At 39.1% G+C, this 144179-nt stretch overlaps 1 protein-coding gene and 1 long non-coding RNA gene across 10 annotated transcripts; one reads left to right on the top strand and one right to left on the bottom strand.

Moving 5' to 3' along the window:
• Positions 1-25868: 25868 nt before the first annotated feature.
• On the bottom strand, positions 25869-134556 carry Mbnl3 (muscleblind like splicing regulator 3). 9 transcript variants are annotated; one of them, XM_074063579.1, is made up of 10 exons: positions 134355-134479; positions 90874-91763; positions 61620-61784; positions 47306-47497; positions 45668-45904; positions 41733-41883; positions 39781-39816; positions 36627-36721; positions 35538-35611; positions 25869-33766 (listed from the first exon to the last, which is right to left on the bottom strand). In XM_074063579.1, exons 2-9 carry the CDS (start codon positions 91048-91050, stop codon positions 35555-35557), a joined length of 1110 nt encoding a protein of 369 aa, XP_073919680.1. In that variant the 5' UTR covers positions 91051-91763; positions 134355-134479; the 3' UTR covers positions 25869-33766; positions 35538-35554. The 9 variants fall into 9 exon arrangements, with proteins under 9 accessions (XP_073919680.1, XP_073919679.1, XP_073919686.1 ...); XM_074063578.1 differs by lacking the exon at positions 134355-134479 and adding an exon at positions 133512-133788; XM_074063585.1 differs by lacking the exon at positions 90874-91763 and having other exon boundaries at positions 134355-134556.
• Positions 115370-131985, top strand: LOC109675261 (uncharacterized). The gene is made up of 3 exons (XR_002211419.2): positions 115370-115581; positions 129980-130012; positions 131646-131985. It is a non-coding gene; the product is annotated as an uncharacterized lncRNA (long non-coding RNA).
• Positions 134557-144179: the final 9623 nt, after the last annotated feature.

Here is a 144179-nt window from a genome sequence, read left to right as displayed (position 1 = left end):
GCCACTCCACCATCCCCTAATTGTGTACCTTTAACAGAGGAAATTTTGTGTTATGTGATTTACGTATCAGAAAAGGTCTTACTTTAAAAGGATTTGAAGAAAACGCCCATCATTTTTTAAATTAAGCACTCTCTTCGGGCACGAGACTTCCACAATTAGGAATGGCAGATAACATCCTATCCTTCTATGTGCTCCATAGCAAACATTTTATTAATGAGAAAAAGGCAGAAATACTCATATTAAAATCAGAAACAAGGGACTGCGGATTTCTTCTATCAACTTTATATTTGAGTTTTGAGACCATGTAGTAAGACATGAAATTAAAATTAAAGATAGTTGAAACAAGAAAAAGGAATCAAAATGCCACAGTAAGCAATTGATATGATTTCCACATAGAAAACCTAAAAGAATGCACAAATTACTAGAGATCAAATAGCATTTAGTGACATGGCTAACCTATTAAGAAATAAACAAGAAGCAGCTTCATTTATAATGCTAGCAATAAGCATTTTGAAATTACATTTTGGACAAAAGATGCCAGTAATTATATTGATAATAATATCAAGTACTAAACAAACCTGATTTAAATATAAATCCTGGTTTAAATACAGCAAAAAAAAAAAGTTCAAGAAAACTATGAGAATGTTATAATCCCTGCCCTGAAGACACCAAGAACACCTCAGTTAACGGAGAAGAAGAAGACAGCGTTTACATGTCAGTTATCTCCAAATGTATCTGTAGTTCAATGCGCTTCTGCCCCAAATTTCCAAAGGCTCGTGTTGTGAATCTTAAGGAGCCCATTCCAGAATCTAGATGTAAGAACAAAGGACCCAGGACACTCTGAAGAAGAAAGTCAGGGGGCCTTGCCTTACCTTCTCCAAAATGTATTGTCTACCTGGACTAATTAATAAGTGCTTTTAAAGAAAGGGATAAATAAAAGAGTGAAAGAGCAGAGTCTGGAATGAGAAGCTGACTATACCCAGAATCATTGTGCAGCACAGAAGCACTGAAACCACTGGGTGAGCAAGATTTAGCTCTTCAATAAATCCGACTCTGGGAATTGCTGTCTGTGTAGAAAATGAAATAAAGCCACCCCTTCGCACCCTCCAGCTAAAGAAAGCCGTATGAATTGAGGACTAAAATGTGAAGCCACACTCAAATTGAAGAGGGTGAAATCACACTCTTTGCAGTTCATATGTTCTTTTACATAGAAAAAACCCCAAAAAGGTCTGAATGAAATTATTACAAATAACTATGGAGCTCATCAGCATGGCTCCCACGAAGATCAGCACAAAAATGTAATTGCAAAGAAAAACCATGATTTTTTTTAAAAAAAAGATAACATTTAAAACAGCTGAAAAACCACTAAGGTACTTAGGACTGAGCATGGTAAAATACCTGGAACACGTCCATGGAGAAATGTATGAACCTGAATTTAAAGACATTCAAGAAGCTGGGCGCTGGTGGCTCACGCCTGTAATCCTAGCTACTCAGGAGGCAGAGATCAGGAGGATCGCAGTTCAAAGCCAGCCCAGGCAAATAGTTCATAAGACCCTATCTAAAAAAAATCCATCACAAAAAAAGGGCTGGCAGAGTGGCTCAAGTGGTAGAGCACCTGCTTAGCAAACCTGAGGCCCTGAGTTCAAACCCCAGTATCACCAAAAAACACATCCAACAAATAAATGAGATATGTGACACGTCTATAATTCATGCTCATTTCTGACATGTTTAGAAGGATGTACAAGAGAATGTGGCAATGGGTCACTTCAAAACCAACACAAGAAAGAAACATGACACGACATGGATCTGACAAAACAAGTTGAGCTACATTAAAATTAAGATTTTTTTCCACAAAGAAAGTGAAAATGCGACTCATAACTAAGGAGAGGATATTTGCAACATATGAACAAAGTCAGAGTGTCTTACATACAGAACACGTGTACAAATCAGTAAGAAAGCCCAAACAAAACAGGGAAGGGAGAAGGAAGGACAGACAGACATTTTAAAAGGAACATGAATAGCAGCGAAAAAGTATGAAAATTCACTCAATTGCGTTTGTAACATGGAAAATAACAAATGTGCGTTTTGCACTAACTTGATTGAAGGTGGCTAAATTGTCTGATGGTCCTAAGAACTAGAAAGGACTTAGATGAGTGAAATTTTAGTTCAGCATTTTTGATAGGATAAATTGGCAAATCGCAATGAGAACTAATTTGGCTTTATCATTAGCTTAATAATTCATTTAACCATCTACTCAGAAATTTGATTCCCAAGTTTGTATGCTAGAGCAGCAAATTCCTTTAGGAATATAATATAATATGATACGATATAATGAATATAATATAATATAATCCATATGTAGCATCCCAATATGTATTTTGAATATTTTTGGAGTAACATAATAAAGCAAAATAGAAACAGGAGATTTTATTTATTTATTTAATTTTTTTTGGAAATATATATCATGATTTATTGAACACTGATATATTACCAGTTCTTCATAGATAATGACATACATTCAGTACAGTCCCACTCATAGTCCATATAGATTTTTTCCTTTATTTACATGTGCATGCAATGTTTGGATCATTTCTCCCCCCTTCCCCCCGCCTCCTCCCTTTCCCCCCCACCCCCTCCCTCTGGCCCCCACCCCCTCGCTTCCAAGCAAATACTGTTTTGCCCTTATCTCTAATTTTGTTAAAGAGAGAGTATAAACAATAATAAGAAGGACAAAGCATTTTTGCTAGTTGAGGTAAGGATAGCTACATAGGGAGATTCCTAGTTTTGCTTCCATATACAAATGTGTTACTTTCTAAATTAATTCTTCTCGCACTAACCTTATCTCTAAATCCTAGTCCCCTTCTCCTATTGGCATCTGTCGTTTTAAAGTTTCTGCATTAGTTCCTTTGCATTGAAGACATCAAATGCTATCTTTTTTTTTGTTTACCTACCTATCCTCACACCTCCCTTGTGTGCTCTCGCTTTATCATGTGCTCAAAGTCCAATCCCCTTGTTGTGTTTGCCCTTCATCTAATGTCCGCATATGAGGGAGAACATACAATTTTTGGTCTTCTGAGCCTGGCTAACCTCGCTCAGGATGATGTTCTCCAGTTCCATCCATTTACTTGCAGATGAGAAGATTTCATCTGCATAAAATTCCATTGTGTATAAATACCACATTTTCTTGATCCATTCGTCAGTGGTGGGGCATCTTGGCTGTTTCCATAACTTGGCTATTGTGAATAGTGCCGCAATAAACATGGGTGTGCAAGTGCCTCTGGAGTAATCTGAAACAAAAGATTTTAATAATAATAATAATATATTTAAGTAATATGCCCAGGAGATAATAATTTCAGCAGGTGAAATATTTCATAGTATTTTCTCACAGTAAAGCTTAGAAAGCCAGTGTATATTTTACACTGAAAGCATATCTCGGTTCTTACCTTCTGGTTTCAAATCCTCAGTAGTGGGAGCTGAAGGTGTGGGTCAAGTGGTAGAGCACCTGCCTACCAAGCACAAAGCCCTGAGTTCAAACCTTGGTACTGCCTCCCCTAAAAATGTCAAATGCTGAGTATTGAGATGTAGCTGGTGCTTACCATTAATAGACAGTGTAGTCTCTAGGGAACATGTTCACGTGCATAAAGAGATATGTAAAGAATGTCTATGGCAGCACTGATTGCAGTAACAAAAATAGGAAATAATCCACGTCTATCAATAATTGTATGAATAATAGTCATACAATGGAATATTATACAGCAGTGAAAATGCATGAATGAAACTATCCAACAGTACAGATAAATATTACAGGTGATTCGTGAAAAATGTAGTTACAACTGTGCATGATGATATTTGTGTGTAACCCTAGCACTCATGAAGCTGAGGTGGGATGATCTGTAGCTTGAGGCCAGCCTAGCTTACATAGTGACACCCTGTCTCAAAAAAACAAAAAAAAAGGCAATTATAGGAAAAAAATATATAAAATAACAGCATCTTAAATTAGATTTATTTTAAATGATGCATACAAGCATAAAGTTATTCATATTTGGCTATGAGATGTTTTAACTCATATATATATCATATAACATTTAAATCAAGTTAAACATCTCTAGCTGCTCTAATATTTATAATTCCTTCCTTCCTTTTTTCCTCAGTTCCTTCTTCCCTTGCTTCCTCCCTCTATTTCTCTGGCTCCCTCTCCCCTTCCTCAGCCCTCCCCCTCCCTGTCTTTCCTTCTCCTTCCCCCTCCCTCTCTCTCTCTTCACAGTGCTGGAGGTTGAACTGAAAGCCTTCCATATGTAGGTAAGTGCTCTACCACTGAGCTCACCCTCACTTATCATTTCTTTATAGTAAAAACAGTCAACCCCCTTTCTTGCAGCTTTGAAAAGTGTACAGGACACAACTGCTGTCCTTTGTCCCCTACAGGGCTACTTGCTCTTCTCCGACAGCAACTTAGCAACCAGTGCTCAGCCTGTCCTGCCCTCCCCTCCCCCCTACTCTCCCCAATCTCTAAAGCTCAATATAAGCCAAACTAAGCAATATAACTTTTAGAGAAACACACATATGTGTTAAAGCTGTGTTTTTTTTATAGAGAGGGAATCGGGTTTAGAGAACAATGTTGGCTGCCTGACTTTGAAACTCCCCCATGGCCTGCTTTCAAAGGCCCTTAAAATCCACAAGCAGTAGGTGCAGTGTCACACATGTACCATGCATTCAGCACTTCTCAGAGACGAGAACATTGTAGCCTTAAAAGTGCCCTTAAGAACAGAAAAAGAACCAGTTCCTACAGAGCTCGTGCTGCTTGGTTGTGCAAACTCACTCAAACGTGTAATCAAAAGTTTAAGGTTTCTATATCCATGTTCATCAATCATACTTCATTATTCATGAAAGCTAAAAGTAGAAGTAACCCAAGTATCCATGTATGGATTATATGGACAGCCAAATGTGGTATATCCATACACTGGAATATTACTCAACCCTAAAAAAAGAGGCAAACTCTGACACATGCTACAACATAGACGAACAAGTAGGATGTTATGCTAAGTGAAAAAAGGCAGTCATAAAAATGTCAGCCTCTTCATTGCCAGAGATTTATGTGAAAGATTAAGAGTAGTGGAGCTCACAAAAAGTGAAAAGTAGAATAGTGGTTGCTAGGGGCTGTGCAGGCCGGGGGAGGATGAATGAACTGGATACCTGAAGTTGTTTGCAGAATAAACTTCATGGTACGTGTATTTTGTCACATTTAAGACCAAAAAAAAGTGTGAAATGTTTTCAGAGCTACAAAATGCCTGATCTGCATAGGAGAACTGTGGCCATGTGATACAGAGCGATGAAAGATTAGTCTGCAAGATGGAAAGGAAAGAGTGATAAGGAAAACGGAGGAAAGGTCAAAGGACAAGAATTAGACATGAGGTTAAGAATGAAACAAAAAAACTCCAAAGGACAATGGCACAGCTGTGCTATATGCAAGTGATCAGTAAGTAGCAATCAACTTGTATAGGTGATGTATTTGAACATGAGACCTGAAATACAAGGCATGAGGGACGAAAGTGAAAAATAACGCATGCACGCACAAAATGATGCCTCCATAGCAAGGTGTCTGAGATACCTGCTGTACTCTAAGAACAGAGGATCCAACAAAAGAAAACTGGAGAATATGTCCAAGAGCACAGCATGCAGCTCAAGCTGACCTCACTATGTAACCCAAGCTGGCCATGCTGGGATTACAGGCGTGGACCACCATGGCCAGCTCATTTCCATTTCATCACAAAAACATACTGTCCTGTGAAAACGTAAACTGGATACCCCATCTCAATTGACGTCATCTCACCTCTGTTTTTCTTTATATTTGCTTCATTATTGGGCAATCTCTTCTCATATGGCATAAAACCTGCAGCACCTGGTTTTATAATCCGAGCAGAAAGATGGCAGCTGCACTCTCCTAATAATTCCAGCACAATTTCCTAAATTTGACACATATGGCTATAGTTTGTGTCATGCACTCACCTCTGAATCCATGACTGTCATTTATGCGGGACCCGGTCCCATCCACCCCTGGAACTAGGTGAAGGTTTTGGAGAGGAACTGTGATATCTATTACAGCTCCATTGATTAAGTTTAGAGGAGTCAGGATCTCCCAAAGGAAAAACAGGGTTTGCCACCTAAACAAAGAGAAGTTGTTGGGCAGTTATAAAAAGCATTTGCTTGCTTACAGCATCTGGTGGAAAAACATAGCCTGAGGCTCAAGTCAGTTGCAAGCTAGTTGAGATTGGAAGGCTGTCAGAGAAAGGCAACTTCTTCCTTATGGCTTCCTTCCAAACGTGAGCTTTTACCTGCACTTTTTCTACCTCTCACAGTTTCTTTCTTTCTTTCTTTCTGTGGTGGTACTAGGGCTTGAACTCAGGGCCTTGACACTTGAGCAACACCTTCAGCCTTCACCACTGAGCATTTGAAATGGGAAGGGAAGAACTCCACCACTTGAGCCACTCCTCCAGCCTTACCTCTCACAGCTTCTGTCAAAGAGGGGTGACTTAAACATTAGGTGAATTTGGAGAAAGACATTATGTGGGTCCAGCGTGGTGGTCCACACCTGTAATCCCAGCACTCAGGAAGCTGAGGCAAAAGCATTGTGAGTTTGAGGCCAGCCTGGAATACATAGGAAGACCCTGTCTCACAAACAAAAAAAATTGAGTTATGCGTTGATCACTGCTTCCCCGCTATGTCGTTGCCACAGGGCCAGTGCACTGATTTGTGCTTCTTTGCTCTGTCTTGGTAGCAGGTCCCTTCGCTTTAATGGCAAGGAGGGAGGCTGCATGTGTGAGAAGCCTGTCTGTGGTCACAGATCCAGGTTACATTATTATCCAATCTAGCCTACGAGCCATAAAACGGCTATTTCATCTCTGATTCCCGTGCCTATCTTAGCACCGTCTCTACGTGTGGATTGGAAGAGGCTGTGACTGGTAACTCCCATGCTGGTGTGGGAGCCTAAGAAGGGAGCCAGGGTTCCCATATTTCAGATGCATTTATAAAATGAGCAGTCGGGTCTGCAGAAATATAAGGACACTTCCAGAACTAAAGTGTCACCATCGCCATTGGCAATGAACTGAGTCTTGAAGGAAATAGACAACTCAGGTTTTCAAAGAGGAGCAGAAGCGCTGGGGGAAGCAGGGATGAAGGCGTAACAGTAGGAGTTACCATGGTGCACACAAAGGACAGAGAGAGGCAGGGCCACCTGCGTCACCTGGCATTTGCAGACTGATTCACCTTGACAACCATTTACTTTTATGCCCAGAAAGGGATACAGAGGATTTAAACTTAATCACATGTAGGGGAAGCTTTATTGAGGCATGTCTTGAAAAATCCTCTAAGCATTCAGGAGCGATCTCTGTAACTTCTACAGTTAAGTAGAGCTAGGTGGTGAGATCACAGATGAACCACTTCTGATGGCTTGTGGGTGGGACTGGACTCCTTGTTTGATGACCACACAGCAGCTTTTTCCATTACACTTCATTTCATGAGATGAACATTGATTATAACTGGCTTCTCTGATCTTGGCTAACCTTTGATTCTGATTCTAGATTTAACACATCATACTAATCCTTGTGCAATGATAAGAAAACAGTATCAAAGATTTTTGTTTTGGCAGCACTGGGGTTTGAACTCAGACCTTTGTGCTTGCTAAGCAGGCACTTGAGCCACACCCCCAGCCCTTTTTGCTTTAGTTATTTTTCACATAGGGTCTCATGTTTTTTGCCAGGTTATAGCCTGGACTGCTGTACACTTACCTGTGGCCTCCCACATAGCTGGGACTACAGAGCATGCCAGAATGCCTGGCTTATTCATTGAGATGGGGGTCTCTCTAACTTTTTGCCCTTGGCCTCAAACTGCTGCCCTCCTGGTCTCGGTCTCCCTAGTAGCTAGGCTTGCAGGCGTGAGCCACTGCATCCTGCTCAGTGGATGAATGTATCCTTTCTTAACTTATGTTTCTTGCCTGGTTATTTCAGGCCTGCATCTAACAACTCTGAGGAACCCATCTTGGTGGAACACACTCCTACACAGGAGAGGCGTCTTCTTGTCCTCAGGTAGCCTGTGACATCCTAACAAGAATCCCATACTTCTATTCCAGAATCAGAAAGGGCACTTACTGAAGGTCAAAACTACTCATCTTCTCCCAAATCCATGCTTTATATTTTCTCTAAGTGATCTGGGGAGAATTTTAGGATCGTATTGCTGTCTGCAGGCGTCAGCACCAGGTGATCTGCGAGATGGCTAGAATGCACATAAGCAAGCTCAGAGAAAGCAAGAGAATTTCCCACCCACCCATCCATTTCCCTCCCACCTCTGGGCAACCTTCCTTCACTTCAGAAACTTCTGCCTCCTCGGCCTCTAGGAAGAGTGGGGAAAGCCCACATGAGACGAGCCTTCTAAGGATGGTGGCTTTAAAACAAGCTGACAGAAGCCAGAGCAGTGGAGCATGTGCCTTGAAGGAAAGTCTAAGTATGAGAACCGGTGTCCACAAACCATCTGTGGCTGTCGTGTGTGTTTCTTACTTTATTATATGTCCTCCTTCTTCAGTAAGTGCCGATCACTGAGAATAGGGAGTACTCAGCATGGCCGTAGCCCTGTTCCCGTGAAGCTTAGCCCTTAGCTATGGAGAGAAGTGTGGAAAAAGCTGCTGTGATCCAGTGTGATGATGAAAGTAGACAGCAGGGGGCCTTTTACCTGCTCAGGGTGCCTAGCCTCCTGTGGAAGATCAGAGGAGGTCCTCCTAAGAGAATGACAATGTTTTCAATTTTAAATATTTTTATTAGCATACACTAATAGGACAGGGGGGTTTCATTGTGATCATCCCATAGATACGTGCAGTGGACTTTGAACAAGTTCACCCCTCTGTTATATTCCCTTAATCCCCATCGTTATGCTACTTTCATACCATACTTTGATCCTCTTCGCCTCCCAGTACGCTCTCCTTCCCCTTCTCCCCTCCTGCTGATCCCCTCCAGCAGGCAGTCCCTATTTTACACTCAATTACACCGATCATCACCCTCATTTTAGGTGTACATTCCACATATGAGTGAGAACATGGGATGTCTGGCTTTTTGAGCTTGGTTTATCTTGTTTCACTTGATGATCTCCAGTCCCATCTGTTTTCCTGCAAATGATGTAATTTCATGAAAGACAGTGAAATTTAAATCGATACCTATAAACTGAGGAAAATCTAAAGTCTGAAAAACATGCAATGGATAAAGAAAAGAAAGCAAAAAAACAGTATGTGCAAAGCCCCAGCAACATGGTGCTTTCTAGGAACTGGAGGCCGTTCAGGGGTTACAATGAGGTCAGAGTACAAGGAATATAAGGAAAGGAGGTGGGACTAGGCCGTAGCTGCGTGAACTAGAGTAAGAACTAACATGAATTTAAAAGGCAGGACTGGATTGGGAAATCAGGAAAGAGAAGACACCAAGCATGACTCCAGGTTTTCTGCCCTGAGTAGAAAAGTGGCTAATGGCATCATTTAGTAACACAGCAAAGGTTAGGACAGAAATATGGCTGAGGAGAAGATGCAAAATTTCGTCTTAGACATGTAGAGTTTGAGATGCTTGTGAGACATCCAAGTGCATCAGAAGGCCTGGAGCTCAGAAGTGAAGTATCTGAGTCAGGCATAATAGCACAGACCTGTAATATCACCTATGCAGGAGGCAGAGATGGGAAGATCACAATTGAAGGCCAGCATGAGAAAAAGTTAGCAAGATCCCATGTCAAAAAACATGCTGGGTGTGATAGTGCACACCTGTCATTCCAGCTAGGTGAGAAGCAGAGGCTGGAGGATCACAGTTAGAGGCTGATCCTGGGCAAGAACACAAGATCCAACCTAAAAAATAACTAAAGCAAAAAAGACTGGGGGCCATGGCTCAAGTGGTAGAGTGCCTGCCTAGCAAGCATGATACCTTGAGTTCAAACCCCAGAACTGTCCAAAAAAAAAAAGTGAAGTATCTGGCTAGAATTGTCTACCACAGAAATATAGGAGATTCACCTTCAGGAAGAGTTTTAAACAACAACAAAAAAATAATGGTCCTTAACCAAGCCTTGGAGACCCTCACTTCCTGTCTGAGTAGGGGAGGATGAATCATAAAATAAGGAGGGAAATAAAAAGTGCTGTCATGCAAGCCAAAGGAGGTCTGGGCTGACTTAAGTAAATCTACGTTTAACAGATTTCATTCTCTGTGGTGTGCATTTGGCATGCTTTGGAAAATACAGTCAGGTAAACACCAACAGCAGCCTCCCCAATATTCCCCTGTGTTGCCCCCTTTTTTAGCCAACCTCTTTCTCATCCCCTGAAACCTCTGATCTGTTCTCCATGGCCACAGTGTTTTGCTTTTCCAGAATGATCTATACATGGACCCACACAGTGTGTAGCCTTTCGAGTCTGGTTTCTTTCACTTAGCGTAATGCATCCGGGTCAAGTGCATCAAGAACTTGATCCATTGCCTGACTGTACCACAGCTGATCCATTCCTCCGTCAAAGCACCTTTGGGTTGTTTCCACTGTGTGGAAACTGGAAACAAAACCACCATAAACATTCATGTACAGGTTTTTGTTTGAACATAGGATTTCATTTCTCTAGTATCAATACCTAGGAGTGGAAGGTTGATTAGTATTATAATGTTTAAGTTTATAAGAAGTTGACAAACCTTTCCAGAATGGCTATCCATTTTGCATCCACACCTGCAACGTATGTAATTTCTATTTGCCTCATATTCTCACCAGCATTTAGGATTGGCAGGCTATTTAAGCCATTCCAATAGACATGTGGGAAGCATCACATTGGTTCTAGTTTTCATGTCTATAATAGCTAAAGATGTTGAACACGTTTTCTTATGCTTGTTTGCCATCTGTATATCTTCTTCTGTAGTGTGCCTATACTATTTGCCCATTTAAAAATCTGAGTGCTGGGCTGGAGACATGGCTCAAGTGGTAGAGCGCCTGCCTAATGAGCCCAAGGTCCTGAGTTCAAACTCCAGTACTACCAAAAAGAATCTGATTGTTTTCTTATTGTTGACATGTTTCCATTTTTATTTGCATATATTAGTTGTGCAAAGGAGCTTTATTGTGATATTTCCATACCTGCATATAATGTACCCTAATCAAATTCACTCCCTCTGTCACTCCCCTCATCCCTCTTCCCCTTCTTAAAAAACAATTTCAACAGTTTCACTATTCTATTTTCATACATGCGCATAAAGTACTCTGACCATATTTACTCCTCTTCACCCTCTCCTTTCATCCTGCCCCCTACCGCTGGTACCTACACCCAGACAGACCCTGTTTCCCATTCCTGTTATTCATCTTCAAGGACTAGATTCTGCATATGAGAGAGGACATGTGACATTTCTTATTGTTGACATTTAAGGGTTCTTTGTGTATTTTAGATACAAGCCCTTTGTCAGGTATATGAATTGGGAATATTTTCTTCCGGTCTCTGGTTTGACTTTCCACTCCCTTAGCAACATCTCTCACAGAATAGGTTTTCATTTTAATGAAGTCCAATTTTTTGAGTTTTTCTTTTATGGATTATGATTTTGGTCTTGTACCTAAGAACTCTCTGCTTAAACCAAAGGAAAAGTTTTGAGTTTAAAAACTGGTTAACAGAGCTACTCACGTCCTTGAGGAGGAAACATTTTCAGAGGATGGAGGCAGAAGATAGATGAGTGGGTTGAGAAGTGAATGAAGGGTAATTCACTGGAAGCAGCAAGTGTAGACGTCTCTAGAAAATTTGGTAGAACATGAGGAGAGACAGGTGACGAATGGAAGGTCACGTGGGGCTTCAGTGAACTTCCTTAAAGATGGGGGAGACTTGAGACTGTCTCAATTCTATTGGGAAGGAAACATCAGGGAAGTTTGTTTCATCCTCCATGGCTTTGGTTTCAGATTTAGCTCCTGCATTCTAGATCATGTGCTTATCTTGATTGAATTTGCCAACTGACTTTGGCCGATCCCTTCCTGAACCTGCAAAGGAGGACCAGATCCACTAACGTCACCTCTCTTGTGAGGCTACAACACTTGCTTGGCTCCAGCCCAGGCTATTAAGTCCTCACTCTTTTGCATGGGCCTGACCTTAGTCTCTGACACCCTTAGTGGCCAACACTCCCACAGCTCCTTTCTGAAGAAATCAGCCCCCAGGGTTCTGTATAAACCTGCTAGTACCTACACCATAAGCATTGATACAACTAACCCTTGGAATAAACCAACCCCAGTCAGGGTAGGTAGAACCAGAGACGTGTATGTGACCAAGGTCAACCATTATCTAATGCTGTTTGCGCTGAAACACTGTGACACACTGATGCTCTATATTTGAAGGCATTGGTGCCAAGGATACATCTCTATAGAATGGGCATGAAGGTGACCTGTGCTTGTGGTGGCTTATTGAGAAATTCAGCTCCTCAAGCAGCTTAGGATGTAGGGAAAGGAGGGCTGTCTCTGAGGTTCTTAGTGTTTACTCCGGAATGACGTTCAACCATTATTGCCAGTTTCCTTAAAACTCTGATAGTAATCTAAGTGTAGAAGTCACTGGGACACACAAAAGCTGTGTGGAGGAGATGGTCAGTTCCACTGAGCAGCAGTAAAGCATCAAGTTTGGATGTAGTTCCCGAAGCCAAATTGTCTGCTTGAATACTGGCTCTTCTGTCACTTAGTCACTATATGACCTTATGCCAGTGCCCTAACATCTCTACATAAATTTCTCTGTCTATAATGTAAGGATAGCAACGATACCTAACAGTCCGAATGGTGAGGCTGAAATAAGTTAGTATGTACTGAGCACTGAACAGTGGCTAATACATAGTATGTGTTTAAAAAATATTCAAGATCTTGGTATTATTTCATCCTGTCACTGAGGCAAGAGTAATTTGTTAAGCTACTGGTTTGTTCTCTCTATTTTTTTACTTTCTTATATGTCAAAGAGGAATCCAGACTCTTTGTGTTTTCTTTCCTGGGTAGAGAGTGGGTTGTGTTGCAGGGCCAAAGTCAGTCTTTCTAGATTTTGCTTTCCTGGAATCCTGAACACACTATCGGGGCTGTGCTTAAAGATGAGGAGGGAAGGGCTGGCGGAGTGGCTCAAGTGGTAGAGTACCTGCCTAGCAAGGGCAAGGCCCTGAGTTCAAACCTCAGTACCACTAAAACAAGGGCAGGAAGGGAAGCAGTTGCCTTTACAATAGGCAGAAGGAGAGCGATTTCGCCAAGCCTGGGGAAGGACATAGAGCTACGAGCTTGGGAATCAAAGAACTGGCATGGCTCCCTTGATGGACACCTGGAGGCAACGCAACTGTGGTCAACCTCAGAAGGCTAATGAGATTCTAGAGGGTGCAGCTTTCACCTAGGCAAGTAAGATGTATGCCGGCTTACTTTTACAGGACTGTGCAAGTATGATCTAGAAAGCACGATAGCCTGGTGATTAAAGATTTTTCCCTACTTGACAGTGTCACCCCAACCTCCTGTGAATTTGTGTGATACCGATGAAGATAGGGAGTTTTAGAAAGGAATGGAAATTTCCTTTTTTTGCCATTTCTTACAGCACGTAAGTATGAAGTTGGAATATATTACATTTAAAGAAAATAAGCAATGTGAAAATTCTTCCAAGTTTGTGGAGTACCAACCCTGTAATTGCACAGTAAACCATCATTATAACAAGTAATATTGTGGCATTTCTTTCTTTATAACATTAAGAAGACTAAATTATATATAAATGGGTGCTAAGAAAGGAGGTGCAAAGAAAAGGTCTTTAGAATGAGTGAGAGGCTGAAAGAGAAGTGGGGACTGGTGAGTCCTTGTTGCGAAGTGAGTAATTAAGTTGTCTTTCGGAAGCAAGGTAAGGCCTGGGAGTGCATGGTATTTGCCACTAACAGCGTGCACTTTTGGTTTCCTACAGATGCCAGAAGAAAGTACCACAAACTGTGTGTCTTAAAACAACAAAAATTTATTCTCTTCTAATTGAGGGGGCTGAAACACCCAAGTAAACAACATTATATCCCACCTTGATGAAAGTGTTTACCCCTGAAACATACATTTCTGAAATATTTTTTACTGAAGGAGGGTCTTCTAGAGACATTCTTTAATAATGCCAAACAATGTGGCATTTCCCCTCCAGCTTTACTGAGATATGACTGGTGAGTGTGAATCAGTCATTTTTGAGGTGTACAATATGATGATTGATGATCACCAGCCTTGGAGGTACCCCCAAGTCATTGTCTGGGACATAACAGCAAGGCATAGCCTGTGGATTGCTATGCCTTTGGAAAGAGGGTAGGGATAACCTTGGTTGACAGCATGACAGTTGGAATCTTCTAGTGAGGTTATGTGCAGAGGAAGAGCTGTTTTATACATGGTGGGCAGGGAACAGATTGTAGAAGAATATATGGATTTCTCAGAGTCTGCCATTCCTGTAGGGCCATTCTGAGACCAGGAGTCTTTTGTGGCTCTTTCTGCAGAAAGCTGCTGAGGTAGGGATTCTATGAGGGCAGACAGGTGATAGCAGTAGCCAGGAGTGTCCAATTGGAAGCTGGTGACACGGAGAACATAACTCAGTGGAAGAAGGTTGCTGCTTCTTAGCATTGCAGATCTTGACTTTGTCAAGAAAATCCCTAAATCTATGGCATCATATCTTATAGCTTGATTTTTTTTTTTTTTGGTGGGACTGGGGCTTGAACTCAGGGGCACTCTACCGCTTGAGCCGCACCTCCAGTCCATTTTGATCCAGTTATTTTGGAGATAGAGTCTTATGAACTATTTGCCTGGGCTGACCTCAAACCATGATTCTCCTGATCACAGCCTCCTAAGTAGGTAGAGTTACAGGTGTGAGTCACAGGCACCTAGCTACCTTGATTTTCTTAATGGGTGGCAAGTAACTAAAACATATGGAGCAGCTGAATGTGATCCAAGGACCTCCATTTTGGGACCTCTAGGAAGAGTTTGGATCTGAGTTGGAAGAAATAGACCCTGTAACTCTGTCCAGACACCTAGGCAACTGCTAATTCCATGCAGCTTCTTCACCTCAGGAAGGCCGTTCTCTTTATACAGCATGAAACCGAATCCTTATCTTTCTCACCGTATTTACCTTGTATCATAGTTACTTACGATTACATCTTGAGGAGACACCTACAAACCAAATATCTAACACAACTGCTAGAGAGAGCTCTGTCTGCAATATTTGCCATCTGTGACCCCTACATCTGACCATAGCTGATTTGGTGATGGGCAGACAACTGAATAAATTGAGTTAGTAATATACTCTCCTTAGGACATTTGAATTTGGGAGCCAATAATTCTGGTGAGTCTTGGTGCTTTTGATTAAAGTGAGTGTCATTGTTTGTTTTCTGTTGCTATAACAAAATGCCCAAGACTGGAATATTTATAATTAAAGAGACGTTTATTAAGGTCATAGTTCTGGAGGTCCAAGACAATAGCACTAGTATGTTTCTGCTTCTTCTGGTGGAAAAGCAGAAGTGGAAGTGAGAGTGTGCAAAGAGACCAAACATGTGATGTGGCCTTGATTTATAACAATGTGCTCTCACAAGAATCAACCCATTCCCCGCCCCCAAATGGAGAATTAACCCACTCCCACCAACTCCTGGGCAAAAGGCATCAATCTTTCTAAATACTTAGCTCTTAAAGAACCCACTTGCCAGCATGAGTTGGCTACATGAGTTGGTTAGGGACAAAGTATACTTACACCATATCACTGAGGATGTGATGTGTGTGTACGTTTGTGTGTGGGTGAATTACTGGGGATTGAACCTAAGGCCTCATGCATGCAAGGTAAACACTCTTCAACCGAGCCACAGCTCCAGCCTGAAGATATGTTAACCCATGCGTTAACATAAACAGAATTTAGTTCTGAACAAGGGAAAATGAAACAGAATTCATAAAGAGAAGTGCTTGTAGTGTTAGGAGAAATTACAAGGGAAAAATCAGAGTGTGGCTATTTGCTACTTCCTGTTGCTTTCATCAAAGTTCTACAGGAGAACAACTAACTGAAACCAGAGCCAAGGAAGTCTGCAAGTAGACACAGAAAGAAGCAGCATTGCTAAGATAAGTGCTTTTGCCCTGTGATCTGTAGCCTAAATTAACCTGGTGATGCAAATTTTGGAGATTTATGGGATTGCAAAGACTGGATATCTCAAACTGAAGCTGGTGCAATCAGTGGCAAAGAATTGGCAGCCATAGCAGAAGATAAAGTTGGTGGTCCGGCCTCTCTCAAGTAAGTTCTATTAATAATTCTCTCCCAGAGCAAGGGCAAATCCAGAGACAGTGATATGATTTTATGAGTAGTCTCATTAACCAAGGTTATTTTAGGCCTGGGGGATGAACAGAGTGCAAAGAAGAGCAGATAAAAAAGGAGCACTTCACACTGAAACACCATGTCTTGTGAAGCCATTCGGATGTGCTAACATGCTCATAGAATTGATTGGAAACAATTGAGGGGATTCCATGGCCAAAGTCGATGACATAACTCCTAAGCAAAACCCAGGAGCCCAATAGGAAATTCTGTAAAACTGCACAGTCGCTAGGATATTTCACCCAGTGCTTGCTCAAACCTGGCCATGAATGAATAAGAAGGATCCCTCCAAGAACAAATTTTTTTTTAAATGAAGGAACATGGATAAAGCAGATCTTCCCAGAGAAAGAACCAGGAACCAGTAAGTTGGCTCAGCAAGAAACTTACTTCTGCCAGGGCAGGGAATCCTTGTTTTTCCCGTCTAGCAGGATTTGATATCAGCTTTGGACCAATGACTGTTGTGTTTCCCTTGTCAGAATCTTCCAGACGGAGTTTTCATTGCAATATCTCTTTCCAACCATGTTTTATACAGGTTATGTGAGGAGACAACCAGTTGTTTTTTAATTTGTAGGTCACAAGTGTAGTTGGAGAAGACTGCAATATCCAGAGATTCTAACTTCAGGGTGACAGCTATGGATGGATGAGATCTTTGGTGTGTCTCGCCTTTTCCATTAACTACTGGCCTCCCGAAGGGAGGAATTGTAGCAGACACTGTCACTTGGCTTCCCACAGCCCTATACAACTCCATGAATTCAGTGGTTGGAGTTTCAGGGAAAACTTTTTTAAATGGAAATTCTGAGTTCACATATCTTTGAATCTTTTGGTGCTTCATCTCTTCTTTTTGCCTAGAAATGCTCAGAATGCCTGGAGGTACAGAAGACCTTTTGTGACCATAAATTACAGGACAAAGGTCTACCTGCATGTTAAGACTAGCAGAAGTTTTGGCACCAGTAGAAAGATGTCAGCCTGTTGGAGTTTATGGGGACTTCTTACCACCTTTGCTAATAGCCCACAAAAAGGGGAAGGTGGTGACTGAAACTGGCACATCTGAAAACAAGAAGAAAGTGCAGCTTTTGCTAAGTGATCCTTTATGCCTGCAATCAGCAGTTCAAAATGAGTCAGTGTTATATCACAAAACCTTCAGGGGAAGAAAGCCTGAACAACTTGCCTAATGTAAAGATAGCCTTTATGGTGAGGATTCAGGAAAAAAGAACCCTTATACACTGTTGGTGGGAATGTAAATGAGTGCAACCACTATGGAAATCAGTATGGAGGTTTTTCAAAAAAGGAAAAATAGAACTATCATTGGATCTTGCTATATAACTCTTGGGCATACAGCTGAAGGAATGTAAGTCAGCATACAGTGGAGACACCTGCACAGCCATGTTTACAACAACACTATTCACAATACCAAGCTATGAAGTCAGCCTATGTGCCCAACAGCTGACTGAATAAAGAAAATGTGGCACATACATATCATGGAGCATTACTCAGCCATAAAGAAGAATGAAATTATGTCATTTTCAGGAAAATGGGTGGAACCAAAGATCATGTTAAGCAAGATAAGCCAAGCTCAAATGTGGAAGCTAGACCTAAAAAATAATAATATGACATGATTGGAAAAGAAAGACTATTTATGGGGGTGTCCAGCAGAGGAGGAAGGGGAAAGGAGAGGGGGATGGGAGATGAATATGATAGAAGTACATTATATATGTATGAAAATAGCACAATGAAACCCACTGAAAATTTTTGAAAGGACGGGAGAGACATTTAAAAAGACTATATATGCACATGGGGTGCTAGGTTTCTCAGGAATCCCCGAACACCTACTCCCACCAGACACATCATCTACGTTTCCTCACCCCGAAGTAAGCTTTACTTGATGTCAGTGCAAAAGTCAAGACGGTCATTTAAGTGAGGGACTAGAGTGGCCAGGGAGATTTCTGAGACCTGTTGCCTGTCAGGCTAAGGTGAAGGTCTAAGGATATGAGGTGACAGTACCTCTTCTTGACTATCACCCTAGGAAAAGGATATAAATCAGAATTATCATGGTAGAATCATAGTTACCTTCCCAATATCTATTTTCACAGTCCCCAGCCTCCCTTACTGCGAGGCACGGCCACGCCTTTACATTCTGGCTCATGGGACACAGGCGACAGTGTTTTATGGACCTTCTGTGCAGTCTTTTTAGACTTGAGAAGACATGCCCTTTTCCACCTTTCCCCATTTTACTGCTTGCAATGTGGATGTGACAGACTTTTATCAACCATCTTGGGCCAAGAGGGTGAGGGCTATGCCCTAGGGATACTGGGGAAGACAGGTAGAAGGAAGCTGTGTATTTGATACCAACTCTAGATGATCTTTTTACATACTTCAATGAAAGAAAGAAACTTTAATCTCAGTTAAGCCACTGTTATAGTTTGCTTTGACCTTATAGAGAATTAAATTTATACTACGTGGTGCACCTACTAAAGTGTTAAGGAATTTGTATTGCCTGAGAAACTAAGCAAGACCAAAAAAAATAAAAATAAAAAAGCATGTGATTTTCCAACCCCTAAGGCAGTCCCTTGAGCTACTGAACTCATACATACAGGAAGGGATTCTGAAATGATGCAGTCCACAGAGGGTAAACTTCTGCAGTGTCCCTTTTAGGAATAGCCAAGTAGTAAAATCTGTCAAGGGAGGTGCTCTCAGAGAGCAGAGCAAGTGACATATAGCTAAGCTGACCAAGACCTCACTCTAGTGCAGGCCAGAGAGTTCTTGTCTTGCTGTTCACATGCATGACACAGAAACTGATATGAGAGTCATTGGTAATCTTTCTACATTGTTCTCATCTCTTCCATTTCCAAATGTTTTATGTAGTTCTTCAGGTTTTCCCTCCACTGTCACACATTGGATACTTTGGACGGAGTCGAATATGTCATTTACCTATCGGTGTGAAGCCACAGAAAGCTGCATTAAGACCTGTCCAAGATGTCTGTAAATCACTGAAAGATCTTACTTTCAGAGTTGGATACAGTTGGGGGTTCATGAATTCAGGTTGTCTCTATAGAGAACACAAGTGCATTTTCATCTCTGTCTGATATAGTGGTATCATATTGAAAACATTTTGTAAATTGAGTGGTTCTCAGTAGTGGAATATACTGTTCGTATGCTGTTTTTGACTGTCCACCATACATTTCCAAATGTCCTGAGAGCAGTGCTGTGGGTTTTTCTTTGAGGAACTACCTCTTCAGTGCTTTTCCCCTCCCTCCTCCTCCTTCTCTTTCTTTCCTCCTCCCTTCACTTTTTGTCCCCCCCCACCCTTCTTCTCTATATCCAGGAGGTTTAACTGGGAATGTCTCACTCTCTGCTTCAAAGACTAGGCACACAAACTTGAACCCCCTAGTTTCAGGAATGGACATGTGACCTAAGCTGATGTGACTAAAATTAGGTCAATAAATCAGACCTAGGAATTAAGCTAGGAGCTACTAGGACCAATGATCTGTCTTCTGGATTGTTTATCTAGTTAGATGCAAAGATGGGACTTCTAATCTTAACAGAAGTAATAGCTAAGAAAAGGAGAGAGAGGCAGTTTGAGCACCATCATACAGCGGTACCTGAAGCCAAACCATTCTTGGATGTTTCAACTCTCTGACCTAATACATGTCTTCATTTTTTTCTTAGTATTGAGAATCAAACCCAAGGCATCACATGTTACAGTGAGCCACACTCCCAGCCTGTTCTCTTTTCTTTTCTCTCTTTCTTTTTGTTTCTGCTGAATGGAGGCATCTACTTTTTATTTCATCCTTAAATTCATTTTGCTTTGTGAAGTTAAAACAAACTAACTTCAATAACTCAAATAACTCTAAATACAAATGCAAAGGAGTTTTATGACCTAAATTGAGTTATATGTTTGGACGTTAGGCTGAATAATAGTTTAATCTGTCACCTTTTGAAAGAAGCAGACGTTTAAAAAGAAATAAACCTTTATCATAAAAGTAGCACTTAAAATTAGCCACAGATGTAAATGTTGTGGCTTTATTGTCCTCTTTTCTTAAGTCATCTTTGTTTTGAATTCTGTCACTTATAACCAGAAGAACTGTGACAAATAGGCGCCTCTCATATTCTTAAAATGTGCTGTACTCCCTGCCCTGCTTTTCTTGCACTAAGAATCATATATTGATAGTGGCTTATGGTTTTTTTCTCCCACACCATGAAGATTGCCAAGACTTTATTCTCCCTTGTCTTAATCTCCTTTTGGGCCAGACATGAGGATCCAACTACCATCTTGTTTGTTGTTACTAATTGGTTGATTTTTCAAGCGTTGCCTTATTTAGGAAATTAATCTGAATAGTCCCAGAGGAGGAAGGCAAGGAGTAAAGGCTTGGGGATGGAAAAGGCAAAATAGGAGAGGGGTCTGGAGAACTTCCTGATGGACCTAGAAGACCAAATAGAAGGAAGAGAGTTCAACTAAGAGCCCCCTGCCTGTCTGCTATACATCATGTCTTCCCTGCTCTGAGGCATGTGGGAGAACCCCCAAAGGAAGTTCTCTGGATGATACAATAAGGGAGGTTGATTCCTAGGAATGGTGACCCCAGTCTTGAAAGTGGTATTCTTGTGTCCAAGCTTAGCACAGAAGTTGTAGACTCATCTGCTTTTATTTTTTACTTGTGACAAGATATATGTAACATCTTAACCATTTTAAGTGTGCAGTTCAGTGGTATTAAGTTTCATGTTGTTCCACCATCATCACCATCCACCTCCATCCTGCAAGACTGAAACTCTGTCCCCATCGAACACTCACTCCTCATTCCCCCTCCCTCAGTCCCTGGCAACCACCATTCTACTTTCTGTATCTAGGAATTTAACTGCCTCAAATATGTGGACACAACTGGGGGTGGGGGGGGAGGATTGGCATATTTGCAAAATAATATTATGAGTTTATAGCTGGATATAAAGTTTTGGTTCACTTTGAGATGATTGACTAGAGATGCCTAGTACATGGTAATTATGCTGTTATAGATTCTATTGGCTATGGAGAACCAAGCCACATGAACCAAGGATTTAATTCAGTGTGGAAATTCTTACACCTTTAAAAGGAGCCATGGAAACGACTGCATTAGAGATCAACCTTTAAAATGTTTCTCAACCCACAAACCTCAAAGTGGTGACGTGTCATATGAACCCTGTAACTCTAAACTCTTGTGCACAACTGACTGTAATGCAGATAAACATCTGACTCAGATAGGGTCAATTGGATTCTCATGAGATTCTGGCATTGGGGCCCAGTGACTGAGTCAATTTTTGAGGAGCATCACGCTTGAAGATCAGTGGTTCTCAATATGTGATCGCAGATCATGAGAACCGGTTATCTGGGAACTTACTTGAAATGTAAATCCTCACACCTTATCTTATAATCTACTGAACCAGAGACTGGGGTGGGCCCCAGCATTACAGAATGCATTACAGTTTTATAAGCCCTCCGGGTGCCTCTGGTGCAGGCTCTCATGGATGCAGCCTGTTCTTACACTATGGCTACCATTTTGGGGAGTAGCCCTGATCAACCTGAGTATTCATCAGTAAGCAGACAATGCTGGCTCGCAAAGAGTACCAGGAGACTGGAGGAGAGAAAGACAGAGAGAGAGGGGGAGGAGAAACTAGCTGGTGATAACTTTCTGGTCCTGTGAGGTCTAGTTTTTCTTGCTACTATTGGAATTTGTGAAAGTTTCCTTTATCATTACACAAATACCTTCTTCTTCTTTTTAGAGACAGGGTCTTGCTATGTAGCCCAGTCTAGCCTCAAACTCTTTATGTAGCCTTGGGTGCTGTGATTACAGACAATACATCACCACACATGGCTATTTTGTTTGACTTCTTAGTTATTTCTCAAAAATTTTTCTATTGGGTGTTTCCTGTGTGGCTATTATTCCAGGCTTCCTGAAGGATCCCAAGGTCAGCTAGACCTTGTTCTTCTCTTGAGTAACCCAAGTTAATGCCACAGGCATAGAGACAATGTAAGAACCACTGTAGAGCAGATGAGACCTGAGACCACTTGATAAGCACTAAAAACATTACTTGTATCCCAGTGGTATCAGGTAAGGCTAGAGAGTGTTTCAAAGAAGACTTGATAATTGGTATATACCCTGATGGATACGTTTGAAGACAAAGGTGTTCCAAACGGAAAGAAAAAAATTGCACAGGGATATGGGATACTTTGGTGCATATTTGGGAAATAGTGAGTAGTATAAGGACAAATGCAAATTAAAGACAAGAAGTATAATTCTCCCTGTTGAAAATAAGGGAAGAGACTTCTCTCCACCCCATTTCTTTCAACATTTCCTTGTCTATCCTTTTCAATGCATGTAAATCTTCACAGTGGCTAAATAAATAAGGCTTGCTCCTAGATTCTGAACACCTGATACTGCAAACATCAAGGGAGTAATTCATACCTACCAAGTCCCCTAGAAGGGAAGAGCCTAAGTGCAATCCCCAAAACTACTTCCTGCCATAAACATATGAGAAATTTGTTTCCCTTCCAGATAAAGCCAACACAGGTGACCTTTCCAATTATGATAAAATTAGGACAAGTCAAGTGGGCTACCTCTGAGCTACAGTGTCACATAGTGGTCTCTGTTGTTGGCTGGTGGCTCAGTTTATGGGTAAATGCTTGATATTACCAGTGAGGTTTGTATACCAGTTGCAAATCTGGGGAGTGTCTGACAGCGTAAGTGCCTCATTTATTGACAACCCTGACACAGACTGCCAAATTGTGACTGCTGATTGTCTGGACTCATGTGGCTTCATGTTGTCCTAGTATAATCACCCACAAATGAATTTGTTTAACTTAGGGTTTTGTTACTAGAAATTAAGAGCCAAGACACCGAATGAACTATGCACGTTTATTAAATAATTAACAAAGGCACATCAATAACCACTTACAATATACTTATATAATGAACACAGACACGATTCTCTCTTAACCGCCAATTTTTCCAACAAATAATTGTTCAGTTTTTCAGGTTATGAAAGTTAAAGGCAAAGTCTCAGTCATAATCTTCCCCATCCTCTTTTTGAGAGCTGATGGTCACTTTCTGTAGCCATAAGGTGTCTAGAAACATGCCAACCCCTCAGAGTCCTTCTGCATTCTTCAAGGTCACTTGTTCATGAACAGGCCTCCTGCTTTAGAAGGTGCTAGTCACCCACGGTTACTGTATGGCTTTCCACTAAACTCTCTCTTTGCACTTGTACAGAAAGGCAGTGCACTTGTCACCTACAGGAAGATACCGCCTTCCCTCTCATAGGGTAAACCTGTCATTTTTTATGTGGATGTGCTGTACTTTGCACTGGATGTTCTGCCTGCCTCTTCAATGTGCTGTTTCCATGCACAACACAAGAACGCTGGGCTACTCTGACCACAGCGTCCTTCTTATACTGGTTTCTGCATCTACTTCTGAATCCTACACTTTTGCTTTGGTCATCTGTTTCTATGGATGAGAATCTGACTTTCTGTACCTCTCACAAACCTTACCCTGTCTCCTGGTGGCTGCCCCTCTATCGAAAGTACCCTGCTTGGAGCTCTTGGCTGTTATTTCCCCCCTTATATTCACAGTTCTCTTGCCTATGGCAGAAGTGTGCTAGGCACTAAAAGGAAAATGTGGGTTGGCTCAGTTAAATAGGGATTTCTTGTGCAGGAAAGAGTCAAGTAGAAAAAGCGGAGTATGTATGTTCATCTGTTAGCAAGGATAGGCACTAGATTACCCCCAGGAACATAATCACGTATCAGGCTTGTCACTGGGTCGTGCTCTTTTACAGATGCTAAAAATATGAGTGGATTCTTCCCCATGGAATTTTGGGCATTCATTATCTAGTCAGTATTTTAGGTTCATTATTATGTCAGAACTTTAATGACCATTACAAAATGACAAGAATCTTCACGTGAATCTTAGGTTCTTGAGGTGGCAAATCACACAACACTCATTTGTGCATATTTGATTGCTGTTCCTAAACGCTGAGATTGTGTCTCACCCTTGTGTGTAGTAAAACATATCTCCTTTCTCTATAAATGTGCCTGTCTGAAATTGGACCACTGGAGAGTCATGCCTTTTTAAATACAAAAACTCCCAGGACAGGCAGCATATTTAAGCATTGCCACTCTTTTAACATTAAAGTGTGATTTTTCTCTTAGATCTCAGTCATGACATGCTCTCTGCAGCCAAAAATGCCCAACGGGAATGTTCTGAAGGGGAAAGCCCAGATCTACCTGAGGACATAGGCCTAGTGAGTTGCTACCATGGGGCTAAAAGCTACTATGAGGGACATGTGAAGGAGGGCCTAAGAAGGGAACTGAGAAAAGAAGTTGAAAAGTACCCAAGGCAAACTTGGTTAGCATCTGTTTTGCCTGTGGGCCAACTTTCTTCTGGCCAATAGAAACTCCATGCCTGCATTTTGATGGTTAGAATGCCTGCTGTGTATGATTACCTATCTTCAGCAGCTTCAAAGAGAAAGACATAAACTGAATTCTGAAGAGACCAAAGACCTCTGGTATATGTCTGTATACTGAACTGGTTTTAGTGTTGAGAGTGTCAGACTCACAGAAACACAGACAACACATCAAAGGCTAAAGTTAGATTATCAAGAAACGCCCAAGTGGGAATCACATTCAATATAGTAAAGAAAGGAGCAAAGAGCAAGGGAGATTTGTATGACATAGCTGATACCAGACGGGGACCCAGCCTCTTCCCTGGCTCTTGTCACTGCTACAGACAGGTGAGTAATACTTTACTGTGCCATAACCTCTGATCTAAACTCTCTTCACCTCGATTTTCTATCAGCCCAACTGTGGAAGGGTGATCAATGCAGACAAGTTCTAGATTAGTGTTTTTGAAGCATTTAGAAATCTGACAGAATAAAGTATTATATAAGTTACATTTACATTTGTTTTCTCTTTTTTCCATTTTTTAAAACTTTCTGCAGCAAAACTTTAATTTCCTTTTTTAAAATTTTATTTTATCGATTTTACATCTATACATTTGTTTTCTTAAAGGACAAAAGTGATTCTTCTTTCATTCCTGTGCCGTCTGTTGGAGATAACCAAGTTTAAGGGACAGAGAACATTGTAATAAAAAATCCATGCATCACATTGTCACGAAACCATTGATGTCCATCTTGAAAAGGATAAAATAAACAAGACTGGTTTCATGTTATACCAAAGGTACAAGATGGAAATGAATAATAATGCATCTTACAATATGCATTAGGGATTCTGAGGTATGGGAGAAAACCGTAAGCATGATCTCAGAATTTTTAGTTTTCTTTTACTAAAATATGTGTTTCTTGTGTTACTAACTTCAATCTTATAGGAATAATAAATTTAATGCAATGTATGTTATCTACATAACTCAAAAATACTGAAAGTATTTGGAAATAAATTTATAAAATACAACACTGAACCAAATCAAAACCTAAATTTCATATGTGTTATTAATTAGGATTGATATACTAGAACATGAATAGCTGTTAAGTGAACTCCTGTGTGAATATGGATTCATAAAAAAGACATAACCAAGGAATTTACACACTTTATTAAAAAGAATAAAAAATAAACACAAAAGTAGTATACTAAAATGGTTTACATAAATGCACACTTCTAAACACAAACACTATAGCACTATAACTTGGAAAAAAACAAAGAAAGTCAAAGCATCTGCAGTTGAGGGAATGGGCTATTGCATTTTGGAGGTAAAATACTATGGGAATAGTTTTATTCATAAAATATTTTAATTATCTAAATATAGAATTGTTGCACAGGGCTAATCATTTTCTTATTGTAGGTATTTTTAAATTTCCATTTTTCTGCCCAAGATACTTGCTTCCATTTTATATATTCCAGATTATTATCAGATGAAAGCATAAAGTTAACCATTACAAAAGAGTACATTTAAGAGTAGCCTTTCAAAAAAAATCTTAATTTACAGCTGAATCTCATGGTCTATGCTTTTAGTCCCAGCTACTTGGGAGGCTGAGGTGGGAGGATCAGATTGCTTGAGCCCAGGAGTTCAAGACTAGCCTGGGCAACACAGTGAGACACCTTCTTAAAAAATTTTAAATGACTATAATTTTGGAACACAGGCTCATTTTCTAATAATTAAAGAAAGAACCATAAGAAGAAAAGGAAACTTATTTTGAAAAGCACATGCCAAGGGTCTAATTATGACATGTGATGGTCGCATCATTCCCTCAAATGCCAGACAAAAGACATAGCAACAAAATAATTTGGTTTCCATCATTAACAAATAGCATCCGTATACAGAAATAAAGCTTTGGAATCATGCAGTTCTATGACAGATACATCTTTAGGTTGCACGTTTGGGAGGAAAAAAGCATACTGAATAATTGAGCTATAGGTCTTATAACAGAGGCATTTTTAAAAAAAGTAATGGGATACAGAGGATGACTAGTGAGGATTCCTTTAGTATCTGGGAAGTGGTAATTTATTTTGGAGTGATAAATTTTTTCTTTTAGGTATACCATAATTGAGGACAGTTTTTATATAAACAACATTTCCCTGGGATGATTCAGTTTTTGAGTATTAATGACTAATTTTCTGATGAATTAAGTCCTAATAGGGGTCATTTTTTGGCCTCATTTTATATGCATTTGTTATATTTCATTCCCTAACTTGTTTTTACTGATTTAAACATATCCACTGTGTTTTAGCTGTAAAATGCGTGATCCAGTGGCTGTCGGGAAAAATGCCACAAATTCACTGGATATCTTTTGTGAGAATTCTAGGGTCTTTCCTACTATTTTATAGATGATTCTTCCTAACTGAAAATGTTATCTCAGCGGTAGAGCACTGGCTTATCTAGTGTGAGGCCCTGGGTTCCATCCCCAGCAACACACACACACGCGCACACACACACGCACGCACACGCACACAATCTCATATCTCTATTGACCTTATGAAAATATATTTTTGTGGCTTATAGATTCACAAGGAAATATCAGCACGAGGACATGGGTTAAATTGGAAAGTTATGTTGCTAATAAGACTGAAGTTGGGAGTTCTTAACTACAAAAAGAACAAAGACTTATTTTTTACATCAGTGGAAATGCTGGTCAGATTGTCAGGCTGTTGTATGATTGACTAAGTGATTATGAACTGAGAGGGGAAAACAAAAGAAATTTCTAGCCAACTGGCCCTGAGCTGTTGGATAACTGTAAGGCTTGGATTGCTTTCTGGCTTTGGCTATTTTTCTCTCTCTTTTTCTTTTGTGGTGCTGGGGCTGGAGCCTCACACATGCTCTACTATAGCCCCAGCGTTATTTTTGTGTCTCTGCGAGAGCTAGCAAAATGTGTAGCAATGTCTCATTACCAACTCAGGCAGCCGCAGGATGGGCTCTTCTCTAGGGCAAGCGCTACATGCCTCAGGGTGTGAAGGATTCAAAGTACCCACAGTGATCCATCCTTTAACCTTTCTAACTCAGACCCTTCCTAGGCCCCACTGCCTGGTGCAAAACCAAAGTTCCATGGCTATCTGTAAGTGAGGAGGCATTAAACTGGCAGAGATGGTCAGATTGAAACATTCTCTTCCAGTTCCTTTGTTACATAAGATTTTGGCTGGTTTTATTCTGCTTAGTTACAACTAAACATTGGGAGGCTGAAGTGACACAGTGAAGAACTTTGCAATCTGGCAAAGGCAGGTCAGAAATCGGTGTCCACTGACCAGGTACAATGTAAATAAAGCCATTTCTAAAGCTAGTGCCAGGAGCATGTTTTCCTATGTGGAAGGGAATGAATTGCCCTGTACCAGCCATACTTAACTGACAAATGCGATCTTTTAATGGTTGCCACTTTGTTTTGGGGGCTTCTGGATCTTAAAGGAGGAATAGAGATCAACTTGCACAATTTGATTGCCACCTAAATACATATAATTTGATACACACAGTAACTGATGTAGATAGCAATAATTTTCTGTGAAGGATGGAATCTGATTTGATCATGATGAGAACACCGATCTGGCAATAAAGGGTATTTTACTGTTTGCAAGCATTGAAAAATAAACCTCTGTTCAGAAACCTACCCAGGTGTGTTGTGGGGTATGTGTGTGTGTTTGTGTTACAGTGGGGATTAATTTAAAATGCAAACAGTCATTGCTAGTGGTCTTGCTAGAAGAAGTACTTCTACTCTTGTTGAGTGTTGTTAACTAAAGTTAGCCTGTCACCTGTCAGCAGCCTTCTCTTTTGGTGTGAGCTGTAGCAAACTAGAAAGCCTCCACAAACAGCAAGGCAACATTATGCTTTAGTAAGGTCTTAGAGCCCCAAACCCCTCCTTCTCAAAGCCCTAGGAACCACTCTCTCTTTCTAACTTCTCCACTATTATCACAGACTTCCTACATTTTAAAAAAGCTCCAAGGATTGCTTTCATGGACTATGTACATAAGTGCAAAAAAGGTGTGTCTCACACATTCGCACCCTAACTGAGACAATCAGGTAACTGCAGCATACATCTCTTAAACACTGTTGAAGGGAAATTCCACAGTATCTTTATGTATGGTTTCACAAATATCTGTTCATTTCAGAACGTTTTAGTAATGCTTTAATCCTCATGTGTAATTTTGCACGTGTAATTCCAGAAAACAATTTTTTATAGCTACAGATATACCACATAAAGAGGTAATTTTGTATAAAGTTATGAAAAAGGGTCAGGCTAATATAGTGTATAAGCAATGAGTGTATTTAATTCTAAAATACTGTGGAATAACCCTGTCCACACAACAAATTCTATAAACTATAAAGCTGACTCTAGAATCCATGTTGTAAACTTTCTGACCAAAAAAGTCACACAAGGACACAAATTCAGCTTTCACACGGGAACTAGGGATTTAAAAAAAATTACCTGTTTTCTGAGTTTTGAGCTGTATCTTCTATACACTCATATTGTCACAAACCATGTACAGTTTACCGATATAATTTTCACACACACACACACACACACACACACACACACAAATGTCTAAAGGTAGCCATGTTGTAGTTTTGTTGCCAAAGCAACAACTAAATATAATTAGTTGACAATTACTATTTGTGTATAAAGTTAAATTTGTTCTTAAACAGTGAATTGTAGACAGTAGTTATGGACTGTAATCTGTATCTTGCATACTTTGCTGTCAGTTTAGAACCTATCTAGGTGGTCCAAATACATGTAGTAAAAACTTAATCTAACTCTCCTTCAAAATTAAATTCATTAGTTACTTAGAAATATAAAAAAGTAATAAAATAAAAACCTTAAAAACTAACAATAAGAAAAATGAAAACATGGCACCAATTAGTGAGTTGGTGCTTAGAATCTATAATTGTAGTTATATTTACAGTTTGATTAGGCTATCAACTAAGCTTGCAAAAAAAAGTTATAGTCTTTCAACATGCTATTTATTGTCTTATCTTCAACAGGCACTGGTACAATTAGGCCACTATCTTACTAAACCTATTAATCAGAATTGGGAAATCAGATTTCCCTCATAAATTTTACTTACTTCTGTTTCAATGTATGTGAAATATACAAGATATAAAGAATGAGAGGTGCAGTTTCGAATCATTCTGTGCACCACAGTCAACCCTACAGTCTGTAAGATCTCAGAAAACTTGTGGCTGAGCTTTACCTAAGAGCATCCTCATTGATACTCTCCAAAGAGGGGGGAAAAGAACCCAATCACACTTCAAAAGTAGCTCATGAGCCTTCTCTCTTATTTCACAACACATAATGTAAGTGCTGTTCCTGATCCAGACATCACCCTGCTTACTGGTCATACTATTAAAAACTGCTTCTAGCTGTAAAGATTCATTTTATTTGGGTCCTGCTGATAGCAGAGGGGGTACTGACTTTTTCCCAAACTGGAAAGCAGGTGAGCTGAGGCCTCCCATTAGTGGACACAGCCTAGTGATCTAGGACAACACTTATGGCAAGATCAAAGTGCTTTAGCCGTTCAGAAACGGATGAAGATTAATGGAGATGGCTTTCATGAAAAGTGAATTGAAACACAACAGCTGGTTGTGGAGTCATGCTCCAATTGCGAAAGGAAATACTGTATTTAAATAGAAATTTTATGAATCCATTTATTTTAATTTAATTTTAATCCCTCTCTAAAATATACTTATGTTATGGTCACATAGTGCTTTTTTGTAAAAAAATGAAACTACTTAAAAGATCACTTCTAAATTTTTTCTGTATATATGAACTGTTTAATCAAATTTCAGCACTCTTGCATATTTTTTGCAAAAGGCTAAGAATATGGAGAAAATCATTAATTTTGGATAAATAAAAATAGAGGCCCTTGTAAAATACAAAGATTATAAAATGTTAACTAAGAATCACAAGTGGTTAGAATTTTTTTATTTACAATTCATCCAGTAAATTTTTGTTTAGAGTCACTGATTAGTTTTGTGACTTGTCTTTTTAACTGGAATTTTATAGTCTAATGACTTACCACTCTTATCTTTCCTTGAATAAAGGTGACTTGAATAGCCATTGCACAACTAGCTTAAAGAGTGCTATCTTAAAACTGCATTTTCCTCAAAACTCTTGAATTTGATCAAAACTTTAGGGCTTTGAGCTTGCTTTCTTTAAATTCATTTATATAGCAACTTCTAAAAGGCCAACAATATAGAAAACTGTGGCACCAAAAATATAACTACCCTGAATATCCCTCACTGAATCATCTCTTTAAAACAAGTCATTACTAATGTCTTACAGTGTTTACAGCAACATGAAAACAGCTGTACTCTAGGTTTATTGTCTATGTACATGTTTGCCAAAAGTTTAAAAAGTTAAATGAGATAGTATGTTGCATCAAAATATCAAACTGCACAAAAATTCATTTTGCACCAAAAATCCTTCCCATCTCTATTAAGAAATACATACAGACTACCTCAGGTGCATCCCTCCTGGATTCATGTGATCAGATCTCCCCATCTAGAGGCACTGGCACAGTCTATGCAAAACCCAGTTCCATACACAAGGCATTTCAAAAAGGCATACTGTACTTTCTTCTCAAACAATATTAAGATTTTAGGAAACAGAAATTAAGAACTTCCAAAAGTCTGCAGTTAAAAGGACTACTCTTGATCTCTAACTCGAGGCAACATAGTTAACAGAGGACAGTGGTTCAAGACAAAGTAAGACTGTTAGAAATCACTGTTGACCAGGATATGCCTTGATAACTAGGATCAATAGGATACCAACCACCAGAGGTAATTCTGCTTTTGTATTCTAAGCCAAACCAATCTGCTTTGAAGTGCAGTCTCAAACGTTCTGCAGCACAATGTAAAACATAGGAACAAGTGAATCCCACAAAGGTTAGGTAGCCTTGAGCAAGTCACCTGCCCAGGTCTCAGTTTTATCCGCTGTGAAAAGCCTTTGCCAACTCGATTATTCAGCAATGCAAACCTACCTGCTGGTTTAAGGTATCCTAAAGATTTTCTTATGAAGAAGAGCAACAACTCTCTCTCTCTCTCTCTCTCTCTCTCTCTCTCTATATATATATATATATATATATAATTTGATGGTTTTATGTTTCCCAGTGGGAGAACATATATTTAATAGAAAATAGTAAATCTATCTAAGTTGCTGAAAAATATCTTATTTCCACCACTGCATAATAATGGTAACATTAATAACTTGAGTAGAGTGGAGGAGGTATGCTATATGCCACAGGAAACGATTAATTGCTATTTTACACATGTAAGATTATTTTATAAGTATTAGCAATGAGAATTCAGCTCATGTCTGTGGAATATAGCTACTGTATATGAACTGAATGGTGCTAAAATCACTCTATTATAGGTTTGAAACTCATAAAGGTAAGTGCATCCAAACAAGCAATAAAAGAAGTTTGCCTAAGAGGCAAAAGACTGATGATAAAGTTTGGGCAGGGAAACGTTTGTGATATATCATAGACACTTGCTTCTTTGTTGAAGTGTTTAACAAAATTGGAAACTCAGATAAACCAAAGACAAAGACAACTGTAAAAATCTTTCCTAGTTCTTTTGCATAAATCAAAGAATAATTTGCAGTGCCTCCCTGCACCTTATCCCTGCCATTTCTCCAAACCTGTACTCAGGCTCTCTCAGTGATCAACAGAGAAGATCGACCATTTGGAGAGGAAGGGAGACTCATTTGGAACCAATTCTCTTTCACCCTGACTGACTTTTGCTAGATTGCATCTTGCTTATTATTCAAAGAGTAGTCTAAAGAGCATGAGCCATTTGCATTTGGAAAATGGCACTTGTGCAAAAGGTTACATTGCAATGGCTTTACACACTTTCTGCTACTATATAAAAACTGTCTTCATGTCCACATCTCTCTGTTTGATTTATAACCTGTAATTAGCATACCTTTAAGTCACAAAGTACCAGTTTCTCAGCTAAAGATGACAAATGGCTCAATTTTAGACACTCAACCTATAAGATAGGATTCTCGGGACACAAAAACATGTCATGGGTACTTTACGTAATTTTTTAGTATAAATGCTGAGAAACTCATTAAAGGTGAATACTCATTTTTCAAGTTATTTAAGAGGAGTGATTAGAGGTTAATGTTTTAAGAAGTTCCCTATTTTGTGTAGGCAATTGTTTTTCCCTTGCCAAAAATTTAGTAACTTTATTGAACTAGGCAAGATCAGATCTGAAAGCAAGATTATACACATGCATGTTTATGACTAGGTTTTGTGCACACTCAAAAAATGAGGCCTTTGAAATGTATGCTCCAAGAAACCTCCAGAAATATTCTAAAGAGAGCATCTTAACATGAACCTGCCATGTTTTTCAAGCACATGTACTTCTGTTCTCCACTATTAACATTTTAATTGAACTCAAACACCACAATATACAGCAAAACACTATAGTATGTAAAAACTAAACACAACCTAAGCTAATACAATACAACAGTGGAGAAAATGGTACTGAATATATTTGTTACGTTTGAAATTGATCCAGTAGACTATTCTGTAAACAACAGAGTAAGGTAACATTTCAAGAACACATAAGCATTTATCCACCGAGAATGTATAGCAAGCTCACAGTACACTGTGGAAATTCATTTAGTGGAATGGTTATTGGAAAACCAGAAAATTTTATCCTGTGTTCTATCTGATAATTCATATAAGATGGATCTAATAATTCACATAAATCACAAACTTTTATGACTGTGTTCTATCTGATAATTTTTATGATGGATAAGTCATAGTTATTAGTTTTGTATTTGTGTTTTAACATCTCCATTGATTTTTAATGCTTTATTTTCATTCAGATTTGCTGGCTGGTATATTTGCTTTGTTTAGTATACTGACTGCACCATGCTAATTGTGTTGGTAGAAGAGGACATACGAGAATATAGAGAAAGGCCATATGGAGGTTCTCATGGAAAAATTCCGATACTCCATAACTCTGCTGTTCAGAATTTCAACTGAAATGGAAAAAAAAGAGAATGAGTGAGGCATGTTGAAGGGTTATTGACCAGGAGTCAGGAGACTGTTCTTATTCCAGTTCTATGAGTAAACTATGCCAAGATATTTCCCACTCTGAATTTCTGATTCTACATCTGTGAAAACAGGGGCTGTTGCAAATGATCACTAAAAAGCCATATAGCTATAGCAGTGATGGGAAGTTCCCATTGGGGGCTAGCGTGGAGACTGCCCGTGTTAACAAAGATGCACTCCGTTGTATAAGGTGTTATCTACATGGTGCCAAACACTTTGCTGGTCCATCCAGTCTTCAATGGTATATACTGAGAAAATGTGTTTGATACCAAATGCTTGGAAAATGCCAATATCAAATAAACTTTCCCCCTTTTATCTGAATGCTTTACAGCCATGCAGAAATAGCCTAAGTGAGGTGTGTGTGTATATGTGTGTGTGTGTGTGTGTACATATATATATGTGTGTGTGTATACATAACACACACACACACACACACACAATTTTGACTTTTGGCGACATTTTCAACACCCATTGCATGTCGAAGTGATTACCTTCTACCAAATATCTTTACATTTTCTAATGGGGTCAACCAAAAAAAATGGATCTTCCCAAACATGTTTTGTGGAAAGGTTAATTATATTTGACAACTTTTATTGACCTTGATGTCAACAGCCTGTGAGAACTGAGCAAGTGTTGGCAAAGCTTACATTCTCATGTTTGGTGTTTTTTCCATGTTGCCACTATTCCAAATGACACCCCTGAGAGCTGTTGCAATCCATAGCTCCCTTCAGTTATTCCATGTACTCAAAGATATCTTTTAAAAACATTTCCTTGTGATGGAGAAGAGCTATTTATTTACTGCACCATTGACCACGGGCTCGGTCTAAACATTGTTCTGGACCTGTGTGTCCTCAGCAGCAGAGAAGGATTAGTGTGTTGCTGGGGAACTAGTCCAGCAGGGAACACATCTGCCACCTCCTTCAACCAAATGACACACTGCAGGTGGAAGAACTTCAAACTTTCCTTGACTGACCAATGTAATTCCAAGTTGGTACACTTGTTAAGTCCCTAGAATTAAACCTAGGATTCTTAAATGGCTTCAAAAATCACATGGTCCACGTGAATGATTGCTCAAGTTAAGTGCATGCTACTGTGGGCTCTGACCAGGCAAAGGAGATCAAGGGTAAAGGGGGAAAAAAATCTAAGAACAATTTAAAAACAAAATATGATTCAAAGGAAAATTATGATTAAATTACTAAATTATGTCACTCAAATTCGAAGCAGCTGGAGCAACTCTGCTTGACTGTTGTGGAAAGCAGCACAATGAAACATACTGTAAAAGCACGATTTTCTATAATGTAATAGGAGAAGCATAACACTGTCTTTAAGATAACCTTGTCAGTCAAATCTTTGTTTTTACATCAATAAAAGTGGAGCTATAAAAATGTTAAAGAATTAAAATTCAAAAGTGATCCATGCCTTTGGCTAACAAATTATACCCCTTTAAAAACAGGAAAACATTTCTGAGTTTATAAGCTCATTGGGAAAATACAGTACCAGTTGTCATTTCTATGTAAGAAAATTTCATATTTGCTCTCACATTTCCATTTGGAGAATTTAGAATGTGTAAATCAAGCTCTAAGTTGCAAGCAATGTTTCTTAATGAAAATATTTACCAAAACCTTTAGCAAATACAATTCAGTAAATAAAAGATTTACCCTACAAATACTAATTATATTAATACTTAAAGAAACTTACTGTTCTACTGGTAACTTCTACATCTGTGAAACAAACATGCTGCTATTCAGTTCATCTATTGATAATTGGGGTATCTATAGTAGTAAAAAAGATTTTAGATTAAAATCGTTTTCTTGAGAGAATTCTTATTTTTTTTCCACTGGTGGGCATGGGAATCAATAACCATAATCAATTTCACAGAAAAGTTTAGGCATATCAACCATTTCCACTAACAATTAATTTTGCAAAGCACAGATTAGCATGTGGTTTGTTCCCCAATGAATTAATGTGCTGTGTGCCTCATGGTTATCATGTAGTAATTTAAACAGCAGTGCAGTGTGTAGGTGTGGTTAGCGCTGAAATGAGGCAGAACTCACATAACATTATTCAGTAACTACTGTGTGTATTGCCTTACAATTTCTAGGCTTGCCCCAAACTTTTCATTTTCCTGTGACTATGCCTGAAAATACTCTGCTTGAAAAATCAAAGCCACACAAACACATCTAACGTCTGTATGAAAAGGGATTTCTGATGGAATCCGTGGGTAAAGATAAGGACAGTTGTGTTGGAAAGGAATGTCATATTTTGCTTTCTTTCCAGTGGATCTGAAAGTAAAAGGGATGACTATACTAAGTCAACATTCAAACACAATAACTAGGGCTGACAGAGTGGCTCAAGTGGTAGAGTGCCTGCCTAGAAAGCGTGAGGCCCTGAGTCCAAACCCCAATACCACCAAAAAACCCCACAAACATAATACCCAAAGATGGCAGTAAAATAAAATAAATTCTCTTGACCAATAAGGAAGCACTTAAGAAATATTTAGTATAGAATATACATTTGAGGATTGGCGTGGTAATATAATAACAAGAGTGTCATTTGATTACCAATTAAAAATGAATAAAATGCCACTGATTAACCTTGGGATGAATAGTAAATCACACACAGTACCCTAGAATATATATAAAAAATAAAACTGTCAAACGTGACGACTGCTCAAGAAACACATGAGTATATGGATCACTGTCCTTCACTAATCCAAAAAGCATGCACTGTGCCTTAGCAACACACTGCAGTTATGTAGGTCTGAACAGGTGAAATAAATGACCAAACCTGATTGCCTGTAGTTGTTGCAGCGAAGGGGATGCTGGTGGCAGGTGTTGTTGCTGCAGACACAGTGGTAGGCGTAGCACCGTGCATCATGGGCACTTTCAGTCGGAAACCACGGAAGCCACACACAGGAGTGGAGCATTTACGCAATCAGGACATATGCGATGGAATGGGGCGTGGTAGGTATCACAGCAACAAGCCATGTGACATCATCATGATGGATACACCAGAGCACAACATGCAGTCACAGTCCGTGCAAAGCAACACAGCATGGAAGGGGGGGAAATTTAAAAAGAGAAAAGGGGAAAGCCAATTATAGTTACCATTAAGGAAAACAGAACCATTTTCAACATCTTGTAAGTTTTCGAGCAGAATGACACTGTAGTCAACTCAAGGCCAATTTTTCAGAAAGGGGTTATAAATGAGTACATGCAAAAAAAAAAATCCAACATTACCAGGGCTGACGCTGGTTAAGCAGACAAATAACTGGGTTGCACACTCAAAAGGGGATTAGGGAATTGTCAACTGGTGATTGGGTTCCCTGACTTATGGATGTGAGTGCTGCCACCAGATTTGCAGGTGCAAAAGGGCAGTTTTATGGATACTTACCTGATCTGCAAGACAAAAAGAATAGCGATTTGATTGGTGGCATGTGGTAGGAGAGCAGACACGAAGACTACAGGGGACTATGTGTGCAGGTTTTGAAGTACACCGCTGCCAAGCTTCTTGGAAGTTTGGCTATTCTCAAATACATGGAATACTTCCTAGTAAATCTTGTCTTCACAGCAAATACTAGGGCTACAATGACTGGCAGCTGCAAAATCTCTTTCAGAATGTTTTTCTTTGCCTTTTCTAGTTTCTATTTCATTTCAAAAGCTTTTGGATGCTTTTCTCATTCCCAGCTTATTTGAGAAAGCCAACCAGTGAATTAATGTGGGAACTGCAAACATACATTATATAATAATTCATCATTTCTGCATCAATTGAATTCAGATTTTCTAAAAGGCTACTGAGGAAGTTAATGGCCAGAAGGAGAAAAATGGAACACATGCAATGTCATAGAAACCAAAAACATACACCAAATGGTGATTAACAGGAACTCCATCATTACCCCCTCTGCCCATCTCTGGTTACCTTGTACCTATCGCCATCCCCTATGTTTTTCACATGCCAATGCTAAAAACACTATTGTTTCCCCCTTTGGGAGTGCAGCAACTGGGCAGGAAGCAGCAGCATTAAGGCATGCAGTTACATTCCTAAGCAGAGCTCTGAAAAGGAAAAAACAAGGAAGCATCCCCAAGAAACAGACCACAAAATGTGAACACAGAGACATGTTTCTCAGACTTGCAGAAGTCTGTTCTACTGATATGCATAGAATGTTCCTGTTAGTATCAACAAAAACGCTGTTAATTCCTACAGGGAACAGCTAATCCCTCAATAACAGAGGCCTCACCCCCATTGCCAGGGTTCAGATCTTGTGTTCATGAGAGCTGCTTCTATGTGGTCATCATTTTGACCTTTTGTTTCATCTCAGTAAGCCTGTTAGTGTCTTTTGGGTTCTGTAACTACTCTCTTCCACCAATGGGGTGGAGGTCAAGCTGTTGCAAATCCTTCAAAAGGATGAAAGGAACTGAGTTGATATGAGATGGTGGGGGAAGATAGAGTAGGATTGTTTCTGCCTGTGCTGAACAAAGCTATTTTCTCCTGATCTGTTCCCAGTTCCCATGAGCTGTGAACTCCCCAGTTGCTTTCTCATTTTCTTTAGTATTAGTAATATACAAAATGGCTTAAAGATGGTTACCATATTGTGGTGCTAAATAATGGATCTGTGTGTAACTGGTTATTAAAAACCACGTAACACCCAAAGAGTGACTTTGCAATGACCCTGTTGCCTAGTTTCTGTGCAGATGGTGCTTCATCCTAGAACACTATAGAATTCATCATAGAACATTGCAAGAAGTCTCTAGCTTTGCTTAGGTCATAAGGCTAAGATTTGGTGGGAGAAATTGTTCAGCTGTACTTTATAAGTTGAACATTTGAAATATTTTATACTATAAAATAATAGATATAAAGTTAAGAATAAAATTGCCCAGTTTCGGATATACCCAAAGGAATGTGACACAGGTTACTCCAGAGGCACCTGCACACCCATGTTTATTGCAGCGCTATTCACAATAGTCAAGCTATGGAAACAGCCAAGATGCCCCACTACTGACGAATGGATTAAGAAAACGTGGTGTTTATACACAATTGAATATTAATCAGCCATGAAGAAGAATGAAATCTTATCATTCGAAAGTAAATGGATGGAACTGGAGACCATCACTCTGAGTGAGGTTAGCCAGGCTCAGAAGACCAAAAATCGTATGTTCTCCCTCATATGCAGACTTTAGATCTAGGGCAAATGCAGCAGTGTTGTTGGACTTGGGTCACACGCTAAGGGGAGAGCACACACAGGAGGAATGGGGATAGGTAGAAAACCCAAAACTTGAAAGTGTTTGATGTCCCCACTGCAGAGGAGCTAATACAAAAACCTTAAAACAACAGACAGCAATATGGGAAGGTGACCGGGAAGTAGTGAAGAGGTCAGGTAGAAATGAATCAATTCGGGTTGTAACACATTTGTACATGGAAGTAATGCTAGGAATCTCTCTGTATAGCTATCCTTATTTCAACTGGAAAAACACTTTGTCTTTCTTATGCTTATGTCTTGTCTTCAACAAAATTAGAGATAAGGGCAGAATAGGTTCTGCCTGGAAGCGAGGGGGGGAGGAGGGGAGAGGGTGGGGGAGAGGGGCAGGGGGAAGAAATGACCCAAACAATGTATGTACATGTGAATAAATGAATAAAAATGTTTTAAAAATTGCCCACTTTCACTATGTACAGAAAAAAATTTAAATACTTCATTTGCTATTTTTAGGGTAGAAACACAGAAATGGTAGGGTTAGTATTTGGTCACAGTGGCAACCAACTAGGATATGAAAAGGTAGGATTATTTTGATTCCACGAAGACATAGAACATAAAGCACCATATTCAACTTTGAATACCCAGCAAATGTCCAGTCACACCATTCAGTCATTCATCTCTTTCATAGTCACAGCAGAAAAACACATTTTTCAGATTAGAAAAAGTTGAGAATTTTTGTACAAAACCTACCAAAACTTGAAGCGGGTGCCATGCACAGTATTGGCCCTGTACACCATGCAGAAAAGCATGGAAGGTAAAGAAAAGAGATTTCATTATTAAGGTTTTACAGACAGAAGTGATTTTTAACCAGAAAGATATTTTTTTCTTTGCAATATCAATTAATCAGCACATGCAAACTCAGTAATCTCCCATGCTTATAATTACAGATTAGCTTTGTGATCACAGAACCAGGTAATCAAAGTAATTCTCAGATTTTTACGTAAAAGATGAGCTTTTATTTTCTTTAAAGGAATTGCTTCCCATGAATTACATATTTATTCTGGGCAAACACAATGTAAATAATTTTTATAATGAAAGGACAATTTAAATTTATTATACATATTCTTTTAGAAATATGCTCCAGGACCTGGTATTTGGTGTCCACTGTTCTATTTAGAGCATTAATCTATTAATGCCTTCTCCACCACCTCACTGACCTTGAGGATTTGACTATAAACATAGAGAAATAGGCTCTCCATTTCTTAATGGGGGTGCTCAGCCACATGGGTGTTTAAATTTTGCTATTAATTAAGGAGGATGTGATTTTTCAGACATTTTTGCTCATAAATCTGGATTTTTTATTGATCCAAAAAAGAAATTTAACTTCTAAATACTGTAACAATCAGATTAAGAAAATGAAGAAACAATGTGAATTTTTTCACCTTCAACCTCTTTGGCTATACTTCTGGGCTACTGAATTCATTCTAGAGCTATAAGACAAACTGGAAGTAGCCAAAGAGGAGAGATATAATGTGCATGTAAATTACCACTATTATTTAAATTTTTTAAAAATCCAGAAATGAAGTCACTTCAACTCACCCTTTTACTTTGTAGACATTATATATGTTCTCTTAGGTTTGGGGAGAAAGTCTTACTCATTAGTTATGAGTGGTTACATTTTACAAGTGACATAAACATGTGTGAAAGAATTTCATTTTCCTCCTCAGAAACTATTATTCCCTTGTGGTGAGTAACTGAAGACTGTTCTTTCCATGGCTCCCTTCAAAATTAATTAACTGCTCAATTTACTAATTAACCAATGTTTTTTCCCAAGTCTGAGTACAATACTAGGTCTTCAGCATGCTTGTATAATTAATGAGGTTTTCAAAGCAGATATTCTTTTTATTTAATATTAGTTTCTAAATGCATCATTTAGGATTCTGGCCAAGAAAATCTACTCTACTCACAGTGGTTAGTATTCTCAATTTATTCTTATGACATTATATGGTCATTCTTAAAGTACTGAACCACAGGAAGAAAATCATTTCATGTTGTATATGGTATTTATTTGAACAAAATTCTGGTTTAAATTTTTCTATTCAATTTGGTGCAAAGCTGTTACACTATTAATTACAGATGAATGGAGGAGGCAACAAAATATGCAGCAAAATATCAGAAACTATAATAAACTGCTACTTTTTTATATTAATTGGTTCAAGAATTAGAGGCTAAAAATACTTATATATACTATATTGTATCACGCTATACTTCCTATCAGTTTCAGGGTAGTTTTTTAATAACTATCTTTGGTTTTTCACAGTTAATGGACTACAGAATTTTGCAATGCTAAGCTAGGATTTGTTTGTTTGTTTGTTGACAGCAGGCTATTGTCTGCAAAAGCCTAAGATTCAAGGAAATAGCTGAGATCAAACCAAATGAGTCCATCATAAGAAGTAAAAATAAGGACTACTAAAAAGAAAAATGTTAATATTTTCTTCTAGTTTGATTTCACACCATTAATTTTCAAAATTGTAGAACAACAAGTTGTTCCAGACACTTGCAGATCAAGCACAATTGCTTTGTTTATTCCTAATCAAACTACATGCAGAAGGCCCTCCTGTAAAAGCCCTTTGGAAGCTGCTTCCTGCTTCACGTCTACATTCACGCCACTAAACTTGCAGTGCCCAGTGCTGTGTTCTTACCTGTCGGAATAAATGCCGGCTGAGGGAACTGCATGTTAGCCAGAGCCTGTTGGCAGTGGAAAACACTGGGATTAAAGACCGGAGGGACACCATTGGTCTTTTCATGGGCCGATCTCTTTGGTATCAGTTGAAGTGCACCAGGCTGTAGGGCCTATGGAGGAGGGATGGATTAATTACTAGTTCGGGAAAAAGCTTAAAAACATACTCAAATCAAGCAAGTGTAAGGGACAGTCCAGGAATCCTCCATAAGGGTACCCACTGAGCAAGACATTCAATAAGCAATGGTCAGTCAGTGAGGTGGCCCACTGCAGAAGTTAAGTGCTTCACTGGAAAAATAGTTCAAAACAGAAAATAAAAATACAAGAATTAAAAAAGCCTTTCAACTTCACTAAATTAAGATCCCATTTGGACACGACGTGGCAGAGAAACAAACCATCATTTACAATGAACTTCTCAGGGATGCTCATCTCTTAATGTACAACATGAGATTAGAAGAAGCAACAGGTATAGCAGGAAAAGAGATTTCTGCCAGTTAAAATTCCAGTATGGATGTAGAAGATAAATGGTTTATGGGTGACAAAAAAGATGTTTGTAGTCTCATAAAACAAAACTTGATTTATACAAAGACTTAAGGCTCAAATCTAGAAGATATACAATTATATATCTCCTAACACACATGTAAGTTCAAATCTGGAAAATATACAACTGTGTATCTTCTAACAACATGTAAGGAAAAAGCAAATGAATTATTCCTCTCTATCGCCTACCTCATCCAGGTGCCACATATCCAGTTAAGCAAAATGCATGCAATTCTCATTTGCAGAGGCTTGGTGTGCATTTTAGTATGTGCGATTTGCTTTGTTAAATCCCCATGAGGTTTAATTCTAAAACCTATCAGCATTTTAAACCCTTCTTTCATGACTACTGTCATTTCAAAATCCTTCTGTGCTTATAATACTCAAACCTGCCCCAAGATTAGATTTGTTGGAGAAGTTGAACATTATTTTCCTCTCAGCAAATTGTGCCATTACTTTAAAAACGTGTCCCAGCAACAACAATGAGGTGTGCTCCAAATTCTTAAGGAGACAGGAACACTTGTGCTGAATAACCAGCCTTCCATGTGCCAAAAAGGGCATGTCATGACCTCCTTATTCCCATGGATAACAAAGGCCTAAAGATACCTCTATTCTCTTTGGGAAACTCTGCTGTCCATGCACACGGTGTGACATGTCTGCTTTTTATTAGTTTCTTTATGTCGCCAAAAAAGTCAGATGAAAATAAACCAAGTAGCTTTAAAGATACGTAATTTCCAAATTTATTTGAGAGGACCAGATGACAAAGGTCCGGCTAAAATCTCAAACGTGAAATGTCATTTATCATTTTAAATGCCCTTTCTCACCACTGAGGAAATGGATTCACTGAAGATTTTAACAGAGTATGACAGGAAACTATAGTTCTGATTTTTTAAAAAACATTTCCCTTGGACTGGTGAAGTGGATCAAGTGGTAGAGCACCTGCCTAAAAAGTGTGAGGTTCTGGGTTCAAACCCAATACCCCACTCCCCGCCAAAAATTGAAATGATACTGGGTCATTTAAAAAAGATCTCCCTTATGGGAAAGTCAGGAGTATGGTATGATCATCAGAACCAAAGTTGAATTGACTAGCTAGCTACAAATTAGGGCAAGGCCCAGATGGACATTTGTCTGGTAGATCCTCGTAAGGCAGTACTGCTTTATTTTTTTAAACTGATCATGTCTATCTTGATAGGTTTGTGCCCAGCTCTGATTGGATTGTGACCAATATTATTAAAAATTGCTGACCAGGGCCTCAGCAGCCTCATCACAAACTCTCTACCTTGCCAAAGAGATATGAGACTGTGGATGAAATAATTATCAACCTTTTTAAAAAATTTAACACGTAAGCAGCTCGTGGCCAAGTCAACACGAGCTAGAATAAAAATGCCTTTTACAAAGCATTTCTATTCTGAATCCTTAAAATATAAAAATGACTAAACTTCTTTATGAAACTCTCTTTTATTTAGTCTTCAACCTCTTTCCTATAGGCCAATTTGATCTTACCTCCCCATACTTAGTTAATAAGAGGAGTTATATGTTGATATTCACAAGTTCCAATTGAGAACATATCATATAATATTTAGCTCTCTAAATGGAAATTTTATGCTGATATATAGCGTACTCATTCTACCAAACACGCCCAAATAATCAGAAATGGGCAGACACATGTGAAAAGACCCATACCTGAGCATAGGTACAGGTACGTAATGGTGCAAACCAAGCATTCTTTGTTCTTTGTACAGCCCATGTGTATGTGTGTTCCATTTTAAGGGGACGACTGCATTCTAGAAATTCCTTCCATAGGCTCCTGCACTTTCTGAATTCCATGCAACCAACCTAAGCAGTCAAAAAGATGAAGGCTTAGCCGTAGCTATCTGGGAAGCTAAGTGAGAAGGAAGATACTTGCACCTCAGACTTAGGAACCAGCCTGGTCCACCTAGTGAGAGCTGTTCTCTTACAAAATTAAAGGCTTAAATTCTGCATTCAACATTCTGAATACTCTGCTATTTTCATAGCTTAAAAGTCACCCATCCAGACAAAAAAAAAAAAAACCTTTGGCTAAGTCTTTTTTAACATTCACTAACAGGTTATGTTGTCCAGATCAAGTCAGAAAGCAAATTTGTTGTCCTTTGGTACTCAGATCCTTCACGAAGTAATGGGCTCAGTTCTGAAAGAAGATTGTGAAAGTACAGGTAGTACACAAAAATGCTTCTGTGTCCTCGAAATCACAGTCTGTGAGGAAAAGCTGGAGAAGTTTGGGGTATCTGGCTTAGAGAGGAGACATAGAGGTCTCTCTCCTATGGCACAGGGGCTGACTTGTTCTGTGAAGGTTCCGTTGCAGCATATAAATATCACCTCAGTATGAGGAAAGCCTGCTCAGAAGGGATGTGTGAAAAGAGATGCAGCTCTCCCATGAAAAGGCAAGGTCTCCATCATGGAAGTCTGACTAATACATGTTATATGAGGAGATTCAGCTCACACTACATTTTCTGGGCTTCAGGATTACATAGGTGCTTTTTCCAGAGCCAGGTAACATGAGATTTTCTCAGAGTTTTATCCCTTAAGGGTTGTTGTACCCTAAGACATGAAGAAAGTTCTAGATAGCAAAAGAAATAAGCAGTAAACAGCACATCAAAGTAATTCACAGTTGTGACACACTAGAGTGATCCTAATTCCTATGTCTCAACCTGTCACAACAGTGTTGCACAAATATTTCTCCTACTTTTTACCTTCCAATGTTATTAAGCAGGACTAACTTCAAAAAACACGACTTGCTAGGGCAACTCAAAAGCTCTCTTCTCCCAGTCAAGTTGAAATCTCATTCCCCGACCCTAGCCAAAGCAGGCTGTCCACTTGGTTCTCCCCTTTGCCAATACCACGCCTGCAGAAAGGAAAGGTAACCTTGCCCTTAGGAAATTCAAGCCTGTTTAGTCCCCCATGTTTCAAGGGCTGCATTTTCCGGCATTAAGGACGTGAGTAGCAAAGTGTTCGTGAAGATGGCTCACAGAGAACAGAGGCAACTTTCTGCCTTTCCTGCCTATTAGGGGTAGTTTAACTATAAAAAGCTCTCAAAATAATTTACTGCTTAAATCACATAATTTACCAGTTCTCGGAAAATGGGAGAAAGAGTACAGCTGGTTAAAATCATTAGTAAAGCTTTTAAACAATTATCTTGAGAAAATTTTAGTAAATAACGCAGAGTAAATAGATTCTCTCTTTTCTGGCTTGTAACCTTGACCGTTCATATGAAAGTTCACTCCCGACTAGCCAACATTATGGGTACAGAAGATAGGACAAATTGAGGAATATGCTAATCATTTACCCAGAAAAGGACAGCCTGCCACCCTGGCCCGCACTTACCATCGCGGTGGCGGCTGAATGGTTCATCTGGTGGTGAGCTGCCTTGAGTTTGGCTTGCAAGTGCGCAGGAGGATGAAAGTATTTGCATTTCTCCCGGGAGCACCGACCTTTAATGTAATCCATGCAGACCGTCACGGTATTATCACTCACTTCAATCATGGAAACATCTGTAGGGTGAGCGTAGCGGCAATCATTCTCCCCACGGGTACAATTTCCACGCTGAAATTCACGGCAAACCTTGAAGAAAAAAACAAAACACGCACATACTTCACAATGATGACTGCAAAGTGACTGGCTTTTATTTACTTCGTGAGAGCAATCATACACATCTTGTCATTTAGGAAAATTCTAGAAAGATTGAAGGATGATACAAAACTACATTCACTACAAGATACAAACATAGGCAATTTCTATTTTCTATTCCAAGGACAAAGCTTCCATATTTTGCCAAGTGTGCTTGGTTTCCTTACATTGATATAAAAGTATTTAAAAGCATTATTGAAAACCAATTTTAAACCTCCAGTTATACACAACCTCAAGTATAATTAGTTCTTTTTAAGGCCGTGAGATGAGCCTTTATCACAAGGCAAAGCACTGGTGATTTTACAGAACTAAAGTTTTGAAGTGTGGTTGAGTTACATATGCAATCAGATTCCATCACGATACAACACCAGCATTTAATGGGCTGCCAGTGAGCTGAGTTTCTAAGAAATCAATTAATTGACAGAGGCCAACAGGAGAGGGGGACCAGGAACTAGAGAAAAGGTTAATTCGAGAAGAATTAATTTAGAAGGTAACACACACACACAGGAAATTAATGTGAGTCAACTCCCTGTATAGCTATCCATATCTCAACTAGCAAAAACCCCTGTTCCTTCCTATTATTGCTTATGCTCTCTCTTCAACAAAAGTAGAGATAAGGGCAAAATAGTTTCTGCCTGGTAGTGAGGGGATAGGGAGGGAGAGGGAGGGGACCGGCGGGGGGGGGGGAGCCGGGAGGAAGTGGGGAGAAATGACCCAAACATTGTATGCACATATGAAAAAAAGAAAAATAAAAAAAATTAAGAAAAAAGAAATCGACTAGTTATTCATTTCAATGTACACAGAATGACAAGGGAAAACTGAGGGAACTTCAATAAATCAAAAGGCTGTTTGAAATTTCTTTTGGATTCTTTAGGTATCTTGGGATATTTATTATGTAGTATGTCATTCCTAAAATGGAGGAAAAGGTTTAGGCACCATGAGATCATTTACATACCACATTCACATAGTTCTACATTCTGCCATCGTAGGGAGTTATAGTCCGTTTTTTTCAGGTTATTATTCTAGCAAGTAGACCCATTAACAGATACAGTGATCCCATTCTGTACAGTTGGAGGCTGAGTACAGGCAGCATTCCCACCCAGAAACCCTAAGCGACAGTAAATCTGTGGCTACATACACTTAAAACATTGTTTGACCTATTGTACAACCGAGTCTATGCACTTCCTACCAAGGTCTAACTACAGTAACATGTTGAACATTTTTATGCTAAAAAACTCAGGCCTGTTTATTTGAAATATTCAGCACTGAAAATAGTACTTTCTGTGTAAGGTTAATATCCATCTTATAGGTATTTACATATTTCTTCACAATTACCTCCAGTTTATCCGAACGCATTGGTTTGGGGCCAGTAACTCCTGGCAATGGGAGAGGTGGATTTCCAGATATCAGAACAGGTGTATTTGGTAAAAGTTCGGCAGGAAACAGGCCCATTCCAGGATGAGGTATGTAAGGACTGAAAGCCATGGCAGGATTAGCTGCAAGTGATGGATTCATAGGAAAAGAAGTCTGTATGTTTAAAAGAGAAAAAAATAAAACAGTGTTAGAGGTAAACAGAGTCCCCCTATTATCACACAAGAAGGATTCTTGAAGAGATATCAGAATTTTCTTAGTCATTTCGAAATGTATCGTTGTTTCTTCTGATAGATTTATTTGGAGTCACTTTTAAAATAACAAACCTCTTTAAGTGACAATTTTATTGGTAAGCTGATAAAACAAGCTACATGATTTTAACTTTCTTGAATTAGCCAAATTAAATCTCATCCCTATATTTTCTCTAGCACTTCCCTTTTTCACCTAAAAGCCACATCACCAGTGACAGCATATAGGTGGACAATCTCTCTTGTCTCCTCATACAGGCATGGCCTTTGCATGTGGACCTCGGGTATTCCTGAAAGCCCCCACCTCCCCATCTGTAATGCGGGGCTCTGAGGCTGCCTGTCCCACCCATACTACCAAACACTGGCCTTGCAGTTTTCTTGGCTCACGACGTTCATGGAAGGCAAGAAGGAGTTGATGAAGGAAAGGGTAGAAAAGTGAGGACTTTAACAACTTCTTACCAGCTACCTAAAATGATACTGGCATGGTCACGAGATTTTAGTATTTTTTAAACTAGAGGTCTTGTTTCACAAACGAACTGGACTTGTCCAGCCTTGTCTTTATCTAGAGTCCAGAGGATACTCAGAGTTCAAAAGGAGGCCCTAGAAATGCTAGAAGGATCCCTGTTGGGCAAGAAGAGATAAGATAACAGGATTATATGGTACACAATCTAGAGCAAAACTTTTAAAGAAAAGCTTAGAAATGCAAAGAGCTGTTACTGGTTTATCTATCTTTAAAAATCCTAGATTCAAAGACTTTGATATGTGCACTGCCTTTATTATCTGTAACCACGATTAATCATTTTACTGTGCTGTTTTTCAGTTTGTTCCACAGGCAAGCATCTTTTCTTCGTCATGCGGTTATCATTTCTTTGATAGTTCTCTTGTCTCCCCTATAGTACTGAATGACTTGTAGATATAATCCCTGATAAATTTTAAAAAGAAATTTTGACAGTTTAATGAATGAATAATACATCTGATTAAATGTGGTATATGCCTAAAAGTGAGTCAACAGAGTAGTTATTGTGTAACTGCTGGTGTCTCACTGTGTATTACTAATCTCATGTGTTCTTTCTTGCTTTCTTTTTATTTCTTTCACTAGAAAAATCACGAATGTAATGCATTGCCAAGCTATGTCCACACTTGCCAAATCACATTAGTAAGAACTGCTTTAAATACAGGGAGAAGAGGAAGCGGTGGAGTCTGGATGGGGCAATAAATACTACTCTTCACACTGACTTGAAATTTTCACCAGCACAGATTCTCCAAGAAGCCAAAATTGGCTTAGATGAAAGTGATCCCCCATTAGCAATCTCTCTTAGGTGAATTTATCAAATTAGCTAATTGATATGGTAGGGAAGACACATAGAACCTTGCCCCAATGAACTGGCAAGACTCAGGAGGGCGAGTCAAAAAGACACAGTTGCCAAGAGCTTAAGAGGAAAAGGCAATACCAGGTGCCAGGAAAGATGGAGGAGTCTTCAGGAAAGGGTCATTAAGGTTTGAGGTCTAATAGCCAAGCGCTTACCCAGCTCAAATAGGTCTTGCAATGTAAAAGGCTACAGAACCTGTCAAAGTTCTCATCAAATGAGATGTGGAAACCCCAGGAATCAGCTGATGTGACATTATTTTATTTAATAAGAAGGAAAGCTCTTGGAAACAGCTACCCGGCATGCTTCAGCAACAAAGCAGACTTTACTATCTCAATGATTCACTGTCATGTCAAAATCAGCAAGAACCTTTGATGCTAAAAACTCCATATTTGAACCACACAACAGTCTCGTTTGTTTTAGATTTTGTTTACTCTTGGACTTATGTGGCAAGTTTCTCATTAAAGTCACGGTTTCATTCTCCTGGATACTTTTTGCTTTTGTCTTTTATAGAACTGGAAAAGAACCATTATTACATCCGTTAACTATTGAACTAAAACAGAGATCAGGAGGTAGGTGGATTTTCCAGATTAAAAGAAATCATTAATCACTAGCAAATTAATATTGATCAAATTATTTGATGATTAATTAATATTTAAGGTAAATGAATATATAAGCAATGCTTCTTTTTTATGGTAGTCTAAACTTCTGTAATTTTTCTCCTTTCTTTATGAGTGACAAGAAATTGTTTTCTTTGGAAAACAATTTTATCTATTCAGGTCTGTTACGTGCTCCAAGTGTATGAGCAAAATTAGTATCATCCCTTTTTACGACTATTTATTTCCTCCTTGAGTTTAGCTTTCATTCTATAATTGTTTATTGAGAAGAAGCAAGTTCTTCCATTCACAACCCTGGGGCAGAGGCAAGAACTCTTGAGTTGCTTATGTATTTTCAAATAGACATTTCTGGTTTTTCCCCACCACCTCTGCCCCAGGGAAATGGCTCCATTTCATGAATTTGAACATCCAAAGGTTTAGCTCAGACTAACAGTCACCAGTTTACTCAAGCAGCTTTAATAAGCAACTTAATCCTGTGTCTATCTATATCACAGACCATCATGTCAATTGAGATAACATGAACCTATTTGTGGGTTAATCCTTATTCTAAAGAAAAATGTTTTTATGGTGCTGGGAATGGAACCCAGAGCTTCATGCATGCTAAGCACACACTGTACGACTGAGCTGTATCTCCAGCCTTAAGAAAAAGCTTATTAATACATATATCAAATCTCATTGCTCTTTATATCCTGAAGTAGTCTGGGCATTTAAATATGTGTTCGATATTTAAATCTGAATTTAAATTGTTCACTAAATAGTTGAAAATACGAGAAAGCGTTTTTCCTCCCGGAACCACAGGTATGAAATCTTAGTTCTCCAAGTCTTGCAAAACTATAAGAATGGTGAAGAGGGTCTGGTACAGTGGCTCAAGAGGTGAGAGCGTGTGCCTAGCAAGCATGAGGCCCTGAGTTCAAACTCCAGTGCTGCTAAAAAAAAGAATGGTGAAGACAACCAACTTTAACGAGCAAGATTATCGTGTGGCAATTATTTTTCCCTGGGTGTCTCTAGAAATATTTTCTCAAGATAGGAGTTCTCATGAGTTTCTGGTGACTTGCACAGGGCCTAGGGGCCTAGGAACAGCAGGCACTCAAGAAATGCCTCCTAAAAATTAATGGAATGTCTTCAGAACAGTGGCCATCTAATATCCTCAACTTGGCCTCTTCTTCTACACAGACTAAAATATTTACTATCTAGACATTTACAGAAAAGTTCACTGTGCTTCGTTCTAGAGGATTCCAAAAAATAAAATATTCCAGATTCTGGAGGAAAGCTTGAATATGTCTGTTGATGTGAATTTAATATGTTCTTATCAATATTCTACAAGTTGAAGAAGTCTGACATTAAAAAAAATTAACACTAAGGTATTCATTAAAATGCTCTTTTAAATAGTTAATAAAATTAGGATTTCTAAATTTACGATTTTAGATACTACTCAGTGATTAACAATGGGGAGATAGTAGCAAGAGTCTTATAAAGGTAAAATTTGAGGATCCACCATCATATATTGGTCTTAAAGGATTCTGAAGCACCTTAAAATAATAAATTAATTCACTAAGAGACTATGCCTCTTTATCCATTCATTTTTTGGGTGTACATCATAGTTGATTCTGTATCTTAGCTACTGCAAATAGTATAGCAATAAACATGAAAGTGCACATATCTCTTTGATGTAATGATTTGAGCAACTATAGTCTATAATGATTTATGATAGTCTGGAGGTTTCCAACACAAAAATAATAAATGTTTGAGGAAATGAAAATGCTAATATGCTAATTAGCCAGATTTTATCATTATATACTTTATACATATATCAATTATTATATTGCACCTCACATATATGCAGACAGATATAATGTGTCAATTAAAAAATTTTAAAAAGAATAAGGAAATACTATGTACTCGTATATGAAAATGGAAAAATAAGACCTGTTGGAACTATTCCAGGAATGGGCGAAGGGGAGATAAAGGAGAATGATGGAGGGGGTGAATTCAACTATGATATATTGTAAGAACCATTGTAAATGTCACAAAGTACCCCCAGTACAACACTAATATGATAATAAAAAACAATAAAATTTGAAAAAGAAAAAAATGCCTGAAATAAATATGCCTACATTACACACATTTTTTGGGACACTGATTACTTGAAACAGGTTATTCATCAAGCTAATATAAAGAAATGAAAATTACATATTGTGCTAATCAATATTTGTATCTCTCCAACAGAATAGATCTACTTATATTATCAATGATACTCAACAGCAATTACAATTAATGATGGATGAATGCAAAAAACTTTAAGTGACTTGAATGACATTTTGGCCTGAAGGCCACAGCATAATTGAGGCCTTCCTTCCTTGAGCTCCTGTTTAGAGGTAGGTGACTCAACATTTTCTTTTACAGAAGGGTAAACATTTGGTAACAATTTGTTGACTGAATTTTAATGCCAGAAAAAAATAGCTCTTAAAATTTAGTAGCATTTGTAATACCTTCCTTTAACTGTTCATTTGCAAGCATTTAAACAGTATAAAAGGAAGCAAACCCTTTTTACCAACACTAGGCTTATTTCTATGGTTAGATAATCCCAAAATACCTTGAAATGCATACTTTTAGTTTCTATCAGACTTTACTAACTGTTCACATAAAGCACTAGTGAATAATCTGTGTTTCAAGTTTTTACTTAATCATTCCCACGCTTTTTGAATGATGTTCTCTGGAGACTGAGGTGGCCAAAAGGCAGGCTGCGGAAGGCCCATATAGCCTCCAGACTAGTTAACTGGTCCCTCAATGATTGAGAGTTAACTTTACAAACAGATGCAAACTGATAGCAGTGTTTATGTACTAATCATACTTGTTAATGAATAATAAGTCACCGTGGCCCTAGAGAGAGCAAAGGAAAAAAAGTTCAAGGGTCAAAAGTGAATTAATTGTCCTCATCTACACATGGTTTTTCTGACCTTAATAACCACTGATGTCTTTAAGTAAAAAGAAGCATGAAAGGTAGGCAGGTAGTCAAATGATCAGTAGATTATTGTGGGTAAAAATGGTTATAAAGAATTGCATAAAGACAGCATAAACCATGGTTCAGATCTCCCCTTATTTGGTGGAAGGAAAAGCTGGAACAGAAAGCTTGGAATTATAATGGAGTACTTAAACACAGATCAGCAAGGAAGAGAGCAAATGAACTCTTCCTCAGGCAGCTTGAGGCTTCATAAGCAAGGGAATTTTGACTATTCTGAGGCATAAACAGGAACTGATCTAAAAATCATTTTTTGGTGACCACCGTGAATAATAATGACAATTCAATTACTTTAATGATCCAGTAGGAAAAGGAAAACTTCTAGAAATCCAGCTTGTGGCATAAGTTGTGATAGTGATTTCATGGGTGTATGTTTTTCTCTAAGCTCACCAAGACACCTTTTTGTGTGTCAACCATACCTCAATAGTTTTTTTTTTTAAATCAAGTTGCTACCTAGTTTTAAACAGAGTACAAACCAAATGTAAGTTGGAGTGGAAGGAATTGAGAAGAGTCAAATACCACAAGGAATCCACAGGAAACCTGGAGACTATAAACATCTCAATGCAAGTTCAAGATAAATAGGTGCTACAAGTTAAAATTATCAGAGGTTAGACAAACAACCGCCACTTCTGTCAAAACAACAGGAAACAAGGCAAAATCTTGCATAGATATTAGAAAGATAATTCTATTATGAAAAAAGGCCCAAAGCTATAAAAACATGGAGGATCATGTACAAATCAGAAATTAAAGGGAACAGGAAAATACTCATTCAGTACCTCACTATTTATCATAAACTCCTAAAGGGTAGAGACTGGCTTATCGAAATCTTTTTTATCTCATCCCTTATCCATCTAATGCTTGCTACCGAGTGTGTATTCAATAAATATTTACTGAATTGAATGAAAAGAGATCCCTAAATCACGGATTAAATTTTCTGTCTACCAAATTAAAAATCGTAATGCAAAAGAAACAAAAGTCGTGGCAGAGAGACTGGATAAATCCATCAGTTTGTCTCTATGTTGAAGGAGACTTTAGGCAGAGGGCCACTCCCAGATGGTCTTTTGCTAACTAGGTGACACGTGTGATTAGCATAGGGTGTCTCATACACACGGGCTAAATTGCAGTGGCTAAATCATTAGTACCAAGGATACCCGATGAAGATTTCTGAAAAATGGTTTAGTGATACTATAGATGAAAATGTCAGTTCCTTTTTTCAAGTTTATGGAAGACATTTTAAAAATTGGTACATATTTATGGGGTACAATATACTACATGTAGACATATACAATACATACGTTATGCAATGATATTATGCAGTGATCAATTTAGACTTAATTAGCATATCCATCATCTCAAATAATCTTCATTTCTATGTGGCCAGACCATTTGAAATCCCCTCTTCTGACTATTTTGAAATATTGTCATCTTTTCTCACCCCATTGTGTAATAGCACATCAGAAGTTACTCCTATCTAAACTGTATGTGTGTAACAACTAACTTCTTCTCTCATCCCCTCTCCTCACTACCCTCCCTTGGCTCTGAGAACACGAATGTGTGAAATAACGTGTACAACACGCAACTTCTTACTACAAACTGTGTGGTTCTATCAGGAGAAAGGCTTAAGTTAACATCAAACAAATCCTTAAAGGCTACTAAGACAAATTAGGAGTGTCAGGAGCACAACTTTAAGATTACCAGGTGGTCTCCTGGTGGCCCTCTCAGAGACAAACTTCTGAACCATGTCCACCTACACAAGATGATGGTTTTGATAAGAGAAAAATCACTCTTTGCAGATGAAAGTGTCAAGTCTTGGCTTTGTTGTTTCGTTTATCCTCCATCGGGAAAAAGATTTTCACAGAACTCTCCGAAATCTTAGCTTTCGTCTTACTTCTGATCAACAGCAAGCAGTTTCAAGGAAGCTGGCTGATGGCTTAGACTGAACAGGGAAGCTAACAGGCCCACATGGTCTCATTAATACCAGACTCTAACCAAGTAGCTAAGCAGCCCCAGAGGAGGAGGACACAGAATGCACTAGAAGAGATTATGTTCGATTATCCCAAGAGAAAATGCAAAGTAGGAAAAAGGGAGAATGTTGCGATTTGTTACTCTTAAACACACTTGGCACTGTAAAAGATACCATCCATAAGCATCTTCTGTTTGGCTATAGACATACAGCATTTTCATTTCACTTTTGAAATAAACAGATATCATACTGCCTATTAACAGAGTTGAGGCAAGGCAGCAAACCTAGTCTAGTGGATTTATTTTCCATTAATATAAAAGAAGCTTAAAGCTGTGTGACACTCATAGTCACAGGAAAAGACCTAAATGACAATTCTACTATGGATCAGTAATTGCAATCAGGAGTAAATCCAGGATCTAGGGAGTTTGAAACTTATAGCACTGGGTAGTAGAGGGGAGTTCTCAGGACAAAGAACACACAATTTCTTTTGTAAATTTTGCAAATACATTTAAAAAAATAATTTCCTCAGGACGCTGCTCTGAATATATTTTTTTTGATGCTAGGGTTTGAACTCAGGGCCTCACGCTTGCTAAGCAGGCGCTCTATCACTTGAGCCACTCTATCAGCCCTTGCAAATACCTTTTAAAGAAATTTCTAGGGCCCTTCTCAGGGCTGTGGAAGGACACCATGCAAAGGAGGGGGCCCTGAACCTTCATTAGTCTCAAGGTAAATCACCTCTGGGAACAATGTAGAACATATAAATAACATAAGCTTCAGCTGCTGTACCTAAAAATAAAACCTTGTCTTTCAGAAAATGTAATAAAATCCAGATGAAATTTTGGGCTCCCACTACTGACGAATGCATTAAGAAAATGTGGTATCTATACACAATGGAATTTTATGCAGCCATGAAGAAGAATGAAATCTTATCATTCGCTGGTAAATGGATGGAATTGGAGAACATCATTCTGAGTGAGGTTAGCCTGGCCCAAAAGACCAAAAATCATATGTTCTCCCTCATATGTGGACATTAGATCAAGGGCAAACACAACAAGGGGATTGGACTTTGAGCACATGATAAAAGCGAGAGCATACAAGGGAGGGGTGAGGATAGGTAAGACACCTAAAAAACTAGCTAGCATTTGTTGCCCTTAACGCAGAGAAACTAAAGCAGATACCTTAAAAGCAACTGAGGCCAATAGGAGAAGGGGACCAGGAACTAGAGAAAAGGTGAGATCAAAAAGAATTAATCTAGAAGGCAACACACACGTACAGGAAATTAATGTGAGTCAACTCCCTGTATAGCTATCCTTATCTCAACCAGCAAAAACCCTTGTTCCTTCCTATTATTGCTTATTCTCTCTCTACAACAAAATTAGAGATAAGGGCAAAATAGTTTCTGCTGGGTATTGAGGGGGTGGGGGGAGGGAGGGGGCGGAGTGGGTGATAAGAGAGGGGGTGGGGCAGGGGGGAGAAATGACCCAAGCCTTGTATGCACATATGAATAATAAAACAATAAAAAAAAAAGAAAGAAGTTTTGGGCTCACAGCACAGTAGCACTCTGGGTGATCCTGTGATGTGAATTAGTAGGCCTCAGTCAATGTGGAGCTTCGCGAGATAATGACAATCATAATTATATTAAGAGCACATTAACCTTATAATTACAGAATGCCTGACTTCTACTGATAGAACATTTTTCAAAAATCAATTTACAAATCATTTAAAGTCACCACATTGAGATGAAAACCTAAGTGCCATCATTTATCATTGCATGAGTAGGTAAACTGAAAAGCCTGCTGCAGAACCTTATTAAAATATATTGTAGGAGAAATGACCCAAACAATGTATGCACATGTGAATAAATGAATAATAAAAAATATTGTAATTTCTGTACTGACAACAAAACAAGTAATCTGGAATACATATGTATGGATTCCACTTGACATGACTGCAGCCATATTGTGTCATAACAGCTATGATTGTCCCAGTGTCATTACTTGGTTCTTCCTGCAAGGTTTTCCAGAAAACCTGACTTGTATTGTTGGATTCATCTTTGTCTTTTGCATATTTAGTTTCTAATCTGGTTCATCATTCTCTCTTATTTTTAAACTCAGACTGGCCTTTGTTTACATGACATATACATGTATGGAAACATCACATAGTACTCCATAAATATGTGCAATTTTGATGCTTTTCTGTATTATTTAAAAATAATTTTAAGTTAAAAATAAAAACCAAAGCAAAAAAAAGGAAAAAAAAATTTAAATAGAAAAAAACATAAAGAGTAGTATGTGGAGTTTTTATAACCTTACCTTGGTAGCACAAATGTGACCAATTCTTTGGTACTGATTTAAGTTAAATCAGGTACATTCCACCTAGGATGAAGTAATTTTTGTCCCAGTCAACATAGGCAATCTTCTTTCTGACCCAAATTGTGGGGATCCAGCAAGTCTTGCTGTCACTCCGGGCCATAATCTTGTCACTAAGTCCCCCAACAAATTGCACTCTGTGCAATCCTGGATCTGTCTGACTGTCTTTGGTCTTGCAGCACCTTGGGACAAGTCTTCATACACTAAGATTGTAGGACCAATTTGTTCCAGAACAATGGACATAGTTTCCTTTTCCATTAAATCTACAAAATGTCTGGCCCACCTTTTACAGTAATTTTTATAAAAGGACCATGACAATAACTATTCTTTGTAGCCTAATACATCATTGAGTTTATATGAACTAAAAAAGTTGAAACTCTAATATAAATTTCCAAAATGTAGAATAGAACTTGGTAAGGGAACAAGATTATCCTCTTGTTTTCAACTCCTATTTCATTTAATTATTTTCAAAAATTTAAAAGTAAGTACATATTTTCCAATTTTATTTCTAGTTACTTAAAACCATTCTAGTCCAAAGGTTCACAGAGTAATATATTACCTTCTAGCTCTTATTTGAGTACAGAAAAACATTTAAAAAAATTAGAATATAAAAATAATATTAGTATATTGTGAATTAGTAAATCTCCCTTCTTCCTATCTGCTTGAACTTTGTTTTCCCCCTTTTTGGTTCTGAAGTATTACAACACCTTCATTCCTTATTCTATCAATGTTGGGTAAACATGTTATTGTAGTTCTGAAAAATATATTTAGCCAAAAGAATTAGAAAAATGAGGTAAAAAGGTGGGCAAGGGGCCCAAACAGACACCAGACGATTCAATCTGAGATAAAGGAAAACATGGAGTGGCGCCCTTGCTTATAGCCTTTGTGGCCTGGACTCTGTAACTTGGCTGCAATGAAAGCCATGAAAAGCATGTAGTAGAACAAGAGGGCTTTGCACACCCCAAAGAAACCTCACATGCACTGAACCAACACCCTCTGTATAAATCATCAGGTAAATATATTCTACTGGGTCAAGTTCACCTGTACGTCAGGATCTGCTTCCAGGTGAATCACTATATTCAAAGAGAGGAACTAAAGGAACTTCCCAGATATGGACAGGTCTTTATATGCAAAATATCTGAAGATAAACATTTTAATAGCCTTATAACACCATACCTACTTTCTAGATATATGCATCACATCCAGTAGTGATGTATTTCACTAAAATTCCTAATTGTGAAACTGAAATATTAATTTTAAAGCTTTGGTTGAGACTAATCCAGTGAATCTATTTTTCCTAACATTCTTCTCTAGTGCTCAAATTTGCCTCTTTGATATAGAAAGGGGAGTTCTGCTGTGAACATCAGAAACAACTTCTCTTAAACAGCATTGAAAAATACCAGGGAGGCACACCCTTTGTTTCACTTGCTATACTTCCTTAATAACGCCAACAAAAAGCTTTCAAAGGTGGAATTTTATACTAGCAAATGTCAATGAAGACCTGTTAAACACAGTTAACAAACTTACCTGCTACAGCAAGCATTCCACCCAAATTGACTAGGTGTGGCTTTTATTCATTGTTCAGCCACAGAGAACAGAATCTGTTCTCCAGTTCCCATCCCATTTAGGTTGACATTCCCTTTATCTAGGGGCTTATAATAAGCAAACTATATTCAATTTTGCAAAGGCAGATGTGCTCTTTTGGTATCCTAGAAACAAGTCAAAGTATGTTTTGTGGAAAGACCTGAAGTTCAAGCCTGTGATACAAACGAGTCTTAATGTGAAATCATAAAAATATAAGGACTGGAATTTTTTATAAACTGACTATTCTAGGGACAAGTATCAGATTATTTATAAAGGAGGTGATCAAAAGAGACAGAGAGCTGTTTGGGGGAGAGTAGATATCAGGGAAATTAAATAAAATTGTACATTACTTCTATAAAAATATCAGGATTGACATCCATAATAAAGAGATTTCTTTTCCAGATCAAACTGGTAAATGCCACTTAAAACTGCTCACACTAGCTCAATTATAACACACCTGCAAAGCATCTTCCAAGGAAGAGCCATATCAACCATCTCAGAGTTAGATTTTTGTACATATAATAGTTGCAGACATTAATCTTTTATCAGTTTATCATACTGCAACAGCTATCGTTAAATAATATACAAGGTTAAAAAGCAATTTCTAATTGTTCCCTAGGGTTTTCTAAGTAATGCCTTGTGTCTTGTGACATGTCATAAAATAAATTGTACTTCTCTGCATCATGTAAGTCATCTTCTGCAGCCTGAAATCTGAAATTACCCACATTGAAGAAAAAAAAGGGAAATAGGTTCTATAGGCAAAAGCATGGAGAGTCAGATCAGAAAGCACAAGCCAGGAGGCTAGAAAACTTGCAGAATTTCTTAGTAGATTCCAAAAGTCTGTTTTTACATGTGATCCACACAAAGGACTGAGATTAGGAATGGAGAAGACTCTCCCAGAAGCTGAATATAGGGCACAGAGTTCACTTCCCTCTTTGCCCCTACTTTACCCTACACCTGGCTCTCTGATTCCTCAAAACAAGGCTTTCCAGTGGTGCTCAGAAGTTGTCCCTTGACCTTTGAAAATATATGCTACAGCACTATAGGATATGTTAGGCTTAGGTGTTTAATAATAAAAGCTGTTTCATTCCTTGCTCAGTTTGAAAATGGGACATCCCCTGTGAGGATGAGAGTAGTAATGGTGAGTTAAATGCTCCTTTGTTATAGTCAAGCTTTGACCAACGTCCCCCATCCGCCATCCTCAGTCCCTAGCAACAACCCTCCTATTCTCTGTTCCTATGAATTCAACTTCTGTAAGATTCCACATGTAAGTGAGACCATGTAGTATTTGTATTTCTCTCTCTGCCCAATTTCTTAGTATAATGTTCTCCAGGTTCATCCACGTTGTCTCACTTTAATATAGATACATCACACAATATTCATATTGCACACTTTAAATATATACACTTTTGTCAATTACACCTCAGTAAAGTAGGAAAAGGCAAAAACTGCCTCAGTTTATTCCCGTGTACTCATGTATTCTGGTTCATCAAGCATGTTTACTTCTCTCTGGTTTTGTTCGTATTAATTCTCCGTATCTCAATGTCTTTCTCTTCCCTGTTCCCATAGAAGCAGGAAAGCACTGTGACCCTTCAGTGTGTGAAAGAGCAGAAAAGGTTTCAACAAGGAATGTGACTGAAAGTCAAACAGGAGCGGAACTACTCCTACATTTTCCTTGCATCTAAATACGACACAACTTTCAGCTTTCACTGTGTCTATTATGGTCTCTGATGAAATAGGCAACAAATAAAGGTAACAAAGCCCTTTCGTATTTAACTTATTAATGGCTTAAAGGAAAGAGGCTAGCTAGAATTAGAAATGGGGCACCCTGGAGCTAAATTTGAGACCTGAAGAACTGCAGAGAAACAGGAGGTTTCAATTCTCCCTGAGAGGTGTCAAACCAAAATGCAACTTTGCATTTGAAGGTATCTGGACAAGATTAATTCTCAATAGGACAATTTGACCAGCTAATTACTTTTTTAACTATTCATTTAAACTCACTGATCCATAAACTACTAGACACTTGTCTAGAATGACACCACAATGTTATTAATTTCTGCAAACAGAAACTTTGTAGCTAGGTTAAGGTATAACCAGAATCAGCCCTGGCCAGTATTCCTCAAGAATGTCAAGGTCATGGGAAATAGGGAATGATTGTGAAATGGTCACAGACCAGAGGAGAGAGGGGAGACGACATTCAAACAAATGCACCATGGTCTCCTGGATTGGACACTGGAATAGAAAGAGTACATTAATGAAAAACCTGGTGACATCTGAACAAAGCCTAGAGTTCAGACAAAAGTAATAGGTGAATGCCAGTTTCTTGGTTCTGATACATCTACCATGGTAATCTAGGATGTTAACAGTAGGGGAGGGCTGGGAGTGCAGTTCAGTGCTAAAGCACTTGCTTAGCATGCATAAGGTCATGGGTTCTACCCCCAACACTGCAAAAAAAAAAAGTTTACACCTGGAGGTTTAGCTCAGTGTAGAACTCTTACCTACCTTGACTTCAATCTCCAGCCCCACCCACGAAACAGTGGGGGAACCAGAGTGAGGGGTAATATAGGAACTTTCTATACTGCTTTTGAAATTTTTCTAATAAATCTAAAATTACTTTAAAAGTTTATTAAAAAGCAACACCAACAAAACTATCCAAGAGACATTTGTTTGAATTAATGTCCCAGAATTTGAAGGTTTCCATGTAATAATAATCAAACATTCTCCTCATTTTACAATGTTCCTGTTCTTTTATTAATACTCTTCTATAAACTGAATTTGTGCATCAATGCAACCAGGTTTTCAATCCAACACACATGGCTATTCCCTTCCCATGCACAATTCTGAAGTGTCAAGTGGCAGATTAGCTGTGTCCTAGATTCTGCAGTAACTAAGTACCCAAAGGTTCTATAAAGTGATTCCAATGTAGATCTATATGCTTTCAAAAAAATGATACGGACTGGGGGCATTGCTAAGTGGTGATGCAATTGCCTAGTATATGTGAGGCCCTTAGTCTAGTCCCCAGCAAAACAACAAACCAACCAAAACCAAAACCAAACCAAACCAAAAGAGCCACATGCACTGGCAATTTTCAGAGACACAGCTGTGACTTACAAGGGATGACATTTGAGCGTTTTGGAGCATAAGCTGCATCTGCTGAGCAAACATGGCGGCGGCTGTCTTCTGTTGGATCAGATTGTTCCTTCCATTAATCTCCAGCTGCGTCTTTAAGTGTGGAGGAGGGTGAAGGTACTTGCAGTTCTCCCGAGCGCACCGACCCTATTGGTAAAGAGTTAGGCAATTTTCAGTTAGTATTTCTAAAATTTGATATGGTTATGAAAATAATAAGTGCTTACTCTAAGCTCTTATCATGTGCCAGGAACAGTCAATAAGCACTTTCTATGAACTAACTCATCTAAACATCATCCCAACCCTGCGAAGTTGATACTCTGGGAATCTTCATCTTCTAGGTGTGAAAATTCAGACTATGAGTGACAAAGTGACTTGCTGATGGAAGCACAGCTAAAAAATGAACGAGGCCCAGTTAGTCTGATTGCAGAACTCCTTCTCTTAGTCAACTCTGCTCTGCTCTACTTTGATGTGCAGCAATTCATATTTAGAACATAAAATATAAGGAACAGTATATCATAAAATTTAAATAAAAATACAAATTTAAATCAAAATCTTCCAACGTAAGATGTAAAATCATGCATGTTTAAATTAACTAAGACTTGGGATTTGGATTCACATGTACGAGTAAGAAAAATCAGGGAAGATATTTAATAATTACACACATAAATAAATATAAATTTTGGATTCCATCATTTGGGACAATCTAGGCTCCAAAGTTTCATTTCCCAAGCCCATATAAAATAATAAAATTCCTGAAATCCACTGACATTCTGCTATTCTTATACCAGGCAGGAGGTTGTTGTTTAGGTTCTAGAAGCAATGACCTTCGAATAACTGGATAACAGAGCAAAGTATATTTTGGATTCTCAGCTATTTCAATGTTTTATTGATTGCTTAAGCACTTTCAAGACAGGATAATATGTTAGTTCTATGACACAACATGTCTTTGGTGTGTGTGATTGTGATAATACAGCGTGTACTATGTGGTAGCAAAGACTGTCACTGCCACACTGACAGTGTTTATTCATACTGTCATAATGTGACCTATTATTGAATTAACTCATGAGCACTACACACAGCAGCTCATGTTTACTTCATTTGGATCGTTAAGACCACCATAATCCTTTTAAGATAAGCACAACTGCAAGTAATTCATTTTCCCACCAATGCTAAGATTCTTTACTGTATGTGAGGTTCTTGGGGGAGGAAGATGAAGGGAGAAAAAAGACAACCTTTTTTCTTTTGGACCCAAGAGTGCTTGCAAGTTGCTAAGCTACCTGAATTCCCAGGAGAAAAATGAGTTAGTTCACCGAGTGTTTTCATTCAACACTCACTATGCATTTTGCTTATTTATAATGTCCAATGGTTTCTGCAATCACCACTCCATATTTAGTTATCCTTCTATGAAAGCATCCTTATAATTTCACTGAGCATCAAGGTATGTCCCTCAAAACTTTTATAGAGCTATGAATAATGCAAACCCAAATGCACTGTGACTGTTCTTTTTTATTTTTTTGAAGGAGTATCCTCATAAATTTGAATATTTTAAAATGGTTATTCTTAATGACATGATAACTGTACACATTCATGGCGTACAGTGTGGTACTTCAGTACATGTACACAATGTGTAATGATCAGCTCAGGATAATTGGTCTATCACCTTTAACATTTATCATTTCTTTGTGCTGGGAATGTTTCAACCACGCTACCTAGCTATTTTGAAATATACAATGAATTGTTTTCAATTATAGTCACCCTACTGTGCTATAGAACATCAAATGTTATTCCAGCTTCCTATCCAGCTTCCTGTCTGTACATGTAGCCATATTAGATCATGGGGACCAGAAGTCTCTATAGTTTTACCTCCCCTGACAAAAAGCTGACTATAACTCAAAAGTTAGTGTGAGAAATTTAAAATACACTACTGTTTTCTGGTCAAGTTTGTCCTTTTGTTTCTCCCATTTTATTTTTAGTCAAACTTAAGTGATTTACAAGATCTAATAACATCTTCATTTCAAATGTAACTTTACGTTCTTCTGCAAGACATGGAAAAAGAATTTATAGGTAGTGAGAGTTGAAAATGATAGTAACCTAATCCTCCTCAATTTATACAAATAGCCTAGGAATGGCTAGCTTCCATGCACATAAGGACTGTAAGGAAATCATGATACATGCTAAAAACCCCAATAATGGGGGTCTTTTCCCCTAAGGGAAGCCATAACCACCACTTTCCATCTACCAGATCTTGTATGAAAGCAAAGACAGTCTCAGGGATTTTAGTGCGTAGATCCTCCACCCTCCACAAAACTGGGGCTATCTGGTCAAAATCCACAGCCTGGAGGAGGCATGGACCTTGGTGACTTTCACCAGCAGGCATGCTAGTGTATGCTTCTACTTTGGAAAACCTCCTCCTTCCTCCTTCTCCTCTCACACCCTAAAAGTAAAGGCTCAGGCCTAAATATTCTGCTGTCTTTTCTCATCTCTTTTTCCCTGGAGAAATGGAGTTGTTCCAAAGTTTCAGGCAGCCCTGCAACTGTCCAGATCTCAAATCCCTATCTACCTCTGACCTCTCTTCTGAATTTCAGTCCTTTTCATCACCAGCTGCAGCTGCATTTGGAGATCCTGCCCCCTAACCAGGTCTAAATACCTTACTCCTGACCTTCCTTCTCCTTTGCCTATCTTTCATCTTGCCACGTAACTCACATTCTGGGCCATTGCATCAATCCCTACGCTCTGGGGCAGTTACACAGCAGCACTAGGAAGAGAAATTCAGCAGCTGCTGAGCGGGATGGCCTGAGAATTGCGAAGCCCATCTAGCCTGCTAGGGACAATTAGCACCCAGGACTAGAGGAAACAATTTGTAACTCCACAACAACAACCACCACCACCACAAGACTCTATAAAGGCTGTCTTTCATGTTTAGGAATTCCAAACAATAGATTAGTTTTAAAAAAACAACCAAAAAAGAATAATTGGAATTTCACTGTTTGTTGTTAATTTCTTGAATTTTAACATCATTATATTCATTGTAATTAGGGGCAGAGAGAAAAGGAAGGAGAGGGCGAGCACAGTGTATTTGGTACATTTTCTTTCAATCCAGAGATTTAAAAAAAATTCAACATGCCTTTGTGCCTTTAGATCATTGTCCACTACGTATAGTAAACGTCTCTTAAGCTTTTTCTTGGGAAATGAATGACATTTTTCAAAGCAAAAACGGTACACAGAAATAGCAAAAAAAGAAAATTATACTTTAAAAATTACATCAAGTTGGACTATAAAACTAAAGCATGGAATATGAAGCAGAATGAGTTTTAAAGAAACTTATACATCTCAGTTATGAGATTTTACTTGATTTATACAGCATTCTTTGTTGAATGACATAATCCATAATTTAATTCTATAACAATGCAAATGCAAAGCAATACAACCTTACCACAGATTGCTGCTTATGTTAAAGAAAGCTTATAAAATAAAAACTCTGCATTTTCTATCAAAACAATAGATGAGGAGACCAAGTAATTTAATATCTATGTTATCTGTGGAACACAATGTTACAAAGGGAAACCAAACCCCTCCTGTTTTTTTCAAACTGACTTCAAAATTCGGGATAATATATTTTTATGAAAAACACTTGGTGATAATAAACCTCTAGATAGCAGTCATTCTTCAAGAGGCCCAAATTTAGTTATAGGCCAAAATACTTTAATTGACATTTGGGGGAAGGGCAGATGTTGTTTTTGGCATTTGGTAACACTTGCTTTTCATCCTTGGAGGGGATAAAGGCAATGGTAAAGCTGATGTGGATGGAATGGAGTGTGGATGGGGGAGGGATTGTTCCAACAGAGTATGAAATCAACTATTATTCTTGTCCTTTGGAAAACCAGTAACTATGGACTATAAAGGAGAGTTCTAATGATCTCCCTATACCAGCTAAGCACTCTGAATGGACCACAAGATACCTTATCACACTGGATCTCTAATAGCCCAGGAACTATCTTGGGTCTGAAAAGGTTTCGCTAACCAAGTCAATGATGTTCCAAGCCCTCCTTCTTGCAATCTAGACTCCCAGGTCAGAGTTGCCATGCACTAGTGCAAAGGTCATAAATGTTTTAGATCTCTGACAGTTGCTATCCTTTGGAAGAGTACGCTGTAGCTTAAAAGTAGTAGCTAAGTCTCTCCCATCCCTCAAATAAACACACAAATTAAACATTAAAGTGTTTAGAGCGCAAACCCATTCATGCCTTCCTCAATTTCCCTCCTTTTCCATTTCCTTTTGGCCTTAAAAACATGCCATTCTCATGTGGTCTTTCACTGTGTTCGTGAGTTAAGAGTTAAGAAAACAGCAAAGTGATTCAACAGGAAAGGAGTTCTCTGCTGAAATAAGTGCTCCCACACCTAGGAATCTTCCAGTTCCCTTTCTCCACCTACATCTTTCAAAATGCAGCCAAAGAGCAGCAGGGGAGGGAATGGCCAATGACATTTCTGAACCACATCTGCATCAAAAAGTTGGTAACAAAGGAGAAAGCTGCAGAGCATTTATAAAACCTCCCAAATTCAATCTATTGCCTTTTTCCTACCTTCAGGCTTTTCACAAATGAATACAAAGCCTTTGAGAGAGAAAAGTAGCATTGTAGTGATTCAAATCTTACCTAAATCTTGAGCGTTATGAAGAGTCAGAGTCTGTCAGATAACAAGACTTCCCATGCACTTGGTCGTGGAAAAACCCTGTGAAAAGCACTTTCTACTTTCACCAGAAAGCTCTACCATCCATCAGAATAAGAAAAGGGCCCTAGGAAGCAGAAAACTACCTTTGTCAGTCACAGTATCTTAACAAAAACAGCTGTTTGCAGAATGACTTGCATTCTCAAATACATTTGGAGTTGCAGGGGGGAAAAAAATCCCCCAAATACCAACTCTGAAATAGAATTATAACTGGATTGCTTTTTCAAAGACATAATCTCACTGATTTGCCAGACCACCAAGAGTTAAACATTAAATGTTAAACACACCACACGGATAAGTTATTCTATGAAGGAAAATATTCTTATTCCATTTTAATACTGATGTGCTAAATGGAAATTCCACTGTATCATCCTTATATTCATAAACACTGAGAAACCAGTGGAAATGACAGTAAATTTAGAATTGCAAATCATAAGCACTATATTGTCTGATTCCTGTAACCACCAGTGACCCACTGAATCCTATGAGAAATCCAAAAAGAAAGGGCTAAAAGCGAGTCAAAATCAACATAAATGGAGTGTTAGCCAGACATCAGCCTACTAACAGCAAATCACCCACTTTTCTTTTAGAATTGTTTCTACAATAACGAATATAACCTGCAACATTTTCTCTTCCAAATACTGTACTGTCAACAAATACTGATATCTTGCAAGAATATCCTTAACATTTTCCATACCATCTTTATTTTAAATTTGAGATGTGGATAAAAATTTGGGGAAAAGTTTTAACAAAACACTTCCTGAACACATTGATGGTAAAATTAATGAGGCTAAACATAAAGGGCCATGGTCCTGAATGGAGTGGGCCATCAATACTGCATTCTCCCTTCCTTGCGCTTGTTGGACTCCTGTTTTCTTGACACTACCCTTAAATGCATACACAGCAATGATGGTTTCAGTGCAAACCAGCTATCAAGCTTAAATAGTCAAGAAGGTGGGAGGAGGATAGAAGAATTTTCTTGCCTATCTGTCTCAAGACAGTTTTTCAATTGTGACCTCCAAAGGCAGAAGGGAGGATTAGGCTCAACAATCACTCTGTTGTTCTAAAATATCCCACTAAGATAATTCCATTCCCAGAACTGAAACATTTTGGGGCTGAACCAGATTTGAAGGAACATCTTGTGCACCTCTGGCTGGCAGAGAAAGAAAGCAAAGGCCAAAGGGGTGAAGTGACTTGTCCTAATTCCCAAGCAGCTCAGTGAGCACAAAAGCCAAGTCTCCAGGCTCTCACTACCCAATATGGACTCTCAGTTCAAATGACTCCTCCTCTGTAAAGATTTTCCTGAAGCCATCTCCCCACCCCCACAAATCCTTATCTCTCTTTTCTTTGTGCCTCCAACTGTACACTCAGTATTGCCATAACACTTATCACTGCATACATCAATAAATTGTTCGAATGCCTATCTCCCCTATTAGACTTTGCATCTATCTCAAGGTAGAACTCTGTCTTCCTCATCTCTGAATCTTCAGGGATGTGTCTGTACCTGGTGAATAGTAGCCACACCACACAAGTTCCTTAAACTTTGTGAGAACCATTTTACAAGGCCTAACGGTTAAAAAGTCTAATTCTTTCTCTTGCTATTTCTTTTCTCAAGATCTTTCTTCTCTACCCAAGAAAGAGAACAACAGTCAACACGTGACCAAGGCTATCCATGTTTTTCTTTTCCAAATGGACCGTTATTCTATTTGGGTCTGGAAAATAGTTAATCTATAATTTTTTTGCTGTAACCGTAAACCTTGAGGAATATGTGACCACTGTGACTGCAACATCCCGATAATTTAGTATAACTGAACCGTAAGTGACATAAATCCACGAGGCACACAGACAGAAACCCTAGTCCAATTCTGGGGATCTCCAGTCTGAAGAGCCCACAGAATATGGGGCCCCTCTTGCTGAATAAAAAACCAGCAGCAGATCCCTATCTAATCAACACCTGGGCGTGCCCAAGGGGAGCTTTGCATTTCCAGGGTGGTTTACAACAAACTGCTTCTCTAACTGCTCCACCCCTACCTAGAATTTCTCAGAAGGAGCTGTAGGTCACATTCCCTAAAGCTACTTAGACAAAGGTGAAATACATGACTTTAGGAAAATTACAGCAGGTGGAGCCTTCTTGTGGATCTCTACACATACTGCCTTACGAGAAAAACCATTCTGCCCCCATTCAGCTTCCTTCACATTAAACATTTATTTTCCAATAATCATGAGCTTGAAATTTTTCTTTGACTTTTTTTTTTTTGAAGAGCAAATAACACTAAAAATCCTAGTTGCTGTTCACCGGGAAAGCAAGCCTGGCTTGACCAATATTGTAAATCTAATTCCCGCCCCTGTTCACCCCACAAACAGACTTTTTACCCCTGTTCTAATCAAATACCTTCAATCACTTTAGAAAAATATTAATAGAGTATTTGGTCAATAATAAGCTCATCTAGAATGCATCATCTCTGTTTACAAAGTAGTAAGCCAGAATCAAACTAAAAGCCAGAGATAATGAAACACATTGGTACCAAGTTACCAAATGTCAGAAGGCAGTCCTGATGGTAAGTATTCATAGAATCTGTCTTTAAAGCAGCTGATGGGAGACATAAAATGCCATGAAATCCAGGGAAAAGGGAAGAAAAAGGAATGGCATGCAATTCATTACTTCAAGAAACAAAGCACACACAAAGCCATACAATAAAAAAGCTACTTACTACCTAGACTTTGGTATTAAACAACATTAAAAGGGTGTCTCTCTCTGGCCCATAAGTCAAGTCTCCTGCTCTCTGGTTCCCTCACCTCCTTTGTCTGGACACCCTATTCAGCATCCACCACAGCAACTAGGAAGCCAGGACAAAAAGGACACCAGCTGCTTGTACACTTTCTTCCCGGGATGTCAGATTTATCGAATAAAAACACAGAACTCCCAATTGAATTTGAATTTCAGATAAACAATAAATAATTTTAAAATACAACTCTATACAGTATTTTATCTGGCAATGCTCTCTTTCTCTCTATCTGTTCTCCCCTGGTGACTTGAGCTAAATAAAGTCAAATCCTCCAAAACTCATTTTACCCCCTTCACTCCATAAGGTCCTGAACAGCCCCTTCCATGGATCAGCCCAGGAATAGTAGGTCAGCTGCCCAGAGTGAAGCAGAAGGCACCTGAACCCCAGCTTACCTGACCAGCTGCAAGGAACTGAAGGAAGTTGACTGTTGGGGAAAGCAATTTTTTTTACTCCATAGCTCCTCCCACCAAAAGCTTCACACCAATCGCTAATCCTGTGGACCATTCCACCTTCCCACCCACAGAGGCAAAACTTATTTAGTTCACTGCCTGTTTAAATGTCTTTGGTGCCTGCTGGAGCTCCCCCTCTAGGTTAGGACAAGGAGGAACACGAAGTATGACTGAGATCCTTTTTTTTTTTTGGTGTTAGGGATGAGACCCAGAGCCTTAAGCATGCTAGGCTTAAGGTACAGCCGAGCCTGACTCCAAATTTGTACAACAGTTTTTTTAAGCATACGAAGTTGTTACTTGAAGATGAAGATTTTATGTTTTTTAAAAGGTTTGTCTTTGGAGGGAGAGGTTAAGAGTACATGTTAACTTTTTATTTTTGTTTAGCCCTGCCCATAGAATACTCAAATTGAAGCAAAAGTCATCCACTAAGGCCTAGGAAATGACTGCTTTGTATCATGATTCTCCAGGCGTAAGATCCATGTAGGATCTGAATAGTCATTATTTACATGGAAATCTCTTTCAGTCAATCCTTGATTACTCACATTAAAAGAAAGGGAGACACTGAGGGGCATGGCTAATTCCAACAAATCACATCATACATTTTGGAAAAAAGGCAATCCAGAATAGCTCCACATTACTGTGCATACAATCTATAACATACACACATGTGTCACCGAAGTGGTAGCCACAAACATAGGAATCGATTACTAGTCCTGAATTTATTTTTGTTCCTCCAGAATACAGACTCTTTCATTGTAATTATCAAAGATTCAGAAGGAGTAAGGTCAGAAGAAATGAAAGCGTGCTATGCTAGGGAAGTTCACACACCTCCAGACGTAGGGTGGAAGCATGACATGCTACAACTGGAAAAGCTCTTGGAAATCTTCTGATCCAGCATTTGCCAGAGTGCACCAGAGACCACTAGTTCCCAGGTGGGATTCTCAAAAACTAGGTGTACTGGTCAAATGGTCGGAAGAAATGGCAGAGAGCATAGGAAAGGTTCTTCCATGTTCTGCAGTGTTAACTCTGTATCTACCAAGGCCAAGGTTGTTTAATAAAGAACCCCCTCTGACATCAAATGCCACAAACATCCCTCTCGAGTGCCCTCATGAGAAGACTGATCTAATTCATCTTCCTCACGATACAGGTAAGAAACTGAAGCTCAAACAAATGCTCACGACCTTGTACAGTCCAAGTAAGCTTTTCTTCACAGTTTCAGTTTGAATTCCTTCCAAACTTGAGTGAATTCCAAAACACTGGATCTACTATTGAAATGATACTTTTGCCTACACTTGATCCCTCAAAAGCTAACAACCTGGATATTTTCCCTATGATTGCTACACAATAACATCCCACAATCATCTCCCCAACCTCCTTCTCCCACGAAGCAGTAAACTTCATCTTGCCCCAAGACTGCTGTTTCAAGGCTTCACCCAGGCAACTGCTGAAATAAGAACTTCCAGTCACCTCTGTCTAACTGGCTTTCCTACACTGTGATTTTTTTCCCCTTGAAACCAAGCCAGTAACTTTAGGTGTTCCTTGACTTAAGAGTCTCAAGTGAGTTTTAACTGTACTAAAACTTAGGAAGTAGGAAGGTCTTTGGCAATCCCCTCGATTCCTAAGAGTTTTAGTTATGCACTAAGTGTGAACTTTGGGGTTTCCACTTGGCAAAATTAAATTTCCTATTTCTAAGTAAGAAGAAAGTTTCAAACAAAAATTTACTTTAAACAAATATCTCACAAACATGTAAGAAGAGTGCATATAAGGTGAGAAAGGTGCCGATTATTGTTCAGATTTCAACAATTTATCTTTGCAGGGCTTGGTGTGCTGCTAAGAATAAATTAAAAAATTATGCCTCTACAGCCAGTCATCTATCCCTCCATCTCAAAGGTATATAATAGGCAGATACAATTGCTAATTGTATCTGCATTTTGAAATAAGGACACAAAGATGAAAATCAGTCACTCTTGTGCTAAAACTGAGCTTCCTTTTAAAGAGATTTAAAATGTGATATTATAATGGTTGTTTACAGGGTCTTACTAAATTTGTGAGTTTGAGATCATGTTCAAACTCCAAAGACAGCTACATGTATTCACTTTAAAGCAAGCATTTTCTGCACACCTCTACCCTCTCCCAAACTAATACCGAAAAGACAATTGGCAAGTAAAAGTTTGACTTGATGACATGCTACTGTGAAAATACTCTGAGGTATTCACTAAGCCTACGTTGTGTCCATAATAATGTATATGCATTGCCTAAAAGCCTTATGAACCCTTAATGCTCACTTATTATTAAAACTGTAGGCGGCTTAGAGTGTCACACAAATCTCAAAGGAAACACCAAACTTTTACATGTACTGCGTATTTAAATACTTGGGCATTTTTTAGCCAAGTGGTTCTAAAATGCAGCTGAAAAGCCAGCTTACTATCTGTTTTTGTTCTCTAGACATGAAAGCAAGCCATGTACTGGTATGAATTGCTTTGGGCAGTACTGGAGTTGGAATTCAGGGCCTTGTGTTTGCGAGACAAGTGCTCACACTTGAGCCGTATCCCCAGCCCTTTTTGCTCTAGTCATTTTTTATGTAGAGTCTCATGTTTTTGGCTGAGGCTGGCCTGGACAGGCAATCTTCCTACTTAATCACCTCCCACATAGCTGGGACCACGGGGATGGACCACCAGGTCTGGCTTATTGGTTGAGTTGGGATCATGCTAACTATTTGCCATGGTTGGCCTCAAACCATGATCCTCCTGATCTCTACCTCCTGAGCAGCTGGGATTACAGGAGTTGAGCCACCATGCCTGCCTTTCTTTTTTGAAATATAAAGATCTGTTCTGCCTGAGCCAAACACCAAGTGTACTAAGTTTCACCCAAAATGTGTCTCAGAGGTATGAACTGAAAAGACAAAAGTTCTAAATGAAACTGCCGCAATTACTTAAAAAAAATATGCGTTTTACAATGATCATTTCCCAAGCTAATTCAGTAAACAGAGCAACCTGCTTAAAGTCACCCTCTTCTTCCTGAGAGCAGTTAATATTTGATGATAAGAAAACTATTCCTTACTCCAAGAACTAAGCAAGGCCATCTACAAACAAAGTAACTAGGTCGGGGTGAGTTTAAGTAAAATAAAGTGATTGCGGGAGGTTTTCTGCTTTAAAATAAATCAACCTCTCAACCATAAATGTATCATGCTCCTAACAGAAAAAAAAGCTGAAATATGACCCCTGCCAAAGGATTCCGGAATCCCAATCTCAAGGAAAAAAAATCAAGCAAAGATCAGAGAAAAGTAATTAATTAGCTTTAAAATCTATCAACTGTATTTGCCAAATCACTTTAAATAGCTGACACAAGACTTATTTGAAAGCCGGCAGAGTGGCTCAAGTGGTAGAGCGCCTGCCTAGCAAGTGTGTGGCCCTGGGTTCAAACCCCAGTGCTACCAAGTTTTTTGCATCTTAATGAGTGGAATCCTTGTTTCGTTGAGGAAAAGCAAAATAAAATAAAACCAATCTACTCTAGCTCTATTGTGTCTTCCTGGAAATCAGGATAAAATTAGAGCACATCTTTCTGAAGAGATAAAATGAGTCTGTTTACATCTCTTACATAAGGTAAATCAAATTCCATTCTAGAAAATGACCGATAAAGTTGATAAGCAAAATAAGCTTGGTGGTATAAAACATCAGTGTGCCAATTTCACATGGATTTTTCTACTAAAGACAGCTGGTGCATTTATTTGATTTTACATTGTTTCATGCTTTACACCGACTTTAGAAACTAGACTGTAGCATATAGGTTAAATGATTCTTGGTACTCCAATACAGACTATTTATGAGTGTGCTACAGAAAACTTGTATGTACAGTCTTAGCCATGTGACAATTGCTAACACAAATTTAGAGACAAGATTGAGGCACCCGTGAAATTATTTTTCTATTAATATTATGAAAGTAGTCACCATGACAAAAATTAGTTGAAGGTTTATAGAATACTGCGATACTATCTTTTTTTTTTTTGAATCACAGTCTCACTATGTAGCTCAGAAGACTGGTCTCAAATTCCTGCTGCTTCAGCCTCCAGAGTTGCTGGGGTTCCTGGCATGTGCCACCACATAGGACTGGTTCATAGTTTTCCCATCATTTCTACCTAAATATTAATGGCTAACCTCATTGTGTATTTCCCATTTGCCATATACTGGCCCAAATACTAGATGTGCATTATCTCATTTATTCTTCACAACTGAGGAAACTGAGGTACAGAGAAGTAAAGAAACATACCTACGCTTGACAGAACTAAAAGGCAGCAGAACTTGGATTTCAACCTAGGGCCTCTGGAGCCAGAGCTCACACTCTGAAGACCAAGACACTGTATTGCCTTGTAATATTGTGGTAGAGCTAAACTGAGGTTCAAATCTGTCTACTGTCTGGGCCACTAATTTCCCTTTAATAAAGACTACAATTAACTGACTGTCCAGAAATATATGTATATATTATATAAACATGTCCTCCCTCTCTCTCTCTTTTTTTTTTTTTTGTGGCACTGGGGTTTGAACCCAGGGCTTCACGTTTGCAAAGCAGAAGCTGTATCACTTGAGTCACTCCTGCAGCCCAACATATCCTCTCTTAATACAGCTTTTTAGTAAATGTTTACAGAGTAGCATTTTGCCAGTTAGTTTGGGAGAATCAGTTTCAAATGATTAGGATTTGGGTCATGGGAGCCTCAGCACAAGCCACGATGACCTGATGAAAGGAACCAGCAAAATCCTATGTAGATAGAGAAACAGTGGGGAAGACAGTGGGCGTGGAGCAATGAGCTGATCTGTGCACTTTGTGTGACCATTATTAAGCACATTCAGAGAACAATCTTTTCAAAACACAGTGGTGCCTTTTGGAAGCAGGCTTACTCAAATCACCAGTGTTTGAGTGCTGTGGGTTCAACACCATTGCAAAGCGGAGGAAGCCTCCAAAATAATGACAAAAGATCAACCTTGTCACAAAATGGAACAAAGTGTTCTGAAGCATTTCATTCCTCTAAAAACACTGGCAAATGAGAACTCACAGAAAGTACACACACCACCTCACAATATATAACCCCACCCAAAGCTCTGTTTCCGTGGGGATTTTATTTAAATGACCATAGAATAGGTGCTCTTGGAGATTTTTAAACACAAAGGAGGAGGGGGCTGCATCGTATAAATATGTCAATCACAGAAACGTATCAATTCATTTCTATAATTTATCATTTAGGTTTTTATGCAGCGTTATAGACATTTGCTGATGACACTCTGAAATCTGGTCCTTATCATAAGTGACTGAACAACTGAGCATGGCGAATCCAAAAGTGAACTTGTGCTTTTAAAGATGACATGACTGGGAAAATAATGACAACAACAAATCCAGTTATATGAATCAATTGTTTGGAACCAAGTCACAGACTGTGATGTTTTGGCTCTGGAAAGTTCCCCCAAGGCTCGTATGTTGGAGCCTTGCCATCCAGATGTTGTCACTACTGGGAGGCAATGGAAACTTTATGAGGTGGGGCCTAGTTAGAGGTGGTAGTTGGAAGTGGTGTGCCCTTGAAGGTCTCTCTCTCTCTCTCTCTCTCTCTCTACCTCTCTCTCTTTACCTCTCTCTTACTCTCTCGCTTCCTGGTTGCCATGATGTTACCAGCTTTCTTCGACCACAGGCCTCACTGTGATGTGGCCAAGTGACCATGGACTGACAGCTCTGACACCACGACCAAAATAAAGCTTTTCTTCTTTAAGTTGATCTCTCACGATAACACAGACTATTCATCTAGCTTCTAATGCATTTGTTCCTAGACAAAGAAGGAATAAATTTTAATGTGAAAGCACATTTTATTGGAAAGAATGCTAAAGTAGAGCCCTGGATTCTAATTACTTTTGGATCATCAGTAAATTATTTTCTAATTATGTTAATTAACTTTTCTAGGAATAATTCCTGTCTCCACATACTTTATAGGTTCTTTGGAAGAATATAGGAACAGCGTAAAATTTACCACACTTTGAAACTAAAATAGTACCAAAGGAAGAAAGTATTGTATTTATTTTTCTTTATTAGTTCTTTACAATAAACTAAAATACTTACTGGTGATTAACTATACTGACAAATTACACCTATTTTGTAGCATTTACCTCTCCACAGGAGGTATTGCATAGGTGTTGATTATGTAAGTAATGCAAATTGTCATATGCCCGGCAAGGGAATTTATATATAATGTAAGTAAACTGAGGATACATCTCTTATTAGAACTGATTATTACTGTTCAGAAGTTGCTTTTCCCACGATTTAGTGGTATCATAGGTGAAAGGGCAGAAGATAAAGAAGCAGATCCAGGCTTTAATCTCATCCTTGTAAATCATTTTGCACCCTTTTCTTTTCAGCTGGCAACAAACCAATGCCTACTTAAAGGACTAGTTTGTCTAATCAAGAGACACTCTTTTACCATCACAAGCTTCTTTAAGATTTAGCTTAACAAGGGCTGGTGGTGTAGCTCAGTTGTCTAGTATGCAGGAGGCCCTTGGTTCCATCTCCAGCCACCTCATAAAAAGCAACAAACAAAACACCAAACAAATTTAGCACAACAAAAATTCACTTTAGAATAATAATAAAACCCTCAAAAGTTTTTGTAAATGAAAAATCACAGAGCATCACACTCCTCAGTTGATATTATTTTAGCTCTGACTTTACCATAATTAGTGTTATATTTTATTTCTAGCATATATTAAAATGATAAAAAAAAAGGTCAGGCAAGGTGTTTGTTCCTGGTAAGAAGGAAAGCGAACAATGGACTGGAAAGAAAGATGTAATGGTGCTGAAGATACTAACTAATGATTAATTATAGCAAAAGGGTTTTAAATATTATTTATACAAATTGTTAAAATAATAAAATTGAAGCTTATTATAAAACTGTTTATAAATGGTTTAGCTCATTTTCATTTTCCTTTTGCATCTCAATAGGCCAAGACTGACTCATATAAATATAAAAAATATTTAAGTAGTACACACACACATGAACACATATACACCCCCTTGTCCCCACATGTGCTGCGTATGAAATTTTGTAGGTCCATTAGAACAGCTAGCAACATCTCCAATAGAACTTTGAAAGGACAAAAAACATCAGTAATTTTAAGGTTTATAGTAGATAAATAATTAACATAATTTTATTTCTTCACAGGTTTCACATATTTAGATGCCAACATAATTCTTGACCAACCTCCTATAATGTAATATTCCAGGAAAAATTTCAATATGATCCATAAAAATAAGATTCTCTAGTCAAAGAATTTTGAGAAATGTTGGGTTGATGAGATAATCCTCATCTGCTGTCTTTCGTGCAGTACCTCTCAGAGCATTCCCTCAGCTAATAAGCATCGTGATGCTCCTTGAAGGGGGAATATAATAGGTTTCCCAAGGATAAATAAGTCCTCCAGAGCAGATAGCATTTTCTCCCACCAAATCCGAATAGAAACAATAACCCAAGAAAGGGGCGAGCAGCACAGAATACCCAGATTCTGAACTTTGAAACATTATTTTTCACACACACCCTCCTGGTACTGTTACGGTTTTCTCTAAACCAGTGGTTTTCAAGCTCTAACGTTCCTCAGAATCACCAGGAGGGTTTCTTAAAACACAGAAGGCCAGGCCTGCTTCCCGAGTGTCTGTTTCAGTGGGTGTGTGGGGTGGGGCCTGAGAATTTACATTGCTCACAAGTGCCCATGTGAAGCTGGCCTGTCACTCCTGTGACCCTCTGCTTCAAGGGAATACTGTCCTATCTGTCTAACAATATTTTTTGTAGCTATTTACTGAGCATTTTCTTATGCTCCTGGTAACTCAGTGAAGATTTGGACATCTTAATTTCACATGTCTGGCATCAGTAACAGTGTTAGTAGTCATGTAAAAGAAGGCCAATCCAGATGGCTGAAAAAAAGATTGGGGTTCTCTAAATCTATGCTACTACTCCCGGCAACCACACTCATTTTCTATTTACAGAAGCAGGGCTAGTCCTTATAATGTCAAGTGAGCAGATGAGAGCTCTGCTTGCATGTTGCTTACATTTTGCTCTACAAGCTTCTCAAGAGTGTTTTTCGAAATGTGTTCTATGTACCCAGATATTTAAGTGAAAAAAATTCCCCACAGTTCTCCCATAAATTCCTTCATTGCATTCATTTATTCATTGCAGAATCACCAATCATTTGAAGTATTACCACTTCTCCTCACCCCTCCAAAAATATCTGGAAAAATACAAGCTAAAAGGAAAAAAATACTTTTCACAGCACATGAACAAACAACCCAATGCTGACCACAGCATTTCAGCATGGGTAGTCAGAAGTTGAAGTATCAAATGGGTTCCTAATCCTCAAAGCAAGCACGGAATTATGCTCACCAGTTGCCCCCTGCAGTAAGGCAGCAAGAAAAGTACATCTCATACACCACTTTGCTTTGTATTTTTCTCCCCACGGTACTGGGGATCGAACCCAGGCCTTGTGGTACTGGGGATCGAACCCAGGGCCTTGTGTACATTACCAATGAGCTACACCTCCAGTCAGCCTCCTTTTCATAGTGAAGTAAATAAATACCTTTTAAGGATTTCCAAGTATTTTTGTTCTTCCATTGCTATATTCAGAGTAGTCTCAGCTGCACTTAGCTTATTTCTTTGTTTTACTTTATTTTAGACTGACACATAATTTGTACTGAATTGCTGGGTACAATTATAGATGATAGTGTGAGTCACATATACATTGTATGATGATCAAATCTGAGTATCTTTGAAAGCCTATTTAAAACTAATATCCCCCGTCTGCAATACTGGAATGCTTGGAATATACTAACATGTCTAAGTGAAAACCATTCAGAAAACTTACTAAACTGTAAATGAGAAATCAGAAATAGAATCACTCCCTTTCCTTGCTAACTCGCTCTCTTACTAATTATACAACTACATTCTCTCAAAAGGCTTAGAAATGACGTACAAGAACAACACTTTTCCAGTGTCATTACAGTTAGCCTAAAGAACAAGACTGATATGATGGGGAAGGTGGCATGATGGGAATAATGATATCAAAGACTTCAAATTCTAGACTACGTTCATTGCTGGGCCTAAAATGTAGCTATGAGCTTTCTGACGACCACAGTAAACAGGAAAGTTTATTGAATTGCATTGTTCCTTCTGCCTGATCAAAGAAGGCATGTTGTTCGATAAGCATCTCTTGTGTGAAAAAGACTGCACTGGATACTGGAGAGGAAACAGAAAAGACATGGACCCTGCCCACCAAGGTTAACATAACCTCTTCCACAGCTGCAGAGGCATGAGGAATGACGCCCACAGAGTGCTAGGACTTGATTCCTCTTGAGAGGTTGTGAACAATGGGGAGTAATCAAAGGTGCCTAGGGGTGCATGTTTATTTGTTCTGTTGAGAAGGCAGAGGAGCCAGTTTGATGGGGAGAAGGCTTCTCTGGGCCATAATTAATCATGGTCTCCCTTTGTGCTTCATGGAAAGCAGAAGAGTTTATAATAAAAATGTGATTAAAGTGACACAAATAATTTTCTCTTGAGGGGAAGGTCTTACTGTCCCTATTCCTCCCCGTTTAATTAGTATGTTATTTTACTTATTATACTTTCATGCTGATTTAATTTCAAACACATTATTACAAGAGTCAATTTATTTCGAGATGAAAAGCATTTCTCAATAGGTGACTCCTAAGGTCCTTCCTTCCTTCCTTCCTTCTTTCCTTCCTTCCTTCCTCCCTCCCTCCCTCTCTCCATCCCCCTTCCTTCCCTTTCTCTCCTTGTCTTCTTTCCTTCTTCCCTTCTTTCTCCTTCTTTTATAATCTCTGACTTGAGAGCAATGTCATTTTTTATCATATGTGTTTCTCTAGTGGGAGAATAGGAAAATTTGGGAAGAAATATGTGAAACATATATCACATGCCACCAAAGTGAGGTCTCAAGAATTTGGAGGCAGAGGTGATCTTGGTTCTGTCTTATCCCTCAGTTGCCTATTAACATATGCAAATCACAATTATGGAAATCATTGCCAAATGTTGACTTTGGCTGAATGCTGCAAAATACTTAAAAGTATTTTAAATTTCCTTCTTCACTGAAACAGTTTACTAAAATGTTCCAGGCACCTCTGCTGGTTTTGAGAGCAACGTCACCTGCCCAAACTGACTCATCAGATCTTTGTTACTGAGGATTGCACCAAGGCTTCGGGATCCTCATTTTGAAAACCAGAGAACTACTCAGAATGGAGCTGGAAGTGGAGGAAAGTGTAAGACATTGGGCTAACTTCATAAACTCCAAGATTTTTAGGCTTAGAAAAATTCCTTAGAATTAAGGAAATTCCATAACATTTCTTAAAATTAAGATTACTTTCTCAGGCAGGTAATGTGCCTTAGCTAGTTGGGAGGCTGAGATTGGGAAGATCATGGTTTGAGGCCAGCATGAGCAAATAGTTCAAGAGACTTCCATCTCTACAATAACTAGGGCAAAATGTACTGGAGGTGTGGCTCAAGTGTAGAGCACCTGCTTTGCAAATGCAAAGTCCTGAGTTCAAACCCCAGTCCCATCAAAAAATGAAACAATTTTTCTTGGCCTTTCTACGCTCAGACTCTTTGGGATTTCCAAATATCATTGTGTATTTAGGGCAAGTTACTGATTGAACTCTAAATATATGTTTCTCTTCCACAACCCCCCTCCTTTTTTTTTTTCAAAATATGAACACGTACTTGACTCAAAATGACCTTATTACTGCTAATCATGCTTTCAAGAATACCTTGATTAGCGAACTGCCAATCTGCTGTAAAACCTAAACATCTGAAGGCAAAATAATGTTTGACTATTACTGGATTATCATACTAATTATTTTTAAATAATATGTAATAGTCGCCCCTCATCAAAAGTTTGAAAATCCCTATATAAAATAAAAGTACACAAAATGCCACATTTGGAGAATATCTAACAGCACTTGATTCCAAGGGATGGAATTACATTTGCAAAAATCAGAAATGTGTAGGCCAGGAAATCTAGGTTAAAATGCGTTTGAGTGAGAAAAGTTGACACCTACATGTACACAATTTCCATCCATATTTAAGCTGTAGAAGCATGGTGCAGATGAAGAGTGCACTGGGCACTTCTCAGTTAAGCCTGAATTTGTTCTTCCTGGAAGTGATTCAGTGAGCTTAAGTTTCATTGAACAAATCCTTATGAAGGTCCTATTAGGTGTTAGGCACAAAAGAAAATAGTGAAGAAGACAGTGACTAAAACAAAACAAAACTACACAAAAGTACAGTCGACCTTCACTTAAATGTCACTTAAAAAATTTTTTGTTTGGGGGACAGCATCTCACTATATAGTCATGGCCAGGAGCTCATGATTCTCCTGCCTCAGCCTCCCAAGCACTGGGATTACAAGTGTGTGACACCATGTCTAAAAAATTTAAAAACCTAAAAGTTTTCCTGAGTAGTTACAATTAAATATTATTCTAAAATAATTAGCATGATAATCTAGGAATAGTCAACATTATTTTTGTCTTTAAAATAGTGGAAATTGAGACCTCACTTTTTAAAACGGACTGAAGACAGCATAAAGAAACTCACCAAACACTGCCTGAAAATGGGGGGAGGAGCCAAGAAGCGGGGCTTATGGAAAACAATAGAAAGGGTGAGTCTGCTCAAAGTCCACTGTATACAAATATGGAATTATCACAATGGAACTCCCTTGCACCGTTAATGTATGCTAACAAGAAATAGTTTTAAAAACTCCCAGTAATTGCAACGTAGTCTAAGGAACCTATGCCAAGTGGAACACAAGAGTCACAGGCTGCAGTAGAATGTCAATTACCTCTTATTGAACTATGTTGATTTTATCTGCAAATCACCTCCATTTCTGGCTTTCTCTTTCCACTGCCACGAAACCCTTCTCCTTTCAAGCCTTCAATACTTCAACAGCTTCCTAAAAGGTCCCCTTTAGTGCCCTGCACTTTGGCTCCACAAACTTTCTTGCACAGATGGAGAGTGTCATGTCTCTGCTCAAAAAAGGTCAGATTTCTCAGAGCTACAAGATGAAGTCCAAACTCCTCACTGACTTTAGAGCCCATTCCTCTGCAGCTCAAGCTCCATGCCAGGCCTGCGGACTTAACACTCAACTCCCCAGACACATCAGTTTCCCTCTGTCTCTGCTCAGTTTATCCCCTCTGCCTGGAATATCTTCCTTTCCTATCTTCAAAGAGTACTTCAAACAGTGCCTCTCCCCCAACTGCATCTTTAAAACCCACAGCGGGATGTGACCTTAGACCGTGCCTCTTCACTTGGATTCTTTTCACTGAGTCTATACCTGCCTTATGGCAATAACACGAGTAACCTCATACTAAGATGTCAGGCGGGAACCACATCTTCCACGACTTCTGTGTTGTGCACAGTACTGAGCGCAGTGTGTAACAAGCGATAGGTTTAAATAAATGTTTATTGAATGAATTGTTTCTTTGGGGGATTGAATGTACATAGATGTGACAGGCCTTGAAGCACTAAATAACCCCTGCCATTTAGAAAAATCCTTGTAGCAAACCACAGCCAATAGTCCTACAAATGGAGCGCTGCTGCTTACTCTCTTGTTACTGCTAACAGAAGTAGTGGGTTCCCATGACTGACTCAAGGCCACACAAGGAGCCTTTGTTAGAACTGTTATTACAAGGTAATATTTTCTATCCTCATTCCATTTGCTGATACCGTGTTTCATTCCAAATATTTCAGTGGTAACATTTGTAACGCACCCAAGAAAGAAGCATTTATCAAGACTGCTTTCAGGCTTTGAAATGTAAGACAATATTCCAAAATAAAATTCTTCCTCTAGTGGGGTACTGGAGGAGGGAAGATAGTCATGGTTTTAAATTTTTTCCAGTTAGATTTAAGATTGAATTTGTATATGCAATGTTTTCCTGGCCAATATAAAATGAAATAAACAGGAAATTGCAGACACTCTAGTTATGATGTTTTTCTAAATGCTAGAAAAAATTAAGTTCACTTAGGGAGGGCATATTATAAGCATAAAACTTAGCAAGAGAGGGTAGTTACAAGAACACAGAGTTCATGGAGATATTAAAAATCTTCAAATTGTTACTTCAGTGTCACTATCTTTCACAAATAGAAGGATAAACAAAGGTTTTTAAGACAATGTGACAACACTGTCTCAAGACAGTGTAAGAGTATGATATCTTAGTGAGAGACTACTGAGACCACAATTCTGCCTATGCAATGTATTTTGAAGCATATAAAACATGGACGAAGAGTGCAAAGTCACAGAGAAAAAAGGCATTCTCAAACCAGGTGTGGTGGTGCACATCTATAATCCAAGCACTTGGGAGGCTGAGGAAGTAGGGGTATGAGTTCAAGGCCAGCCTGAGGTACATAATGAGACCCTATTTCAAAGAACAATTACAAAAAAGCAAAAGAGGGTTGGGGATGTAGCTCAGTGGTAGAATGCTTGCCCAGCATGCACAAGCCCTTGGCTCAATTCCCCAGCACTGAAAAAAATAAAAAAGAAGGATTTGTTTGAATTTTTGCATGCCAAAAAGAGAAATCAGAACAGCTAATTAGTACATAGCTGGCAAATCATGGCTGACACATATTACTGTGGACTCTATGCTTTCAAATTTGTGGATGATTTTCAGTATGGAAACTGCCGCCATTGTCTACCCAGAAGGATGTGTGTAGGAGCATAGGTTAATTTTTTTTCTATCAATTTCCAGTGGGTAAAAAATTGAACTGTAACTGAAAAAAATGCCCATTTATGATAGAAAAATCCATTTTAAGGCATACATTTGAATGTCTCTGACCAAGTTATACCTTCAAACCTTTAAAAAAAGATAGATCCTATAGTCACGGGTACTTAACTAAATAACAGATTAGATGTGATATTACGAAATGCTACACAAATTCACCATAAGCAAGAAACTAGTACTGATGTGTTCCACCTCCAGCAGCAATATATTAAGTCTAAATAGGGGAGATGATTTAGAAAATAAAAGGTGGACAAACACAGGGAATGACTGACTGAATTTTAAACAAGCAACCTCAAGAAAGATGACAGAAAGCATGAGCTCAGTGCCTAATTATATCGAGCAGTAACACTTGACTCTGAGGTGAAAACTGAAGGTTTTTTGTAGAAATAAAAACATTGAAACCCAAGTAGGATTGCAAATCTGGACTACACGACTACAACAAAACCACAAATTTAAGTAATAGAAGATGGATTGCACAGTCGAAGAAACAGAGAGGAAAATGAAAAGATCCTTTAGGGAAACTGAGAAACACGCAGATGGCTGAGATTCCTTTGGAACACACAACCCTAAATGAAGGATCCGGTGACACACTGAGATTGAGGAAAACAGGGTCATTGTCAAGGATGGTACAGGTAGACAGCTCATCTCTTAGGGCAAAATGAGCAGTAAGTAAATGATGTTCTTGTAACAAAAAGTTATATTCTTAAAAAAACGAATTGCTGTTTCCAGATGTGCAGAAATACCTTGTATTCACATTTCACAAAAATCAGGTACAGAGAAGAAAAATGTTTGAACTGACTTCATATAGAAGTGCTAATATAAGAACAGAATTATTTATCTATTTCTCTACCATGTAAGCATTTCTTCCAAACATAAGAATGGACATGTAATGCACTTTTCAAATTTCCGGTTTTCGAATCTCTCCTACTTAATGGGGATTTTATAATCAAATTGGGATTGGGGAGCATATCCCCAATCCTGGTCCTATCCCGAGTCCTTTCTCATCAGACGGTCAATTGCAATTTGGCTGCAAGGTGGAGAGAGAAAAGATCTTGAGCTGTGATCCCATAAAAGAACATTTTGAGTAAGCTGAGTTAGAGCCCAAGTTATTTTATAAAAAATATCCGACCCAATATGAGGCCAAAGTACTACTACAATGTCTTCGGCTTATCTGTGACAGATACCTCCCCAGCTGGCCAAGGCGCTATATTAATGAGCATACAATAGAAGCAGACATCAAAGAATATTGTGCAATAATAGCCCCCAAATTTGGGGAGAGGGATGGACCAGGAAGCAGAAACAACACAGTGTTCTGCCACTGAGCTATTTAGCAAAGCTTAGTGTCGCAAAGTTAAGAAACTTTGTCTAAAAACTAAAAGCATCCTGTTTCTTTTCTTCCTCCTTTTCAGAACAAATTGTCCAAATGTTAATCAATGAACTTTAATTTAAAATCTTAATCTAAATAAAGTACCATGAAACAATAAAAGAGGGAGTGATTATGAAAGGAAAAGTTGGCTTCCTCTTCAACTCGCCCCCCTTTTTAAGTACAAAAAGTGAAAAAGAACTATACAAGTTCACAGACAGTGAGGGCATCCCAATATCTTATGGAACAGCGTGACCTTGACCCCAGCAAGAGGAGCTGGTGCTTGGGGTTTTGTGAAACAATAGCCCTTTTGATGTTTTCTCCATTTCCTTCTTCTCCATAGGGAAAAAGTCTGAAACCATTGGAAGAACACTGGAGTCATCTGGCTGTTTCCATAACTGCATATATGACCTTGGGTAAGTGACTCTCCTTCACTGGCTCTTACTTTCCTTATACGCAGATGGTGAAAGTTTTGGACAGAACAGTCTTCCTTTGACAGCCAAAATTCTTGACTTGCTAGTGTTAAGTATTGTTATGGGCACAAGCACTTTTCAAAACTAATTACCTGACTAACTGGGCTTTTGGAAGGCTGTTCCAGAATCAGCCATTGTGTAGATATCAGTTTGTATTGTTTTGTTTTGTTTTTTACCATTTGGGGATGGAACCCAGGGTCTTGTTCATGAAGGCAAGTGCTCTACCACTAAGCTACATCTACAGTTTTCTTATTACCGAACCCAAACCTATTTAAAAAAAAAAAGAAAGGAAAAGGAAAAGAAAAAACAACACTCTGTATTTCTGAGCCCTAAAAGACAGGAGATGCACATGTAAGGTTAAAAATGGTAACTTAAAACAAAATTTCATTTTGAGGGATAAGGGGTGTATGTAGCTCACTGGTTGAGTGTATGCTCTGGCATGCAGAAGGTCCTGGGTTCAATTTCCAGCACCCCCCCACCACCATAATTTATTTTAGACTTATAGAAAAATTGCAAAAATAATACCTTGAGTTCCAGTATACGCTTCACCCAGGTTCCCATTCTATTAAAAACTTAGGTGCATGGAAGTGTCACGATGAAACTCCCTGTACAGCTATGTTAAACAAACAAAAATGTCTTTTTTCAAAAACAGACAAAAGGAAGGTAAAACAAGTCCTGTCTGGAAGGTTGGTAGCAGTGGGAGGGGGAGGACATAAGGAAAGGGTATAGGAGGATGAATATGGTAGAAATATTACATACTCATGTATGAAAATGGAAAAATGAGACCTGTTGACACTATTCCAGGAATAGGGGGAGGGAGGATAAAGAATGGTGAAGGGGGTGAATTCAACTGTGATATATTATAAGCACTTTTGGTAAATGTCACAATGTACCCCCAGTGTAACAATAATAAAAAAGGGGGAAAAAACTTATTTAACCATAACACAATGACCCAAACCAGGGAGCTAACACAGATACAAGACTCTTATTTAAACTACAACCCTTATTTGAATTTCAGCCAATTTCTCCCTGAGGTCTGTGATCTTGACACTTTGGGTGAGGACTGGTGAGTTATTCCGTGGAATGTTTCTTGTTTTGTGTCATGATCATGAAAGACAAGGAAAAAAACTGATGGAGGCTCACAGACTGGAGAAGGGTAAGAAGACACGACTACTAAATGTAATTGTGGGATCCTGGATTGGTCCCTGGGACAGAGACGGGACGTTAGGAAGACTGTTGGGGAAATTCAAATATGGTCCCTAGTTAAGATTCTTGCACAGTGTCAATTTCCTGGGTTTGATAACTGTGCTATGCATGGTATGTAAGTTGTTGACATTAGGTGGGATCTGGGTGAAGAGGATACGGGAGCTGCTTGTGCTATTTTTGTAACTTTTCTGTAAGTCTAAAATTATTTCAGACAAAAAGTCTAAAAAGTAAGGCTGCTCTACCAATACATATTTATTTGAGTACTAATTATAACCGCATTTTTCTTTGAGAAGAGTCTTTTGAAATGTCCAAAAGAGCAATGACTTTTATCAGTGAAGGACACTTCCATTTTAAGCCAGTATCACAGAAGTTAGAGATTCTGACTCAGTAAGATGTTATTTGCCTTGAGTGTCAAGTTGACAGGGCTCGCTTCTGTGGCTTCGTAGTGCAGGCAGTCATCTCTGACAGAGCTTATAGATGGTACTGAGGTCTTGTGTAGTGACCTGGGGATTATGTTGCTAGGATTCTAGCTTCTGGTAAGCTTTGCCTTAGCAAACAAGGATGAGCAAATATTCAATCAAAAAATAGTCAATTTTTGTTTTGCAGTGTTGGGCATTGAACCCAGTGTCTTGCACATGCTAGGCGAGCACTTTACTATTAAGTTGCATCCCCAGCCAAAAATAGTTCAATCTTAAACTAGTAAAAACTACTGTAACTATTAGTGCTAATACGGAATATACCAGCCCGAGGGCCAATTATTGCCTATGAGGATAGATTCATATCCATATGCCCAAACAACAGGTTTCACTTGACAAAATATCATTATGCCTATAATGTATGATGTTTAAAGATGTAGCATGAGGTTGTTTTATATGCATTCTTCTCCCAGTTCCCATCTCTTAGGAATGCATATGGGTGACATGAGTGTCTGTCCTCTGACTATGCTTGCTGCTATAATCTAAGCCAGAAAATAACTGTTACAAAACTACCCAAAATGCTGAGTATGGTGGAGATATGGGATGGGTATTGATCTGTCATAATAAAATAATGGCAACATTTATATCCTTCCTAGATAAAGGTGGCTGACATCACACAGTATGTCGACTATGGAGTGGAAGGTTCGAGACACCAAAATATTGTTGGTGCAGAATAAGTTGGCTATGAAAACAAAGGTGAATTTAATTTTAAAAGGGATGACCCTTTGTTTAATCTAAGGGACACTCACTAAAAATGCCAACCTAGATCAACAGCAAACTCTAATGTCAAGAAATCAGTATAGAATAGATTAAATGATACTTGGGAGGGAACTTTTGAAATAAATTGTGCCAAGCCGACAAGGCAATTAAGTCAAAAACAGCTTCATACCAAAGTGACATGAGACTCTTTAATGTAGCTAGAAACTGATCTACAGGCTTCACTGTTTATATTTCTGTCTGAAGATAGTGTGACCTTCATCACTGAACACTCGCATTCATGGAGTGATGAGCAAGGCACTTCAGCACAGTAGACATTCAGCCATCCAGCTCACCTTATTTTCACGACATTCCCTCATTATGAAGTGAGTAAGGGACATTGTGTCTATTGTACCGATTCTGAAGGCAAAGAACCATTACCTGGTAGAGTAGCTTGCGCTAATAAAATCCTTACAAAACAAAAAATAAAAGCTGCAGCCTAACACTCATCAAATGATTGCTTCAGTTATTTAACCACTCGTGGAAGAAGAAACAGTACACAGTTAAATTTCAGTGGTGTTTCAATTACACAGACTCAAGAGGGGCAGCAAATGCTGCAGTAACTATTGAGGTATGCTTTTTGTGCAGTGTTGATACGACAGTAGTACCACCTACACAGGTCAATTACCCTCAACTGAGTATTGCTTTCATGCGTACCGTGGATAAGAAACAATGCAAAAGAGAAATACAAAGCTTTTATGCAGGCATGAAAGTTTGATGAATATGTTATCTAAATGGAAAATTAAATAATTATTTGAAATGCTTTGTATATTTAAAATATGAAGGCTTTCATGAAAAATCTGAGCACGTAGGGATTATGCAAATTCTCTTCATCCTATGTGACTGGTCATCGAGATATTAACATAAAGCACGGATTATTTTTAAATCACTAGATACCGTGAGTACACAGCTTATTTAAATAATTAAGTGGTTCATTTATATTCACTCGCCATTATCTATTTAGTCTCTGAATTAAACATTTTCTAAGCTTTAAAGTGCAGTATGCATTTTATAAACAATCACCTTCCACATTATTTTCTTGAAGGGTTTGGTTTATGGCACTCTTGCCTTTAAACGGGAACAGTGACTTAAAAGAGAAATGGCTAGGAAGATCACACGTCTCCTCCGGCATTCTAGGATGCTGGGAAAGACAGACTCTGCGGTGAGTAAGGAACTCTGTGTCATAGAGGAAGCCATAGAGACAGTGATACTTAGCTTGAAGAACTAATCTGACACTCATGGCAACTGGATTTGGACATGTCCATTTGCGACTTGAGCTTGTAGTTTTAAGTAATAAACCTTAACTAAATAGAACCCTTTTGAAGAACTGCTGAAATAAGCACTTCATACGTTCACTGAATTCACTTTTGCAGTACTGCATCATTTTTCATTTGTGTTATCTCTTTGGACTCTCCACGGTAATCATGGAAGTTAGGTAGAGAAAGAGTTATCCTTTTGTTAGAGATGGAATCGTTCATGGTTTGTGAGATTAAGGAGCCCAAGATCAGATACAGCAGTGGAACTAGAACTGTACCCCAGGTCTTCAACAACATATGCAAAGGGCCTACTGCAGTGCCTGGCCTTCTCTATGGACTGGATAAAAGATGCCACCAATTTTTCCCCCAACTAACCCAGAGCTTTTTTCTACCTCAAGGCAGTACCCAGTGCAGTAGATTGAAGTAGTACTCAAAACAACTATAGATGAAACACAAATGGTTCCAAAATGAGGAAAACAAAGTATGCCTTTTAGTCATGATATCTACTGCAAATCAAAGCTGTTCAGAGATTTTCAGTATCAGTAATTACCTTTATCTTTACCATAAGTTCCATTATTGAACTGGAATGGTCGGCAATGAAAACTAGCAATCACAAAATAAGTAAAAGTAACTTCTGAAGCATATGTTGAGCATCCCTAATCTGAAAATCCAAAAAGCTCCAATATTCAAAACTTTCTGAGCCTCAAGTGGAAACCTGACTTCTTCGTGTGACGGTCACAGTCAAAATGCAGGTGCACTAAAAATATCACATAAAATTATCTTCAGGCTACGTGTGCAGAAGTGTATATGAAATATAAATGAATTTCATGTTTAGACTTTGGCTCCATTCCCAAGATATTATGTGCATGAAAATATTCCCAAATACGAAAAATTCTGAAATCTGAAACATTTCTGTTCCCAAGCATTTCAGATCAGGTATACTCAATCTGTTGTATATCATTTGAGAAAGTGCATTCTGAGGAAATTATTATGTGAAGGAATATATCTCTAGTAACCAATGCAGCCATCAGTAAAAAATATCAATGAGATAAAAGTGGTCATGATGAGGGTAAAACAATATCAAGAAATTGAAAAGGTTCTTGTTAATCTTAACTCATTTTGATGTATTTTGAAAAAATGTCAAATACATCATAGCAAATCTTATTAATCAAACCAAGAATCCATTCCACTTTTTGCTTCTATGCTTTAATTTGTACCTCCTTATCCTTAATTTGAGGATAACCATGAATAAAATATGAAAACCAGTGTATTCTGTTGTTCGACAATCATGTATGTCCTATCCTACATGTAGCCTCATCCGCCCTCAGATTTAGTTTATAAATATTCAGGACTGACGACCTTGGCAGTAGAACTTCCCTTATAAAATACTCACAAATCTAGTCAATTAGGTGTTGAAGAAAAAATATAAGTGAACCTAGTTTTGTAGAGATGTTTAGGTCAAAGGCTCAAAATACAGCTTAACTAAAAATCTCCCAAATGCCATAATTTTTCTCCTGAATGGTGAGATTTTTTTTTAACCTTACACTCTCTGTCTGACTTTATTTATCTTCTGAAAGCCGAGTGGTCCCTGTCAAGTGCATCTTGATAATATGCACTTGATAATATGCACTATACTACAATTTCTCTGGGTTAGATGAGGGTTTTGGTCAGTGTATTAAAAGCCTAAATCCTATACAAAAAGGTAAAGTATAGCAATGCTGCAATCCCTCACTCTTGCAAAAATTCTTGAATTTTTATCCTTTAAGTGTATCTATCTTGATAAATGGGCTTTGATGGAGTGAACTTTCCACTGGCTTCATTCCATAGTCTACATCTTGTCTCATAAAAGAAATAAAACTTAACCAATTTCATGCTGTTATTAATTTTACTCATTACATAACATTTCAAAAACACAGAAATCAACATATTTAAAGCATCATGTGCATTCAGATAGCACTCACCTTTAGAGAATCAAAACAGGCCACCACACGGCCATTTTCCACATGGCACACTCTGGGCGGATGAGCGAACCTGCACTCGGCGTCAGCTCGAGAGCAAGTTCCTCTCTGAAATTCTCTACAGACTTCTAAAGTCAGCCACTTGGTATCGCGAATCAGGGCAACATTGACAGCTGTCATATTGAAAGCAAATTATATCAAGTGCACCCTCTTTCGGACACTATGATAGGTTAGAGGAGTAAAAATAAACTCGAGCTAAATGTGAAGACAGTTGGCTGCTTTGGTGCAATGTCTGTTTGTTAGCACTTAGGTTTTTCTTTAAGTCAAATCTGATCTAGTCAAACAAAAAGCCACTTATGGAATCAAGGTTGTATCAGAATAACTAAAATCAAATTAGAGACCAACTCCTAAGAAGGCAACTGTAAAGGTTAAGATATTGAATGCTGGATTTTGTTCCTTTGCTGAATTTGCTTCAAATCACTGGCCAACTTTCAAAAGAGTTCTGTGCTGTCTAGTTGATGTTTTCAATTATTCTTACAAAAAACATATGCTGCTGGCTGCCCTTCAATTTGTGGAATGGTCTCAGAGCAGGGAAAGCAAAGTTTGTTTGGTTTTTTTCTCCCTATTTCTGAGCTTTAAAGAATAAGGTTGGGGAGGGTGTTACAACCTAAAAAAAAGTTTAGCTGCAAAATCAAGGGGAGGGAAAATGACTAAGAAAACTGAGAATCACAGGGGAAAAAATCAATGGACACGTTGCTGACAGCGAGCTACAAGCATACCAGGTTTTGTGGGGCGAGGAGCGGGGGAGGATGTGTGGGGAGGGGGTTTGGAAAGAGACAGCTCTAGAGGAGATTCCAAGCAGCAGAGTTTTCAGAAAAGGCACTTTTCAGAACCTGCAAGAAAAAGATAAATGCAATTAGCTAAATCACTACAGTGCTTCCGTTTCCAGCTCTAGATTTGGAAGGAAAAGCAACCATATCTTATATAAAACAGGAAGCGACTACAGACTGTCAGTGCAATGGAGTAGTCAGCTTTTGTCAATAAAAGGGGCATTTCCCAGTGTAACACTGTGCGGGGCAAAGGTAGCAACTGCTTAGACTTGCAGTTCAACACTGGGCAACCACCCAGTTTTTGAAATGATGGTTTATTTTTGCTCTCTTTAAGGTAGAATTCACTGTGGGGTCCACTGTGCAGAAAACAGCATAGCTTAACATAACCGCCCCTTACGTATTCATAATCCACTTGTGTGTCTCCAGTTTTTAGAGGCTATACTAAAACCCTGTCTTTAAAGTAACCTTGTTATGGTCTGACTAAAGGCGCGATTATCTGCTCACAAAATCCAGAACAGAGGAATTGCTAAGAAAATTCAGGTTGTTCTGAAAGGTAACTCGTGCATGTGTTAGAAATGGAGTCACTGATAATCACATAGAACAGTCATGACACAAGCACCTGGAGACTCACTGCATATTATTTAAGGTGGAAGATGGAAACGTAAAATGTGTATCAGATCAAAATGTTCTTTGAGAAGATCTGGGATTTTTTGGGGGGAGGGAACAGGTATGCTTCTTAGTGTCTATGAAGGAAAATTAGAACAACTGAGATTTCAGCATACACAAATAAGTGAGACAGGAAGCATGGTTCAGTAATACGGTAAATATTGCATGGCTTTAATGTTCTCAGTTTAACCCAGTGTCACCCAGCAACAGTGTCAATGTGGTTAAGATGTAAGAAAGGTTAATTTACTGGTAATAACACCATGAACACATACCAAAATAACACTGAGGCAAAAGTAAGCCCTGAGTATCTGACAAATCAACTAATTATTAACATCATCAGAAAGTAGAATTAAAGATCTTGAAAATATTTAATTTTAACTTTTGAAAAATATTTTCAGTAACTTTATGCAATCTTTGTCTTTTCTGTATTCATGAGGACATTCAATGTCACCTGATTTTTCAGCTATCATTAGGAAATTAAGTACCTACAAAATTCAGTTAAGCTTTTCTATTTGAGAGTCAAACACGTTTTCCTTTGAGCCACTCACCACGGAAATGTTTCTAAAGTGTGTTACAAGTAGCTTTGCCTTCTTACAAATATTGAACATAAATTGTCCTTTGGTTAAAGGCTTGGTTGGGATCGTTAACGTCTTGGGAAGTATGATAGTTTTCCTCCTCCTCTAGTAGACTGTTAATTGTCACTTCTACTGTCACTTCTTTCATTGCTGCAGTATCTGTCACTGTGAATTTTCTAGTATCCTTCTGGAAAAATGGTCAGTCATGAATGTCAAATGAGAGTTAATTGTTGAACGAGGGCTGAAGGGGACAGAGGTGAGCTTTCCCACAGAACTTCCATGCTGTTCCATGGGTCTTTCATAGCATGGTCCAGGTAGAACCATGCTCTGGAAAGTTAAGGTTGTGAGGCAAATTGCATCTAGAAAAATATCCATTAAAAATAGCCTGATGGGGAAACAGAAATCAAAACCTCAGCGTGACACCACTTCACAACCACTAGAATAACTGTAATTAAAAAGGCGGAAACACTGGACTCTTCAGACATTGTGGGTGGGAATGTAAATAGTGCATTGCTGTGGTGTACAGTCTGACAGTTCCTGAGAATGTTAAAATTAGTCACCATGCGACCTAGCACTTCCATGCTTCGGTGGATATCTAAAATAACTGAAAACAAGAATCAAGCACATTCTTATTATTCACAAGAGCCAACTGTAGGAACAACCCAAGGGTCGATCAACAGAGGAATGGATAAAGAAAATGCAAGGTGTCCACACAATGGAATATTATCCTGCTATTAATAGGAATGAAATACAGATGCATACTACAACATGGGTGAACCTTGGGAATGTTATGGTAAATGAAATAAGCCAGTCACCAAAAGCCACATATTGCATGGACCCATTTGTGTGAAATTTCCAGAATAGCCAAACCCACAAAGGCAGAAAATAGATGAATGGTTTCCTAGAACTAGTGGGAGGGGAAAAGGGACAGTGACTGTTTAATGGGTGTGGAGGTCTCTTGTAGAAGTGATGAAAATGTTCTGGAATTAAATAGTGGTGATGATTACACAATTTTTTTACACAATTTTTAAATATTCATTGAATCACACACCTTAAATGAACTGGATAGTATGTGAATTAGTCCTCATAAAGGCTGTTATATTTTTAAAAGTCTAAAGAGACATGACAACCAAAAAGTCTGATGAGTGATGTGATTGGCTACCGAAAGCTTTCTTAGATTTTCCTTAACCATAAAATTTCTTAGTAGTATTAGTTACTAAGTTAAATTTCAGAGTAAAACAGTTTTCACAGTGTAACTGGCTTAGTGTGTTATGGAAAGTACATTGAAAGAGTGTGTAAGTTTATATTTACACTTAATCCTACAACTAAATTATATAGGCTGCCTGAACACATGTGAAAGAAAAACAAGATTTGCTCAGAACATAAACAGTAAAGATCTGGAGAAAGACTTTTCTACAGAGGCCCATCAAGTATAGAAACAGATTATAAATAATAAGTTTGAATTTTGAACTTTTACCAATGAAAAATGCAAACAGGAACTGGCTTCTGGCCATGCATTTTATGAAATGTCAGGAGTGGGAGAAGGAGGATTTTGTTTTGTTTTGTTTTGGCCTGTAACCTTGGATGGGACTCTGGCCAATTCCTCAACTCAGTTCTCGCCGGCACGTCTTCCTTCTGACTGGAAATATTTGGGGAGCTGGCTCAGAAGAAACTGGGTGCCAAAGTGAAGGAGCTGGTGTGAGGATGGGGCACAGCCTGCATGCAGCTCTGCTTATCTGTGTATAAAAGACAGGAAGTGGTGCCAGTTTTCCCGGTGTTCTTAAGCATATCGACTTTGTTTTGGGAACAGTATAGCTTTAGCTTCCCTGTCTTAGATTTGAGTGATAGGAATACAGTTTTGTTTTTATGACTTACAGTCCTCTGATAAAGAACATGAAAAGGCACCATTTCTTAGTGTATTTAGGGAGAAGGTGCTAGGGTGTTTTGTTTTTGTTTTTTTGCTTTTGGAGGTAGAGGGGTTTGAACTCAGGCCTTTGCACTTGCTAAGTAGACATTCTACCATTGAACCATGCCCCCAGCCCTTTTTGGTCTGGTTATTTTTGAGAAAGGGTGCCCCTTTTGCTAATTTTAGACTTCCCACAGTAGCTGGGGTGAAAAGCATGTTCCACCACCCTTGGGTTTTTTCTATTGAGATGGTGTCTCACTAACTTTTTGCCCAGGCTTGTCTCAAACCACATTCCTAAACTTAGCCTCCTAAGTAGCTAGGAGCATCTGTTTTTTGGTTTTTTTCTTTTTTGTAGTACTGGGGTTTGAACACAGGGCCTACACTTTGAGCCCCTCCACCAGCCCTTTTCTGTGATGGCTTTTTTTTTTTAGATAGGTTCTCACGAACTATTTACCCGGGCTGGCTTTGAACCTTGATCCTCCTGATCTCTGCCTCCTGAATAGCTAGGATTACAGGCGTGAGCCACCGGCACCCCGATGCATCTGGCTTTTTAGTGCACATTTTTACTTTATTGTCTTTTCAGTTTACACATTCTGGTACTGCATTGATCTTTGGATCTCTCAAAAATACCCTAGTCCTTTGTTGTTGTTCTTTTTTCAGTGCTGGGGATCAAACCCAGGGCCTTAACTGCACACTATCTCAAAAATACTCTAAAGCTTGAGTGATAAATACACTGATGAAGGAAACAAAGTTCACTGAAGCGAAATGACTTATTTGATCTTACTAAGCTTTAAGTGGTAGAACCATGATTCCAGGCAAGAACTTCTGACTGCAAATCTCCTACACAGATCCCAGCAGACAAATGTAGGAGAGAACACTTCTTATCTCCCTTGGGAATTGTAAACAAGGAAAGCCAGGCATTTTTGCAGAGTACTTGTGGTTCCTTCTCCAGACTGCTTTCTGAGTTGGGGTCAAGCCAACACTGATCCTATACCTACTATGTGCCAGGCACTCTTCTAGATACTGAACAAGACTTGATATGGTCCCTTTCCTTACTCTTGTGGAAAGTCCTATGTTCATTTAAATAGAGACGTAATAAGGCACAGACAAGTGGGATGATTATCAGAGGTATTGTGACTTAAACACAAGCCTCTAATTTGTCGTGAATAGAACACTAAGTACTATGACTTAGTACTCTTGAACCCACACTCACACACTATTGCACAGAAGTGAGTAATCAAGAGAAATAACCTCAGAATTACTCACACTAACTTGTACTGCTGTCTGGATTCCTGGTGGAGAGGCACTACTGTTCTCATCTTATAGATGGGGAAATGGAGTGGAGAAAGCTTAAGTAATTCAACTTGCACAGCTTCACATAGCTAGGAGGTGATCAAATCATAGTTCACGAAGTCGGACTCCAGAGCCCACCCTCCTTACCATGTCACAATTCTGTGTCCCTTAAGGCACAGTTCACAATCTGTCACTCTAGCTGACTTCATTTCCCTTCCTTAACTTAGCTGTTATTAGAGCATGAACTCTTTGCAAGAAGAGATCATGTCTTAGTCTGCTGGCTTCTATCTAACCAGGGAGACTCAAGGGTTACAGCACTCCCAAGGAGTCCTGTTTTGAAAGGTATTAACATTCCAGATTGGACTGTGCTACAAAGGAGTTTCATCAGTGCATACTTTCTAGACCACCTGAGCTTTGGTCACCTCTCTGTTTTGAATCCACTGGACCAGTGTTTTTTTTCACAATTCTACCCTTCAAATTAATGTTCACCTCAAGACTCCTAGATAAGATATATAAAACTTAAAATTACATATACACCAGTCCATTAAGTGCATCCTTTGAAAAAACTAGACTGGCTTTTAAGGATTCACATCTTTTCTCAGAAATTATCTTGAAGGTAGGGGCCAGGCACGGTGGCACATACCGGTAATCCCACATACTGGGGAAGCAGAAGATTGGGAAGATTGCAGTTGAAGTCCAGCCTAGGCAAAAAGCTGGTGAGACTCCATCTCAACTGACAAGTGGGCGTGATGGTATATGTCTGCAATCCCAACTACATGGGTAGGAGGATTGCATTCGGAGGTCAGCCCACGCAGAAAGTGTGAGACCCTGCCTGAAAAATAACTAAAGCCAAGAAGAGCTGGGAGCATGGCTCAAGTGATAAAGCACCTGCCTAGCAATCAGGTTAGGCCCTGAGTTTGAACCCCAGATAAAGAAATTCTTTCTTTTTTAAAGGAATAGTTAATATTGTCTTTATTTTCAATTGGCATTAAGAAATCCAACATAAACGACAGATAAATTATGGGCATTACAAGTGAGGTACATAAAATGAACCTTTTTTTTTTGGCACAGCTAGACTTGGTTTTTTCTATTTTTAAAAAAATTTTATTGGTTTTACATTTACTCACATGTGTATACATTGTTTGGGCCACCTCTCCCACCTCCCCAAAGAAATTATCTTGGGAGCAAAGCAAAAGAATTTTTTCTACCGATCTACTGGAAACAGGAATTTATTGTGGGCTCTGCCTGCAGCTACTTTGGCCCCATTTTTCCTACACTTTCCTGATCTTATTCATTTCTTCGGCCTTCCTGCCACATGCCAACACAGCACATAGAAACATGACCGACACCTGGGTCAGTCCAGAACGTCACAAAGATACAGTTTAGCGCCCAAAGCAACAGCCGAAGAGGCATCCCTTTAAATGCAGTTATCAAACTCCTGAAGAAACAATGAAAACAATATTTTCTTTCTTATACATTTTAAGCTTTCCTTAACAACTGTACTACTGCTGAATTTCTTGTGCCCATTTATTTTGGCTCTCCAAATATCTGCCACACCTGCCACACCCTGCTTGAACTGGCAGGCTGACAAGATTCAAAAGCCTTCCAGTTTTCCAATTTGCTTCAGGTCCTGGGTCCCTCCCACACTTAGGTTAGTGGCCCACCACTGCGTGTGCCGTAGGGCAAATGTGAGGTGTGCATTGCAGCTGGGGACCATGGCTTCATAGGCATCCTGTGGAAAGTCCCAGTCCTCTGTCCGAAATAAAGGCCCATTAAAAAATGGACTTTTTGCCTATTGCAGAAATTTTTCATCAAAGTTTTTTAAGCTTTGTTGCATTTTTCACAATACTACTGCGGTAATAAATTTCATATTCCTTTTCCAAAAAGCAGGTAAGTCCAGTTGCTCTATTTCACAAAGCAATTAAATGACCTACCTCAGTTAGTGCATTTGGCTATGGAATAAATTTGGCAGGCACTATGGTGTCTTTTGATCACAGATGTGGTGATGGATGGTCCTGGTTTTGTTTGTGAAAGGAGTTCATCTTTTTTTAAAGGTGTTTCTATTTTTAAATATTGTATAGAATCCAGAGAACGTCCTGATATATACCATTTAAGTATTTTAAACCAATTCCATTTAATATGAAAACAACTTAAAATGGATTCTAAACATAGTTTTCTCAAGTAACAGTGGTAAGTGTTTATTTAAGTGCATGGGACAGAAATCCCAGTGCCATCAAAAGATATTCTTTCCCCCAAAATTCTAGTTAAACTTGAAGAAAGTAGGAACTTAACATCTTTGGCAATTCCAGTCCTATAATGCATGAATATCTGAGATGAGTGAAATACAAAGTGAGTCACAAGACTGCATTTAATATATTCGGGATGGTTTTGCTGACAATCCTCTCAGCATCTATTTCACCAGAATCTAACATGACCCAGGCATTGGTGCAGGTGCTGAAGAAATGAAGGTAGACAGGACAAAATCCTCATCCCCTGAACCATACATTCAAGTGAGGATGGCGGGGGGTGGGGTGGCAGAAAACAAAGATACAAGCTCCACTGTTCATTTTATCTATGAAACAAATATTTGTTATCAAAGCAAGTAAAGCCTTTAAAACTGTTCAGGTTGGAAAATACCAACCAACAACCGTTTATTGTTCATCTACTTCTTGCACAGACCTGGGTCGTGTGCCTCTGGGGATTAGAAGAAAGTCAAGGCTCTACCTCTGCACTCCAGTAGCCCCCAACTTCAGGGAAGGAAGAACAACACATACAAAATAAACGCAAACGGTGCAGACAATTAAGGGCAAAAGTGAGTTCCACCAACTACAAATTCTGTAAGTGTCTGAAAAGGGAACTCACTAAGGCTGAGTGCAGTCAAAGGAGTTTTCCAGGATGAGAAAGTGTTACTGTGCCTTAGAAAAAGAAGGAACTGGGCAGGGACAGAGGGTCAGAGAACATTCCTGGAAAGAATGGCAGGCATAACAGCAGGAAGATCAGTTTGGGTGTTGGGCCTTTCTTTTTTTAGTACCTTTTTTGGAGGGACCTGGAAAGTCATGTAAGGAGTGCATTTACTATATAGAAACAGGAGCCTCTCCCAAAGTCTTCAAATACAACTATCTGAACTTGAAAATTCGTTCATCCTTGAAAAGTTATTTTATTTAAAAAGCCTTATATCACAAAACCAGAATAAAGTTCATGCATCCAACATACTCTGGATGGCTAAAGGGGAAGTAGATAAAGGTCAAGTGCTCTCTCTACTTCACAGGCTCTGTGAGGCCGTGACAGGCAGTGATTCAAGTCCAGCCTGCATGAAAAGTAGGTTGCAAAACAAACTGAAAATTGTAGCTTATTGTCTGCATTTTTCTAACCACACATTTAGCAATGATCCCAAATAGTTCTCAATCCTTTTTTTTTTTTTGGATGGCATTGGGGTTTGAACTCAGAGCTTCATGCCTACAAGGCAAATGTTTTAGCATTTGAGCAATGCTTCCAGCCCTTATTATTATTTTTTTTTTTGCTGGCTATTTTTCGGATTGGGTCTCATTCTTTTGCCCAGGAGGATCACAATCCTCATCCTACCTTTGCCTCCTGCATAACTGGAATCACAGGTTTGTGCCATCATGCCTGGCTTGTTTTTGAGATAGGATCTTGCTAACTTTTGCCCAGGCTGGCCTCAAACTGCAATCCTCCTGTCTCTACTACCTCCCCATTAGCTGGGATTTCAGGTATGCGCCACCAGATCTAGCTCTATTTTTTCAACCTTAATGTCTGTAACAAAAACCCCTTGTTAAAGTGTAGTTGACATTTCCACTAGGATTTTCAGTTAGATTTTACTAGAAAATAAGCTCATGCCAGGACTAAATTTCGATAAGTCTTTGGGGTACAATGACATTCTAGTAAATTCTTGCTATAGAGCTTTAACCAGCTCTCCCGTTGATCAAAACTGTGCTCCTCCCAAAGTGTGTATTAAATCTACTTGAATTTTCCGGGCCAATGTAAAATTTGGATGAACATTCACTGTTAACCACTCACCCCCAAGACCCCCAAGGATTGCCAAATAATAATCAAAGTTATAACTAAAAGTTTATCTTTTAAGTACTTATAAAACAGTCAAGTACCATGTCAACTCAAAAAATTTTAGAGGGGTACTGGGGATCGAACCCAGGGCCTTGGACATGGTGAGCAACACCCATCCAAGTACCTGTCTAGTCAAACACGTGAGTCAACTACAAGGATGACTATTTGACCAAGAAGTAAACTGAGGTAGCACCTAAATGATTTAGTGGCATAAGGAGATTCGTCACTGTACCTAGTACAGTGAGAGCATCCTTACCTGAAGTCAGCATGGCATTATAGCCAGTAAAGTTAGATTCTCTACTGCGATGGTAGGTATCCCCTCCTAATTAAGAACACTTACAAACCTAGTGAAAGGACCAAGAAAAAACTGTTGTGGTGAGTCCCAAATGTACTGATTTCGAAGACCAGTGGCAACAAAAACGGAGCACAGGAAAGTAAAACAGGTCCTGTCTGGGGGTCAGTACCAGTGGAAGGGAGAAGGATATAAAGAAAGGGAGTAGGCAACCAGCAAAACCCCTTGTTCCTTCCTATTATTGCTTATACTCTCTCTACAACAAAATTAGAGATAAGGGCAAAATAGTTTCTGCTGGGTATTGAGGGGGGGAGCGGGAGGGGGTGGAGTGGGTGGTAAGGGAGGGGGTGGGGGCAGGGGGGAGAAATGAACCAAGCCTTGTATGCACATATGAATAATAAAAGAAAAATGAAAAAAAAAAAAAGAAAGGGAGTAGGAGGGTGAGTGTAGTAGAAATATTATATACTCATGTATGAAAATGGAAAAATGAGACGTGTTGAAACTATTCCAGGAATGGGGGGAGGAGGGATAAAGAAAAATGATGGAGGGGGTGAATTTAACTAAGATATGTTGTAAGAACTTTTGTAAATGTCACAATGTACCCCCACCCAGCACAACAACATAATTTAAAAAATTTTAAAAATGAGACCAAAGCCAAACCTTTAGTAGGCTTGAAGGTACATTTCTGGGAAAGTGAATTTTCTAGGAAAATATCTACCAGAGCTCTAACCTTTTGGTCGGAAGTCACTGCTTCTAGAAGCATTATTTCACATTCATTTCACACATATGACTGAAGTATGTGTCTGTAAATCAATTGTCTGGAGTTCATTGGAAAGCTGGCTGCTTCAGGAAAGGGGTAAAAGTGAAATATTGGGAGTACAAACTGAACAGAATCTTAAGTTCTCTATTTCCCTGTCTTTATGCTGGTTTGAGACTATCAGCCTTCAAAGACTCCTAAAATAAGAATTTTACTTTTTTCTTCATATTCTAGAGTTATTTAAGCTAGACTAGAAAATACAGGCCTTTTGGGAAAATTTTAGAAGAACTTAAAAATAGGCTGGCTTTTAAACATCTTTGAATTTTGGACAAGTAGTCAGCGCGCTTACTCACATTAAAGAAGGGTGTGTAAGTATAATGCAATGATAATAAAGTCACCTGGCCTCTTCTACCTTGCAAGGTCAATCACAACAGGTCTCAAAGAAAAGATTTCAAAACCCCTAAAGTAGAGGGGAATGATAAGGCTGTTTTAATTACACTAAGAGACTGGAAATCAACAGCCTATAACCTATAATTTAATACTCATCTTCAGAAGAACAATTCTATGAGTCTGGGGTGTGGCTCAGTGGTGGAGCTCTTGCTTAGCATGTGTGAGGCCCAGTTCAATCCTCAGTATCACAAAGAAAAGAAGAGAAGAGGAGGGGAGGGAGGGAAAAGGAGGGAAAGGGAGAGGAGGGAAGAGGGAAGGGGAAGAAAGAGGAGAGGAAAACAAGAGAAATGAGGCTGGGTATGGTGGTACACAACTGTAATCCCAGATACTTGGGGGTGGAGAACAAGAGCATCATGGTTGCAGGTCAGACTCAAAGAGTTAGCAACACCCAATCTCAATGAACAAAGTGGGTGCGGTGGTGCACACTTGCTCTGTGGCAGGTGTAGGCAGGAGGGAAGAGGTTGAGGCTGGCCCTGGGCAAAAAGCCCAGAAGACACTATCTGAAAACCAATTAAAGCAAAAAAAAAAAATGCGGGGGGTGTGGGTTCCAGTGGCACAGCACTTAGCTAGCAAACACCTGAATTCAAACACCAGTATCTCAAAAAAAGAAAGAAAGAAGGAAAAGAAAACAGAATAACTCCATGAAATCTATCAATTTCAACTGGTTTGCTGCAATAAATTAGGAAATAACTCTGTGCCTACTCTTGAAAGGCATGGAAGTACAATCCAGACTTCAGGTTTTCAAACATGGGGTGGACATTTAAGTATATAGCAAACCTTGAAAATACTCCTAAGAACGGTAAACAGCTCACAACAGAGTTGGCAAAGCCAGTGAGGAACAGAGTAGCCTATTGATTACTTCAGCCTTGAACAGAGGCCCAGAAAGGCTCATCTACTTGGCTAAAATGCCTGAAATTTTTAGTGTACACATGAAGAGCTCTTGATCTAATTTCATCATGTGTGATATCTTGGCAATCTATGTTCAGAACAGGTAGGTAGACTCCCAAAAGGTTAACCCAATTGCCTTGGTTCATTAAGTCTCTTTCACTGACAACTCAGATCTGTGTTGAAGCATAGATCCTAGCTATGAGGAATTTTCATACTTCCAAAAACCAGAAGGGAGGGCACCCTTGGAGGCTTTGAAACCTAGGGAAAGGCAATGCCTTCCTCCCGAGCTTAGAAGGACTACAGGTTGTGTGGGCCTGTGTTTCGCACTAATTTCAATGCAACTTCCTTGGCCCCCTCTGCCCATGCTCACAGAATACCTTCTTTGCACACATGGTGTTTTTCCCCCAGACTGTTTTTCCATCACGCTCTACCTGATCCTGCTTGTGACCATCTGACCCTTCTGGCCACGATCTCTTGCCAGCTTTTAAGATCTGGCACATTTCTCCTGTTAAATGAATATTTGGTTTTATATCTTTTTCCTTTTATTATCCATAAGAGCCCACTTCTCCAACTATCCTCTAGACAAGACAAACAGGTTCCATATAAAATGCTGTCTATTTAATTTCTGACCAACTGGGATACTGGGAATTCTGTTGAGTAAGAATTCTAAGAGTGAGTTCACAAAATAACCATTAAAACACAATGAGGAGGACGCCAATAAAAAGCCCTCCAAGTTCTCAATTTTCTTCCCAGCTCCTGGCAATTATCACGTGAAAGCATATGACTAACCCAGAGGATCCTGAATGGTTTATAATTTGGAGGGTTTATCTTCTCATGCATGTCTGGCAAATAAGTTAGAAAATGCTTGACACACTGGGATCCAAGTCACCCATTCAAGAGAATATGCGGTCCAGAAATCTGGTATCCAGTGCCAGAAGGGAAGCACAAAAGTCTTTGAGCATAGTAAATCTCTCTCGATAATAAAATTTACAGACAAAAAAAAATGGCTATGCAAACCAAAGTGAAAACTTGGAACCAAGATTTACAAATTATGAAAAAAAAAGTCAATGAGGTTGGCAGTACTCAAAAACTCAACTGTCACTCTTGCTAACTTGTAAGCTTACTATACCAAAACTTGGAGTATGCACATCAGAGAAGGAAAAATTAAAAAAAAGATTTTGACATAAGGGAGTTGAGGACAAGATCTATGTAAAAGTCGTCAAAGAATGTAGGGTTTTTGAAGTAAAACCCCCGGGATATGCCGAAGTCAAACCAACAAGGAAATCTGTGCACCGAGAAAGTGCCAACATACACTGCCAGTGAGAAGATACCTACACATTAAGAAACATCTCACAAGAAATCAATTCAGCGCAGTGGCCAGGCAAAGCGAGGGGGAAGAGGAGAAAGAGAGCATTTTTGCTTCTACTGAGGTGAGGGAAATGCCCATCAAGACAGATGAAATCCTATACTCAGCTACCATGTTGGATTCATCAATTTAGAATCATGTGTACACATTACAGGAGTGATGCGGAAATTGAGGTTAACATTGTATCGTCTATATCACCAAGTACTGAATGATTTAAATGATTAGAATGACAGCCATATAATTCAGCATATACATGCAGAGAACCAATACGCCTTGATTCTATTTAAAGTAACAGTATAATCCCACAAAAGATCATAAAGATTCTCAGCAATACAAACGTCAACTCATGCTGACATAAAACTGAGCTGAAATCCCCAAGGTCCTCCTATGGATGGCGTTGTCAGTTTCATGTACTACTAAACACTTGCTCCACTAAATATACTCAAGCACGGTGGCTTTCACATCCGAAATCACTGTAAGAGCGTAACTCAGGTTATCAGGTTTGTCAAAAGTCAAATAAGACTCATTTAGTGAGGGATGATGATGGGAAGAATTCTAGAAGCAATCCTAAAAGCGGGTCTAGCTCATAACCTGCAGGCAGGTAAATGAAAGTCTCTAAACCATTTAGGGTAGACGACTCCTATGCAATTATTGAATGCATATCAATGGCAGTTATCCATAATTAAATTTTCATAAATTTACTCACTAAACAAATGTTTATTTTATTTTATTTTCTTATTTCTTGGTGGGACTTTGGTTTGAACTCAGGGCTTCATTCTTGCAAAGATGGCACTCTATCAGTGGAGCCACACTTCTAGTCCATTCTGCTCTGGTTATTATGGAGATGGGGGTCTCAGTGAACTATTTGCCCAGGCTGGCCTTAAACAGAGATCCTCCCAATCTCAGCCTCCCAAATAGCTAGGATTACAGGCATAAGCCACTGGTTTCTGGCTACAAATGTTTATTCAGGACTAACTCAGGGCACCACATAAAAGATGCTGAGGGTACAAACATGGTTTCCATGTTTCCCACAACCTCTCATTTATATATTTCAAGAAAATTTCCAAAAGAGAATCTTAGTAGGTAAATGACATAATTTTAGGAATTCAGATGTTATACACTGTCCCTTTTTTTCTTTAGTACTGGGGCTTGAACTCAGGGCCTACATCTTGAGCCACTCCATCAGCCCTTTTTGTGTTAGGAATTTTCGAGATAGGGTCTCTCGAACTATTTGCCCAGGCTGGCTTCCTGAATAGCAAGGATTATAGGTGTGAGCCATGAGCACTACGCATACTGTTAATTTTTTTAAAAGCATATGTTTAGGCACACAAGGTTACTGATGACTAGGCCAAACCCTAATATGACCAGGAACTCACCCATTCCTGACCAAGTTCCTCGGACATCTATCTCATTATCTCTTGTGCTGCAATTCTGAGTCTCCAACAAACATCCACGCAACTTCGACTTTCTTGTACTTTAACTCTGTCTCTCTCAAGGAATGCTTCTGAGGCCTTCATTGCTGGAATACTGTCCACCTGCTATGTCCTCTTCCTCACCTCAAAGCACTCCCAAACGTCTTGCAATGTGGCTTTCATCTCCATTCAAACTGCCCTAGATTCAATGACTGCATTCAAGAACAATAGTAATTTGAATTAGGTGTTACTGAGCCTATAGGTAAGTGAACCTACATTTACTCTTACCTCCCCCAAAACAGTCTACAGAACAGCTAGATTCTCAATAAATACTGGCTAAGTTGAATGTTCCATGAATAATAAGGGTGTTATTATGCATCATGTGATAATTAGTCATTAAGCAAAACTTCGAATTACAAGTTGTGTACAGGTAAGAGATTGTATATGTATAAAAACTTATTTTTCTTTCTTTATTTCCATTTATGCATTAAGTACTATGAATAAAAACGCACTTTTAGGCCTTCTAAAATGATGGAACACACTTGCTTAGAAAGGGAGGAAGCCTATTTATTTCTCTGGAGTAAGCTTCCCAACTTCACTAAGCAAAAGGAACCAACAGTGTTCAAAACACTATCCACACGGTCCCGTGCACAATGAACCCAGCACAACTGTGTGTCTATTTGTGTGAGCCTCTTCAGAGCAGGACCAAATGTGGTATGTGGGCACTTTATAGGCCCCCAGTCCAGTTTTCAGATGAGGAGATTCAGACTCCCCAAAGAGAAGAAATGTCACTGTGATACAGTGTATAAAATATATTTTAGCTTTAGCATTACAAAGGCCTGTATTTAAACGCTGGTTAATATGTTTAATTTCAGCATCTCACTACCCCAGCAGGAGTAAGTCATATGACAGGTGTTTAAACTTCTGGTGCGAGGTAAGCACTCAATATACCCAGGATCCCTGTTGAGGACATCAAACTAGTATTATACATGGCAGGTGGGTTGTTAGCAATGCAAACTCTAGTATTTACTTGGTGTTTTAGGCTTGACTTTAGGCAAAGGGAACATTTAAATAGAGTCAGTCTGAGAGAGTGCAAAGGACCTAGATGGCAAAAAGTAAACAGAGCTGATGTAACAGCATCCTTAAGAGACTAGCACAAAACTTAACCAGATGTAAGCAACGTCAGTTAATTAAATAGGCAGAATATATAACCAAAATAAAGACACACTGCTTCAAGGTGACATAAACCAACTAAAGGAAAGCAGTGCTTTTTCCAGATCTTTAAAAAGGAATATTAATTGTAAAATAAGTAAATAACATCTGAAAAATGGAAACTTTAAATAGCTGGGTTCTTATTTATGAGAACCAAAGAGAAGCAACTAAGTGTCCCTGATTTTTTGAAACTTGTAAAAGACATCTCTGAACAGCATAGTGGTTAAGGATAGGATTCTGCAGCCAGAAGGACTTGTTCATAATTCCACTTCGTACCTACTAACTGAAAGACCTTGGGAAAGTTCCCGAAACAATCTGTACTTCAGTTTCCTCAGGATAGAGTGGTGTTATAACAGTACTTATCTCATAAGGTTGATTTGTAGAGTGAAATGAGTTAATACTTATAAAAGCACTTACAACAGTGTCTCATGAAAAGTAAACATTAAGAGCTTCTGAAATAAATCATCGGAAGTCATCTTGTTTGATATGGAAATAGTGATCTGATCAGGCCTCATCCCATTACTGTACCTGACTAAATTTTCTTTAATGATTTGCTGTGTATTTTCTCTGAAGCCATCAATCTCCTTGTATAAATATAAAACGAGAAACTCTGGGGATGAACAAGAAAAAATAAAGGCGAGTAGCTCACTTCTGTTCTTTCTCCAAAAGGATCTATAGGTAAAATCTATAGACACCTTTTAGCTCAGCGCAATAAAGTGCCTTTTCACAGCTCCAGCAATCCAACACTGCGTTGAACTCTTTCTCTAGGTGGTGCACTTCCCTTCACTGGGTTTCTGTCACATTGGATGAGAAGTTGGCCAGAGACCTCAAAATCACCACAGAATTTAAAGTTAAGATGCCACGAGTCATTAATTTTTTTATTTTTGGGGTGCTGGCGATGGATCCCAGGGCCTCGTGCATGCTAGGCAAGTGCTCTTCCACTGAGTTGCACATCTAGCCATGTCATTTTTATTATAGTATCAGAGAGAAATGCATTGCTAACTCGTGTGCTACATGCATAATACTGCTTTGATTCTTTGGGTAATAAAACAGATCCGTACAATAGTCTCCTCCCTCAGTAAGCTTACCATCTTGTTGGGAGATGATCTCACACCCTAACACTATTAGAATACTAAATCTCACCTGCTTTAAACACAAGATCCTAGAAATATAAAATGACAAACTGTGTCCTCTTAGAATACCCTTATCAAAAGGTAATATTTCTTGTAAATTGCAATGAGCATATATATGAGAACAAAAGAACAAATCACTGCAGGGTTGTTTCCCTTAAAAGTGAATGGGAAAGGGTTATATCTACCAAGATCTCCCAAAGGCAAAGCAGCAGATCCAGAAATGTAGGAATGGAATGAAAAAGAAAAAGAACCTACACATTTCTATTATTCGTAAGAATCTGTGCTTTTTCTTGGTACTTGAGTGGCTCAGTCATTAGCACAAGTAGACCTGAGGCTAAACTGCTTTGCCCACATTTTTCTTTTAATATGAAAGCCTGAGCCATAGACTCACAGAAGACAGACAACAGAGGATAAATGACTTGGTCAGTTACAAATGAGTGAGTGATAGAGCCAGGTCAAGAGCTCTTATTTTGTTCTGGATTTGAGAGAGAGCTTTAATCTCAATCTCTCTCTCTCTCTCTCTCTCTCTCTCTCCTCTTTCTCACCTTTCCCTTCACAGTTAAACTTAATTTTCATGGTATAAGAAAACATACAATCATAGAACTGAAGCCAATTATCACTACTTAAAAATGATCCTATTTATTTGAACGGGAAGTTGATACAAATACTTTTCAATTTCACACAATTACAGTAACGACCTCTTTTTCCAAAGCAAACTATATAACTGCAGGGAACCTGCTAGGGAAGTTAATAATCTTTACCATTTGATTTAAATTAGTTTTTATACCAATTCAAGTCCAAAAGAAAGAAGTCGGAGTCAGAATGAGGGAGGGAAGCTGCCAGCTAGCTGGTAGAAAGAAGAGAGACTACCTTGGGCTTTTCTAGTGACCAAGGGAAGGCAGTACTGTATTCTGCTAGAAACCAGCAAGGGTGAGTTCATGTGGCGTGTGTGTTGTGGTTGTTATTCGAGGAGGAGGAGGAAGGGGAGGAATCTTAAAGTCTGTCAGCCAGCCCACTGACACATGGGTACTGATTCCTGACACAGTTGTTTCCTGTGTAAAAAGTGTCAGAGACTAACACTTTACCTGAAACCTAATAAAGAAATTAAACTTTAGCTATTTAGGACAATTAGAACTAGTCTCAAAACAATTCTCTAGGGCAGTGAAAGGGAAAGTTATAAGCAAAAGGCCTACCCTACAGGAAGCTTTCCATAGGCATATGGTCCAAGACTCTTGCATTTTGTTTTGTTGTGCTGGGGAGTGAATCCCAAGGCCAAATGCCTGCCAGACATGAGCTCCACCACTGAGGTATACCCTCAGCCCAGGCCCAGGGCTCCTTAACACAAATTATTTTTGAATAAAAGGAAGAAAAAAGTTCTCTTAAAGAAAACAAACAAAGCACACGAAGTGATTAATGATATTTAAATTTTGGTAGGAGAAATGTACTCATAACTATGAGCTTTCATTTATTTAAATATTATTAAAATTATATGGCAATCTGTCCATAATTGTTAAACTGATTGGATTTTTATATAAACATCTTAATAACAAATTAATTTTCATAAAAAAAAAAAAAACCCAAAGTTACAATTTACAACCAGTCAGCACCTAGTGGCAAAAAAATAGAATTGCAAGCATAGAGGCAAGTTAAAAATAACTTAAGGTTCATTTGCAAACACAGTTTAAAAACAAGTACATGGGGCAGGGGATTGCTAGTGATAGAGAATGGGTCTAGTGTGTCAGACACTGGGTTTGATTACCCAGCACCCTGCATACAAAAAGGAATAAACATATACCCCATAAAATGTCCCCCAGGAAACTAAAATAATGCCTTTACTATGACTTTTCTTTCTCATTTCATGGTATTTAAAATATACACAGATTACAGTTCAATCAATTGCACAGCAATACCTACCAATGGATAAGAGTTTGAAAATGAGTGAGTTTCTCTCCCATAATTGATCAAACAAACACAATCTGTATAGGTACAAAAGTTAAGCCATCACCGTGCCTTAGAAGGTTGGTTGCTATTTTTAAGGGGTAAGAAAATAATGTGGCATGAAATTAAGAACATAGAAACTAGGCATGCATAGTGGTGCATGCCTGTAATCCCAACACTGGGAGCTGGAGGCAGAAGGATCACAAGTTCTAGGCCAGCCTGGGCTACACAGTGAGACTCTGTGTGAAAAAGCTACCAGCTCGGGATGTAATGCAGCAGTAGAGTATATGCCTAGCATGTCCAAGGCCCTGGGTTATATCCCCAACACCAGAAAATGAGTGGATGCATGAGAAGTCACAGCTTTTCTTCATTGGTTTTATTAAAACATAAAGCAGACTACATTGTCTGAAATCAGCATATAAAATAGATTCGATAAATAAAAACACTGGATGAATTTTTAAATTGTGATTACTAGAAATCACTTTTGATAGAAAATTTTTCAAAATGGCAGTTATTATTATTATAATTATTATTATTTTTGGCCTAGTAAGCAGCACTTAGCAAACCTAGTGAAACCTTTCACTCATTACCAAAGAACATACTTAATCTCCAGTTTATTTTTCCTACCAATCAAATACAGGCAAAATTCTTACTGACTGTGGAGATCAAATAGGTTCCTTTTAATAGTTCAGAAAATGGAATGACACACAGCACTAAGAAGTAAAATAAGATCCTGTAATGACAATTCAAAGTTAATGTCTTATGCTAAGCTAAAATCTAGATAATCTGCTCCTCACAATCACAGAGTTTGAAAAACTAAGTCTTTTGATTTTCACATCTAGTGGGACTCAAAAGTGAGACTTGAAATCCCAGAAAATCACTAATTCCATATGCCGTTTCTTTGCTAATTTATTCGTGCCCACAGAAAAATCGGGAAGACCATTAGTGATAAGTGGAATGGTGCTGAATCAAGCAAAGATGGAATCACAAAAAAGTACACTTCTTATGCTAAGCAGAGGTAAGAAGAGCATGTTCTTAAAATGCCCTAATCCAAAGGAAATGCGTTTTCTAAAAGCAGATGAAAGCAAAATGATAAAGCAGGATTCAAGAGGAGAGGGGAAGGGAGTAAGGCATGAAAAGGGGAACCTAAACAGACTCGCTGGTGCTGAGCACGTGGGAGGTTTTCAAACATGTGTTAGCTCCAATACTGGATTCGAATACGGAACCGATCAAAACGCCTGCCTGTGGTAAATCACTTTGGGCATGTTTTTGCCCATAGAAAACCTATTTACAATACTTTGTATGAGGTACTATATATTTATTTTGTTATGGTAGTGCCAATGCTTTTACACAAATTAGACATGAAGTAAGATGCAGAGCATAAAATACTAGAGAGAAACCAGTGTTTTCAAATGCTTTGAAAGCGTTTATTTACATGAAAATAACGGATATGTAAATTACACATCATTCTTCTGTATTTCTAACAGCAAGTGTTCAAAGATATTCCATTAGCCTATGTTGAACTATTACACACTTTGAATGTGTTGCAGGTGCATAGAAGCACAAAGCACGCATGCGTACGCAGGTAAGCACGCATTTCAGTGCACTGTGAATGGAATTTCCGTTTGTATAGCAGGGCACTGTGACACTTGGAACTTCTCATATGCAAGGGGAAATTCACATAAGCTAAGTGTTATTGATGTCTCAAAACCCCAAGAAATTTTAGTGTTCTTCCTCTTTATTATTCTTTTACTAAATAATGCACAAGGTATTCTGGAGCATTTCTGGTGTCAATGGAAAATCAAATACTAATGAATATTTATGAAAAAATAAAAGATGTACATGTAAAATTGCCATAGTGACACTAGTTCATTTTAGACTTTTCAACATGTCCCCTTATACCATTTTTATTAGAGACATATCTAATAATTCTTCAATGACATTTCATTAGAGAAGGGACACCGCAGATTAATGCTTTGTAGCTTTTCACCCCACAAACTCTATGAGCTGGGAAGTGTTTTCATCAAAAGCTGATAGGAGTTGAGCATCCCTGAACTAAAAACTCAAAATCTGAAAAGCTCCAAAACTGAAATGTTGTCAGTGCCAACATGACACCGCAAGTCGGAAATCCCACAGGAGTCGGACTTGGTTTCATGTACAAATTTACTAAAAACAATGTACAAAATTACTTTCAGGCCATGTGTATAAGGTATATAGGAAACATAAACGAACTTTGTGTTTAGACTTGGGTGCCATCCCCAAGATATCACGTTATGTATATGCAAATATCCTCAAATTCCAAACACTTTGAATAAAGGATAGTCAACCTATAGTAGTCACAAGGCCAGTCTTATAGTCCTAAAACAATTTCAACACCCAAATTTCTATGACAAAAATCACAAAAGCCCGTAACTTCACATTAAGGTCTTGATACAGTAACTCTTTAGTTATCAGAAAAATGCCAGGCAAGGACAGGATCAGTAAAAATTAAATTAAAAAAATCTTTATATATTAATATTTGTCTCTTTTTATCACTCTGGACAGAAACTTTTTGGAAATGCATTATAAAGCATTGTTCCACCTACCGCTTAGATACAGGACAGTAAGAACAAGTTAAGCTTTTCCTGAAATTTCTAGGCCACAATTAGAACGAAACCGTGTCCCTTGACACATTTCTGGGCACTCTGTTAAATGGAGTATTAGCAGACTTCAAATTTATAGTTTGATGGTCTTTCTCCTCTCTCACCTTTTCATTGGCTATGACTTTTGGGTACAACTGCCTCTATTAAGCCCTCGCAAACATGCTGATTACATTTTCTATGGTTTGAGAAACCAGATTCAATCAAATAAGATGTAGCAAACAATTGCTCTGCGTAAGCTGTGTTTCATTGTGCTTTAAACTACCAGGAGCTCTTCCCGGCAGGCTCCCTATGAGTATGGATGAAAAGCTTTAGGATCTGGCCTTCATGAGCTCTATGGTATGTGGCAGAAGCTGAGGTCTGGAAGTAGTGTTTCATCTCTAATGGGACATGACACTTTTCAGAGTATCCTGACAGTGAGGAAGCCACCAGTACGACTGTGAAGGGTCCAGAGCGCCAATGGCGTGTGTGTTGGGACAGGAGAGATGGAGTTCACTGGAGGCCGTGAGCCAAGGGTGATATTGAAATTATTGAACAACATTCGCAGCACAAGCATTGCCAGATGAGAATCACGTCCTTCTGCTGGGTGTTGCCATTTTTATTGCTGATTTATGGGAATGTCCAGGAGTGAGCAGTGGAAAGGGTACTCTGGACGCTTTCCATTTAACCTATCAGTTCCAACGTGAATGCACTGATGCACACTAGGGGAATATCACACTGCTACTTTGTGTTAGGTGCTTGCTAATGCACACCACACATTCAAATCCCTCCACGTCACACGCACAACGTGAAGGAATATACAGAGACTAGCTGGATTTGAGTCAATGAGCAAGAGGGAGGATTAGATTTTCCAGGGAGTCAAAAAGGACAAATCACAGCTTGGCTTCCTAGGAAGAGACAGGGCCCTCCTAATGTCTAAAATAGGCATGCAATGATTAGGAAATGCAGGGAACTGGTTATTGTTGCTTGTGTTTATTTATCCTGATAAAAGCTCTGGAGAGCTAGTCCTGAACACATGAAGATTTCTACAGATAATTACATAAAGCTATAGAAGCTATTTGTGGGTAACTTTTAAAACTCAACTTACTTGCTTGTGAATTTTCTTTTAGGAACTGGGTTTTTTCTTTACGTTTGCTTTTGTTTGGTTGGTCGGTTAGTTCTGGCAGTGCAGAGGATGGATCCCAGGGCCTCTCTCATGCGAGGCAAGTGTTCTGTCCCTGAGTCACATCCCTGGCCCCTATATAAATGAGCCTCTGATTAAACATCAGTAACAATCCTCAAGAAGCACAGTGTACTCATTTACTTCTTGACACTGAGGACATTTTCTTGTGGGCACATTAATATGCTACATTAAATGACAAAAGTGGACACTGTTAACAGCTTGCTCCACAAAGGCTACAAGAACAAAGTGGATGTACCGGACCCTGGACTGAGCTGCACCAAGAGGTGCCAAACTAGTTTCATCATTCCTTTTTGCTGCTTTTACCTTTTATTAATGTGCTTAATTCTGAAAATGACTATCTCATCTTGTACTGAGAATGGCAAATGTGAAACAATATAGAAACATTAAAAGTTAATGATAACCTACACTAAGGAGGAAACAGTAAATCAATATTAATTTGCTATTATTCTGAATGACTTTGTATATGGCAATTGCTTTGGCCAAGTAAAACTCTGAAATGCTGCCAAAAACATTTGTCAGCAATAAATATATTGTGCGCTCTCTCTCTCTCTCTCTCTCTCTCTCTCTTTTTTTGTCGGTACTGGGGTTTGAACTCAGGGCCTCATGCTTGCTAGGCAGGCGCTCTATCACTTGAGCCACTCCACCAGCCCATCGTTAAATTTTGGACCCTAGATAGCATACTGGCTAATGATACTATGGCTGACTAAGAAAGAAAAATAACAGGGCTGGAAAACAGACTATCAATTCAATCAAGAAGTATAAATGCAACCTGGTTGTATGCTTTGTTTCTTAAGGATTTTAAACTATGCATCAACCATCCTAAAAACACTGAGCTTTCAGCATGAGACAGCATGTGAGTTACAGAGTTAATCGAGCTGACTGACAGGAGATGGGCGTTTGACTTCTAAACTCTGTGGTCATGTAAAATAGAAAGGAATGTCAAATTTGGTTTCCTGTTTCAGAGTACAGACACTTGAGAATCTAATTGGCTTTTAGTTTGATAAGAGAAATCTGCACATCAAATCCCCAGTGATGTTAATGTCATTTAAAGGTGACTATGTGTGATTTTTGAAGAACAGACTAACAAGGCATGAAATTTCAAACAAATAAAAAATAACAGCAAATAAGCACATTGCTTTTACTATGTGCCAGGTACTGTTCTTAGCACTCTCACACATATGAAGTTATTTACTCTCATAATAATCTGTGATGCAAGTTCCATTATTGTCCTCATTTTTACAGATAAGAAACTGACAAAAAAAATTAAGGAATTTGGTTCAAGGTCATGTAGCAGAAGAGATGGGATCAAATTCAGGTATGTTCCAGAACGTTTGCTGTCAATCACTATTCTGTACTGCTTTTCCTGGGCACAAAAAATGCATAGATATAACCTAAAACTTAAAGGCTTATTATCAGGGACTCAGACACCTGCAGAATGTAAATACTTCTTATAAAACATAAAGGTTATCCAAAGTTTTATTAAGATATCAAATAATTTATCAATGTGCTGAGCAATATTAATAACTGCTTTCTTAAGCTTTATTTACAAATAAAATATGTATCACATATTTGTTGTCAAAATACATTGGCATTAGTATATTGGTAAAATACAGGTTAACTTCATTGTCTTAGTACAAAATGAGAGTCTTGTTATTGAATGTGTTCAAATGTAGGGGTGAATGTCCCAAATAGGATGTGCAGACCACCTGCATAAATGAACTAGATCGAGACAAGGAATAAGAGGACTCGAGGTTTTTCAGCCTCACCACCAAACATGTCAGCCCATCTCCATCTCGACACTCATCACTTATAGCAGAACTGCTGCTTAGCTGTCTGCCTGACATGAGCGCCTGAAGGGTGTATCTTATCTGCAGTGTCTGGCTCAGTAGTCACATCAGTAAGTTCTCAGCAAATACTTGTAAGCCAATGGAAGTGGTAAATGCTGGCTACATAGAAGGCACAGTATGAGATGACTGGAAAACCAACATTTGGTGCACATGTAAGGCAACATGGCAAAGTGCTGAGGTATATGGTGGGACCAAAAGGGAGCCCCCCCCCCGAAGAATGGAGATGGTCAATGCAGGATTTGAGGTAAGAAATCACTTTTCCCCCATAAAGGTCACAGAACAAGTGGGAGGCCAGAGCTATTCCAATCCATTGCTTCTCTTTAAAAACAGACCAACAACTCCTCTGGTTTAGCTGTTAAAACTTAACATTATAATTCTTAAAATGGGAGTAATATGAATTTCATCGTATCTTCATACAATCTATAATAGTTTTATTTAGATGTAATACCCATATCATATAATTTGTCGTTTAGAAAAGTACAACTCAAGGATTTTAGTATACTTACAGATATCTGCAGACATAACACGGTCAATCCTATACAGTTTTCATCCTCCCTCCAAAGAATGTAAATCTACGTTAGCCCTCCTCTCACCCTCCATCCCTACACCAGTAATGTGCTTTCTGTGTTCATTGATCTGTCCATTCTGAGCATTCCAGGTGAGTGGCTTTTTTGTGACTGGGTAATGTTTTCAAGGTTCACTCACATTCTAGCATCATTTCTTTTTAATTCTGAACAATATTCCATTGTGTGGGCACGCCATGCTGTGTACCTGGTCATCCACTGACGGATATGTGGGCTGTTTCTACTTTTTCACTATATAAGTCAAGGCATTTTAAAACAATAGGATTAGGCTAAAGAAGGACATCTCAGGCAAAAAATATATAATGATGTTTTGTGATGCTCAATTTATAGAAAAGAACCTAGCTCCCTTACCTTAATAATAAAATTCACTTGAATACTTGATGAAGATAACGTCATATCCTCAGTACCTAGAAATACGGCTGACTCATAGCAAAGTGTGCTGACCAGCAAGTGGGACAGGAAGAATAGCATGGAGAAGTCCTCAGGGGGTCAAATATGAAGGAAAAATTAGCTTGCGGTTTAAAATGTGCTAGAGATAGGCTCCGTGCATTCATGTAGGTACATTAAAACCTAAAGAAAACATTCTCAGAAAAGTATCAGGAGCTGCCATTATTAAATTGCCTCACCATGATAAAGCTTTTAAAAGTGGGAAGCTGTTGGGGATGCCATTACTGGTAATACTGTGCCACGCTGACTTATCCTGCACAGACATGCTTTCAGCCCTCCACTGCTGACCATGTAGAATTCTGTAACTCACAAGCCAATTGATATCCAGTGCCCAGTTCTAGGCGCTAACTCACCGTGAAAGACCCCCAGTCAAGCCATTTCTATACCTCTCTAGTCTAACCATGAGGGTTCTAAGCATAGACTTTGGAGTTAGAGCATTAAGTTCAACTTTTGACACTTCCACTTAATGGCAGAATGTCTTTGGGCATACTGTGTAATTTCTCTGAGCCCCAAGTTCCTCATCTGTAAATAGGAGATAAGTAAGAGCACCAACCTTACAGGGTTGCTCTGAGGATTTGAGATAATGTGTGTAAATAGCGTAGAGTCTAGCACAGTATAAACGGCACATCCCTAATTTGGAAACCTCAAATCCAAAGGCTCCAAAACCAAGACTTTTTGAGCACTAACATGATACTCAAGTGGAAATTTCCCCACCATGGATACAAAATGTATATGAAACAAATACATTTCGTCTAAAAATTCGGGTGCTATCCCAAAGATAAAAATTTCAAAATTAAAAAAAATAACCCTGAAATCTAAAGCAGTTCTGGTCCCAAGCCTTTCAGATAAGGTATACTTAGCCTGTATTAGAAAGAGCATGAAATTATATCACTAAAACATGATCTCGATATTCCCTTTGCTTCCCTTTTTTTTAATCTAGTGATTTCTAAAATTAGGCCCACTGTGAAACTAAAAACTGGCTATCAATTATTATTACCTGCACCTAGAAAGGTACGACAAACGGGCTATTATTAAGCCAATTGTTGCAAGGGAAGGTTCAAGTCAACAAAACGCACAGCTACTACGTGTATGCAAGAACATGTATGTGTGCGTAGCTAGATATACAGACAGACAGACAGATTATGGCAAGACACTACAGAGCTCTGGTTGAAATAGAAATGAAAGGTCTTCCTGTGTATGTTTGTGTGACCACCTGTTGCAGAAGGGAGAGGAGAGTACTTTGCACTTGAGATGTCCTGTCATAAACTCACAACAAATATGTAGTCTGTAGATATGCTTTTTAAACAAAAGGAAGACACACTGACTACTACGTTTTATTGTTAAGGCAATTTCCCAAGGTTATAGGTGTAGTGAGCTCCCAGGCAAAGACTACTTTGGTCAGTGTTGATAGGCCGTAAACAGTTAACTGCAGACATAACTGGTATACCTGCCTTTCTTCATGTTAAGTTGTGTGGCTTCTTGAATGGAGTCAGACATATAAGTCCCTTTTCCTTTGTGCCAACTGCTCTACATATACAAAGAGTACAGTTTTCAATATGAATATTGGAAGACTCAAATTCTTGCCAAGAAAAGGGGATACAGACTTTGGAGATCAACGTGGGTGCTTAGGAACATTGCTGTTGTATCAGGAGCTGAGGCTAAAGAGTCAAATGTAAGCTCACCTTTTTTGGTTTTTGTGGTTTTTCGGGGTGGGAAGCTGAGAAAAAGTCTCACGCTGTAGCCCAGGCTGGCCTCAACCTTGTGATCCCCCTACTGCCTCAGCATCCCAAGGGCTGGGATTTTAGGTGTGCACTATCACGCCTGGTACAAAGTTGCCTTTTGAGGCAAGAGGGAGTTTTGATGATGAACAAACACAAGAGAACTTGATCAGTCCTACAAAACCAGAATTGCCTAGTTTTGAGAAAGACAAGGTACATGGCACCCTAAAGTACATGTTCCTTCCAAGCTAATGCAGCTGGGCAGAAGCAGAGGCAACTTTAAGAAGGATACTTTTGGAAATATTCTCTCGTTGCTCACTTCTGTCTTTCTTGCTGGAATTTTTCCACTTTAAGGTCAACAGACAAGTCGCCATTTCTTTGATATTTATTACACATGCACACATCCCCTCCCCAAAGAAAATGTAATAAATATTTTTGGGAAAATACATTTTTATGTGTTTTCAATTTTAATTCTCTTAATTTCTAACCCTTGTTAAAACATAATTTCACTGAGCAAAATGATTCTAAGAATGTAGATTATTTAATATTCCTCAAAGCTCAAAAAGGATCTATTTACAAATTCAGTGTCTTTACTGAATGTAATAAGTGATCATAGTAATATGAATTCAGAGAGCAAACTCTGAAAGAGGGGCCAAGATTCCTCTGTGGTGTAATTCATTGTTAACATGGAACAAGGACTGAAGAGATATCAGACTAAATTAATTAAAGATGCATAGAGTTCACAACTTCACTACCAAACTCTTTTGATTCCCTCAAAACAATAGCCTTAATTTAAACCAACGATCTGAACTTGCCTTCCTTTGCAATCCTATCAATTAATAAGCAAATGGTTGTAAACACTTGATCACAGGATTATTAAGCCCATACCTAGTATTAGTCCAGTTATCATCTGTTGAATATTTCACTTGAACAAAGTACTAGGACATCCCAGTAATTCCATAGTTAAATCCCAGTAATTTAACTATGAAACCATTTCGTTTGCTGCTCTATTTAGGATAGTATAAAAACTATTTTATTCAATGTAAAATGGAAAGGAAGAAATTTAAACCAGATCAAGCACTGGCCTAACGTGTGAGGCTCTGGGTTTGATGGAAGGAAGAAGAGAGGGAGGGAGGGAGGGAGAGAGGGGGAGAGGGGAATGGGAAAGAGAGAGAAGGGAGATGGGAATAGGAAAGGGAGGGAGAGGGGAGAAGGGAATGGGGGAGGGAGGAGTGGAGAGAGAGAGGAGAAGAGAGAAGGAGAGAAAATTTAAACCAGGAATGATAAACAAGAAATTAAATGCAAAACTTGTTGGCCATTTTAGGAAGGCATTTAACAAGTATTCTTCCTGGTGTGAGGGGAATCCTTTAAGTTCCTGTTGATTGTGTGCAGTGTGTTCTCTTGCACGAAGACTTCATTGAACAATTTTGATTCCTGTTTATAGAGTCTTCTTACATTCTTATCAACAAGTAATGTCTGCATAGCAGTAGAAATGCAGGATAAAAAGCCAAAAGATGAAATCCAAAAGGATATACACAACATATATATTTATATATACACACGTACATACATATACACACATGTTTACATCCATTTTTGAGAATATATCTTTAAGGACATTTAATCCTCAGAATATGGTACTCATTTCAATCATCAGGCATTCCACCTAAGAGTACTTTTTTCCCCCTGGAACATGTGGCAAAATAAACAGTTTGGAAAATGCTGGTTCCAATAATTAGTACCTCTACAGTAACTTCAAAGATTTAAGTTTTTCAACATGTGACAAAATGTGCATCCTTTTCTTCTTCTTTTGCAATCCAAATCCTGTCATACAAAGAAATCTGCAGAACCTCAAAGTAGCAATACCTTTGTCTTTGACTAGAATCAACATAGGCATCAAATTCAAGGCATCAAAGATATCTTATATCAATAATCCATCAACTTCTGAGAGAAGAAACAAAATACATTGTTCTGCACGAGAGAATGGGGAAAGGTGATTAAAATGAGTGAACTGAATCTGGACCTAAGGTTTATTCTAACGTTATGAAGGACAGACACTGAATCCTAGTCTAAAGGCAAATCATAATATAAAAGTATATTCTCTCTGGTTATATTTTACTTATAGTCCTCATTATTTTTATGGCTTCCTCTCTTATATTTTCACAGAGCCAGAGTTACAAAAGCTGCCAGTCACACTTTCACTAATGAAGTAGCACTGTCTTGTTTCTAAAGCAGCTTAAAAACAATCTTATCTGTTATTTTGGCTGAATCTCACTGTCTTTGGGGGCGAGAGGGGTTTAAACCCATTCCATTTCTTTTATTTGACAAGCTTAATCTTATACCTTAAGGGCAAAAAGAATAAACAGAACCCCAAACTGAGGCTCATCCAATTTCATTATGGATTACTTAAGCAGACTGTACAAACTATACTATGCATAGTAACAGAGGTGTTGTTCAAGTGAGATAGCCATTCAATGCTATTTTGTGCTTGATGGACACTTCATAGCCACTCCTGCCTCCTTGTCATTAGGCACTCCACCCGAAAACCAGCAAAAGCCCCCCCTTCCCTTCATCCAGTTTCCCTGTGAAACTGTTTACTCATCATCAAATATCTCAGTCATCATTCCCACTTTCATTTTCAACTTTTCATTTACTCCCCAATTCACTGTAAACTGGCTTCTGCTTTCTTCAAAGGTCACCAAGGACCTCTTAAATTCCAGAAACAGTGGCCCCAAGTTACATAATTCCTGTAGGTTTGTCAGTCAAGCTACTCTTATAGAAACTTTTTCCCCCCTCTGCAAAAAGTGACACAGATTCCTTCTTGGGTTGCCTTGGCGACTCCTAGGGGTGAAGAATGGACTGCCAACCTCTTGTCCTGCTATTTTCTGTGTATTCTGCACAAGTACACTCTAACCTTGGTCTAGATTTTTCTAAGCTATTTCACCTAGCACTTTACTCATCATTTTACACTCCTGAGTCCCAGTTCTTCATTCACCTGTCAAGACTCTTGTGTTTCCCTCTCCTACTGCAGCCCCATCCACCAAACTGCTAAAGCAGCCTTTGCCTCCAGCAAGGTGGAATAAGAAATTAGTGTTGAATAGACTTATAAGGAAACAGTTGTCTTCACTGATGGCAGAGGTGGGCCATGGGCCACAGGAAGGTTCCCCAAGACAAAAGAATATGACTTTTCTGTGTTTGGGAAGGGATATATGTGAAAACTACCAAAGACTTGAGGGTGCAGTTTTTAGCATGACGTCTGTTAGATGCTGAAGAGAGTACTTACCTGGCTAGAACAAATTGTATTTTGTTACTACAGGAAATTTTGTCCTAACAAAGTGAAAGTACCTAGCAGTGCATCTGGCACACAATAATTGTTCAATAAATGTCAGCTGACTCTGAATAAAACACCTATTATAGGACATTTTTATTGGGTGTGAAAATGGGGGTTCAAATTTTATTCCTATATATAAACTCCTGCCTACAGATATTAAGATTGATTTAAAAGTATAATACATTCCTTGGAGGGGAAGGTGACTGTAAATACTAGTTCTCCTACCACCCAAGAGCTGCAGGGCAGTATCTCCCTATCTGGGCCTGCCAACATAAGGAAGTGTCAAGGAAAGTCTCTGGCCTCTAACATGGTTAAATTCTATACAGCTAGTCCCACCAAGCAAATCAGAAAGGGACCCTTTGCGGCACAGAAGCAATGACGGTTGATTTTATTTTCTGACATGCTTCGCAAGATTCCTTTTCCAGAGATCTAAGGAAACCTAACTTATTTTCACTTAACAAACCCTGCCCATTTCCAGAGCAGTTTTGTTTTATTTTGCTGCTTTTTAATTATTATTCAACTGGAGGACTAATATGAGCCAGTGCTTCTCTCCAGGAACTGAGATGATCGCACGTGTTTTCTTTATGGCCAGGCACTGCCAGCTGCAATTCCTGGGACCAAGTGGTAATCCTCATTCATCAGTCAGGGCTCTACGAGCAGCAATGCCAACAGCTGAACTTTCTTTTGGCCAATACAGTCCCACACAACTGAGGAATGTGGCATTCAGGATGACCTGAGCAAAAGCATAGCAAACCTTGCATTGCCTTCTCCCCTTCCTTCTTCCTCCTCCATTCTAGAAGCGAGTTTGTCCCCACAGTCTCATTACTCCCGAGGGAACTTTCCATTCACAATAAACAAAATAAACTCATCTGTCATATCCTTGAGCTCTGCGCCTACCTTAAAGTTTCAAATGTGATTCAGAAGGTGTACTTCACAGTGGATCGTAAGACCATTTCCCAAACAGAGAAAAGCTAGCTTTTCTGCAGGAAATGAATGCTAGGTTGGGTTTCCCTGGCTTTAGCACCCCCTCTCATTTTGCTTTTGCTTCCCACTATGAATTTGCCAAGTATTCCATAACAAAAACCCTGAAGGGAAAAATGTAGCTGGCATCCCAAAACAATGACTAATTTTGTTTGCCTAAAACACGCCACCATCTACATGCTTGCTGCAACTGACAATTCTGAATAACTCACACTCAAACCACTCACACCTTATCCAACCTACCTCACGCTACTTTGTAAATGTTTAAGGTGAAATTGATGCTATAGTCAAAGGTAGCCTTTGACCCCAGAACATTCATGATACTGACTTCTAAACAAACAGAATACAAAATTGCTAAAACCTGTCACTCCCAGGGTCAGGAAATGCATGCAATTTCACCCATCAGTATTTTTTAGTTGTAATCATCGTGGCTACAGTAATGTATCTAATGGGTCAGGGGTTTTGTTTTTGTATTTTGGTTATGGTATAACTCTATAATGCTGCTTAATTTGTCTTACTACTCATTTCATAAACAGATTGCTAATTATACAACCATTAGAGTGTAAGTCTTTTTCTCTTCTTAATAAGTTTTAAATGTGGTATATCTGAGGAGGGAGTTGCAAAGTCATTTACAATCACAGAGTTTCGTTACTAAGTCATTAGAGCTGAGGTTATATTTTATTCGGAAGAGTAACTTAAGTTTAACAATTCAGTGTCTATGATGAAAAGCCTAATGCATTCCAAGTCCTCAGCGCTGCGAACACAGCACTGCTTTAAGTCTCTGAAGGATGCCCACAGGAAGAGGCCCCTGGGAATGAATTCAAGATACTCAGGCCAGAAAGGGACTTAACAGCACTGAGAGAACATGGCCAGGGAGGGAAGGAGGGCTAAGACAACGTCCTTGTGATCCTACTGGAGATGCGAAAGTCTCCCGGAAGGCAGTCTTTCCCTCTCCCAACAATTAGATGACTCAAAGTAATATGTACAAATTGTCCAGACTTCTAAGAATGGTTCTAATCTCTTAATGGATTTGTGTTCAGCACTCAATTTCATACCTGGTTTTTGTTTCCTACTGCTGGGCTCCATTGTTAGAAAGGCGTGTGGCTGTCTTCATTATTTGAATAATAATTCCTATTAATATCCTAGGCATTCAAAAACAGACACATAGCCATCAAGATATTTAACCAACAACACTCAGTCTGTCAGCAGCGAAGCACCCAGCATCCCTTGACCAACTTTCTCTCAAAAAGAGAGAAAGAGAGAAACATTTCTGACCCAGTTCAAATAACATCGAGTAAAACATTGATTTTTAAACTTTTTTTTTTGCCAGCAACAAATAGTATGAAGCACAGTTTACATCCTGACTCAGTACATATATGCATGGATTTGAAATAGCAGTCTCAGTCAGGCATGGTGGCACACACCTGTAATTCCAGAATTTGGAGGCTGAGGCAGAAGGATGGAGAGTTCCAGGCCAGCCCAGGCTAATTAGTGAGACTCTGTCTCAATCCCGCCCCTAACACACACACACACACACACACACACACACACACACACACACAAACACAAGCACACACACAAACACAGGCACACATGCAAGCCCCCTCTAGTGCAAAGTAACAGTATCACTCAAAAGTTCCTAACCTTACTAAATGGATATATTCTAATATTTTCTAGTTATTTTACACAATGTTGTTTAAAAGAATTACTAATCACAATCTACTAAATGGATGTCATTATGTGCCCATGAGTTTTGGCCTAGCATTTGAAAACTACCATGAAAGAACAAATAGGCTTTTCTACTACCAGAAGAGAATATTGTTGGATCCAAGTACAGCAGGATTCATTTTGATTTCATTCAATTTTGATGCCAGCTTGAAATATATTTTCAGATTTTAGATTACCTATAACGCAAGGGATTGTTAAGCACAATGATAATGTCAAGAAAATGGTAGTAGTATTTAACTTCTTAGAAGTACTTTAAGGTTTTGTATCGTTGTTTAGCCGCAGCTGGATTGCTAATTATAAATGAGTGTTGATATGCTGACCCACAGGACATCTACTCAGAAAAACCTCGTTGGCTCTTGGTCCAAAATAGTTTGTAAATCAGAATATCATCTTTAATCTGAGCTACAAAATTTTTAGTGTATCTTCACTTCAAACTGGACTGTTCAAAAAATAAAATCATGATTTTATATATATATATATATTTCAGTTCATCACTCACTTTTGTGTTAATAAAACTGCTTGAGGGATCTTCTAATAATAACAGCTGTAATGGGGACAGTTTATTTGTAGAGCATTTTAAACTTCAGAAAACCTTTTCGCTTTTGTGCACTGGTAATGACCGGCAATCTCAGGATTACTGAATATTTAAAAAGCATATAATGACATTTGCCAGACTTAAAATTGAAATTTAATATTTGGGTTGTTCTGCATGTGACAGATTACTCAGTCCCATGAAGAAATCCAGGTGTCTGGCCTTCAACGATTGCCTCAATTTTAGAGCTCCAGCCCACCCCTGCCATCCCCCATCCCCCACCAAGTTTGGAAGATATGAAAGAAATTAAACTTTCAAGGTAAAAGATCAAACCAAGTTCTAGGGCAGAAGAAGTGTCACACAACCTTCTTTATGTGGAGGTACCTACTAAAAGAACTCAGAACAGATGTTTATCTTTCATAAACATTAAACTATTTGGCAAATTGAAGGCTGAGGAAGCTAACAGAGTGAAGGACAGTCCAGGAAGTCAGGGATTCCTGGATGTGAACCCAACCTTGATCTTATTTCTGTGTTTGCTCTGAATCAGTGCCAGACTCTTCACACCTCAGCTACTTTACAGCAGGCCAGAATTATACTGAGGAACAAAACTGCCCTGTGAATGTCGTGGGTTAAATGGTTAATATTACAGCTCTCAAAGGTACTTCCACAACAGGTAAAGCACTCTTCACATACATTATTTACCTTTGTTTTATTAGGGGATTAAAATACAGTATGTGTATGCTGACAAAATGACCTGGAAAAGAAACCATTCTTTCCATTCCTTCCCAAGTTTTTGTCTACTTCAGTCATGATCAGTTATTCAGTCAATTAGGATACTCAATTCTGTGATTGTTCAGTTGAGCATTTTCAGGGAGTTTAATGGCCAGCTCTGGCCCCCATCCACCTGAGGAAACATCTTCCCCATGCAAGTACTGATTCAGCAACCTCTGGGAAAGAATTCATGTGTCCGTGCCAGGAAAGAAGCTCCAATATCCAGTCTCCACCCCAGAAGACCCTGCTGCATCCATAGCTGGCTCTGCCCTCCCTGCTCTGGAATCTTCAAAGATCAGAATGGGATGACAGGAGGCCCAAACAATGGATACACTTATGAATAAATGTGTAATTTTTTTTAACAATTAAAAAAAGATCAGAATGGTTTCACTTTCTCCCTACCACTTCATGAGAAGAGTGGCCTGGTCCCTTCCTGGCATTCAATGAATGGTTCTCTCTCCCTACATTTGGACCGTTGGTCCTCCCAACCAGGCATTAACTGGCAGGAAATGCCCTCTTCAGCAATCACTATTGTGTAAATAAAGCCATACACTTTTGAAGGTCTGTGCAATCCCAGACCCCAAAGCTGCACGTGTCAAGGGGAAATCTTGATTGTAAAAGCACTACCTTTCAAATTAAACTCAAACCACATGATACAGTCCATAAAATATACAGAACATGCAGTCCAGTGACAGATTTACTGTGGCCTTCCAGAATAGAGGGGGGAAAACCTCTCTACAGAAAACACAGCTACTTTTTACCCAAATAGCCCTCAAACAGGAAGTTTAAAGCAAATCAGCCAGCTGTGGGTCTAAGTTCTGAAGGAGACCAGTGCAACCAGCATTTCCTGTCTTTGCCTGTCACCATTTCTGAGTGCTTCTATCTGAATTGTTTTCTTACATGGCTAAAAATATTATGGAGATTTCTTTGGGGGTAGACACAAGGCAATAAAAAGGGCTATTAGATATGATCTAGGCTTGAAAGTGAACAATGTAACATTTACAAAAAAAAAAAAAACCCAAAAACCCATGCACTTAGCACAGGTCACCCAGCAAGTCACTAGGACTACTGCATTTGAATGAATACCAGAACAGACCACATTAGTAAAAGTGTTTAGAGCCAGACACGAGATAGCTTGTTTCCTGTTAATTTAGGATCCACACTAAGAACCATAATTTTCATGCACCTGATTAGAAAGTGATAGATTTTGCAGGCTATCGTAGCCCAGACACCTAGTTTCTTCGAGTTGCACTCCTCCCTCTCATCATCACAGTCTGCCAAAATGACTTGTGCAAGTTCAATATATGTGCAGGTATGAGTTCTCCAACGGAATCACATTCTAGATCGTCGTCATCTTCATCATCATTATTCTTCCCTTCACAAAAGAGAAGTATTCTCACATATTTCCATCACTTGGACACATTTTTCCAGGCTGCTAACTTCACAATCACAAAAGAGTTTTGGATGGGAGCAGGGGACACTAATAAAGTAAAAACATTTTGCCCTACTGTTACTGCTAGATTCACTCTCTCAATATGTCCAAATGAATTCCCTGACAGAACTGGGTCTATCTCTTTCAGAAAGAGAATTAATGCATATAAGAAGGGGAGCCAGCTGTCAAGTCAAAAGTCCAGGCAAAATCCAAGCATTTTCTCCTAAAACGCTCTCCCTTATGGAACTTGTCAATGGAAGTCCAGCCCCCACCTAGCCTAAGCACTTACTGACACGGGGTCTGAGGCCAAGGCTATAGGCATTCATGAAACAGATCAAATTACACAGGCTCAGCACCCCAGCACCCCTCCAAAGATTTTATGTATTTTGAAGCCCTTAGATAAAAAAAACATGACTGTGTAATGTGTACGATGTTTCACCACATACTTCTGGATGAGCTGACAAGGTTTCTTTTTATGCCATCTAATTACTTGGGGGGAATGCGGTCATAGATGACTGGGGAGTTTAAATGTTTCTCAAAATCACTTCAGAAAAGAAACACTCTTCCCTTCTTTGGATCCTCATCCATCACAGACGGCAAGAATTCTGAGAAACATCAATCCACCCTTTAACAAAACAGCATCCACAACTGGATCATTTATTGAGTGCCTGCTTTGCAGAGGACAAATGCAAACTCCTTTGCTTGGGCAGTAAGGTGAAATACGATCCCCACCTCCATGCAGTGGGTCTACATATTTGAACTAGAACTCAGAAAAACCACTGGATAATCCATGAATCCAATCTTTTTCCTTTAAGAAATACTTTATTAGCATATATTAACATGCAAAATAGTGGGTTTCATTGTGATGTTTTCATACATGTATGATGTACTTTGATCATATCTATCTTCCATATTACCCTCTCTTAGCTTCCCGATCCCCTTCCGCTTCCCTAACTGCCCTTACTTTCATGTCTTTGTTGTACACTGCGAATTCTATCTTAATAAAGCAGCCACCTTAATATCAACCAACAAACGCATTTTCTCCATTCGTGAAGTAACTCAGGAGTTATACTACAGAACCGTATGCCCCAGCTAACAGTATACATGACACTTATTTTGCTTTGTTTGCTTTTTCTGCGTAAAGGCTGAAGATTAAAAAATGTAAAACACAAGCTCTCCGGCTCTTTTACTCTTTTTTCTAACAGGCCACTCTCCCACCCACTCCCCAATACATCCTCTTGTTTGGTTTCTTCCTACTGCCACATAAGAAGAAACTTCGAGAGCTGTACCTAAAGGCCGAGAGTCCGGGCACAAAAGATAATTGTAGAGGACTGAAATGACAAGACTTGCCTCTTCACTCTGGACTTTGCTTTCTGGATGCAGTAAAAAGAGGCACTATTCACATCTGTATCTTGGTAAATAAAAACCCATGCAAATCCAACCTGTAAATGGGCATTCAGAGTCTAATTGAAAATAAGACAGCTTCCAGTGTCCTTTTTTGGTTTCATTGGTGACTTCCTCACTTTCTAAACTACATGTGACAGGAGGGACCCGGGTCACAGCATTTCTTTTCTTTTTTTTTTTTTAATCTGCTGAGCCAGTCTAAAGAACTGTTTCTACATAACTTTGTGTTCAACACTGGGAAGTATGGGACCTATGCTGAATGCAACTTCAGGTGACAGAAAAATAGGAGCTGGTCTCAGCCATCTCCCTGGGCTTACGCACAGTTGCTTCAGTGTCCCTCAGCACAACATTCACCCTAGTTGTTGTGGATTGTTTGTCAATAAAAGGTAGAAATAATACTACCAGAAATGACAGGAAGAGTGTTCCTAAAATGCAGAAACCAATTAGAAAGATGACTGTACTCTTTCATTTACTTAAACTTTTCCTGTGAACGGCAGGCACTGGGGATGCGACGGAGAGACCCAGGAACGTGCCTAACTAGGAGTTACTAGTATGTTCAATAGGACACCTGAGTGAACCTAAAGAAACCTTTCTCAATGTCTGCCCCAGTTGCAGGCAATGCCAAGAAGTTCTGAATTCCAAGAGTCTGATAGGGACTCTTTTAGGCCAATTTAAACACCCCAAATGGAAAACCAGATCTAGCCAATGATCAGTCTCTAGGATGCTCTCACGGCATAACAAGATCAAACAGTCTGCTGGACGTCTCTAGTGCCAACCCCTGCACAATTGAGACTGCTTTTTCTCAACTGGAGGCCCTCTCACTGTACAAGCAGAAAACTCCTGCCTAGCATCAGAAACAAATCACTCCTGCTCATGAGCCAACTTAATGCTGATGCAGAAGGACTTGAGAGTGGACATAATATTTTAACAAGCATAACTAATTGAGTCTTAAATCTCTAATCAGGCTCCTTTCCCCCTCAACTCTTTGTTTTCATGGCTGTTAAAAAGAGTTCTGGGAAAATGAGCATGGTAGTGCGTCCTTGAGTCCCAGCTACTTAGGAGGCTGAGGCAGTGAGAGCACTTGAACCCAGCAGTTCAAGACCATCCTGGGCATAGTCCCTGTGTCAAAAAAATTTATTTTTAGGAAAAATAATCATAGATTGCTATGATTCTTGAAAAGCACCATTTAGATATACAGGAATATATATATATATATTATATACTCACACACATATGTATATATTGATCCATCCACATAGATACATAAAACACACACACACACACCAATTTAAATCCAGTCTCCTTTTGTTCTCTCTTCCTCTTGAATTCTAAGCAATGCATTCACTTTATGAAAGTTATCCTCCTGGAGTTGAACATTCACACCCCTGGTTTATTAGAATTTCATTCTTAGGATTGGAGGAATGCTAGAAAAACAGACATTTTTTCTATATTCTTCCAGGAAGAAATCGATTTATGGCAGTAAAAATTGTTCTTAATTGACTCACGCACACTGGTGTCTGTGTTCCCAAGTTTGGGAGTACCTTTACTTCTGAAATAAATATAAGGTTCTGCTTCCTGAATTATATTATTTTCCCCATGAAGCCTTTCAAAACAGTGACACTTAATTTAATACCAAGTAGAACAAAGTGATAGATTTATACTATGTCTTTATTAGAATGAATGACCTGAAAAAATATTTTCTGATCCCTTTCAGGTCGTCATGTGGATATCACTATCACCTGATAAGGTAATTGATACCTTATTTATTCTAATTCTCACAGTTTTCATTCAAACAATGTCATTTAGCTGTCTTGAGAGGATATATAAGCACTCAGAAAGAGTAGGATGCCACCAGATGGTTCCCTTTAAATCTAAAAGCCCACATTGATACAGATCTAATTGCTTTCTTCAGGTCAAAATTTATGTGTTTGTTGGTTAGTTAGTTGACAATTAAACTACTTGCTCCCAGACGCTGGTTATTCTCTTAGAGGGAAAACATTCACCTCGTTTTATCTGAAGCCTGTTTTTCTGTCTTTTTTTGAAGTGAGAGACATACTACACCTTGAGAGAGGCAGAAAAATCTCACAGAAGTCATAACTTGTGATTTCTACTTTCTTCACATTGCATCCATTTAAATCCATCTTTTCAATTTAGTAGACATTGTCAGAAGAAAACTCAACAGTCGGGCCCAGGGGCATACACCTATAGTCCCAGCACTCGGAAGGGGTGGCAAAGGCAGAGGATCTCCAGTTTGAAGCCAGCCTGGGCTTCAAGAAGGAGACTCTGTCTCAAAAAACCATCAGGAAAGTCAAAAACAAAACTCAATCTCACAAAGCACCTCCATGAAGTAAGGGGGAATTTGGCCTGCATCTCTCTCAGACACTTGGTCATTTTAACATGACACTGCCCATTATCTTAGCTTAATTACAGGATCAAGTTACTTGTCAAACACGTACTGTAACTTGTTTTTGTCTGCTCTGTCCCAATCTCCATTCGTAATCCTATCAGACATCATTTATTTCAAAAGAGAAAAATTCTGCCACCTTCCTAAATTCATTGTACTATAAGCAGGGTAAGTGTAAGATTTTATGAATGGAGCTTCATCACTTTCAGGTTTCTCACTCCCTTACTTCCCTTCTCTTTTCCCTCACAAGGAAAGACAGCTGAGTGGAGAACAGAATTACACTTAAAACAACACTGTCAACATCTGCACAACAGCCGAGAGGCTGTCACTGTTCCAGCCTGTGCAGAACTTACTGGACAGAGACTCAAAAGACAAAACCTTTTTTATTCCCAGGCTGCTTTTTAGTTTCTCGGATCGTCAGGCTGGACAGATGATAACAACCTACTGCTTAAAAGGATGACTTACACAAGTGCCTGCAAGTACAATAGGAGGCAAGAGGGCCCATTTGAGGCAAATCGAATGCAGGCAATTAGGGGAACGTACATTCTAATTTACTTTACATTTTTAGGTTCTTGCAAATGCACAGAAAAGTCTTCTATTTAAATTAAGGGCGGTGCACAAATTCTGCTCCTCAGTGTAAGCACTTACTTTGTGCAAAATATTATTTAGGTGTAGGATGGGTGCAAGGGAATACCAAAGCTACTTTGGCAACTGGCTCATGATAATAGATTTTATCCCCCCTTAAAAAGCAGCTGTTGTGAAATGCCTAAAATGGACAGTGTGGGGGGAGAGCTACTTTATAATAGTCCTGGGAGCCGTTATGACTGCTTAAAGCAGCAAAGGAAATCGGAGAAATGAAGTAGCTCTGAGAAGTAGAACAAAACATGCAGTCACCACCTCTAGCTGAGCACTAGATCAATCCTCTCTCAAGGTATTTTTTTTTTTCTGACAAACACTTTCACTTGTATTTTCACAGGAGACCTCCAATCTCATCACTATAGGAGGCAGCAGAATGGAACTGGCAAAATTTCCTCATCTCTGATCCCAATCTGGCCTGTCTATGCTGGCCCCAAAGTTTCATATTTTCACTTAAAACATGATACATTTGTCTGAAGTAATTCAGCAGCAAGGCAGAATGCAATCACTAAAAATGAGAGAAGTTGCTTTTTGTCATGGTCCCATTACAAAAATGCAAGTATGTGCTGCACTACCTGTAGCAATTCCCCTTTCCGACGTGAAGCAATGAATTGACCCACCTGCTCCTCTGAACAATAATCAGAAAAAAACGATGTGAAATTATTACACAGCAAATTCCACTGTATGCGGTTCAGTTCTTTGTTTCTAGGTAGACTACAGCACCTGGGCAGAAAAAGTGCCCCATCCTTCAATAGGCACAAACCCCCCTCACCTTCCAGACACTTGCTAAGCTTGCTAACAGGAGTATTTGCCAACCAGGAGAAGGAACCAGTAGAAAGAGGTAAAATAGTGGCTGGGCCATAGGCAAAAGCCAATTTAGGCCTTTTGGCAAAGTTTATATAAATATGAAAGCATCCTCCCAAAGTATTCAAAGTATGTTTTAAAAGACTTGAAAGTAGACCGGGGTGGGGGGGGGGGAGCACGATATGGGGACACTATTTGGGGAGAAGAGGACCAGCAGGAAGTGGGTGGGGAACAAGAGAGGATAATGGGGGGTTGACCATGATCAAAGTAATTACATATGTGTTTGAAAATGACATAATGAAACACATTAAAATGTACAAAAAAATTTTAATCACTTTACAAATTGTAATTACTCCAGTATTTAAACATTAAGGGCTAAATTTGCATTGGCAAAAGAGAAAATGTGAATATAATCAGGAAAAAGCCAAGGTCTCTGGCAAACTTCATTGTCAATATGCATTTCATCAGAAGGGGGGAAAACTCAGATGAATTGTATTAAGCAATGATGTGTAGTCATTTGTATGGCTATGTTCACAGTCTGTTTTCCAACCATTATATCAGTAATCACCCAAAGACTTATTAATTAACCTAGGGAGCCAGCATCATGAAAAATTACCAATCATTCCAAAGTTAATTCTTGCAATAGTTTTATATTAATTGGTGCTTCTCATGAACTTCATACAGGGCATATGGAGAGGCTGTGGGGATTTCAGCCCATTGTACAAACAGCAATTTAAGATCATGTAGGAGAAGGGAACTCCTGTAAAATACATTAATTAGAGCAACAATAAATTCATGACTTGTATCTATATATACTGATCAACAGACAATGTTCAGGAAAACACACTGTAGGTTTACCATAATCATTATAAAACTATACAAATTAATCACCTAAAAGTCAACTTTCATTACTCGCCTGGGTTTAATTTCGTTTTCTTACCATAAAAGCCTATTGTGTGAATGTTAAAAGCTAAAGTTACCTTTTTAATATTTCCCTACCATCTACTATCCTCACGCCCTTCAATCCCGGATGGTAAAAGCAAGCTGCCCAAATGAGCTGACCCAGGGCGGGAAGAGACGCGGTATGGCAAGGAAGCTGTGGCACCCACTCACGATGTCGCACGGAAATGGGAAAATTAGTTGTTGAAGCATTTGCTGATGACATGCCATGCAAGAAGTTCCTTTAAATTAAAACAAGAAAAAAAAGTAGGAAAAAGGAAGACGGAAGAAAAAGAGAAGAGGAAGAAGATGAAAGCTCTAAAAAAAAAACCCGCAACAAGTTGCAGGATTAATTTTCCTTCTATGTGCCATTTGGTAAAATACAATTAAAAAGGCGTTGTATTTCGTGGGCGTCCTGCAAAGGCAGCCACTCTTGCACCCCCAAACTCCTGTCCAGCCTTACCTTATGCTGCCAGCGCAAACCCAGCGACTAAGGGGCCCAGCTCTCGGCGGCAGCGGCGGGGGCAGCGACAGCGACAGCGGCACATGCCATCTGTTAGCGGTAGAAGCAAAAGCAGCGCTGCGCGAGGTGGCCCCGGTGCCGGGAGAGCCTTTAGCAGGGGTGTCTACTGAATGCCGCCATTTTAAAGCGAGGTTCCTGAAATCATTAGATATAAGCAAATTAAAGCCCGCCCCACCCTCAGAACTTCAGGGCTGGGACGTGCTACTCTGCGCCAAGTCCCCGCTGTGGGGTATAAAATGTCAAGTCTGCAAACACGCACGCCGGGGACTCCCGGACGCAGGCGACAACCTCTCCGCTGCCCTGTCCCCCTGGCCGCACTCGTGCTTTGGGGAAGGCCGTTTTTCAGGCCCGGGAAGACAGGAGGGTTATGTTTTCTTTGCTTCCCCGCCGCGGGTGGGGTCTGGAGGAGGGGACGGGGACGCGGGCCGCCCCCCCCTCGGTCCCATGCTCTTGGTTCAGTCCACTTGGAGCACACCTCGGAGCGCCCCAGCTCCCTCGCGGCGGGCGGGCGTGGGGCTCCCGCCCGGGCTCGCGGCTGCCATGGCAACGCCCGCCCCAACCCCGCCAAGGCCCCGGCCCAAGGCCCCGCCCGCGTCCGGCGCCCGCGGTCCCCACGCTGCACACTCGGGACGCGCCGCCGCCGAGAGGGGCTTTGGGCGCCCCAATGGCAACTCCCGCCAAACTCTGCCAGGCGGCCTGGGAAGCCGCCCGGCTCCGCCCCGCCCGGCCACCAGGTAGTGCGACGCGCCCCGCATCGCCGTCACCGCCGCCGACCTCACTCACCTGGCTCGGCGCCCCACTCCCGGTCCCCGGCTCGCGGCTGCGGAACGCGCGGGAATTCGGACGCGTGCGGCTGCCACCCCCGCTCCCGCGCCCACCGCGGGACTCTCTGTCCTCTGCCTCCCTCTCGCTGCTCCCAAAGAGCGCCAAAAAGTCGCGCTCCTGATCCCGCTCCGAGTGCGGGCACTTTCTTCCTGTACGGCGCTGTTTCGTAGCGAAATATATTCTTTGTGTGATTCGTTCATTCGTGCTGGGGTTTCGCAGAGCGCAGCGCGGGCTTTATTCTAGGGGGTGTGGCGCCGCGCCCCCAAACCAAGCGGCCCACCCCCCGCTGCGAATGCCCTTTGTCATTTCATTATTAAGGGCAGGGGGCGAATCATAACGCTCAGGTTAGACAAAAGCGAAAACAAACGGAGCCTGAGCACATCCTGCGGGGGGGGGGGGGAGCTGGGGGGACAGCAAAGTTTCTAGAGCTGCAGGGACTGAAGTGCCAATGACGAATGCAGGAGTAGCTTAAAGCAGATTTGTAGACACTTCAGAGACAGGTGAGGCGACACGGGTAATTCCCAAAATGACCTTCCTGAATAAATGTATCGACTCGCTGCAGGCTAAACAAATAAATACTCACCAGCTGCTTTTCTTGGGTCTTCTCCCTTCTAGAAATGTCCCAATCTTATTTCTCTCTAAGAACTTCCGAGAGGAAAATGTAGATCAGTGGAAATACTTCCCGTTCTTCAACAGTTTGCAGGGTAGGAGGAGCCCCGAGGTAGGGTTCCAGATACTTTTGAATGGAAAACGGACAAAACCAATGCAATTTTATATTTTGATTAAAAAGTGTGCATCTGGACAGCTAAATTACAAGTTTCAATTTAATGCGAGTGGAATAGGGGCACCAGCTGTCCCTAAATTGGAGCCCCACAATAATAAATGCGTGCTTTTATTTAATTTTATGAGGACAATTGTACTTGATAATACACACATATGCAGGATCTTCAGTGACAAGCTCATAGCAATTCAGGGCCACTTTCCTGCAATCAACTGCTTCACCCGAGGACCCAATTCCACATTCACTACAGAAAGTGCAAAAACATAGCAGGAGGTATTTAAGCGGGGGTTAGGTTGAGGAGCGCAGTGAATTCTCAGGCTAATTATACTTGGTAATTCTGTTGGACTGATCCAAATAGAATTCTCCAGCTAATTTTAGGCAAGAAATCGATCCCTGTTTGTTAAATGGAAGACAATAGGAGTAGAGTCCTAATGATCAGGAAGAGACAAACGGCCCTTCAAATAATTGAGAAAGTCCCCAATGGTGTTTGGCAAGAATTGTGAAAGACATCAGGACAAGATGCAGGGACAGTCCCTGACACTTGTAATAATGGATCAAATCCCAGCATAAGTTAAACAGAGTTGGAGTTTCTAGTTATCTCATTAATTCCTTTTTTTTCCTCCAGTGCTGGGGATGGAACCCAGGGCCTCAGGCATGCTAGGCAAGCTCTCTACCACTGAGCTACATCCCCAGTCCCTATCTCACTAATCCCTAACCACTTCCCCCCATCTCCCTTCAAACTTGCCAAATTCCCTGCATTGCTATAAAAGTCAAATTTGTGAGATGTGTAGGAAGTGGTTTTGGCACTCCAGGAACCAGCACAGTTAAAGGTAGGAGGTGTTGGCTACCGCAGGACGCTGGAGAGAAAGGCAAGGCTAAATTATATAACTTTATATCCAATGAGCTAACAAATGAGGAACTGTTATCGCACTGAGTTAACAAAGGAGCCTTTATACTCAACTTGGGCAACACCACTTCCCTCACCTCTGTCACCATTGCAAGCCGCATCTCCTGTGTGACAACTGGGGTTTCCCTAATATCACACAAACTGGCTCAATTTTATTATTCTTGAGTTGCTGAAATAACTTTTATCATAAACATAAGGCACACATCAGTCGATTTGCTCATTTGGGACAGTATGGCTTCAATATTGGCCCTTGCTTGAAATTTCTGACTAGCGAAAATGGCAAATGAGACTTAATCATTCTCTCTTTCCCACACTGGAGGGGACAGTAACCTTACAAACCTATTTTTGCCTGACAAAATGTCTTCCTTTTATCCTGAGTGGTATGGCCTCCACAAAGGAAGCTAGGCAAACTCCATACTACCCAGGCACTGGGGACTAAGAAATTGCTGTCCCCTCCCCTCAGCCTTTTAAAAGGGTCCATTTGCTGTCTGAAGTGGACTCATCTTGGAATTACTTTCCACTTTAGTAGAGTGGTTAGAACCACTCAACATTTTCTCTTCTGTTCTTCTTGGGCACAACTAGGGCATGACCCAGGGAAAATTGAGAGGTTAGAGTTTTTACCATAATGTGTGTACATTATAGTCTTTCAGTACTTATACCTGCTCCTCCATTACATTTGTGGATCATAACAGAACCACGATTAAGATGCATCTTTAAAGGTCAGTGTGCTGAAACACTTGGATTTAAAATTTCAATCCCATCCTGCCACCCCAGCCAGTCAAATTGAGGCATATAAGCAAGCAGTTTAACATTCCTTGGGAGCACTTTTCCTGTGGTCTAGCTGTGATTTAAAGCTTGAAATAGACATGTATACATAAAAAATGGAAGGCCAAGACTCTGGCTAAAGATGTAGCAGCCTCTCAAGTAGTCTATTCTTCCAATAAAATATGATTAACTTGGATGCAGGAAAGAATTCTAAAAGTTGTGGAATGGTTTAGTCACAAAAGGATTATTGTAATTCACCACCAAACAAATGTTGCTGTATTTTTCAAGATGCTGGATAGGTAAAAAGTTCAAATCTCTCATGTATCAGTGCACCATGATTTTAGGAATGCTTTGAATTCTCATTGTATTTTATTACAATTATCTTTTTCACGGCTCTGCTTAGCCACATAATTCATTTATTATTTTCGTAAAAGGGTAGTCGACCTGTGCTATTGGACATATGGGCGGGGCTATGCTACAGACAAAAGGTGAAGCTTCTCCCTCCTGCTTTGAATTTGTGGGATTCTTTTCACCAGCTTCATACCATTGGCAATAGTACTGTTTGCTACTGCTGTGTTCTTGAGATGGCTCTGCAGAGGGCAGTTGCACAATGACACTTGTGGTCATTTCAGAAAGATGCCTCTGGCCATTGAAGGGTGGTTCAAGAGCTACGGGCATTATTCATTATTCATTCATTTCTGAAGAGCCTTTTTCATTCCAAGTTGGGAATTTGGAGTTTGGGATTCACACAAAGGTTCCAATTAAAGAAACAGAAAAAAAACCAAGCAGAATGTGATTGGTTAAAAAAAAAAAACTTTTGAGAATCAAATAAAGGTTGGCTTCCAAGGTAACCTCTTTGTAAAAGGGTGCAGACTGAATTTCTTACAGAAGAAAAGAAAAGGCAATGTAGAAGTTGGGAAAATGCTGAAGTAATTGCAAGCATAGATAAGAAATTGATCACCGATTCTCAAGCAGCAAAGAAAATTTCTAAAACTCAGTGTTTTCACTTGGACAAAATTGTCAGAATTATCTGGATGTATTCTAATAAATATGAGGACAGCTATTAAAAAAACACAGCTTCCAAAACACAGTGGGACCTGGTGGATTTATAAGGCGATTTTTGTCCCAAGCTTATGAAGAATATAGTACACGAATTACCCTGGATTATTGAAAAGCATGGTATAGTTCTTGAAATTACCCTCAGAAGGAAATGTTGCTAAGAATGATACAGATAAAAACAATGCAAAAATGATTAGAATAAAACAAAAGGTAAGAATGTTATAAAACAGAAAAACAAGGCCTATTGTCACTTAGAAATAACTATAACAGCAACCATTTACTGTGGAACTACTCTGCACCAAGCATGTGCTGGTTCACTCAATTCTCACAACAGGCCCGATCAGCGAAGTATGACGTCCCTATTGTAAAAACTGGAAGGTGACGCTTGTCCAAATCAACCAGGTAACAGCACTACTACGCAGGAAAGCGAGGATTCTAAATCAGTTTCCTCTGATAACAGGGCTTACACTTTTAACTACTACACAATAGGGAACAAAGCCAGTATGAGGTTCAGTCGAACTTGAACTCAGACACTAGCTTCACCTAGTATCTTATTGATATGGCCACTTTCACTAAAAGGCTACAAATAAAATACAGTTACTTGTTAAGGTAATTTAAGTCCAAAAGGGTAAAGACGATTGCAACAAAAATCTCATTATTATTGAAAAAGGTATGATCGCTCCAGTAAATGCCAAAGCAAAGCATTTGATAAAATCTAGTTCCTACTTAGGGTTAACAACTAGGAGTAACAAATTGCTTCTTTTTTCCTTCCTTCCTTCCTTCCTTCTTTCCTTTCTTTTTTGGAGATAGGATCTCACCAAAACAGCCCAGGCTGGCCTGGCCTGAACTCAAACTCCTCACTACCTCACTGTTTTGGCCTCAAAGTGATGCACCACCACACCCAGATTCTAAGTCTTCAACATAATAATGTATATTCAAAAAACTAATTGCTGCCCAGAGGAGGGGAGAGGTGGCCCAAACCATGTATATACATGTGAGTAAATGTAATAACAAGAAAATAAATAAATAAAAGATATTGCCAATAAAATTGGACCAAAATAAGGGTGATTTAATCTTTTATAAATTTAGTGCTTCTGAGACATTCTTGTTTGGTCAATAAGGTATGAAAATAAGCTGGTAGCAAATATTGGAAAGAAAAAAATTGAAAAGAGAATTTTTTATTAAAGACTGGTTTTGAGCAGTGTAGATCCAAAGCAAAATTGAGAGACAGGCGCAGAGATTTCTATGTAACCCTGCCTCCCACTCATACCATGCCCCTTCTTAACATCCTCCACCGGAGTGGTACATCGCTACAACTGATGAACTTTCATCACCAATCATAATCTTTGTGTTATCCAGTCTGTGGGTTTGAACAAGTATATAATGACAGGTATCCACCATTAGAGTATCATTCGGTATAATTTTACTCCCCTACCACGTAAGATAGAAAATTTTTAGATCCCATTATTGTATACCTAGAAAAGCCACAGAATTAACTGAAAGAGATTAGACATAACTACAATTTGGCCAAGTCACAAAACACAAGATAAGAGAAATAGTCTTTGAAAGCCAATAAATTGCTTAGTTTTAAGCCAACACACAAAAAAGTAATACATTAAAAACAAAACCATTAACGGATTTGGAAGCAAGTCAACATAAACAAGAGTTGTGAGAAAAAGGACATAAAACCTTAGTGACAGAAATAAAGGGAGATGTGAAAAATGTCAGGTCTTACTATATTTCTGAATGTGAACACCGATAGTATTTAGATGATACCTCTTCTCAGAATGATTTATAAATGCAGGCACTTCAAATGAAGATATCTGTTATTTCAGAAATGATACCACAAAAATTTGTAGTAACAAACACACATGATCTCATGGAAATAAAAATACAAAAGAACCCCCAATATTAGAATTCATTATAAATTAGCCCTAGTTTAATCTGCAGAATTCTGATGTAAATCAGAACTATAGATCCGTGAATGAAAAACCCTGATAAATTTAATAATTAAATGTTTGATGAACAAAGCATAAATAAACAAATGTGAAGGCATTCATTATTTAATAAACTCATCTGGGGTAGCTGGTCATGAATACGGAGAGAAATTAACATAAGCTTTTATCTCTTAGCACGTATAATTCTTTCTATGTAAACTAAAAAGTTAAATATTTAAAGAAAACTCTAAAACCTAGAAAGAACACATTACTTGAGTCAACTATGGGGATTTTTTTTCAAGTTTTGAACTGATAGGAAACATTGCAAAGGGAAGTTTGCTCAGAGAACACAACTCTGAGCAATGCATAGGCACAATGGAAACCAATTTCAAGTTGCAGAAATGTTAGGACCATCACACGTAAATTCATAGCACATAAAGCGTCATCAGAAATTGTTACAAATCTACAAGACCTTTATTCATTTACCAAAGGATAAATGAAACTCATCACACTGAAAGAATCATATGGAGCTCAAATTAAAAGACCCCATTTGATACTAATTAAGTTGCTAAAAATAACAGTTTCCGAAACCCAATATTGTACAGGCCCTGGAAAAGCAGGTTCATTCTAGTTGCTGAGGGCATTGCAAACTGAGGGAAGAATCATAAAAATGTTCATAGTCTTCAACCCAGGATTTGAACCCTGGAAATTATCCTGAGGTAAAAATTCTGAAAGACAGAAGAAGCAACCTTAGGAAGAATATTTTTTTAAAACTTAATAGTATCAGTATGAATGGCTGCTCTTGATTATAGGATCTGGGATGAAACTGAATGGTGATATACAACCTAAATATCCAAGAAAAGAGGAATGCCCAAGTTATTTTATTGTATATGATGAAATTATTTGAATACTTGATTAAAACAATAAAAGTCATATAGGAAATAAAATTACTAAAAAGGTCACAATGAAAATTACATTCTTTACTTTGATGTAATGCACTTTACATGTGCATTAATGAGGATAATGATCAGAGGAGTCTGAAGATTTTTAATTGGGTTTTTAAGAAGTTAATATGGGGATATTATGCTATTTATTTTTATTATTTTGCTAATCTTTCAAATGAACTACTTATATTTCTCTCACCATTTGCCATTCCTTTTTCACTTCCCTTGCATTGTGAAAATCTGTTCTTTCAGCTTCTGTGAATATTTCTCTGCTTGTTGTATCTTGTTTCATCTCTCTCTATTCTAACTTTCTTTTTCTTTCTATCATCTTTTACTCTGCCTCCCATTTATACTTCTTAGCTCTTTTTGTGCCTCTTTTCTTGGAGTGGTTAAAGTATGGGACAGGAATGTATTTTATTTGCTTTTTACTGTTGAATAAAACATTGCTTTTGTTCATTTTAAAAGTGAATGAGCTGAATTCATTATTTTTAAATTCTTTTATAAAGCGCACCCAAATTGAATTCTGTTTTAATTATTTATGCATGGGCAAAGCTAAATCAAAACCTTCTTCAAGGCCTTAAAACTACATCAAGTGGAAAATAATCTATATCATAATTCCATTAGATTTATCACCACAGGAAGACCGATAAACATAAATGAGAAAGGTTTACATGTGTGTGTATGTACCAGAAACCCTTACTATTCTGATTTTTGCATTTTCAGAACCTACCTTTTATTCATGCTAAAACATGCTCTAATGCTCATGCAACATGTTAACTCACCCATGATCTCACTGGATCTGCAATCATGACATTGTGAATGTAATATCAGTAAGAATGCGTGCGGTCAATCATGGAACCTGAGATGAAACTGACTGGTAAGGCACAAGTGTGGGAAATGGATGAGAAACTAGAGTAGATCTGTTGGTATTTTAGTGACTTTGGGCAAGTTAATCTTTTTTCTCTTAATTTTCTCAGAAATAAAGCAATGACAAGGCTGCTACCTTCCTTGAAGTATATGTTGTAGGATTAAACATGACAACTGTATTTTTTTGCTGCACTGAGCTCCATCCTCAGCCCCTAAATAGGATAGGTTTGGAAAGTACTTAAGAGATGCCTGGCCCAAATAAGTGCTCTATCAGTGAGGGAGGGGGCAAGCATTGCAAATCCCCAGCCATCACATGCAAGCTGACTTGAGAAGAGACCCAGCTATGGTCATACTAGTCTGTTAATTTGGCAAATCTTCCTTTTACTTTTGGGAAATAGGATTAGTCACGCTTCAGCTGTTCCTTATCAAATTCAGAGGAACCTCCAGGTCCGAGCATCATCTGTCCTTTTGGGATAGAATGGCATGGGAGAGGGAGAAGGGTACAGCTCACCTTCTGCAGCACATAAGGGAACAGAATGATCCCAGCTGCAGAGTCGCCTAGACTGCTGTGAGCAGGAGTGCCAAGTCAGCAGCCTGTTTCTGCCCTACCAAATGTGGGGCGTGGCTGTAAAATTCCAGATATGGGATCAGAACATATATTGCAATGGTGGGTCTCTATGGGCCAAAGCCCTGTCTGCTCTATCTACTGATGCTACGCAGGAAAGGGGGATTTGAACTTGAGATGCTGATCTGTATGACACAGTGATTAAGAGCCATGTTGCCTGAGTCCGCTTAGTAGCGGTATAACTTTGAACAAGTTACTTAGCCTCTCTGTGCCTCAGGTCTTTGAAAAATGGGGTAATGGAAAGTACCTACTTCCCAGGGTTGTGGTGAGAATCAAATGGGGTGACATATAAATGGTGTTTGGAATGGCACCTAATAGATCATAAGGGCTGTGTGTCTTTATCTAGGTACAAATAGCCCATTCCTTAGCTCTCTTATGATCAGGAAACTTCTTCCTGGATTCAGGGGAGACATATTCCAAATACAAAAAAAGGAGGATCATATATTTTCTCTTTGATCCAAACTTGGGTGTGGCATAATTAAAGCCACAAGGCAGTGAAATGGCTTTAGGACCAGGAACACTTTGTGAAAGGCCTTAGAAACCAGGCAGAGGCTCATTTTGAAAGCCTGGGTCATATGGGGGCACTTTCTCCCTCTCCAGGCTGCAATGAGACCTGAAATTTCCTGCCATCATGCCTTAATGTCTTCAAAAAACCCCTTTTGAAATGAACAAATTACCCAGGAAGAGTAACACATTAACCTGGTAGCTGGATGAACACTTCAGCTGGGATTACTTTAATCAGATTACTTAGCTTCTGGGAACCGACATCTGCAGCCAGCAGATGAAGGATGAGTAAATGATGCTGTGAGGGAAGGAAATAGGAAAGGGCACCTGGAGGCAGCCTTGGGACTCTTGTGGGGAACAAACATTGGGCAAAATCAGGCTCTGCAGAGTCTCCCGGATGAAGGATAGGATCTCCCATACTTCTACTGCCATCCCTACTCCTTTTATCAACTATCTTGTGTTTTCCTTTTCTTGATTTTTTTGTGTACCATGTATCACCTAGCACACAGGGCTAGGCACACTTTCAGAGGACATTTCTGAAGGGCCTGCTGAGTGAATATGTGCCTTGCTGCAGCCATGTCCTATTTTGAACACAGCTAGGTCTGGAGGCTGACCTGCTCCATAGGGTGAGGTAGGCACGAGAGGCCTGAACATAACCTATGCTAAACAGCACTGACAAAACAGCTGGGTGGAGTGACAGGCGCTCCAGAAGTAAGTGTGAAGATCGGAGGACAGGGACGTCATATATTCAGGAAAATAGCAAGGCAGGATTGAGTCCAAGGACCAGGAGAAAGTGGACTTTCCAAGGGAGAGGAATTTTTTAAAAAAAGAATCAGCTTTTTATTGAATGCCTGACCTTGTCACATTTATTCCTCACAATGGGACCAAAAGGGATATTTTTATAAATGGGAAATTGATAATCAGAAAAGCTGAGAGATGTGTAGCATAGACATGGATTCAAACTGCCTGAATTTGACTTCTGACTCTGCCACTTATTAGCTGTGTGGCTTTGGGCAAGTGATTTCATCTCTGTTCCTCAGTTTCCTCTTTGGTAAAAATGAGGGTGGTAGGTGAGGACATGTCTTGGTGGTAGAGCACTTGCCTAGCATGTGCAAGGGCCTGGACTCAGCTCCCAGCACCATGAAGAAAAGACATAAAAATAAAAATGAGGGTAATAATAGTCCTTGCTTTGAGTTGAAATTTACAAAGCACTTAGACCAATGCTTGTCATATATGGAGTGTTATGTGTTTGTTAAATAAATAAAGCAAACTTGCCTGAGGTTATGCAGCTAGTGTGAGAAAGAGACAGGGCCCAATCCTTCAGTCCTGGCACAATTCCTGCTTCCTCTATGGAACCCCAATCTACCTTCTTTTCAAGGACTCCCTAAAGTCCC

The sequence above is a fragment of the Castor canadensis genome, chromosome X (genome assembly GCF_047511655.1).
Source record: "Castor canadensis chromosome X, mCasCan1.hap1v2, whole genome shotgun sequence".
Classification (NCBI taxonomy): Eukaryota; Metazoa; Chordata; class Mammalia; order Rodentia; family Castoridae; genus Castor; species Castor canadensis.
This window is presented reverse-complemented; position numbering and strand designations above follow the sequence as displayed.

What these genes read in the sequence shown, in the direction of transcription:
- Mbnl3 (XM_074063579.1), bottom strand. Translation starts at nt 91,050, where the DNA reads ATGACAGCTGTCAATGTTGCCCTGATTCGCGATACCAAGTGGCTGACT. An exon ending in CCTGTTTTGATTCTCTAAAG is followed by an intron (nt 61,785 to 90,873) that starts GTGAGTGCTATC and finishes CTTTACCAATAG; the next exon opens with GGTCGGTGCGCTCGGGAGAA. An exon ending in ATTCAGCCGCCACCGCGATG is followed by an intron (nt 41,884 to 45,667) that starts GTAAGTGCGGGC and finishes CCTCCTCCATAG; the next exon opens with GCCCTACAGCCTGGTGCACT.